We start from the raw sequence: 142026 nt of genomic DNA on the forward strand, positions 1-142026 counted from the left end.
TCACAAAGCTCAGATCATCTCAAACTGGTTTCTTGAACATGACAATGAGTTCACTCTACTCAAAATACCTCCACAGGCACCAGATCTCAATCTAATAGAGTATCTTTGGGATGTGGTGGAACAGGAGAATCACATCATGAATTATCGTCACCAAATGTCTTTAGCACCTTAACTGATTCAGAACCACTGTCTTTACTGGAAGAGAAAATATATATAAAATCACAATTATGAAAACAAAGGAAATTGACTACAAAACCAACTCAAAATTTAGTTTTTTGAGGAGTTTTTTGTGGTTCTAATTAGGAACTAGATGTAGGATAAAAGTCGACATCGAGCTTTTAAAAAGGCTGTTTCTAGGGAGTTCACGGTGTCCAGTGTAAGGCTGTGGAAAATAAATCTTTGTGCCGCTAACTGACAAAGACATAGACCATGGTATGCCATAGACCAAAGTAAGTAATAAATACAATATTCGATAATAATAAATCATGTGGGCAGTTTTTGTTTTGGGGGGTTTTTTGTTATCATCGTCCCCGTTTTTGTTTGTTTGTTTGTTTGTTTGTTTGTTTGTTTGTTTGTTTGTTTTTAAAGCTCCCAGTTTTTCACTATTTACAGTGAAATTTCTGTCTTTTACACACAATAAAAATTATTGCTGAAATTGCACTTTTCTTTCTTAGTCGTGTGACGGATTCTATTTAAGTTCTTTACACTTCAAGTAAGGAGAATAATTTGGAGTTGTTTTCTTCATGGGGTGTTGGGTTTACTCTTTACTTAAGCTTTCCTTTCCACTTAATGAATGAAGCTGGGCTGTATGTGAACTATAATGTAAAATAAGTTTGACTCCCGTGCTTCTTTGTAGTCATTTTACTACATGATCTGCTGCATTAGCTGGTTATGCTTGTGTTATCACTCCTCTTCTTTCTTTGTGATCAGTTAGTAGGTAACACTTTGAACATATATGAAGTCATAAAACACCTCTTGTCACTGCGCCAATTTCCCACTGCAAGACTGGCTGGCATTTTTCAATCTTGAATTGCTCCCACAGTTACCAGCAAGAGCAGAGCTGCTGGTGTGAAAACACCTGAAGGCTCAGGCAATCTGAATGACTGAATGCGGCTGTCATACAGGATCCACGTGTAACCAGGGTTATTACTGCTCTCATTCATTCCTTTGTGAAAATTAAGTCCTTGAAAACTTTGGAGACATGTTGTAGCTAGAGGACGTAAAAATAGAACCTAGCCTCCAAATTGAATGTAGTTAGTTTAGAGCCGGTCTCATTCCAGTCGAGTCTTCTTTTTCATGGCTCTGAAGCTCGTTCCTCCTTCCTCCACGTGAGGACAGTGATTTGCATTTTAAGGTTTGTTTCTTCACGATTCACGAGCCTGCAGACTGTCAGCGACTTTGCAAAGATGATGACTTTTAGCAATACAAGCTAATTGGGTGGAGAGGCAGTTGTTTTTGGAAGTATTCCTCAAGCTCCTACATTTTCTCCATATTTTGTTTTTTGTTTTGTTTTTTAACTTACATGATGTCTAAGATTGTTGCAACTGGTTGCCATACTAATTTGGCAGATGGCGATGTGTCAGCTGCTCATTGTTTTTCTTTTAGTAAGTGTGTATTGCAGTTCCAGAAGCAAGAAAAGTGTGATACTTACTTTTTCTGCTGCAACCATTTATTTTTTTTGTTTGTTTGTTTGTTTTTTGTGATATATTATGAAGAAAGAATTTGCATTGGAAAGGGATGAACGGTGGTAAACTTTTTCCTTGAACACTTGTGAAACAGAAAGCTGCCTGTTTTAAATTCATTTCTGTCCTCCCTCTATCTCTGCTTCCATTACTTGAATTGCCAGATAGGATATAGGAACACTTTTCCCAGAGATGTGTTGCTTGTAAGACAAGCCTCTGTGCAGGAGGGTAAATGTAAAAGTAAAGTGATTCACAGTGGGGGTTCGTGTATCCCAGGCACACTCCATTGCACAGTACAAGCCATCCTGTACATCATTTTTCATGGAAAGTAATCAGGAAAATGACGATATGGTTACAGCTCATGCATTTCTTGGTGTCTCAGTTACCGGGACATTTATGTTTAGTCTTTAACTTTTGACTGTACTTCTTTAGTAGCAACCAAAACCACATTTCCACTAGATAAACAAAATTATATTTTCTGTCCAATATGTGTGATACTGCATGGAGTTATCAGTCTTGGTGCATATTTGTGTGCTTTTTCTTCTCCACGGTATTTGCAGTAGAGATATTATTGTGAGCAAACTATAACTTACTAAAAGTAATAAGACACATGCTGCACTAAAGCCTTGGGCCACTCCTCATTTCTTTATATTTTCTGAGGAAAATGGGAAATAGGTGGAGCAATTTATCAAAAAATGTGGAACTATAAAATGAAAATGTATAAGGCAATAACATAGACTGTGCATTTATAACCAGCTTGAAAATCAATATTTGGTATGACCACATTTATTCTTCAAAAAACTCTGAACTTTCTTGTAACTTCCTTAAACAATCTTCAGGAATAGTTCTTCAGGCATCATAAAGGACATTCAGAGCTCTTCTCTGGATGTTGGATGCCTTTTTTCTGTCCTCTGTTAAAATGATCTCACACTGCTTTAGTCATGTTAAGGTCCAGGCTCTGGGGAGGCCAGTCAATGACTGATAGTGTTCCACTGCGCATTTTTCTATGGAAATGTGTTTGGGCTCATTCTGGAAAATTAAACTGCTGCATTCAAATGCTTTCCAGATGGTATTGCATGGTGGCTCAAAATCTGACTGCACATTCCAGAAATTTTGACAGGATCCCTTAAACCAGCAGTCCCCAACCCCAGGCCACGGACTGGTACTGGTCCGTGAGTCGTTTGGTACCGGCCCGCAAGAGTTGAGGCTCTGGTGGGGAATTTATGATTTTCACTGTTTTTATCGTTAACTCGGTTTCCCTGGGTCTTTTCCCGTGTTGTAGTTGTGTGTCTTATTTTGAAAGAAATATTTACACGTTACCATAGTGACCACAGAGCATTAAGGGGCAGAGAGGAGGATGTTACTCTCAGTGTTGTTGGCACATTTCAGGAGGACGCTGCTAATAAGGTTACACAGTAACACAGTGAATTTGCATTTATTATTATATTTACAAAATACCACAGTTTTTGTCTTGGTCGTATCATTTTATTTTGGTGTATTTATCCGTGACACCTTAAAGGCCGGTCAGTGGAAATATTGTTGGACATTAAACCGGTGTGTGGTGCAAAAGAGGTTGGGGACCGTTGCCTTAAACCACTTGTTGAATTGCAGCCCCAAACCATGACAGAGCCGCTGCCATGTTTTACAGATGGCTGTAAACACTCACTGTTGTCTCTTCTGGCCTCTTCTCTACATACATACTTTTTTTTCCTGTTTCTTAAAAATATGGCTTTCAGAGAGCTTTTTATGCCCATTACACCTTCAGACTTTCAGCCTACACAAACACAGCCGTGTATTTGCAAATTTAATTTGTCAGCAAATTGATTTTTGAACATTGACATGTTATAGCCTCCATTTGTGATTTGTATGTTACCCATGCACACAAGCAGCTTCTGTGAAATAGGCTCCTTTAGACACAGCACCTTACCAAGCTGATGTGATGTGTGTTTTTTTCTCAAGGTCACCCACATCTAAGTACTCTATTACTCTAGCTAATAAAAGTAGTAACCCTGGAAATTACCCTTCAAAGTAAATCTAGTTTCACTTAATTCACCTCGTTGCCTTAGTTTGATTAACATTTAATGCGGTCAAATTGTGCTGTTTTTTTGTTTGCTTTAGGCCTTGCTTTGACCTGCGGTGCTCTCTGAATCATGGCAAGCTTTGTCTTTTTCTAGGTCATCCTGTGTGTGTGTGTGTGTGTGTGTGTGTGTGTGTGTGTGTGTGTGTGTGTGTGTGTGTGTGTGTGTGTGTGTGTGTGTGTGTGTGTGTGTGTGTGTGTGTGTGTTTTAAATCAAAGCTTTCTTCTTGTTAACACCTGCTCTATTTTCTGTACTCGGACATCTTATTAGCATTGATGCAGATGACACTCAAAGTTTCGCTTGCATGTGTAATTACTCATTAAAAACTACACTGACAGTGATTTATAGTATTTTAGTACAAGTGGGTTCTTCTTTCCAAGTCACATAAGAAAGTAGAACAAGGGGGGAAAGGAAGATGCTGAAAGAAGGAGAAAAAGACTGACAGAAAAAGGAGACCAGTGTTAATGAGATTGTCTGGGACAGGAAAGCAATTTGAGATGTTTGCCTTGCAGACTGCGATCAGCTGTCATGATTAATGGTCTGAATTTGTTTTTTCTGCCACTTCATTGCGCTGATCACCTCTTCTTTCTTTCTACATTTCAAATAAATAAGAGTCATTGCTGTAGCACTGATACACATTCGATGCACACAACCAATACAGAGACTGCAGGAGAACCGTAACATAAAAGCAACCAGAGAAAATTCAGAAACACTGTACAACCCTCCTGTACTTGATTTTCAAAAAAACCTATTTTCATTGCTGTGTACTTTCATTTCACATTTGACATCAAAACTACTTAGTTGGGGCTAGGAACAGATTGTGATTTGGATTAAAATACACCCCTTCACACCGTTTACAGCGATGTGCAGACTTACGGGTCAGTTAAAATGTGACACCAACTTGAAACTGGGGCACCAAAAGACCCCTTGAGCGTATCTCAGAAACCAACTACATGAAGACAAGTTCATATTTCTCATTTTATACTATTTGTAAACCTTTTATAAACCACATCTTTTTCTTAAATTGCATGTTTTCATACTTAAACTTGCTATTTTGAGTAGAAAGTGCATCCACACTTACAAGCATGGCTACCTGAAGTGCTCTATGAGGACAGTGGTGGATTTTTTTTCCTTATCTTGGTGCATAGCAAAAAGTGTTTGAATGAATGTTTCATTCTAAAGAGCTCACTTTTAAAGTTTGAACTGGAACAGGATGCCACCGTTGCAACAAGTCAGTTTGGGAAATTTCTTCCCTCCTAGATATTCCAAAAACAACTGTAACCACAGCAGCTCTTCATCTATGTTAAACTCTCATCTATGGAAGCAGCTGTGTGGTAAGAGTCACACCAAGATACAGAAACTAGCATGAAATCTCAGTGAAACATTGCAAACACAATTTCAGGTAAGTTCATAACACACCATGTTCAATTTAAGGCAGCATTTCTGTGGTACAATTCACATACTACCAAAAGAAAGTGCATGGCGTGAGCAGAACTGTGTGTTACGGGAAAGTGTACTAAAGGCCTGCATGTCTTCTGTCTTCCATATGGTGGTTTATGTTAGAAACTATTATATGCACGTCCAGAACGTTAAACCAGCGGTCTCCAATCTTTTTTGCGCCACAGACCGGTTTATGCCCGACAATATTTTCACGGACCGGCCTTTAAGGTGTCGCGGATAAATACAACAAAATAAAACTAGTACCGGTACCGAAAAAAAAGAAGATTTATTCATAACACGTGTGAAAAGACCAAGGAAAACTGAGTTAACGATAAAAACGATAACAAAATAACGCTAAAAACCGATAAAAACCCTGAAAACCATACATTTCACACCTGAGCCTCTACTCTCGCGGCCCGGTTCCAAACGACTCACGGACCGGTACCGGTCCGAGGCCCGGGGGTTGGGGACCGCTGCGTTAAACTACTTTACTAGTTAAAAGTACTAAAGATGTATTATTCTCGTAAAAATAAACCCATCTATATACTACATCTATGTACTGCACTGCAGTGCAGCAAAGCCAGTCACAGTAACGCTGCATCAGTTTTCTCCGTCTCTTCCCTCACTACGGCTCCCAGTTGTCGTTTTTGTCAGACCGAAGAAAAGACCTTTGTTGTTTTTCTCATCATGAGGGATTTTTACTCTTTTAATCTGACAGTGGATTACAGCTGTAAATGGAGCTCGCCTACACAGACTGTCAAGAAAAAGCAGAGACACACAGAGAGCAGCTACAGTCAAGCGCCAAGCTGGATGCATGTTATATTTTAGGATTCGTTCAAAAGCAAATGATAAAAAGGTCAGCGGAAGTCCACATTAATATGTCTATTGAAGGTTGATCTTTCTATTGCAGTTTAAAAACAAATAAGTAAAAAGTAACTCCATCTTTTTTTCGATGCAGTATTTCACTTAGTGAGCAGGGTGTTGAGTCTAGACGACCCGCTGTACATGAACAGTCAGTGATTTTCAGAGGGCAGGCAGAAAGAGAGAGAAAGAAGCAGAGTGTGACAGAAAACAATAAAGGAAACGTGATTACCGGCACCTATCATTGGCTTGTTTGTCAAGACAAACAACATTCATGGCCCTTCCAACATTCTTCACCTCAACACTGATGATGAAAGCCAGAGCCCTGCTGTCTCCCTTTACCTCTTTTCTTGATACGCATATGCACACACACACAATATCATCTAAAATATATCTTCTTTTTCTCACTTCTTCTTCTGATACTACTTCTTTCACCAGTACATTTGATCTCTCAAGGGCCTTTGACACGCAACTGTGGAAGAAGCGAGAGAGGAAACTACCTGAAGTTCAGTTCCAGGTTACAGTAAAAGCAAAGAAGGTGAGTCATTCCTCGTGTCTTGCCTCCAGGTTTCACCCTGACTCTGCAAAGAGGGAAGTTTGAGGAAGAGATTTGTTCATACCATGGCTTCTGCTGATGGGTTATTCATGGGAATCTTATTCAAGTTGAGCTGTTGACTTGCAAGCAAGTCATATTGCTGAACTCCCAATTCTGTGTCAACCTCTCAGAGCAAATGATGGTGCAAGTCAGCAGTTTCTTTCCTGAGCAGAGCTCCCAATTGAGAAGAACGCAAATCAAAAAGTTAGTTTTTATACAGCGATAACTGGTAACTTCTTTACCACAAAGTCAGGAAGCTTTTCCGCCATTATCATTCAATTTCCTTCAGTGTCCAGTGTTGTGTGGTCAATTTACAGAAAGGAAACTAGAGACGATGAACAAAAAACACAGATTTTAATCCGCTCAGTAAAACAGATCTACACATGCTTTTTTTTTTTAATAATATTAAAATATATCATTAATGATTAAAAAATAATAATTTTTACAAATCACAGTTGAAATAAAAGGATTGAGCAATGTGTAACTTGGTTAACTGTCCATATCTATAAGGCAATAAAAAAATAATTTTAAAAAATAGGTGCTGTATGAGCAAAGCAGCTAGGTTAATTTAGTACATTCATCCGAAAGTGACTTCTCAGAAAACTTTCCTGTTTTATTAAACAGGAACGTTGAAGTTAGCAGAAATTGCTTCCTCTCCTTTGTCGAGACTTTAATACAAACATGCAAAAGGAGCAATAAGAAAACTTGTCTCTTAAGATGACAAATCACAGTGGATTCTTTTACTTGCTAATGTCAGCTCTGTTTCCACAAACACATAGATTTTTACTGATTTTCCGTCAGTCTCAATCAATCAATCTCCCATCAAAGACCAGAGTTTTATCTACAACATGCAACAGGACATGGACATTAAATAGAAAGTTGCACATTCCAAAGGATTCAGATGCAAGCAGAGTTATTCCTGGTTCCAGAGACAACAGGCAACCTTCGTTCCAAGATGGCAGTAATTTAAAGGACAGTGCAAACAGGCAATGAGAAGCATATAATACATAACTCATATGGGGAGAGCGATCACTTTTGCTTTGGTTTTTAATCAATGTCTATTTTTATATTTCTCTGGACAAACATTGCTTCCCTGCTGGCTCTGACAGAACACCACTGTGTAACCACCTCGCAGAGCGACACTCCTATAAATTAATGTGATGGCAGTTTAGTGTGTTGTCACATCTGTCGTCAAGCCGTCTACTGTAAAAGTCAAAATGGTGCTCTGAAATCAGTCTGCAGAAAAAGAAAAAAAAACACCAAAGATCCTCAATAGATAAGCCTCCTTCTCCATGCTGACCATCACTTCTATTGACCTCAACAGAAAAAAAAACCTCAATACCACCATGTTGGGGGACTGAAAAAGTAATTTTATTATTCTACTAAAAAGTTCAGTTCAGATTTCTAATTATATATTAAGATATTAATATTTGGGGGTCCCTCTATTGATTAATTATTGCCATGCAAAATCTTACAATGTGTGATGTTAAAAACAGTGTGGTGCAAGTTTACTCGTCAGAGGATCCAGGTCAAAGTTGAAATTCTTAGTTTACAGTTTAATATTTTAAACAAAGTTCACTGTCCTAAAGATGAACCAGCTTATGTTCATTTCTTCAGTTTGGTTGTATATTTGTTATGGCCTGATCTGAGCTGTTACTGACAGACTTACTGGTTGTTATTTTTGCAACATGGGTCATTGGTATCAGTCTGTGGCAGACAATAACTGGTGTTGAAGAGCATGTGGAAGTTTGTTTGCCTCATGAGTGTCCCATCTGAGATACTTTGTTCAGCTGACACTGTATTAACATTAGCTCGCTGTTGTTGTTGTTGTTTTTTCTTTTCTTTATTCTTTTTCTAGGCTGCAAACACCAACTTTTTCTTTGTTTATGACCTCAGGCGCCATTGCCCTACAGGGACCTTCATGCTGGCATACTGTTCCTGCCTTTGTGCTTGTTAGAGCTTATACCAAAGTCCCGGAGGAAATTCACGTAGAAGACTGGCAGCACAGAAGGAGAAGCCTACTCCTCTAATGACATAATGCATGAGAAAAGATGGACTGAAAAATGTACAACTGGTGTGTCTATCTACAACAGTGGGGAGGAAAATACAATGAAAGAAGGATGTGAGCAAATATTTATTCCCATTACTTGTAACAAATATGTCTAATTTTTGTGGTCATATCCTGTGTCACTTTTTTCAGAAAAAGACTTGCATTTTGTTCGATTCTCACAATGTCTGCTGACACAGTGGCTGAGATTTAAAACAAAGGAGGCACGGAGAAGAGAGTCAGCCTTGAATGGAAAGGAGACTGTGGGAATGTTGCCTATTAGACAGGTACCAAGTCACACATTGACATACATTTGATTACATGTTGCCACACTGAAGACCTGCACTCTCTCTCTTCATTCCTTCCCGTCACCCACAATCTGTGTTTAAATACACCATCCTCTCCATCCTCTTGTGGTAATTGGATCCAGTGCAGGGCAGAACAGATGAGGCGGTCACACAGATGGCTTCTCACAGGCTTAATCATGCATTTCAGATTCCTCCTAACTGGCAATTGGAAGTTATATACTATTGGACACCGCGCATCAAGGAAAGGGGGTTTAGCCAGAGTCAGCCAGATGGCCTCTGAACCCTGCTCCAACCCAGATGGAGTGAGGAAAACGTTTACTGTGACAAAGACCCCTAAATGTTTCAAACATTTGGCTTTTCAGATGCCAAAGATTTAACAGCATTGAGGCACAATGATCAAGGATTAGTGGTGGGTTGTAATGACGTAGATTTAGCCAAGTTTGAATCTGTGGTACAAGTGTGGTGTCTTAATGGAGCATTCCCACGACTGAGACAAAACTTCTTTTCGATCCAATTCTTGTAATTAACAGAGTGTGACCATCAAATATATCAAAGATGGATGGATCGATAGATGGATGGATGGATGGACTTGAAATGCTGGCTTGTATGGTGATCTTGCCTAGCAACTGAAGACTCTTGAGCTATTTGTCTTTTTCTTATATCTGAATGCTCTACATCTAGGTGATTATGTCCACTCAAAGAAGCGTTACCGGCATCTTTCTCCTAACGCACCACTGAGCAAACATATTGTACTTTGAGTTTACACCTCCCGGGACAGTGAATTGTGCCGTTTCTCTCCCCCCTCTGCTTTCCTCTGTTTTTGTCTCCACAAGTTCTTGTTGCTTTGAGTGAAAACTCCTGAGAAATGAAGGGAGATGGGGCCCAGAAGAGAACGGTTTCTTAGAAAGAAGTGATTTATTCCCTTGACTTTCCACCGGAACGTCATGAATAAATTCAGTTAGGTAAGCATCTATACATGGCTTTCCGATTGTTTGGTCTTTTCCTTGGGGAGAAAAGATGGGAGGGGTGCTACGGTTCACAATGTGTGGATATTTTACTCTTGCAGCATCTCAGAGAGACAACTCAGCTCATATTTTACAGAATCTCTGCCCTACAAGGCAAAGTCTATACAGTTTCCATAATGCCCGTGTCATAATTCCAAATCTATTCAACATTTATCAGATAAAAGGGTAAAAATTCACTCTCAAAAAAGGTCCAAGGATCTGAGTAGCATTGTATCGAGACTTAAAATCTTCCCAAAATTAATCTTCCCAAAGTTGAATTTCTAACCAGACAAGAAGATGTCAACTGTATATAACACTACCTACCAGTGTATGAATGTGAGAATGAATGAATAGTGGTATTGTAAAGCGCTTTGGGTGCCTTGAAAAGCGCTATATAAATCCAATCCATTATTATTAATCCATTATTACCTTCTTCCATGGTAAATGAAGAACTTGTGCTTTTCGTTGTACAGTGGAGGCTATATGTGGTTATAATAATAGAGGAAATTATCTACTTTACAACATTTGATGTAAAAGCAATTTTAAAACAGCCCACCAAGACCTCAGGTTGGCTCATGATGTCCAGCAACAATAAATTAAATTAAGCACTGCCACTCAAGTTCTTGCCAAAAGACTCCCTTCTCCCTTTTCACAGTACTGTGTTTTTGTCCGTTAGTATGTGTGCTGTTTTTACTCAATCCAGCTCTCTGCTCTGGGCATACAGTAAAAAAGAAAGTGCACATTTAACAGACAAATACATGAGGTAAAACGTCAATAAATAGGATGTTAATTAGCCTGACTAATTTATTTTATAGGGGTGGGTTTAATAGTTTTCAGTAATCTTATTTAGAAAAGCCTTTAGTCTCCAGAAGCATCTTTTTTCAGAGTAGCCTGTAGGAGGAGCGCTGTTCCTATCCCCGTTATTTAATATACTGCCTTGGGAGCAGAACAGTCGCTGTGTTGTTCTTAACTGAAGTTATACTCTCCCATTCCCAGAGGTGCAACACACACTCTTTTAACTGTAAGGTTTTTCATGTCAGGACGCAATACAAAAATCTCCTGATCCTTAACGTTATCTAAAATCATTTAAGTACAACCTCAGGTGAAGGAAAACAGATTACACGCCTCATTATTTATTTAGCAACAGCCAAAATTAAGAATCAGTCCTGTGAAAAACCAAGTACACCCCACGATTCAGTAGTTTGTATCACCACCTTTAACAGCAATATGAATTAATCATTTTGTCTCTCGTGTCATTGAGGAGGAATTTTGGACTACAAAGTGAAAATCTTGTAAAATCGGGAAAAAGGCAAATATTGTCGGGCAGTTTAAATAGGGACAGGAAACAAGTTAACCTTCTCACTCAGATAGTACTATTTACCTCCAAATAAGCATTTTACCACTCTTTGTTTTTCTGGATTTGCTGTCAGTCTTTCCTACAAATGTGTGCCTACAATTCTTCACTAGAAAAACAGCACTGAGGAGTTTTAATGATCCTTGAAGCCAGCAGAACAGCCCAGCGAGCCGCATGAAAGGATGAACAAGAAAGGAAAAGTATTATTGGAATTTAGAGAAGCCATGTTATGTCTGTATATGAGAGGTATAAAAGTTACCATAAAATTTCATCATGAACTTGCAGTGTTTAGATTTTGAATTAATGAAGCCCTCCACACTGGATTAGAGCGCTGTGGATGCCCCGCGGTGCAGCATCCCTGAAGGCGGTTCAGGGTTCAGTGTCTTGCTTCAGAGCATTTTATCTGTGATGGTGTTTTATTATAGATGCAATACCACCAACTGAGCAGAGATTTCAGAGAAGTAACTGAGCAGTTTTTATTAGCGTTGTCAAAAAATATTAATATATATATAAATGATCATTAAAAACTTCAGGCGAGGGCGTTCCTATTCTACTGTATAGCACATAGCAAAGACACCCACTGTTTTAACAGAAAGACAAGGACGAGCCCCTCTGCTGGTTCTATGAGACCTACAGGCAAAGAGATGCTTTGAACATGACATGCTGATGTTTAGCAAGTATTATCTTTATCATGTCCAGCATCTTTATTTTGGCATGTTAACATATCAACACAGTAATTATAATTCATCCTGCAGAAGACATGAAGGTGGGGACCAGATTTCGTGGCTGCCATGCTTAAAATTGTCACGCGAGAGCACAAATGTCAAACTCATGGTGACACTGAGACACATGAAAATCCATTTTACGACTTGAGTGTTGATTATAAGTTGCGACATGCTGCTTTTTTATAGTCAGTCACTCTTGATGTCTGGGCATGTAAAATCTTTTACACATGCTTTGTCTTCTTAGCTCCTTACTTTAGCAGAAAGGCTACAGGAATTCCAGTCATTCTTTTTAAGATTTTATTAACGTTTATTACTGTATATTTAAAGGTTGAATACTCAGTGAAACTCCTGTGTATATAACTTTTTCATTAGTAATATTTTAATAGCATTAATAAAGCCATTTTACAACCTATAAAAACTAATAAATGATGCCTTATTTGAAAATGCTCCTACTATTACTGTTCTGGATTATCTAACTCTGCTTACATTTTTAGAAAAACATGCACATAGTTGGACAAAGACTGTCTGGTGGATATTCAGAAACTGTGGGTATTAGCAAAAGTGTCTTTCTTTAAGGGACAGCCCACAGTGCTCTCTCTGTTAGCCTGCCGGCAGTATGGATACAAGGCCAGCATTTCATTTAATGTTGATTGATTAATGTCTCTGTAGTGAGAACATGGAAAAAGCTGAGGGTCCCATGTGACTCCATTGCAATATAGGAATAGAGACGGCGCTTGTTCCCTTGTACAACCATCTATGATTGTCAAGGAGTGGCTTAAATATGACTGGAGATGTCTCCATACACAGTGTTACAGGAGAAAAAATCAATACTAAATGTTTAACTCAGTGAGTTTCATTACTGCTTATCATGAGCAACTCCTGATTCTGGGAGCCTTTCTTCCCTCTTCCCTTGATGTTCTTATAGAAATCATTTTCCTTTTTGTTTGTAACGGAGGAAAAATATCCTGGAAAACCTGCTTTTAAACTATTTTCTCCAGCTCACAGGTGGATATGTGGGTGAGCGCAGCGCTTTGGTCTGAGTACACGGATACACTGCTGTTCTTTAACGTCCCAGTTTGAAGGCCTCATTAGAGATGTTCATCACTGTGTGGGGCTTCTGTATGCAAACATCTTTCTTCCTAACTCCCTGTGTGTGTCTTCTGAGATTCTCCACCAGTAAAACAGTGAGAAAACCCGGTTTGTCTGCAGGCTTGAAGTCAGCTAAACTTTTCTCATTAAACTGCAAAAGCGCTGCCAAACTCTTTCCGTTTTATTCAGTTTGTTAATGAAAAACTTTAAAGTTATGTCGAACAGGCAGTTAGGGCTTTTTCAGCTTCTCTAATGGTGCATGTATGAAGCAGAGAAAGAGAAAGCCAAGTGGCTCCTGTGACTCGATGCAATTCCTCAGCTCTCACCTGATCTAAGAGTAATATTTACATTTATTTTGTTGGCATGGAATGTGTAAGCTTTTGTTTCTTTATTGAGGTAAGGTTTGTTAGGTGCACCTGTTCGACTGCCCATTAAGATGAATATCTAACAAGCTACCGACATGGGGGCAACGTGATGCTTTTAGGCAGGTGGACATGATCAAGACAACCTGGTGACGTTCAAACTGAGCATGAGAATGGGGAAGAATGGTGTTATAGGAGACTTTGAAAGCGGCACGATTGTTGGTGCCATTCAGACTGCCTTCAATATCTCACCTGTCTCCAACCAAGGATGTGTAGTAGCTCAAATCAGGGGCCATTCCTGTCATCTCAGAGCAGGACACTGAGGCTACAGTTCACACAGGATCACCAAAATTGGACAACGGAAGACTGGAAAAACATTGTATGGTCTGGTGAGTCTCAATTTCAGCTGGATTAAATTTAACAAGACATAAATTGTCAATTAAAGTCAGAGCACATTAGCTTGGATAATATATTTTACACACTTGGGATGTTATGCAAATTACATGGGAAATATGGTGTCTTTTAACTCCAGCTTTTAAAGGTGACCTCGCTATTAAAAGTCCACATCTCACTGATTTGACACACAAACTGGCTGTGTAGATAACAGACGGCTGACAGGTATGACCACCATCATGTTTAAGCATTCTCTGTTTCATTTCCCTACCATACATTGTATTTGTATTCGTGCATGTCCAAATCCAAATCTGAAAAAGTTGGGATGATGTGATCATCATTTTGTGAGCTTAATATTTTATGTGTTGTCAGTGTCCTATTGTGAATAAAATATGGGTTTTATGGGATTTGCAAATCAATATATTCTGTTTTATTTGCATTTCTCAGTGCATCAATTACCTTCAGAATCAGTGAAAAATTTGCAATAGTTGATTAAAAAGCAAATTTGTGTTTGAAATTTCCCATAAATCTTTGCTGAAAGCACATGGAAAGTCACTTGAAATTAGTTTTTTCACTTTTATCACTTTCCTCTGTCTATATGAATGATGATCTGTACAGAGGTTGCTCTGTGTTGCTCTTTATTACAGGTCATTTTGTGCAAGCGAAATCAAAAATAATTTTGAATTTCACAGCTCACAGTGCAGGATTCCGATTGATTCCTTTGGAGAAGGAATTTGCCCTGGATGAGCTCCATCGGTGAAGGTGGTTCGTGTGTGCGTGTGCACCTTGAAGGTGCATGGGTATATCGTGAGCTTTACTGGCTTACATGCTGTGCTGCTGGGAGGTCTTGGTGAGCACCAGGATAAACACATACCTGCATACTCATTCAAATGCCAGTTTGAAATTCCTACTCCTGCTGACAAAGAATGGAAAGGCAAAAGTAAAGCTTTCCAGATGCCTCTGGCAAAAACATTAACTACATGTGAAATGCATTTGTTTCACATACTGTAGCTCCGGGGTGACTGCCTTCTCATCTGAGAATCACCTATTCATGGCGATGCTTTACGGCATACGCTTAGATATTTATTTGAGGAAATCCACTGAAAGAATACACTCTTTTAACTTTAATGGTAGCCATATTTCCTCTGTGTTTGCAATTATGTGAAAATCACAATCAATACACCGAAATTGCCTGTCAGCTCTGATAACCCTGCACAGTTACAGGTCTTTACCCCTATCTGCAAAGCCAAGTTACATAATCAGCGGAGCTGCAGAGCAACTCCTAAGCTCAACAAAATCAGTGATGCTAAACGATGAGGGAAGAATGCCAACCCCATTTAGGTTCTTTTATGTTTTTGGCTTGGCAAAGATATTCCTTGTACCTTTTCTCATTTTAACTACCCAGAGTTGGAGCTTTGCTGCTGACCATTTGTGCCTTTCTGTTCAGGGATCTGTCAGTATGTGGGAGTAAAATGGAGGTTGGCCTTTTTGCACTGTGGCCTGAGATCATGTTGGCTGAAACCTTGGGTCACTACAAAGTTCGTGTGAGCAGGCATTCTCTTCGTTCTTCCCTCTAAAGCTGCTATAATTTTAAGTTCAAAGAAATAAAAGTGAAACAAAAATACAGCACTTTCAGCTTCACAGTGTCACTAATACAGTAATATAGTTATATCAAACCAAGTGAAATTTAGATAGATAGATAGATAGATAGATAGATAGCGACCGTGGCTCAGGGGGTTGGGACGCGTATCTGTAACCGGAAGGTCGCCAGTTCGATCCCCGGGCTCTCTGTCCTGGTTGTTGTGTCCTTGGGCAAGACACTTTACCCTACTGGTGTTGGCCAGAGGGGCCGATGGCGCGATATGGCAGCCTCGCTTCTGTCAGTCTTCCCCAGGGCAACTGTGGCTACAACTGTAGCTGCCTCCACCAGTGTGTGAATGAATAGTGGCATTGTAAAGCGCTTTGGGTGCCTTGAAAAGCGCTATATAAATCCAATCCATTATTATTATAGATAGATAGACTTATTTCATAATTTTCACTTTTTTATGAGATTTCTGACATCATGCTTTTGATATTTGATATTAGGCTCCAATCTTAGGACTGATCAGTTTTGGGTTTTTTTTGTTTTTTCGTAGTTTTTTCTGTCATAACTTCTTTTGCTTTTAGTCCCGTAGACTAATATATGATTAAAACATTTGCTGATGCTGCCTGCAGCGTCCAAAGCCACCCAACCCCAGCGGTGGATACTTTTTACTCTAGTCCATCTACCATTTCCCTTGCAGCCAGAACAGCATAGTTAATTCACATGTGGCATTCGATTTAGCATGTTATTGATCAGTTTTTCCAACACAAATTCAATACTGTAGAATCTGGGTTTAGCAATAAAAGAGGAACTGATTTAGTTTGTTGCACCGCCTCACACACTATGTAATTAGGGATTTGTTTTCTTTCTGCTTTCCCATGAGACACTGGTGCATGTGCGTTTACAAAAAAGAACAAGTACTGGGTCGACCATCTGCAACCACTGAAGGGTTTTATTTTGCTTAAGAACACTGAGCAAAGTGTGCATACGTGTTTGCTGCCACAGTGGATGAAACAAGTCTTCCAAAATACAGCCTTATCACGTCGTGAAACAAGGTAAGCAAGTGCTTCCCATTTTTTAAACAGTCCACATCAGAAGACAGGTAGCACTTGACTTTTGTTCAGGATACTGAAGTCCAAACTTGGGATTATAGTTTAGGTGAAGTTACACACTAGATGTTAAAAAGGTTCACTCTCATTACCATGACAACTCTCTGTTGTCATGGTAATGCCATCAACCTTTAAAGCATAACTTTAGGCCCTAATGACCTATGGGGGAGGACAGTCTCATCAGTCAGGAGTGCTTCATACAGTGAAATAAAGGTTTCTGTGATTAGTCGTTTTCTCATCATGGATTTCAATTTCTGAATCCAACTTGTGACTGCAAACCCAGTAGCAATCTCTGATCACTGCCGTCTCTGAATTTTACAGCTGCTCTTGTCTGCCAATGGATATAATGACTAACTGAATGAACAGAGTTGCCCCTCTGTCACTATAAATCCATTCAATTACACTCAGAGGTCAGTGAATAAAAATAAGGCACTGACATGGCCTACTGCACCTCATGTTTATATCAACGTATTGCTGCTGCACACCTTGAGCATGCATCATCTTGCAAGGGATTTTTTTGAAAGGTGTTTATGACCTTTATGTGGGTTCAGAGCATGTGGTTATGTATATTGCAGTCATAAACACGCTCTATCATTATATGCACTTTTTCTGTAAAATGTATATGCATGCATATATACTGTATGCATACTGACTAAAAACACAGGCTAAAAGCAGAAGCTGTTGAGATAGGATAAAATAATAAAAACATTTTATGAAATGGGAAATACGTTTTTGTAACAATAATAAGAAGAAGAAGTAGTACCAGATAATCATTTTTTTCAGTGTATTGCTGCACAAATAGAAGGATCTCAGCTTCCTTATAGAAATATTTCTATATACAGTCTCTGTGCTGGTCTTCCAGTTCAGCCTGTTGTCAGTGTGGATGCCCAAGTACTTATACTCATCCACCACATCAACATCCTGTCCCAGGATAGGCCATGTAGCTGTCCTTTTCTCTCTGAAGTCTCTCTGTGATGTTATTCACATTCAGAAGCAGATCACTGTCGATCGAGGACGCTGAAGATATCTACCTATTCGGAACCATGATAACAGGGTTCTCGCTGATCTCTGATTTCATTGCAATGTTGACCCTGTGCTAACTTGCATATGACAAATAAAACTGAAAACTGAAACTGAAGCTGATCGGAGCTGGCTTGACCCTGGCTTATCGGAGAATTAAGAAAGCGGAACCGGCTGTTCAAACACCCCCAAGGCTGCCCGCTGGGATTCCCATTCCCATTCCATGCAAGGCCACCTGGGTTGGCTGGAAGACTGTTTACTTAGCCTGGCAGGGCGAAGGACACTGTCTCAGCTGAACTATGGACACGCACACACATACATATACTGATACTGATAAGCACTCACCGACGCACCTCCAACGCTTACCTCCCCTCTGATGTGGACATCGAGTCAGCTGGAGGCGCAGTCGAAGATTGCAGCGGTCCCAGATCAGATGTACACACTGGAACACTTTCCCATGCTGCTTGTCTGTGTTTATTGTGCTACGGTGTGTTGATATCTGTGCATTCCTGTATTATCCTTTTGTGTAACACATTTCAATGTTTTTTTCCTCGCTACCTAGCCTGACCTGTCTCCCCAATGTGATGTTTGTGTATTGTATGTACGGCCGGCAAGGTCTGTCATCTCGGTTTTGGCAAAAGACCTGCAACTGACAAATAAAGGCTATCTCATCTCATCTCAAACCACTCCACAAAATCATCCCCTAGTGCTCTGTACTCCTCCTGCCCATCACTAAGCTGTCCAGCCACTGCAAAATCATCAGAGTATTTCTGTAGGTGGTATGACCCGCAGTTGTACTGAAAGTCTGAGGTGTACAACATGAACAGGAAGAAAGACAGTACAGGCCCCTGTGGACCGCCTGCACTTCACCAAATCAGACAAAGCACCACCCAGTCTCACATACTGCATGCAGCCTGTCTGTCAGGTAATCAGTAATCCATGAGATGATGGACGTGTTTGCTGACATTTCTGGTAGCTTCTCTCTCAGTATCAGCAGCTGAAACATGTTAAATACAGTAAAAAATCTGAGAATCTGATCCTCACCATGCAGCTGTTACAGTTTAAATGGGTGTAAGCTATCTGCATAAGAGATAATTGTCCTCTCTTGAATATATTGGTAAATGGAAATTCTTTTATGATCAAATCCCAATTAGTAATTAATGAACATAAATAATTTTTAAAAACTCAGCCATCATCTCTCATTCCAGAAATCCAGTAAATTTCAAGTAAATGAGACAAAGCAGAGGGAGACATTAAATACAGAACCAACCCATCCTAACCACTGCAGGTTATTTTAATGGGGAAATTATTTTTTTATTATTATATCATCATTCATATAATCAGAAGTAAAGGTGTATATAATTTTTTTTTTAAAAGCCTGAAGGCACGAAAGGAAGGCTGATGATTTATCTGTATTATTTGTGAAGAGTTGTGTTTTAATGTGTTGCTAATCAAGAGTAAATTCAAAAATAATACATGTGAGTGTCGTATTTTCCCCACGGTGCAGTGAACTGTGGAGAAAATCCTTGGACTTTTTTTCTGTGGGGAACAGTAGAAGTAGTTATTGAATGCATTTATGCTGTAAATATGGTTTATAGATTTTGAAGAGAACAGTTCTAGTAAAATAGCATGTGTGAAATGTGTGAAAGCTTTTGATTTTTGAATGCTTGCACTCTCAGCGAGGCCCGTGTTTTTCACCATCTCACCAAACAACATCTCCATCTTTTCCTTTTGCTCTTTATCTTTTTCTTAAAGTAACTACTAAGAAGTTGTCCAAGGGTGACCTCAACAGAGACGGCAAAACCTTTCACCGGATGGTTCAAAGAGGACATCTTCCCTCTGGAGCACTTCTGTGTGGATCCACATACAAAAAAAATGGGAAGTTTTCATCAGGAATAAAGTAGATATGTTATTCAAACTGTGACCCAGACGTGCTCCTCTTAGCTAATCTGATTTAAAGCTATTTTGGTTGAAAAAGGATTCAGCAGTATAAGCTTGAGACTGACTCTGTAGAAATAAGACATTACTAAAACATCAAATAGAAGCTTAAACTAATCATCTCACGCTGGCATGTGGGAAAAGGTCTTTTATCGCTCTCATTACTCACACACTGTGTGAGTTTAATGCACACCGTAGGCAAACGTTACCAATATACGGTGACCGTGTTGTGATTTCTCAGGTGTGTTGCTCCAATAAGACCGGTCAAATAAGTTAGTGCTCACGTTCTTTATGAAGTCAAACTAAAGCTTAAATAAGGTTTTGTTTCAAAACCAGAAACATGTTATTCTGAAAACGTGAGGAGAGTTTAAATTTAAGCTGAACTTTGTATGTTTTCCTTATAGTAGCTTCACAGTTGAAGCACCTTCTTTTGGGATGAGGGTAGGGCATTGTCTATAAATGTTGGAACCCATAATAGGCTTGGCTTGCAGGAGCAGTTTCAGACAATCATGGTCTCTTCAATCTGTTTCAGATGGTGTGATTAGAGAGTGATCTGCTGCTGGCAGCATCACAAAATATCTCATTTTTGGAGCCGTCACAGTAATTTCTCCATCTGTTGGTGGAGACATAACGTCCCTCCTTAACGCAGGTAGAAAGGCAGCAGATTGGCCTCCTGCCTAATCCTCAGTGGGCGAGCTTTTATAGAAGGCATGTGTGCTTTTAGTATGTGGATATCTATAAGTAGACAGGATAGGCCAACATAGAAAGGATGGTGTTATCAGCTTTTCCTTCATGGACTATATACTTTAATCAGGGGGTTAAGCAGTATTTTCAGCACAGTCACAATCATGTAAAATCAGGAAATATTATAAGACTCGAATGCATTGCCAAAACATGCACAACTAATCATTTTAACATACTACGAAGTACTTGAATAAAAACCCAAGGCAGGTGCATGCAGAGGTTTTTTGCTAAAGGATATTCTTGGGAATCTAACCAGAGGAAGTAAGACGGGAGCTACATGGTACTGTCCTGCATTAGTATAACAGATTTGTCACCACACATGTTCCGTTGTGCTATAATAAGATTAAAGTGCAAAGAGCACAGACAGAAAAAGAGAAGAGGTGACCTGAGAATCTGGGTTATTAACTTAAAAAGAAGTCAAAGAAAACTCCCACAATGCACTGTGAGTTTAAAGCAGCTAGGGCGACGCAGAAAAACAGGCAACCATACACCATCAAAAAAGCAACTTAAGTTCACCAACATATACCAAGTCACCACAACAGAATGTCACAACACCATATTTTATTAAAAATAACAATATTATTGATATTTTTATGATATCGAGAGAAAACCAGAGAAAGAATCAAATTGGTGAAATTGCCATTGAACTTTTTATAACTTTTTTATGTGTTTTCTCTATTTTTAGACAAATGAATTGAATTCTAGATGTGTGTTATCATAGCTGTACAAAGCTGTACAAAGAATTGAGTCTTTGTACAATCTTTGAATTGAGTCAGATCACTTCACGGATAAACACAGCAACGTTAGAAAAGGGCTTACAAGATCTAACATCTACCATTACTGTAAGGGTGTAAAACCACTAGCTAATACAGCAATCTAATAGTTAAGCAGCAAAAGACCCACAGGGCATGATGCTACCACCATGCTTGACAGTTGGTACAGTGTTAGGTTTGAAAGTCTTACCTTTACACATCTAAAGATACCCTTTCTTAGTTGGCATCGTCTCAGTCTGTGGTAATGTAAAACTTGCTTCACTTTGGATACTGACACTGCTCTTCCAGCAGTTTCATTTATGGAGCCTTAAGCCTTGTTCCTGGGTTATTCCTGAACATCCTAACCAGTTTTCCCTCATGTGAATGTGACATATATCTATCTGTCTCGCTACATTACTGACTGACTGACTGACTGACAGGCAGGCAGGCAGGCAGAGAGAGAGAGAGAGAGAGAGAATTAGTACACAATATCATAAAAACTGGGCAAATTCAAACACAGAGCAGATGATAGCCACACTCAGACAGCAGTTGAACATAAAATTATCATTAATAAATGATGATTGAGCTCCTGTAATGAGCCCAATATAAATCTGATGACTGAGCTACCCTGGAAGATGATTAATTGCCTTTATTTCTTATGAAAGATTGGTTCTCTTTTGTGTCTTATTGGGTTTAAAACTCCTTCAGATGAAACCATGTAAGGAAAAAAAAATCTCTAAATTTTCTCTTATTTCAAGCCTCAATAGTGGGAAAATGGGGGTTAATTTATAAATGTGGGTGAACCTGCAGCCAAATCCTTTGCTGATTTAAGTTATCAACAGTCAGCACAGAATGCTTAAATAATCTGAACATATGATTGCAGAATCCCACCATGCAAAAGATGGGGTTATTAAGTAATTCACTTAATCAGATGACTGAGAAAACAGGTCGACATGTGTCTTTCAACCATCTCTGAACAGGTGCTTTCATTTCACTGGGTTGCTTTTATATATTAAATCTTTAGAGGACAAGGGATTTTTAATGCTTTAAAACACTCACCTGGTTATTTTTAACCTCAGAGCTGGTCCTGTCTTAAGTAGAGCAGACAGCAGAAGCCAGCTATTCAAGGAGATTCAGTTGTTTCAGTTCAAATCTTCAGTGTAATTTTAAGCTGCACACGATAACCTGTAGCCTACTTTAAAAAATAACAATAAGTAAAACCAGTCTCAGTATGATTATGTCCTAAATAAAAATGATCCAGCGGTTTCTAGAGAATAATACTTTAACAATATTACAGTTATATGAACACTACTTTAACTAAAACGCTAAATGTTTTAGTTAACTGTAACGCTTGGAAGTGTCGCAGTTCAACACTGCCCTCTGCTGGTAGTTAAGCTTGGTTCCAATGAGAAGTTCCCACATGCATAAATTGTATTTTTTCTGTTTTTTTAAATTTTATTTCTCTACAGCTGCACCAAATTGTTATACAATTCAAAAACTAGTGGGTCAGATGTCAAATTTCATTATGTTTTGATTTTACACATTATGCAAAATCATGTAAGAAAAATAAGCAACTCCAATGTGCTTTTCCTGGCTTAGATTACACGTAGCTCTGCACCATAAACTTGTTTTTGAAGAACATCTACATTCGTGATGCTTCTTGACAAATTTATTTTTTAAAACCCTTTCAAAAGTCTGAGTGATACTTTTCATATTCCAAGTAAATATAACCATGAATACACAAATGCTACCTTCTTGTGATAGCTACTAATACAACTGCCTACACACAATTTTTAAAGAGAAGCTGCACTCACAGCAGTGTCTTCGTCTTAAACATATTCATGTTGTAGTAAATGCAGTTTACTTCAATGAGAAATAAAATAGTCATGACACATTTTATAAACATGTATTCATCTTTATTGGCCAGATGAGTTTAGCTCAGACAATAACTCCATATTGTTTCAGAACATCTGTGTATTTTGCAATCTTGGACTCGACGTTCTTTTCTGCCTGCTTGGTCAGATTGATCAGTGTCTTTTTCTTGGTGTAGCGGAGCTTAGACTTCTCCTTTCTCTTCTCCTCCAGAGTGGCTGTGATAGCCTGGTACTTCCAGCCAACCTCATGTGCCAGACGCCCAAGGAGGGCGAACTGAGGGAGAAATGAAAAACCATATGAAATCAACAGTTCACAAACTGAAGAGAACAATGTTACACAAACTAAATGGTTGTGCCTGCCAAACTCAAAATTTACAGCCGAATAATCGTAAATGGAGTAACCTTATTGTCACCCTTTATTTTCTTTCCTTAACAAAAAACAACCTTGTAGGCTCACCTTGCGAGAGGGCTTCAGACGCACAACTTTAAGAGCAGCTGGGACAACCATGCGCTTCCTCTGTAAATCAAATAAAGCAAAATCAGATAACGAAGACAACAGCACATCTGAACTGCTATAGGCAGCGTGTCTCAGACATCATTTCTTTTCATGGTTACTATTCAGACAAGGCAGTTAAGATGTATGGCATCACAGACAGCACAGTCAAAGCCACTTGTGGGGGCCGTAAAGATTAAGGAAAGACATTACCAGCATACCTTGTCATAGGGTGGGGGGATACCATCAAACACCTTCAGCCTCTCCAGAGCAGCCTGACCTCTCTTGGTTTTGTGAGGCAGCATACCTGTTTAAAGAGAGATTGTGCTTTAAAAAAATAAAACAACCTCAGTTTCCATCAACATATGCTAAACTGAAAAAAAGTCAGATGTCTGAAGTCTGCTTCATCAATAGATCATTAGCTTTGCTATAAACAGCTTTACTGTGCTAAGCAAGTATCATAGATGAATGCAAATACACCCCTTCATGTGCCGGTAGTGTCACTTCCTCACCTCTAACGGTCCTCCAGAAGATCTTGCTGGGAGCCCTGAAGTGGTACGGACCACGAGAGGGGTTGGTGTTCATCCTCTTGCGCAGGAAAGCCAGGTACTTCACTGCAAACAGGCACATGATCCAGAAGAGATATACATTAGCCACATTACACATACATCAAGATACATGCAAGGGGCAACCATTGCTTTATTAAGTAATGCTGATGCCTCAGATGGTAGTGCATGTAAGGTTTTCTCATGGTCTGTGAAACTCAAACTAGTAAAACATCACCGACAACAAGCATTTTAAAGGACTGAAAATAGGACATAACCCTACTTACGCTTGTTACGGTAGAAGTTGCCAGAGATGTTGATGCCTTCACATCTCACCACCACCACTTTGTGGCCTAAAAGACAAAATGCCAAAAGTTAATCCCAACAGTTAAAGAGAGTAGCAAACAGGTGCAGATACTGTTTGTTTCCTGTCTCAGATGGTAGTGCATGTGAGTTTTCTCATTGTCGTTAAACTCAACCAAGGCAGTTAATACAGTCATCATCGACAGAATGACACAACAGCAGCCAACTATGAACACATTGTTCATCAGTCTTACATGCTGCAAAACACACTGTGCGACATGGATCTGACACAAGTCTGGAAGTTAAAGGTAAAGTTTCATCGTAGCATTGGTCGGTCTTTGTAGCCATCTGTGTGTCTGCATGTTTTGTGTGATTGCATCTGGACCATGTGTAGAAAGAGCATACAATGCTCTCTGCAGGACTTTTGCACAAACAGTCATTTTTCACATACAAAATGCAAGTGTTTTTTTAAAGACATTACCCACCTGAACTACACATGAGGACACAAATATCAAATTTTTTGGAATGGAAATCAAATACTCATCCTTCTAGTGCTCGAATAACCGTATAATTCCTAACTGATGCTATGTAACAAGAGCCAGTAACTAGAGAATTCCCAGAGCAAGTGGACATCATGAGTATTTTCAGAAACAATACTACTGACACTGTCCACAGTTTAGGTGTGTAAAACTATACTAGATTATGTGTTACAATCCAAACCACCTTATTTTGCACAGTTTACCTCCAACAGCACCCCACAATGGCTCAGCTATTTCAGGTTAGTTTGCACTGCATTCCTACTGAATGGTCAGCAGGTACAGCAGCAGTCTCATTATGAGATACTGCTACAAAATTTCTGACACTGTCAGGATATTGCTTCAAGGAGTCCATGCTGTGTGATACAACAGCTAAATTCGAACCTCTTGACTAGGACAGTCCAAAAATCGCACAGTGTATACTTAACTTAAATTGTTTATTATCAAACATTTATATTGTTTATTACCAAAATTCCTATTAATCTCTGAAAACTTACCCAGAAGAACCTGTTTAGCCACAATGGCAGCAAGTCGGCCGAGCAGATGGCCCCTGCCATCAAGCAGCAGAACCTAAAATAAAAGGTGGGGGAAAAGGATATCAATGCTTTATCCTCACCGTGAAAAAACATCCTAGTAATTCCCCTATAATCTTGTATAGTAATGTTAATCAACTTGCATTTACTATCTACTTGACAATCGTCACATTATCAGCCTTGCACTAACATACAAGTTAAACGGTAATAAAACGCATTTAACCCCATCACTGTTTAATAAAGGGGTTTACTGTGAACTGAACTGTATTTCTGGCTCCACGTCACTGTGATAAATGGCACATGGGACACTATTGACTTGCCGGTTGAGACATAACGTTTGCTTAGCATCTAAACGAAACCGCGCTGACGATTAACCTTGTATTTTTTGAGTTGAAATGTCATGAAAGGTTCCCTACACAGAAGCAACGAAATACCACCCATTAAATTTAGTTAAGTTTGCCGGTACGTTTCCCATACGACCATATATCCAGTACACAGGTTAAACCTAGCCTCGCAAGCTAACAGCGTTGACTCAGGGAAGCTGCCATGATGAAGGCACGCTCACTCGGCTATAGCGAGCTGCCTCAGACATTCCCTAAAAATAGGTCTCAGAAAAAACACTGAGCAAAACAACGACTACACAAAGCTGTCCCAAGTTATCGCCAGTCGCTTAACTGCAAAACACAAGGTTTTATTTTGCCTACAGAGCTGAAAAATGATATAATATCTCCAGAGCAGCTTCCCACCTTATTGAACCGGTCCGCCATGATGTGCGAAAAGAAAGACAAACGGGGTTGCTCGTGGTAAAAGGCAGGGGTGGGCGGAAGTGACGACAGCTTCCTTCGTTCTCGTGGCTCACAGGCTATGAAAAAATAGCGCCACTGTTGGGCGAATTAAGTTCAGTATGATAAATTATGTATACTATTATGTATTATATAATTATATATTAATTATATAGCAATCGCAGTTTTGCTTTGCTGCTCCAGGACCTGGACAACTTGTTGTAATTCTGCTCTCTACCAGAAAATGCTGAATGAGAATGTTCCATCATCAGTTTGTGCCCTGAAGCTCAAGCACACTTAGTTTAGGCAACAGGACAATGATCCAAAATGCACCAGTGTCCACTTCTAAAGGGGAAGGGAGAAAAAAATAAGTGGTAAAGTCCTTTCAAGCTTGAAAACTCAGTAGATGTACCTATGATATCAATTTGAATATCCTAGGTAGGCTAGGTAGGCAAAAAGCAAACAAAGAAAAAAGAAATCATAAAGGTGTTAAATACTTTTAAAGATCTTAATAGTATTAAATTTATATTACCCTACTTCAGATCAAGATGGCTTTAAGGAGCAGTTTGAAACACATATTGACCAGGTCACATATTTGTGGTGCCAGATAAGTTTAATTATCTTTTTTTTTTACCATTTTTATATCTCACATTAAAGGTGTGCTGGTTGCAGCTTAGTCAATTTTATCACTTGATTTGCTGCCTATTGTTGCTCATTGAAAACAATGTTTCTCACAAGTTCACAAACTGTTCACTGAAATAAAACAGTTGCATGAAGCACAGATTATATTTAGTCTTTTTCACTTTGGCATTGTACCTGTGACATACGGCACACCAATGAACAACATCACACAGGAAAATGTTCTTGGAGAGCATGCCATGGAACCCGTACTCATTTCTTTTAATCAATTTTAATACCTTTCAAGAATTTACATAAGTACCATCACTCAAACATTCATGACTGGCATAACACAGTGCACGCAGAAACTAGTGTGGTTACTAAATGAGTCTTGGACAGTGAGGAGAAAAAAAACAAAACTTTTGTTTTATTTTAAAGGCTTCACTCAGTCATCATGCTTCAGCTTTCTGATCTTTCCCTTGTGGCGGTCAATCTCGCGCTGGAGACGTTCAATCTCCTTTTTGTGGTGATCAATTTCGTCCTCATGGTGCTGCTTTAGTGCTGCCAGCTGCTCCTTCTCCTTGCGCCTTATATGAAGAAAGACAGATATCACGCAAGCTTATTTTCATGTAGAAGAGGTGGAAAAAGTGGACAAAAAACTGTCTCTATAAGTTGAATTTCATACTTGAAGTACATCTCCTCCTCTGCAGCCTGCTTCTTCCCCATGGATCCACCTGCCTCTCTGATAGAGCCTCCACCACCACCACCTTTCCCGGCACCTTTACCCAGCTCACCCAGCTGAGTGGGTGGGGAAGTATTTAAGAGAAAAACAAGTTTAGTGAATTAACTCAGCAACAAGCAAAAAAATAAACAAACCCCAAAACCCAATAATAAATGCATAAATAAAAAATAGAGCTCTGAGTATTTTCTATAAAGACATTTCTTTAACAGATGGCAGCTTAAAATTAAACATTTCTTAAAGTTACTTTCTTTCTCAACTTTAGTGATCAGGGCTTTCTGTGTGATATTAAGGTGAATCTGCTGGACACTGTGAAAACAAGCCCACGTTGAAGGTCAAGGTTTTATATTTTTTGAGTGGGTTAAAAGGCTTCTTTGTTTCCAAGGTGATAATGGAGATATCTCGAACAGACCAGAAACGCTTTTTGAGCAAAACCTAAACGTCTGAGAGGACAAAGCAGCTCACAAAACCAAATTCTTTTTCTGAATAGTCTGACAGGTGGCAGTGCATACAAAATTAACCCCCTTGGCATATATAACCTATAATTATTAGGTTATAATGTTCAATTAGAAAGCTAATACCACAGTGCTACAGCAGGTGAACCTGTCATTAAGGTTTTCAGCTAGCAAAAATGATGAGGCTAAACATGTCACACCGCTGTATAACGGTTACACGGTATTTGCAATGAAGTGAGGCGGTTGCAGGACGTTTATTACCTGGTCGGATGACATTCTCAGCTGTGAGGTGACAAAAGTCCTGATATTAGGCCTCAAAAACCTCGCCATGTTTATGAAAACACCACTGACAAGTAGTGTCGAGCTTGTCCTTGTCCACAAAAATACACCACAGGACGGCGCCATTATGTCCAAGGCGGGGGTGCCAACAGAAGATACGTTAGTTCAATTAAATGATACATTTAAAAAATCTATTCATACGATGATGTATTATTTCAATTTATCTGCTAAATATATTTCATATACATAACATGGAATAATAACATAGTGCAGAAAAAACACAGTGTTTAATTCCCGCAGTGGTATGGTCTTAAAAATGGACACCGCATTGCCTCTCTTTACGTAGCAGCTGACCTTATAATTTTTGTTATGCTACATACCAATAACGCAACACGATGTGTGATTTTTTTAATTCATTTTTTAATTAATTTAAATACTATATACATTCACAGCTAGTGAACAAAAAGGGGTTTAAAATGTTTTTTAAACAAAAAAACAAAATCAACAATAACAATGGTTATTTCTACTTTTTTACATAGCTTAATTAAATAACTTGTGAATTGGGTTTTTTTTAAATTGATATTTTAGTACACAGTAATTTTTTATCTAAAGAAATAAGTTTATAAAACATCAATTTATTTTTAAGCTGAGCATCAGGATGGGGAAGAAAGGGTATTTAATTAACTTTGACCATAGCATGGTTTTTATAAGTACTTCAAAATCTGCTGATCCATTGGGAATTTCCCACACAACCATCTCTAGAGTTTACAGAGATTGTAGGAAGGCAACAGTAATTCAAATACATGAATGTACATGCCAAACCATGAACCAGATGGGCTACAGCAGCAGAAAATCACATGAGGTGCCACTCCTGTTAGCTAAGGAAACTGAAGCTACAAATCTCAGAAGCTCACCAAAACTGGAAAAAAAAAAGAAAAAAAATTTCCCCTGATCTGATAAGACTTACCTTTTGCTGTCATATTCATGTTAGGGTCAGAATTTTTAAAACAGCATGAAAGCATGGATCTGTCTTGCCTTGCATTAATGGTTCTGGTGTTGGTGGTGCAGGGGATATTTTCTTGGCATCCTTCTAGCCAAAGATCAGAACATCTCTGTACTCACATGACCTCGAGTCTCCAGGTCTCAATCCAATAAAGCATATTTGGGATGTGGTGGAACAAGAGATTTGCTTCATGGATGCCCAGGAACTGTGTGATGCCATTATATAATTATCAAAATCTCAGGAATGTTTCCAGCATTTTGTTGAATCTATGCATTACAGATATGGTGTAAAATGCCTCAATTCATACAGAGAATATATCTATATGAATTAAGGCAGTTTTGAAGGTATAAAAGGGGTCCAACCAGGCTGTGCCTAATTAAGTGTCCAGTGAGCATTTTGTGTGTGTGTGTGTGTATATATACACACACACACACACACACACACACACACACACATATATATGTAAAATTAAAAATATATTCCAAAGTCATCACTGGATGTAAATCTTATCTTTTGTGTGATTTTTGCAAAATTTTTTTCTAAGTAAAACAAGCACCCCAAATAAGATAAATGCTTAGAAGATTTTATTCAACACTGCAAAGAAAGCATACACCCCCTCTCTGAGCAAACCAAACTCTGGCTCACGTGGTGAAATCTTGCCATCTCCCTCCCATAAGTCCCCTATAAATACTTTGCTTACCAGGTATCGCTGGCATGAAACAAAGAGAAAAACCAAACAAAAACTATGAAACTCTACACGAACTTAAAAATTCAAATCACATTCAACATTTTTTTTTCAACAATTCACTCCATATATCATTACTCTAATCACCAAAGTTACATATGTACAGGTATGGTTGGACCCTACATGACAAGCAGGTGCTTAAGAAAATTAAAACAGCAGCCCCTCATTGCATGTAAAAAACAAAACAAAAATAACACGTCTAATGTAATGTTCAAACGAAACATTTCGCACCGCTCTGTTCACTAGGTGATCATTATGGGTACAAAGAGGAGAATTGGAGGCACTCGTATTTTGTCACTGTGACAAAGAATCTACAGAGTTTCTCTTTAAATAAAAATTAAAAAAAGCACTGAATTGATTAGTAGACTCATGAATATTCACTTGAACTTGACAATAAATGTTGCACTTGCTGTACAAATCAATCTGGCCCGTGCATCTGTAAAAAGCATTGTAATGAGTAAATATACTGTATGACTAATCATCTTAAATTAATATAAATTTAAAAAAAACAACTTAACATTTAACAGCCAAATAACTTGTCAATTTCATTTGAGCTTCATACTTAGAAGGGAAAAAGAATGATGTACTGAATAAATTGTACAAAAATAAAAGGATTTCTAAAAACAAATCTATGAGTGCAATCTGAGAAATCTGATATGTGCTCTGACAATTGCTTTTTTCTTTACACGTTGTCCAGATCTATCACACACAGCAAGTGTGTAAATGGTTTTTCTGAATAAAAGAAAAAGAACAGTACAGGCTTAGATTTTTTTTATGGTTGCCTTGTGCTGATATGTTTTGGTTTTGTTTAAAACTAACTTTCAAAGAAAAAAAAAACAAAACAAAGTATGGCAAGTGAAGAAAAGGATAAAATAAGATAAAATTTGCTAATGGGGGGCAGAAGGGAAGGAAAAAGACCAGGGTGCATCACAGGGCCAGGAGCGGTCTGCGGAGGCCCTTCGGAGGAGGCAGCGGTCGCCGCTCCCCCTTCCTGCCCCGTCAGTCTTGCTTGGTGTTGCCCAGTGCTCTGAGGCGCTCAAGGAGAGGAGGGTGGGAATAGTGCCACATGGAAAACAACCAATCAGCAACAGGGAAGCCCAGGTTGTCTTTGTTCAGCTTGATGAGAGCCGAGTAAAGCTCTGAGGCTTTGCCCATGCCGCGAGCAAAAGCATCTGCCTGGAACTCAAACCTGCGACTCAGGACCGTCAGACAGAAAGACAGAACCTACAAAAGCGAGGAAGAAGAGAAATATTTAAACATCTCAAAACAACAGGGTTTAATTATTCAAACTTTCATGATCTCACACATACCTCGTTGTAAGGAGAAAAGATGAACTGGAAGATAATCATCAAGCCTATTAATGTGGGCTGGCTGTCATCGAAGCCAAAAGCTACAAACAGCTCCTTACGTCCAATCAGAACAGCAAATAAGGAGAAGCACAGGAAGGAATTCATCTGAAGAGATAAAAATAGATTCAGTTCAATCTCTGAATGTCTGTAGTATGATCTAATCAGGCTTTTATATGCTTTGGGATAAAACAAAAAGACATCCATCTGGGAGAAATCACCTGACTAATGACGATATTCTTGACGGTATGACCAAGCTTCCAATGGCCAAGCTCATGACCCAAAACAGCAAGGATCTCTGGGTTGTTGCATCCTTGTTTTTTGTTCTGTGACAGAAGATTCAAAATCAGTCACCTAAAATTTCCAACAACATCAAGCCTAAACATTAATACATTTAATACTTTGGGCTTTTCCCAATCCTTTATTAAAGGATTTTAAAAGCAAAACAGAGCTTAATGACAAAAAAGATATATATCTTTCAAGCTCTCAGACCAGTTGTTATCAAGCAAAAATCAACCAAAGTGTGTTTCAAGACAAGTAAGAATACTCTGTCTTTAAAAGTGTTTTTATGAATCAAGTGAAATTCTTCGCAACCTTGGGCTTGGCTTTAGACTCGCTGGATGTCTCATCACTCTCTGGCTGCTCAGGCTGTGACTCTCCAGCCTTGTTGAGCGGCGAGTAATCCTCCAGCAGTGTGTCAAACAGCACAATGCGTTTGTTCTTGAAGAACCCGTAGAAGTATGCATTGCTGTGTGAAGAACGTTTAGAACCTGGAAACAAGACAAAAATTCATGGATCTCCAACCAACCATCGCTCCACAATGTAAAAAAAAAAAAACAAAAAACAACATACTAATGATTGCAATGTAATAATAAGGGGCTTGATAATGTAAGGAAAAGACTCTAGAACAACAGAGAGAAATCCCCAACAAACGACCCACAATGAGCAAGCACTCTGTGACAGTGGGAATGATAACTAAAAAGACACATTCAAGACATACCTTCAACTACGTAAATTTTGGTGAGGGGGAAGCTTATGCTCTTGGCCATGGCTTCGATATCTGTCTTTAACTCTCCATCTGGCAATGGTGTGAATTTGTCAAACAGGGGAGCAATGTAATCAGCATAGATGGTTACAAGTACCTTAGAAGACAGAGATGACAGGATGTATTACAGGTGTAGTATCAACTATGTACTTCTTTTGAGTTTCTCACTAGTTATCTGACAAGAAACCCATTTTCTTATTACACAGTGATGCATTTTCAACGTTTTCACAGAGCAAGGCGAATGCGCCACTAACCAGAGAAACGACCAGGGTAAAGAGCCAAGCATAAATGAAGAAGTAGTCTCCGCCGATCTTTATGATGTACAGCAGCAGGGAGGTCACAGGAAGCAGGATGCACTGAGTGACAGCAAACTTCTTCACGGCATCTTTGAGGAAAAACCCCAACGTCTGAGAGGAAGAGCAGACATTAAAAGAGAACAGAGTAAACAGGAGATTAATACAGTGTGTTAGAGTTCTGATTTCTTTTTACTTCTTCACAGATTCTCCGGTCTTTGAATTCATTTTGGGTTTAAACAGACAAAATTTCACAGTCAAAAACTTCAGTCCATCAAAGTTCTTATTACATTTTAAATCGTTTGTGTTTTTGACATTAAACAACAAAGACACAGCTTCAATATGAGCTCTGGAGCCCATCAACTGTGGTAACTTCAATCCAATCAAACTCAAGTTAGTCTCAGCAACAAACAGTGAGTGCATTCCAGCCAGTGTACCTGCTGATTAAAGCCGTGCTTCTCCTCAATGACGAAAGTGTTGTACAAACTCCAGGGGAGTCCAGTTATAGCACTGAACAGGGTAGCAAGCGTCAGAAACACGAGGGACTGGGTGATCTCGTATTCTGGACCAAATCCAAAGCGAGCAGTCACAGAACCAGCGACAGCCCACAGAAATGGTATTCCACCCAGTAGCAGAATCAGCTGAAACCGTTTTGAGCACAATATTTTAAATGTGTGGCATACAGAATGAGTTACTAGGCTAAAACAACGGTGTCTTTTAGTTAAATGATCTTACCGTCCCCTCGGTCTCAGAATAGAGTCCAGACCAAAAGCTGAAGTTGCTTTTATCCAGCTGGTAAAGACGTGACTTCTCAAATGTTTCAGAATCCATGATCTTGCCCAGCTCCTGCGGTACATGGGTTGTTGTTCTATATATCCTCCTCTGCAGTGTAGGAAGACGTGCGCATAAAGTTACATTAACAGTGAAAATCATCAAGGTACTGATGTAGGGATCCAATGCGGTCAGTGTAACTGTCCAAGTTACGTATTTCAGATGTGCATTTTTCAAGTGTTAAACTCAAAACTTGACAAGTATCACATAATATAATCAATACTAATCCAATTTGATGTTTTCCTTTAAATATGTGTTTCAAAGAGCAACTTTTTAACTTGTTGAGTCAATACTATACAATCGTGTGAACGATATTGCAACAATTCGACCTTTGAGCTGGTAGGTGAGGCCAATAATTTGTGTGGGGGGTTTTTATACTAGGGATACCAAAATCTACTTTGAAGTCTTTTAGCTCTTAATCACTAAATTTGAACTAAAGAAATTTCACAGAACAAGTAAACATTGCCTACTGCCATGAATCTAATGATTTACAGGAAGGCCAATTGTGTTTGATAATCGTGTGAATCCTTGTCCATATTCTCATAAAACTTGCTCTCTGCACTCTTTCCATGTGTGTACTAGCATATCAAGACTACGTGATAATGTTCTCGGTTAAAGACGTTCTCTGTATTATTTGCTACATCAGTTCCTGTTCCTAGAGGAACTACACCCATCCCAACACTGTCGTGAGATACTTTTCAATGTGGCTTAACTGAAGTGAATAAAAAAATGTTTTAATAGGATTCAAATAGCTTCATATTTCACATCCACGTGTCTGGGCGTGAAATAGACCAGTAAACATTTACAGCAAGCTGATTATGGACTCATAGCTTAGTGGTTTCGTATTAAGAAATCTTACGCTGTTGTGTTTTGAAACTAAATACCTAGAATACTGAATAGCAATAAAAATCTAACCCTGCTAAACGGACCCCTTGGTCGCATCACATATTCAACTGTCAGAATATCCTATATTAAATGCAGACTTTATGAAAGACACAGCTCATAGTGAGTTCACGGGAGATTAAAATCAAACGTTTTAACCACTGTCAGCGGTTCGTTGATTTACGCTCTGCTTTTATTATAAAGCAAAGGGATTTAATCTGGTAAACAATTGACTCACCTGTCTGTAAGAAAGATATGCCTCCCAAAGGTATACTGTCCATGAAAACCCTAGGACAGCGTAAAATATCTGCTTTTCCACCGGCAGGTCAAACATAGTTTCAACCATCTTTGCTCTGTTACTCTAGCAGTTAGCTAAGCAGGCTAGCAGCTAATTAGCTTCCGCTCTACACACACACTCACAGACAGCTCTTTAACCGTGAATTATGGGAACTATGCCCCTCCGTCAAATAGACAGATACAGACTAAAGTTTAGATCTTTGCATCCAGTTTTCATTCCTAAGAAAAGTCTAGGCTTTTACAACTAACATCATTCCATTCATCTCAACTACCGAGCCCGTTGGTTATGCGTATCAACGAATTCGGCACCCAAAGGAACGTCTTCTATAACTTGGTTCCGCAGTGGATTTTCTTAATTTGACTGACTCACTAAAGAGTTCAAATTTTTGTATTTCGAGAAAACACCTTTATTTCAACCCCCATTAATAAATATTCTACACAAATATTCGTGTAAAATGCAACTACGAATGCAAATGTATATTCACACTATTTAAACTCCTAATAAAGCATAATTTATGGTTTTAGAGTATTACTTTTTTTTTTTAAAGCACTAGAACTACACGTTTATTGCTGGCCTTAGCGGCCCCATTTATCCCATGAGCATGATAGCTAAACAGACGTGGCAGCGCAGGAAATGTTGACTTTTGCTACTTAATTCCTCTTCTCGGTTCATTTTGATTATTTACATGCAATCACCACCGATAAAATAACGGTTTTTACTTCAACACAACAGGAAACGTGTCGGATCCTGTACCACACCCATTTTATTCAGTACAAAGTACGCACACATATAAAGTATATATTAATGTGGCTTTTCATATCTATATAAATATGGATTTAAAGAACTAATAATTTACCTTTAATTAAAAACACTTTAGACATGTAAAATTTTAAATACTAAAACCACACAGCTGCCCCCAACCCTTCCCGTGCACAGAATCTGTTTATTTGCAGTGTCGCATCTGCAAATTTTAACCACACATGTGCCAGGCAAACTGGATTCTGACAGACCTTCCGGCAGGGCCTCCTGAATACTTCTCATGAGCGAATACTGTAATTCACTGAAAATTAAGCCCAAAGAAGTGTTGCACAGCTAACGCTGGACTGTTTGGAGTTTAGGAGTTTGGGACTATAAACGATGTCCGTCTTTGCCTGATCCATAAAATAATGTAAAGCGCTAAGCTTACTTTTTCAGTTAACAGTTTTAATCTGAGGGAAGACAATAACATTTACCAAGAAATAAGAAAATTAGTAATTTACTTGGAAATTTAACAAATTAATAAACAATCCAGAGAGTCAAGACTGTAAATTCATTTCCACATTTATTTTATTAGAAAGTGTTACATACATGTTGGCCAACACCTGTCCACTGCAACCCAACACTGACTTATTATAAACTGAGGTGAAAAATAACCAAACGTATTCCTTCATGGACTTTGTAGTAAGGAAATATTTTCAGTCACATTTTCACAAAAGTGAAAAGGCCTTGCAATTCGCTACTGACCATTTCCAACAATCTGAAAAGCTGTACATTTATCTCAGAGAACTACAGTATATACACTTGTGACCAGGATTTAACATAATAGGTGTTATCTGAATGCTTCATTACAGATGTCTAAAAAACCCAAACAATCAGCTGGATCTAGTGTGCAGTGTTTAAGCTTGTTTTTTAATTTTATGCTAATTACTACAACTGTTCAGTTTGGCAACTTAAAAATAGCAAAAACATAACAGCATCATCATGGTTGGGAGAAATAAAAATACTGATACACAGCTGTGAAACTAAAAAGTCATTTACCATAGCCATGTTAAAAAGGTGCTCGGTTAAACTAACTTCCAAGAAGCAGTTTGCTGTTGTTGGTGTCTGTTGGGAAGAGGTCAGGGAGGGCGGTGGTGCACACGGGTCTGCCCAGGACCACCACGGGTCTGAGGTACTGAAGCTGTTTAATTGCCAGGTCCCCACACCCAGCCAGGGCTTTGTCCAGGATGGACTTCAAGTTTTGGACTGACGTGAAGTCCCCAGTCATAGAGTGGGGCTTCAGCAGTGGGGAATGAGTGCGTCTGCTGCGGGTGTGAGAGATTCCTAGCTGGTTGTTCTCTTTGACAGAACAACTACGTCTGAAAGTGTCCCGCCGTTTTGCTAATCCTGTATTTTTGTCTTTTGGAGCGGTTTCTTGTATGAACTTAAGAAATGAAGACTCAAACCCCATAGGCTTATAGCCAGCAATGTCAAAAGCCCGTGGAGAAGCACTACGAGACTGAGAGTCTTTTACGTTTGAAGGCTGTTCAGACAGCTCGTTCATCCTTTTCAGGGGCTGGCGAACGGGAGGACTGGACAACGTTACGGATCCATTTAATGTTTTACTACCATCTTTGTTGCCCGATCCATCTTGGAAGCCCTCTTCAGTAGTGAAACGAAGTGAACATGGTGGTGAGAGATCAACAGTGACCGGGCGGAGCAGAGGCTTGATTTTATCCAAGCTCAGTCTCTCCTCTGGTTTCTGAGTGCTTGGTGTTCCTGCAGCAGCGTCTTCAGCATGCCCGCCTGTGCTCGGCTCACCATATAGCACCTCGTCTGCACCAACGAGGACACCATTTCTCTCAACAGGTGGCAGCTCCTGCTCTTCTTCTCCAGGGAAGCTCAGTGCATCATGATTGTCCTCATCCTGCGTGTCCCCTTTGATGGAATGAAGACTCACGGGTGCAGGCTGTGCCCCTGCGCTTTCCGACTCTGCTTGGTACTCCATTTTAAGAACCCCATTAGGGACGCACGTGCCTGCAACAGTCGGTCTGGCGGACTTCCTTTGAATGAGTTCTTCGAGCTGCTCGGCAGTAAAAACAAGCTTATCTTCATTCTTAAAGACATCTTCTCGGCGCATGTGGTGGACCTTCAGGTAGTGACGGTTCAAGCTGTGCATGTACGTGACGACAGAATCGCAGTCCTGAACCATGCATGGGTAGGCCACTCGCAAGCAGCGATCCTGGCACATCTGTAGTGCTTCTTCGTGAGATCTAAACACGTAACTGCTGAAACAATTTCTTTTCGCTCGCTTTTTCTCTCCTGAGACCTTTTTCTCCGCAGCACCCTCATCACCCAGTTGTTCTGACGTAGCTGTCACTTCAGGCTTTGGACTCTCAGCCTGTGCGGTGGGTGAACCAGGTTCCTCTTTCTGAGGACTCTCTGGTGTGACTATAAGCTTCTTTTGACACCCGGTAATAGACTTCTTGTGAGTGCTCTGCAGACGTACCACCAGCGAGTCGTACAACTCGCAGTGACTATAAAGAGTGTGCTTTTTAAGCGCACCGTCATGGCTGAACACTCTTGTGCAGCCGTCATACTTGCACCTTAATAGCTCAGGTGGTTGCGAGTGGTAATCACGAGTGTGACGCACTAAGCTGCTTTTAAGGTGGTAGGAAGCATTGCAGTTTGCAAAGTGACATTTGAACTGGGGTTGAGGTTCATCTGAGTTTGGGAGAGGCCTTTTTTTGGCAGGCTCTTTTCTCACTTCTGGACTGTGGTGCACATCAATATCTTTTTCCAACAAAAGCTGAGAGCGATTGTAATGATGTACTAACTGGAGGTGGCGCACAAGACCTCCCTGGGTGGAAAAAGCTGCATCGCAATTTTTTGCCACACAATGAAAAGGTTTACTGAACTTATCAAGTATATAGCACAGATTACTTTTGGCTACCAAGCGTCTTGTCGTTCTGACTTGCTGTGTGGTCTTATCTTCACTTTCCTGTCTCTGCTCATCTTCCTCTCTACCCTTTGCCTCATCTTCCCCTTCCTCTTCAGATGGGGAGTGATTATCAAAGTCTTTTCCATTTTCACTTATCGCTGTTGAGTTTTTGGTCTCTTGTTGGTGTTGCAACTTGGGGAGCTCTTTCTTTTTTACCTTTAGGCCGTGGTTTGTCAAAGGCGCTGTTAGTTTTTTTTTAGATTTGGACACTTTGTTTCCCTCATGCTGTACAGATGTTACACTAATCTGATCTACGCAAGTCTCACTCATGTTATGGAACTGAATATAATGGGCCCTCAACACGTGTTTTTCCCTGTGGCTCTTGGAACAAAGGTGGCACACGTAAGGCTTAAAACAGGTGGTTTTCAAAGAAGTCAACCTTTTGGCCTGTTCAATGGTACGGCCATGTCTGGTGTTATAGTGGCGCAGTAAGCTGTAACTTTGAGCCGTTCTAAAGCCACAACTTTTCATCTCACAAACATAGGGCTTAGCACTGGCTAGTGATTCACTACCACCTTCCTCAGTGGTTGCTTGTTGAGTGAGGACTTTAACCTTTTCCTCTGAAAGATGTGGTCTCTTCTGAAGCAAGACAACAGGGGGCTTTGCCATAATTGCCTGATGAAGAGATATTTGAGACGTGTTTGAGTCCACGCTGGACTGAGTGGGTTCGTTTGGCAAACTGTCGGAATTCAGGTCCAGTCTACTGAGCCCGATGAGAATCTCTTTGAGAGCATCGTTTTTTGTTTGAAGGCTTAAAGAGTTTGTTTCACTGCTTTTGGGATGAGTGGAAGCTTTTTTTTCTTGGCAAGTGTCCACAGGTTGAAATGGAGTTGGGTCGTTTTGTCCCTTCTCTTCATTCTCCGGTTGATTTTCAGACTTTATCCATTTGGACTTGGATCCCTGCTCATTGTCATGTTTGTGTTCTTTGTTCTCCAGTTTGAGATGTTCTGGGTGAGCACATTTAAGATGTCTCTGGACATCTCTGGCTCTGGAAAACGTCATGCCACACTTCTCAAAGCCACAAGTGAATTTACTTCCATCAAAACACACAGCCACCAAAGTCATTGTTGCTTTGGGCTCTTTGACGTCAGATTCCTGCAAGGAGGAGGAGCAACTCACTGACGAAGCATTCAGGACGTCTCCATTTACAGTGTCAGATTCAACTGACTTAGTAAGGCGAATGGCTGCATCAGTAACAGTCTTAAAAAGTTTCCGCTTTGCCTTCCTTTGAGCCTCAAAGTCCTCTTCAGAGAAAGTGATGTTGTGTGTTGACAGATGCTTTATAAATTCCTTTTTGGACAAGTAATACTTTCTACAGTCAGTACTAGAGCAGGTAAATGCCGCATCTCTGAAATGCTGTGCTTCATGGTGATAGATCTGTCCCAAGTCAGAGTATGTGACATAACAGCCTTTGAGCTGACACTGGTAGTTGAGCTGATAGCCATGGGTTTGCTTGTGTGTGACAAGTTCATTGGAAGTATTAAACTGCGCACCACAGCCTATAACCACACACGCGTAAGGCTGATCACCATAGTGAACTCTTATATGTTTGCGATGATGGTAAGCTGAGACAAAATGACGTCTACAGAAGACGCACTTTTCCCGCTTGTCTCTCATCTGGTGAAAATATTTCACGTTTTCATCACCTTTGTGCTCCGACTTTAAGTGGACATACAAGTACTTGGAATGTTTAAAAGTTCGTGTACATCCAGTTCCTGGACAGGGATACTCATCCCTGTTCTGCAGTTTGAAATGTTGGTCGATGTAATCGAAAGTTACATGCTCGTCGCTGTCCACATGTTTCTCTGTCCCTGTTTTGGCTTGCTGCACAATATGCTGCAAGACATCTGGATCATGGGTGGATTTGTAATACAGCATTAGAGAAGGATCGATGGTGATCTCACCCGGTTCAACGTCGTCATCATCTTCTATCGTTTTCTGTACTTCCTCAGTCTTGGCATGATTTTTGACAAGATGTGTTTCACTCTCAATGTGTTTTTTAATGTGAGGAACGAGTTTCTTCCGACTCTCGAACTTTTCCAAGCAAATAGGGCAGGGGTGGTTGTTATCCTCTGCATGTCTTTTTGAGTGGTGAATTACTTGGGTGTCCGAGATAGACCTTTTACAAATGTGACAGCAGAAGTTCTGTTTTTTTGCCTCAGAATCACCTTTGATGTCTGTTTGGTTAATAGACTGTTTTTGATCTAGCTGTTCATGACTGTCAAGACCTCCATTTATCCCATTTTGGTGCACCGATTCTACTTTAACAGTGACTCCCTGCAGCTCATGCAGTTTATCCTTCTCAACGGCCTCTTCCTCTTCCCCTTCTGACTCTGGCCTCAGCCCCAGAAGGGAGATGCAGTGATATTTTAGAGTTTTCCAGTCCCAGAATTCGGGGTCAAAAGGCCAGTAAGCTTTCAGTGCTAGTAGCAACTCACAGCGTAGTGAGTTGGGAATAACCTCACTGTCCTGGTCATACTTTTGGTCTGGGCGCAAGTAGAGCTCCTCAAGACAGCTGAAGGCTTCCTGAGCAGGGCCAAGCAGGAACTCTGTGAGTTGGCAGGCACGCAGAACCTCAAGGTCGTCTGGAAGAAGGCAGGACACCGTCTTACAGACAGAGATCTTCGATTCCGAGTCATCCTGCTTTGGAAGTTGAAGGGCTTTCACGCAAAGCTCTACCGACGCAGGTATCCCTGGTTCCTCCGCCTAAAAAGTGATATGAAGAGTTATATTCCCATTATAGAGTGCCGGGAAATACAAAAAAATACCCTGTTACACTGGCTACATAAGCCTCTAAATACACTGCTAAAAAAATTAAAAAATTAAATTAAAATTAAATTAAAGGAACACTTTGAAAATACATCAACTTCAATGAAGGCAGCAGGGGGCTCATATCCATACTGATCTACACTGATAAGGACTGGTTACTGTGTCAGGAACAAAAGGATTCTACATCATTTGATGAAACTGAAAATGATAAACCTACAAAGTGCTGAATTCAAAGACACCCTGAAAGTCAAAGTGAAAAATAACAGGCACGCTAGTCCATTAGGCTAAAATTTGTCCTCCCAGATCTGGGCCAGGGCATCAATGAGCAGGGCATCCAATCTGTCTCATACATCTTTGTTTTCACTCTCCAGTCAAGTAAGAAGTAATGCAAATATAGTCTGCCTGCCCCCATAATGCCAAACAACTAGAGCTGGGCGATATGAGATTTTTTCATATCACGATATGTTTTTTTCATTTCAGGCGATAACGATATATATCACGATATAAGCCAAATAACTATATTTGTAAGATTTAAATGTGCCGTTGCTCACAAGTAAAATGTGAAATAATCAGCAGCTTGTTTTTATTTAAATATTTATTTCCCATAATAAGTTCAACAGGGTAGATGTACTTAAGGAACATGAGACTTTTTCAGATAAATAAAGGCAAATATTACAAACTACACAAAAGGCAGCCGCTAAAGCGTTTAAGTTTCAAAATAGAACAAACGAAACAGACTACTAAATTGTCAATTCCACTTAGAAACAAAATATTAATTCTAAAAATAAATCTTAGTTTGTTTTACAGAGGAACAGACAAAACTGACTAACTTTTGTCAATATCAAATAAACTGAGAACTAAAAGGAAATTCTCAATCTCTCCTTGTTGTATAGCTTAGCTTTTCAAACAGTTTTAACAGTTACTTTAGTCTGACAAAAGCCGAATGACGAATTAGCGCTTCCAGTCAGAGACTGAGGCTACGTCCACACGTACACGGGTATTTTTGAAAACGGAGATTTTCCGTTTTCGTTTTAAAAAATAATCCCGTCCACATATAAAGGCAGAAATGAAGGAAACCGCTGCTATGAACATGCCAAAGCAGCAGGTGGCGCTAGATTCCTAACCGTGCAGAAATGTTGGCCAATCAGAAGTCTAGAAGCCTCGGTGGGAAAAAGTAAACAAAGCTGGGGCATAGAAGCAGAACCGAGTCGTATGTGTGGAGGGACAGTAACTGTGTGTATATGTAAGCATTTAAACACTGCAGAGAGTACAATTAACAGTAACAGTATTGTAGAAATTCATTTCACCGAAACAATAACGTGGCGCACAGTGTGACGCATGCACCGGTTTATTGTATTTCCAGACTTGCTTTCGGCACAATTTACAGTGCACGCTACTCTATTTTTTGTCAGACTTGAAATAGCCGAAATACCTTCACACTACGGAACTTCTATGGCTCTTCCGTTCGACAATCTCTCCGGCGTTGGAACCATCATCTGTTTTCTCTTCGGTCACGCTCGGTTGATTTTTCTAGTCGGCACACTCATTTCCTCCATTACCCGCTGGCTGCTTCCCAAACAAACACACGTGCGGCTTGGCACTTGTGCTGTACGTAACAAGTCACGCGACGTGACGCTGCGGCTGTGATTGGTTCGGCTCTGCGCTACTTAATTTGGATTGGCTGACCTTTTTTTTTTTTTTTTTTTTTTTTTTAAGAGGACAAGAGCGGCGAAGTCTATCGCGATAGTTTAATTTCTCTATCGAGTAAAAGTTATATCGCGATACATATCGTTATCGTTCTATCGCCCAGCTCTACAAACAACCTGTTCCATTTTAGTATCACAAGTGTAAAGCACGGGTTTTCACACTCACCTCTGTCTGAATCACACGGACCAAGTAAAGCAAATGGTCGACTGTTTTGGCAATGGCACCTAGCTGAAGGCATCGTTCCAGAAGAGACACTGGTGAGGGGTCAAGCCTCCTCTGAAGCTTACTCCACAATAAAATCAACTCCCTTTAATTTAAAAAAAAAAAAAAAGAAAAAGTTTACACATATAGTTGTTTGTGAATGCAAAAATTACCAAAGAATCACTTTCTTTTAAATAAATTCCTACATCAAGTCTAAAAAAAAGAAAATTAAAAGAGAAAACTTGTCTTTAAAGAGAGCCCACTCACCAGGAGCAGTAAAGACTCTGCTGCTGTAGCTGCTGTGTCAAGAAAGTTGTGCACAGGATGAACGCTGTATTCTCCTCCCCCTCTGTCTCCAAATTACACGTGATCTCAAGTACGTCCTTGCAGTCCAGTCTCGATATCTACAGGAAACATAATGTTGGCTGCTCAGCAAACAACGAAAGAGGCAACACATCTCCAGTCACTCAACAAAAAGTTACAAATGCCAGAAAAATCAACATCCATGGATAAACGTGTATCTTTTTGTATATTTAGTTTTATGTCAGTCATATACTACCACCAGAATATGGTGATAAAATGTTCTCCCAGTATGATTTAATACAAAATTTGCTGTTTTCTAAGATGCAGACCTTTGAAGAAGTAGTGCTGTTGTAGCTGCAGTACAACATTTTAAAATGTTTAAATGTTTCTGGAGGAATTTCATGACCCCATGAGGACAGAAAATAGTCTTAAACTCTAATGGGGTGAGCATGCCCTTGGAGGCATATAGAAAAAGCGGGGTAACTGAGCCACAGAGGCAGGAGCGCAAAAAAAAAAAAAAAGAAAAAAAAAGAAGATAAAGCACATGCAACATCTGGATAATATTCTCATACTAGTCCATCGATCCATCCATCTTCATCCGCTTTGTCCGGGGCCGGGTCGCGGGGGTAGCAGCCTAAGCAAAGAGGCCCAGACCTCCCTCTCCCCAGCCACCTCCTCCAGCTTATCCGGGGGAATACCAAGGCGTTCCCAGGCCAGCCGAGAGATATAATCTCTCCAGCGTGTCCTGGGTCTGCCCCGGGGCCTCCTCCCGGTGGGACATGCCTGGAACACCTCACCCAGGAGGCGCCCAGGGGGCATCCTTGTCAGATGCCCGAACCACCTCAGCTGGCTCCTTTCGATGTGGAGCAGCAGCTGCTCTACTCTGAGCCCCTCCCGGATGGCCGAACTTCTCACCCTATCTCTAAGGGAGAGGCCAGCCACCCTTCGGAGGAAGCTCATTTCTGCCGCTTGTATCCGCGATCTCGTTCTTTCGGTCACTACCCACAGCTCGTGGCCATAGGTGAGGGTAGGGACGTAGATCGACCGGTAAATTGAGAGCTTCGCTTTTACACTCAGCTCCCTCTTCACCACGACGGACCGGTGCAGCGTCCGCATTACTGCAGCTGCAGCCCCAATCCGTCTGTCGATCTCCGGCTCCCTTCTCCCATCACTCGCGAACAAGACCCCGAGATACTTGAACTCCTCCACTTGGGGCAGGAACTCATCCCCGACCCGGAGTGGGCACTCCACCCTTTTCCGGCTGAGAACCATGGCCTCAGATTTGGAGGTGCTGATCCTCATTCCCGCTGCTTCACACTCGGCTGCGAACCGTTCCAGTGCGAGCTGGAGGCCCTCACCCGATGAAGCCAACAGAACCACATCATCTGCAAAAATCAGAGATGAGATTCTGAGGCCACCAAAGCGAAAGCCCTCCGCCACTTGGCTGCGCCTAGAAATCCTGTCCATAAAAATTATGAACAGAACCGGAGACAAAGGGCAGCCCTGGCGAAGCCCATCACCCACCGGGAACGAGTCCGACTTATTGCCGGCAATGCGAACCAAGCTCTTGCAACGGTTGTATAGGGATCGAATGGCCCGTAGCAATGGGCCAGACACCCCATATTCCCGCAACACCTCCCACAGGACACCCCGAGGGACACGGTCGAATGCCTTCTCCAAGTCCACAAAACACATGTAGACTGGTTGGGCAAACTCCCATGCACCCTCAAGTATCCTGGAGAGGATAAAGAGCTGGTCCAGTGTTCCGCGACCAGGACGAAAACCGCATTGTTCCTCCTGTATCCGAGGTTCGACTAACGGACGAACTCTCCTTTCCAGCACCCTGGCATAGACTTTCCCAGGGAGGCTGAGGAGTGTGATCCCCCTGTAGTTGGAACACACCCTCCGGTCCCCTTTCTTAAAGATGGGGACCACCACCCCGGTCTGCCAGTCCACAGGTACTGCCCTGATCTCCACGCAACATTGCAGAGGCGTGTCAACCAGGACAGCCCTACAACGTCCAGAGCCTTCAGGAACTCGGGGCGGACCTCATCAACACCAGGGGCTCTGCCACCAAGGAGTTGTTTAACTGCCTCAGTGACCTCGCCCCCGGAAATTGGCGGGTCATTCCCCTCATCCCCAGACTCTGCTTCCTCCTCGGAAGACGTCTCAGTGGGATTAAGGAGGTCCTTGAAGTATTCCTTCCACCGCCTGACAATTTTCTCAGTCGACGTCAGCAGCGCTCCGCCAGCACTATACACAGTGCAGGTAGAGCACCGCTTTCCCCTCCTGAGACGTCTGACGGTTTGCCAGAATCTCTTCGCGGCAGTCCGAAAGTCTTTTTCCATGGCCTCTCCGAACTCCTCCCACACCCGAGTTTTTGCTTCAGCCACTGCCCGAGCCGCATTCCGCTTGGCCTGTCGATACCTGTCGGCTGCCTCCGGAGTCCCACAGGCTAACCAAGCCCGATAGGACTCCTTCTTCAGCCTAGTGGCTCCCTTCACCTCTGGTGTCCACCAATTGGTTCAGGGATTACCACCACGGCAGGCACCAACCACCTTGCGGCCGCAGCTCAATGCAGCAGCTTCGGCAATGGAGACGCTGAACATGGTCCATTCGGACTCAATGTCCCCAGTCTCCCTCGGAATGCTGTTGAAGCTCTGCCGGAGGTGTGCGTTGAAGATCTCGCGGACTGGGGCCTCTGCTAGACGTTCCCAGCACACCCTCACTACGCGTTTAGGTGCACCAGGTCTGTCCAGCGTCTTCCCCCGCTACCTGATCCAACTCACCACCAGGTGGTGATCAGTTGACAGCTCAGCCCCTCTCTTTACCCGAGTGTCCAGAACATATGGTCGCAGATCTGCTGATACGATTACAAAATCGATCATCGACCTACGGCCTAGAGCGTCCTGGTGCCACGTGCACTTATGGACACTCTTATGTTCGAACAGGGTGTTCGTTATGGCCAAACTGTGATTAGCACAGAAGTCCAATAACAGAGCACCGCTCGGGTTCAGATCAGGGAGGCCGTTCCTCCCAATCACACCCCTCCAGGTCTCGCTGTCGTTACCCACGTGAGCATTGAAGTCTCCCAGCAGGACAACAGAGTCTCCAGGTGGAGCACCCTCCAGCACCCCGCACCCCCCCCCCAGGGACTCTAAGAAGGCTGGGTACTCTGAACTGCCACTCGGCGCATAAGCGCAGATGACAGTCAGGACCCGTTCCCCGACCCTAAGGCGCAGGGAACAAACCCTCTCGTCCACCGGGAAAAACCCCAACGTACCGGCAGCAAGCCGAGGGGATATTAGGATACCCACCCCAGCCCGCCGCCTCTCACCAGGGGCAACTCCGGACTGAGACAGAGTCCAGCCCCTCTCCAGGAGACTGGTTCCAGAGCCCAAGCCATGTGTAGAGGTGAGCCCGACTATATCTAGCCGGTACCTCTCAACCTCACGCACTAACTCAGGCTCCTTCCCCACCAGAGAGGTGACATTCCATGTCCCTATTGCCAGTCTTGGCAGCCGGGGGTCAGTCCGCCAGGGCCTCTGCTCCTGGCCGCCACCCGGCACACAATGCACCCGACCCCTATGGCGCCTCCTGCGGGTGGTGGGCCTGCGGGAGGATGGGCCCATGTCTCCTCTTCGGGCTGTGCCCGGCCGGGCCCCATGGACTAAGGCCCGGCCACCAGACGCTCGCCCTCGGGCACCCTCCCCGGGCCTGGCTCCAGGGCGAGGCCCCGGTGACCCTATCCCGGGCAGGGTAAACTGTTCCCTCGGTGTCCTTTTCATAAGGGTCTTATGAATCGCTCTTTGTCTGGTCCCTCACCCAGGGCCAATTTGCCATGGGAGACCCTACCAGGGGGCAAAAGCCCCCAGACAACATAGCCCCTGGGATCCCTGTGACACACAAACCCCTCCACCACGATAAGGTAGCGATTCAAGGAGGAGCTCATACTAGTCTGATTTATAAAATGTATAAGAGAGCAAACTAAAAACTTCCTCCTGACAAAACAACAACTTTTTTTTCCTTCACTGTATTATAATAATGAATGTTCTCTCTTCATGGCAGAGAAATTATGTTATATTTATTTAAAAGGCCATTTTTCCATTTCACTCTCTCACACACACAGAAAATGCAATAGGACACTCGATCTAAATATCACTGCACCGCTGACTCAAGTTTTCTTCACAGCTTTATATTTATAAAGTATAATAGCCTCTTTCTTCGCTCACTTAGACATTATGTGTGGAAATGTGAGCCGTTTGATTAAACAAAACTATTTTTGTATCATTTTTTTATCCCGAGTTCAAAGCTGTGTGGCTTTTGTATGAATATAAAAAATAAAAAAAATGCCCAACATACTGACAACTCTGTGTGTGTAATAAAATTACACTTCTTTCTTTTCTGATCATGCAAATCCTATACCTAGTCTGCACTTTTATCTGAAACACTGGCGAGACACTGTAATCAAAAGAATAAAAGGAGACAGCATGTAAAACAAATCCAAACACTGCTTAGTAGAGCAGGGCGATATGGCCAAAAATATTTATCACGATATATATTTGAAAATTTGCGATAACGATATAACCGACGATATAATTGATGCGAGACAAAATACAACTCCACAACATTACTAGCGCAAAAAGACAACCTTCCATTTATTTTCACTTAAACAAGAAGCTGGTTTTTATGTACATTAAAGCTTTATAAAAATGTAACAGTGCAAATGCAAATTCCTTGCTGAAAGTTTAACCAAAAGGCATTTCCAGTAGAAATGGGCTGACATATCCTGAGCATAACCATATATAATATCCACTGAAGTTAAAAATAGGTGCTTTGCAACATTAAACTGCAGTGTGCAGTACGCATTTTTCGGACCATAAGGTGCACGGGATTATAAGGCACATTAAGCGAAACAAAGCAGTCAGATAAATCAAACTTTATTAAACTCATTCTTCTTGCTTCCTCCACTTCTGTACCATTGATTCATTAATGTTGAATTCTCTGGCAGCTGTTCTATTCCCATGTTGTTGCAGTATATTAATGACTAACCTCGTATTGTGGATGGATTATCTCAGTTGTTCTCCTGACTGAAGTTTGGTCCGTTTACAGCATCCTGCCATGCGATTGCATTTGTCTCTAACCATGAAGAACCTTCACGTTAACTTTTATAAGTGGAAAAGTGTTAGTGTTCGTCCTCCAGCTTCACTGTTTATGTTATGCTAACATAGCTGTATCGCTAGCGATCACGTAGCACATCATTATATACCAGCTAGCCCAACTTCAGTAACCCTACAAACGTCACTGCTGTTTAGTTTCCTGTCTTCATTTATGTTGGAAGTGATAGCAGAGCTGTACATTTGATTTTTTTCAGAAATCTCTCAGTCAGAACATGCAATATCATGCTTAGGTAAGTAGCGAAACTAGCGAGCTAACTTCCGCTAGCTTCCTGCTAACTTCTAACTCCGTTAAATGTAATAACTTTTGTTTTCATGGATGCCTGGAAGTTAAACTTTATAGTTACACCTGGTAAAGCAGCAATGCTGATCGTTTTATTAAAAGATGAAAGAATTTAGACAGTTTTTAACTCTAAGTGATGCTGCAGTGTTGTTTGACCTGAAGCATACGGAGTTTAGGACCCAGATTACTCCCAGATTTAAGAGCATCTTAGTCCGACAAATATGACAATGACAACGGCCGCTTGCATGTTCTGCAAAAAAATGTGCTTTGTTGTGTATTTGACGGACAAACACCAAACCAGTTCCACATCACGGAAGTTGCACCATTTTTACAAACCAATTCTGGTTCATCTGTTTCACTCAACAATCGGCCATGTGCGTATGAAAACAAAGGCACTGCGCATGCGCGTTTTACTCCCATTCTATCGCGATATTTCATTTTCCTATCGTTGCCTAACATTATACCGGTATTACCGTGAACGGTATAATATGGCCCAGCCCTACTGCTTAGTACAGGAATTATCAATAGTAACTGACAAAGAATAATTATTATGCTAAGGTTCTTCTGTGTGCACATGGGTTAGATTTATGTACAAAGAAGCAGGCTAAAACACTTTTACAGCATACAATATAATGCCAAACTGAAACTAGGCCACAAAGCACCCAAATGTTCTATCGGCTGGAGGATTTTTTGAGTCCTCCAACTGAAAGCCAGAAAACTGAAAGCTCAATTTGCATGTGGGTTTGAAGCTCTATTTTTGGAGTCAGTGCAGAAAACCCTTATGAATAGGTAAATTTTTTACACTCATTCTAAAAAGATTTGACTTGCAAATATGCCCCATTTTTCTTTATCAGCTAATATCAGTTACAGATTGCTTGTGTATGTGTGACTGAATACTAAGAATGGATGCTTTTGTCTGTCCTCTGAAAGCTTTGGGAGGCCATCAGTCGTGATCACCTGGCACACATTCTGTGTCACACTGAACGCTTCTTATATTTTTGATACTCTTCACGTTGGTTTGGTGAAAATGATAAATGTAGAAACTCATTAATTAATTTACTGAAACACCCAAAAGTCACCAAAGCAACCAATCCCAGCTCACAAAAAGAAACTGCTGGAATACCTCCATTATGGCCTCTTCGTTGGGCAACAGGTGACAAAGCAGGGAGACATATGTCTGACGAAACGTGGCTTGATTAGAAAAGGTGCTGCATTCAGTGCAAGCTTTGGCCAAAACCACAGCTTTGGCAATCTCGCCCATCTTTTCCAGATGTTTCACCCGCATCTCCATGAAGCCCTCGCCCTCCAAGCTGATATATGCATTAACTAAAGACAGAATTCAAACAAAATCCAAGTCACAAATAAAGAAAAAGCCAACGTAGTTCTAAGTAACTATAGTTTTCAAATAAAAAGAACCTAGTTGATTAGATCCTAACCTTCTTCTGGGTTAGTCAGCTGCCCGGTGAGGAGAGATGTAAGGACAGGGTTGCTCCATGCCCCTCCCTCTCCTGTGATTTGGAGTAATGCTTGAAGGTCTGTGCTTCCATACTGTAGCAGGGTATCATGGGCAATCTGCACACAACACAAAAATGGTAACGCTAAATACAATAACATTGTTCGGTCAGCATCTTTATAAACATTCATTTTCATGAATACAAAAAATATAATTATTAAGGGCTATGTTCCCTTTATGGAGGCAGCAGTGCTGCTTTCTCTCTGTTGATGTGTGATAAAATGATAAATGAACAACTCAAAAGGCTGTCACAGTTTGTGATTCAGCACAAGCGATATTTCATTATCTGCTCTACACCAAGCGAAACGTTTGTCACTGTTCACATCTAAAAAGGAAAACAGGTGACAGCTCAGCACAGCCTGGTTTAGAATTACTTTTTCTTTGCTGACAAGTCTGTCTGTAGAAATTAAGACTTTTTTTCTCCTTTTTGAAATGTCATCAATCAATCAATGTCATTCAGCATGTGGGTGAACTAAACTTAATATAGTGACTTCGCAGCCCAAAATCTAGTATCAAAGAAAGTAAGAGTACTTAAAAACCTATATGAGACTTCAGCTACAGAGCTATTACATTCCCATAAATCTTCTCAGTATGTCACAGTTTTGCTCAGCTTGAACATATTGAATCAATTTAGCAACGTATTCTGCCAACTCTTCAGTGCACATTTGCCACAAGAAATCAAGTCCACAGCCATGCGACCCACCCCATGAGACGGAAGCGCTTCACTTCATCCTTTGGAAACAAAACTGCTGAATGTAAGAAAAATTGAAACACTATTCTTTTTAAGTCTTGTATCTTTAAATCCTTTGAGAAAATAACTAACTATTTCAAGCCTGATACTGAAGATATTCACACCTAGATTGGTTTCATATTGAAGTACAGATTTGACAACCTGTGAAGAGTGAGAGGTTATAAAGACAGATGTTTTAGGCTCACCACGGGGTAAATAAAAACAAAACAATGCTGTCCACACCAATTTGAAACAGCTCGTCTTTGGGTTTACTTTTAGGAGGGTTTTTACAGAAAACGCCCAAAGACTCAACTTGACCCCCCCCCTTCACAGACACACACAAATTTACTTTTCTCTATGCAGTCACCCATCAGCAAACAATGCTTTGAAGGTCCTGTACCTGAACAGAGTGGTGGAACTGAACCCAGGCTTCATATGGGATTTCATTCTCAGGCACTGACAGCAACAGTTCAAAACAGCTCCTGTAGTAAAAACAAGGAGATGTTTTATGACACTATAATAAAACAGTGCAAAACAGAACAGCCAACGACAGTATGAAGAGTGTGCAGAGTATGATCCAACCTTCAAGCCACCATGGCCGCCCCCCTACAAGGCAGTGTTCCTAATAATTCAATATTAATATTCACTAATATTCCTGTACACATGGATCTGTGTGCATGCCAATTAATATCCTTATAAGTAAGTAAGTAAGTAAAATTTATTTATATAGCGCTTTTCACAGATAAAAATCACAAAGTGCTTTACAACACAGGAAATGGGAATATAAAAACAATATAACAGTAAATAAAACAATGTAAAACAATAAAACTATAAAAACAGCATAAGAAATTAATCAAATGCTTTTCTAAATAAAAATGTCTTCAGCTGTTTCTTAAAAGAATCAATGGAGTCCGTGCAGCAAAGAGACAGTGGGAGAGAATTCCACAACCGTGGTACCACAGTCTGAAAGGCCCGATCACCACGAGTTTTAAAACGAGTGCGCGGTACCACCAGCAGTCTCTGATCTAATGACCTTAAAGCCCGAGAAGATGCATGTGGTTTCAGCAGGTCAGATAAATATTGAGGAGCCTGACCATGTAGGGCCCTAAAGGTTAGAACTAAAATTTTAAAATGAAACCTAAAATTTACAGGCAACCAGTGAAGGGAGGCCAAGACTGGAGTGATATGCGATCTTCTCTTGGTGCCTGTTAAGAGAGGTGCTGCAGCATTCTGCACAGTCTGAAGACAATTTAAGGCTGATTTGTTAAAACAAGTAAAAAGGCCGTTAGAGTAGTCTAAACGAGAGGAAATAAAAGCATGAATAATCATCTCAAGTTCAAGCTTTGAACTTAGGCTTCAGGGGATCCTTGTCCAACAAGGATCCCCTGAAGCCTATTACCGCTGACATTAGAGTGGGGTGCGCCTTCAACAGACAGCCGGTTGCTGGCAAAAAGAGAGAGGCAACCATTTATACCCACATCCACAGACAACTACAATTGTGGTGGGAAGCTGGAGCATCCAGAGAGAACCCACACGGACCTATGGAGAACATGCAAACACACTGAAACACTGCAGCTGACCAGATACAAAATCTTCTCGCTATGACGTCAGTGACAATAACTGCATAGTACACAAATATTGAAAAGTGAAGGTGCTTCAATTATTTTGTTTCGTTGCATCAAAACATTTTCAGCAGTGGCCAACTCGTTTGACCGTACGTCCACAGCTTTTTTTTTAATTCTTCAAGCACCATTCTGTAGGCTTGTGTAAAGATATTTGCACACAAATTGTCTAATTACCAAATAATGGTTATACAAATGTGTCCATTCACATACGAGTTTCTGTTCAGATAGCATATTGGTTTTAACCACCATAACTGCGCTTTACGTGTCAGTTAATAAGTGGGCTGATTTCACTTAAGGTCTTTGTATGTTATAACTTGGCTCTTCTCCATGGCTGGCTAACAGACCAACAACAACATAAGCAAGAGTAGCCCACTCCATCTGACAAAGCACACCCTCTACATGTAGACTGGCAGTCTGTGACTGCCCACAGATTCTTTTAGCTACCTCAAGAAAAAAAAAAAAAAAAAACTCCCAAAAAACAAAACAACAACAGCATTCCATGTTTACAAGTATGTGCATCCCTCCTAACCAGAAATGTATGCTTTTCTTCATCACTAACCTAGCATTGCAAATTGTTGTGTAGTTTGTGTACAAGCAAGCGGCCACATGTTGCAAACTGCAGCAAAAACAGGTAAACAAAATGTGCATTCAAACAGTGTTTTTAAACCTAAAAACAAATCAGCATGCTGAAGAAGTTTAACATACCGTTCACATGACTAATACAGTTTATTCAGGATAACAGTGGATTTTCAGTGCACATGTAATGAGACAACTCCCTACACCTCCCTCGCTTCCCCCCCTTCCTGACACCATGACACCCCCCTCCTCCAATCCCTCTCTCAGCAGCAAGACATCTCCCCCCCTCCCCTCCTCCCAAACATCTCCCAGTGTCACAGTGGATCAGGTCAGGAGGCAACTGAGGAAGCTTCGCCCCAGAAAGGCAGCAGGCCCAGACAAGGTGTGTCCTAGGATGCTTAAGGCGTGTGCTGCTGAACTTGGGGAGCCGCTACAACGAGTCTTCAACCTCAGTCTGCGACTGGGGAGAGTGCCCGCCCTATGGAAGACATCCTGCATCGTCCCGGTCCCCAAAAAGAACCGGCCCAATGAGCTGAATGACTTCCGACCGGTGGCACTGACGTCACATCTTATGAAGACTCTAGAGCGGCTCTTCCTCAACCTCCTCCGACCACAGGTACAACATGCCCAGGACCCACTACAGTTTGCATACAAGGTGGGTGTCGGAGTGGAGGATGCCATCCTGTACCTCCTACACAGAGCCCACTCACACCTGGATGGGGGAAAAGGCACGGTCAGGATCCTGTTTCTTGACTTTTCCAGTGCCTTTAATACCATCCGGCCCTGTATGCTTCAGGAAAAACTGAACAGGATGGAGGTGGACCCCTGCCTGGTGGCTTGGATCTACCTCACCGACAGACCACAGTACGTCAGGCTGAAGGACATCACGTCTGACACAGTGGTCAGCAGCACAGGAGCACCACAGGGAACTGTGCTGTCCCCTCTTCTCTTCACCCTGTACACCTCTGACTTCTGCTACAACTCTGAATTATGCCATATTCAGAAGTTTGCAGATGACACGGCCATCATGGGGTGTATCTGGGATGATCAGGAAGAGGAGTACAGAAGTCTGGTGAGGAACTTTGTCGCATGGAGTCACACAAACCACCTGCAACTCAACACCTCAAAGACTAAGGAACTGGTTGTGGACTTCGGGAGGTCCAGAGAAGGTCCACTGCCAGTTCAGATAGAGGGGGAGGAGGTGGAGGTGGTCAACAAGTACAAGTACCTCGGGCTGTGGGTGGACAATAAACTGGACTGGTCATGCAACACAGAGCACCTGTATAAAAAAAAGCCCAAAGCCGACTGTACTTCCTCAGGAGGCTGAGGTCTTTTAACATCTGCAGGAAGCTCCTGAGGATGTTTTACCAGTCAGTGGTTGCTGGAGTACTTTTCTATGCTGTGGTGTGCTGGGGGAGCAGCACAGCAAAGAGGGACTCATCCAGGCTGGAGAAACTGATCAGGAGGGCTAGCTCTGTGGTCGGCATGAAGCTGGACACTCTGGTGACAGTGGCAGAGAAAAGGACATTAAAGAAACTGATGGACATTATGGACAATGCTGGGCATCCTCTGCACACGGCCATAAACAATCAGAAGAGTCTGTTCAGTGACAGGTTGCTTCTCCCCAAGACAAGAACTAACAGACTTAAAAACTCCTTTGTCCCACACGCCATCAGACTGTTTAACTCCTCTCTGGAGGGGAGAGGGAGGGGAAACAGGAGGACAAAGGAGGGGGGAACAACTAAGCTGCAGTGCCTCTGCACCTCACTGTACAATACCTTGTGCAATACTTTTTGTAAATAGTCAACAGTGCAATAGACTCAATACTTGAAATGTGCAATTCACTTGTATTTTTATTTTTTATTCCTATTTATCCCCTTTGTATATTTTATTTATATTTGTCTCTGTATTTATGTGTGTGTGTGTGTGTGTGTGTGTGTGTGTGTGTGTGTGTGTGTGTGTGTGTGTGTGTGTGTGTGTGTGTGTATAACAGTTCTGTAACTGTAACTTCGGTCGTTGCTGTGCTTTTTTTGGAAGTCGAATTTCCCAGAGGAACCCACCCGAGGGATTAATAAAGTTCTATCTTATCTTATCTTATCGCATCATGCCTCTAAACCTTTCCTGGCTGAAGACGTATGACTGGTCCTAGCAATGAACACGTATGACTGGTCCTAGCAATGAACACAAAGGCACAAATCTCTGACCTAGTTCAGCTCATGTTGAGAAAGTCACAAAATATCTTAGATAACTCATTTGTAGTACGAGACCTTTAATGCCCCTTCAAGGACGTCTTGAAGCACATCTAATCCCAAACAACAGCCACTCAATCCCAGTCAGTGTGAGCTTTGATTTCTTTTTGTTTTGGTTTGCAAATGACAGTTACTTAAACTAATATTTTTAAATGACAAAACCAATAATGCTATAGCCTTTAAAAAAAAAAATAATAATAATAATAATCATCAGTTAGTACCAGGAAGCACAGCATGCATATAACTGTGCACAAAATGAAGAACAAAATTAGCTGAGGTTATTATTACAGTTACCACTGCTTACGTTTTACACTTAGTATCACTGCATACCTCAGATTTAAACCATAGCTGTGACATTTACATCAATTTACAAAACCACTTATTTCCTGTGTTGGCAATTTACCCTCTATATTTCAGCAATGTTTTCCCATTTTCAACGTATAAATGTACTTTTATGCCCTGGGCAGAGGCAGGCTGCAATTGCACCAAATCGGTTGGAGGATTTCCATAATATTTAGTTTCTTGTTTGTACTTGGACTGTTGTGAGAAAGCTAAAAGTCTTTCATATTAGGAAAGCCACCTATTGTACTATGTCTCTTTCTGGACTCCTGTATGCATATAAAAGCTTTGCTCACTCTACAGGACGAGTGCTTTATTGGTGTTTCGTTACCCATTCAAATATGGGGGGGGAAAAAAAAAAAAAAAAAAAACAAAAAAAAAAAAAACACGCACACAGTCATTGATATACATACTGCAAAAACATTTGTTTAATGTTCTTAGACCAATGACGTATCTGGAATATTTCATTTGTACATTCTCCCCAACTCCATGTTCTGCTTTGAATTTATTAAGCAAAGCAAAGAAAGAAAAAAAAGGAAGCGAAACTGAAACAAAAAATAAAACTGAACCCAACAGAAAAAGACATGTTAAGAAGGCTGAACGGAAAAAAGCGCCAGGATCATCAGTGCCTCGGAATAGCGGCAGGCATATGGAGAACACGAATAAAGCATTTAGTCAGATTGCAAAGTGTACTTGTGAGGATTGGCAGATGGAAAAGAGGGAGACTAGACTCACTCCCACTGGTTAATAGTTATTACCACTTAGGAAAGAAACAATCAGCGTTGGTGTCTTTAATTGTCAACGCTTGATCTCATTTTCAGACAGCACAAGCCTGCTGTATAGGTGTAATGACTTGAGTTTACAGAAAATGCTTGAATTTGAGCTACATTAGACAAAGTTGAGTGAGCAGGCTATTAAGGACTTTGTAAATAATTGAAGAAGCTGAGGGGAGTGCAGCTGTAGAGAAAACAATATAAAAAATTAAAAAAATAAAGGAAAATGTGTTTTTATAATCTGTGTAAAACAATCCTTTCTTGAATTTTATTAATATAAAATATGTTTTGACCAAATGATTTGCCTGCTGATTGAGGAATTGGTATTATTGCTTCTCTGATCAGGAGTGAGGATATTGTTCGTGTAAAACTGCTCTCTCGGTGGTGCTGCAGGTAAAGCCGTTTGCAAGTGGTAAAAGATGGAGCCCTGCAATAGAACTGTAGTAAACAGGCTTCCTGTCTAACCAGAGAAGATGAAGGCTGAAGACACAAACTCTCAGAAGAGCTATTCACTGGAAACTAGTAGACAGAGAGAGGACAGGCCCACCTGCCCCATCCCTCTCGCTGTGGGGAATGAGGCACAAGGGGGGGATGTTACTGTGAACAGGTCTCAGGTGGCCCACCCCCACAGAACGCATGCAAAATAACCCAATCTGATCCTGCAGGAGGTGTTTGTATCAGACTCAGTCACTTCTCTAGTCTACTGCATTTCTTTTCTGTTTGGTGCTTTCACTTCCTTTTGCAGTGCACACTCAGAGCCTGTATGACACACTACCAAGAATGTTGAGTCCAAGTTCCAAGTTCAACTTTATTGTCACTTCAACCATATACAGTTTAAAAATACACAGTGAGGCGAAACAACGTTCCTCCAGGAACCAAGGTGCTACAAGACAAGTTAGTGCAAAAAATAATAATAATATATAATATATCTAGTAATAATATTGTGCAAAAGAGCATTTACAGGTTGGTGTGTGCGATGGTTTGGTGGTGTAGGTCAGTGTGTTTGCGCTTTGTGTTGGTTAGTCAGTCCAGTCTCAATGTTTTGAGGTATTTGAGTTAAGCTGAGTGATAATGTTAGTGTATGTGTGTGTGTGTGTGTGTGCGTGTTTATCAGTCAGTCCCTTTTTGCTGAGGAGACGGATGGCTTGTGGAAAAAAGCTGTTGCACAGTCTGGATGTGCGTGCCCGAATGCATCGGTACCTTTTTCCAGATGGCAGGAGTGTAAAGAGTGTGTGAGAGGGGTGTGTCCGATCAGCCACAATGCTGGTGGCTTTGCGAATGCAGCGTGTGGTGTAGATGTCCTCAATAGAGGGTAGAGAGACCCCGATGATCTTCTCTGCTGTTCCCACTATCCGCTGTAGGGTCTTGCGGTCTGATATGGCACAGCTCCCAAACCAGACAGTGATGCAGCCGCTCAGGATGCTCTCAATAGTTCCTCTATAGAAGGTGGTCAGGATCGGTGGTGGAAGCCGGGCCTTTCTCAGTCTTCTCAGAAAGAAGAGACGCTGTTGGGCTTTCTTGTGCAGGGAGCTGGTGTTGAGGGACCAGCCGAGGTCCTTCTCCAGGTGTACACCCAGGAATTTGGTGCTGTCAACGATCTCCACAGAGGAGCCGTTGATGCTCAGCGGTGAGTGGTCGCCTCGTGTCCTCCTAAAGTCAACAACCATCTCTTTTGTCTTGTCAACATTCAGAGACAGGTTGTTGTCCTTACACCAGTCCGTTAGTCTCTGCACTTCCTCTCTGTACGCTGACTCGTCGTTCTTGCTAATGAGACCCACCACGGTCGTGTCATCAGCGAATTTAATGATGTGATTTGAACTGTGTGTTGCTACACAGTCATGAGTCAGCAGTGTGAACAGCAGAGGACTGAGCACACAGCCTTGTGGGGCCCCAGTGCTCAGTGTGGTGGTGCTGGAGGTGCAGTTCCCGATCCGTACTGACTGAGGCCTTCCGGTCAGAAAGTCCAGGATCCAGTTGCAGAGGGAGGTGTTCAGGCCTAACAGGCTCAGCTTTCCGATCAGTTGTTGGGGGATGATCGTGTTAAATGCTGAGCTGAAATCTATGTACAGCATTCGGACGTGTGAGTCCTTCTTGTCCAAGTGTGTCAGGGCAAGATGGAGTGCAGTGGAGATGGCGTCGTCCGTTGAGCGGTTATGGCGGTATGCAAATTGCATTGGGTCCAGTGAGGGGGGCAGCAGGGTCTTGATGTGTCTCATGACGAGCCGTTCGAAGCACTTCATGATGGTGGGTGTAAGTGCGATAGGGCGGTAGTCATTGAGACAGGACACAGAAGACTTCTTGGGCACGGGGACGATGGTGGTGGCCTTGAAGCACGTGGGGACAACGGCACTGCTCAGAGAGATGTTGAAGATGTCGGTGAGAACATTTGCCAGCTGATCAGCACATTCTCTGAGCACTCTGCCTGGGATGTTGTCTGGTCCAGCAGCTTTACGTGGATTGACTCTGCGTAGAGTTTTCCTCACCTCAGCTGTAGTGAGACACAGGACCTGGTCGTTCGGAGGAGGGGTGGTCTTCCTCGCCGCCACGTCATTCTGCCTGTCGAACCGAGCATAGAAGTTGTTAAGCACATCTGGGAGGGAGCCGTCACTGTCACAGGCAGGTGGTGTCGTCCTGTAGTTAGCGATGGCTTGTAAGCCCTGCCACATGCGTCGTGTGTCGCCGCTGTCCTTAAAGTGGTTGTGGATTCTCTGGGCGTGTGCGCGCTTCGCCTCTCTGATGGCCCGAGAAAGTTCAGCCCTCGCTCTTCTAAGCGCCACCTTATCTCCCTCTTTGAAGGCAGAGTCTCGGGTCCTTAGAAGTGCACGCACTTCCGCAGTAATCCACGGTTTCTGGTTGGGTCGTGAGATGATGATCTTGGAGACAGTGACGTCATCGGTGCACTTGTTGATATAGCTGGACACTGATGATGTGTACTCCTCCAAGTCAGTGAAGTCGCCGTAAGTTGCAGCCTCTCTAAACATGTTCCAGTCAGTGCTCTCAAAACAGTCCTGAAGAGCAGAGATGGCTCCTGCTGGCCAGGTTTTCACCTGCTTCAGAACCGGTTTTGATCGCCTGACGAGTGGTCTGTATGCTGGAATTAGCATAACAGAGATGTGGTCTGAGTAGCCGAGGTGGGGGCGGGGCTCTGCCCGATATGCGCCGGGGATGTTTGTGTAAACAAGATCCAGCGTGTTTTCTCCCCTCGTTGCAAAGTCCACATACTGATGGAATCTAGGAAGCACTGACTTGAGATTTGCATGGTTGAAGTCCCCAGCAACAATAAACAGTCCATCCGGGTGTGTATTTTGCAGTTCACTGATCTTTGTATACAATTCCCATAGCGCTTCCTTAGCATTAGCGCTAGGTGGAATGTACACTCCGATAATGAAAACAGTGGTGAATTCCCGTGGTAAGTAAAAAGGTCTGCATCTAACAGTCACAAACTCCACCAGCGATGAGCAATAACTAGAGACTAGCACAGAGTTCTTGCACCATTTCTCGTTGATGTAAACACACAAGCCGCCACCGCGAGTCTTACCGCACAGAGCTGCATTTCTGTCGGCGCGAAACGAGGCGATTTTTGTAATGTTAAAATTAAAAAAAAAAAAAAAAAAAGGCTGTGTATCCAAAAACATTAAGTTACACTAGTAAAAAAACATGTTGGTATTCCTTTTGTTTCAAAGCATAATAACTGAGTTTGATATACCTGACATGACATTTGTTGTGATATGACTATTACACATGCACACAATACGTATAGCCTTTGTCTATACAAGTTATATTGAAATGATTTCAAATTGCTCCCATGCATAAACCAGACATTCAAACTACTTTGACACCTATGACACCTCGCACACATTCTCATGAGATAATCAATTGCTTATCTCTCATAATTCAGTATATTTTACAGTACTCACAAAGCTAGCCGCTTCAAAACGAGGGCCACTCTGTCGGACTCTGCCGTGAGGTGGGATCGAGCTGAAGCAAAGCAGTTTATGGACAGACAGTAGACCTCCAGAAGAGGCAGCCCATGTTCCATGGAATTCCTGCTTCCAGCATAGTGCATCAGTGCCTGCAAAGACACACAAAGGCATCAGAAACTGAAAAAAATTGTTGATGAAGCAGATTTGAAAGTAGAGTAGAAATATGTAGTAGCAATGTTCAAAAACTACAACCAGAAGAGGAAGCATTTGCCATGGATGATCAAAGGTTTTCACCTTAGGGAGATGCCTGTCTATACCTGATTGATCCCAGCTGACACACTGTCTGGTGTGTGCCTGCTGTGCTCCAGATTGGGCCTGAGGGGACTTAACTGTTGCTTTAAAACAAAAAAAGGAAGGAAGACTTCATACAGTACATGATCATCACACATACATAATGATCTCATACTGTATATGACCATTAAATTTGAGTTCTTGGGATGATTCAACCTGGTATAATTTCACACAATTTAAAACAGAATCAAATTCAATTAATTAAATTAATATTACCTACAAGAAACAGGTGTTTTATATAACTCAACATTTACTGTTAACAGGGAGGAAGGTCTCGTTTCGCGCAAATACTCAGCGATCAGCTGTCCTTCAGGAACAGAGAAGTCAACATCTACACCCATCTGTCACCTGCTTGTAGTTGGTGGGTATACACATTAAATCATCATAGCGCTATCAGCATCCCAGGAGTCTCATTTGCCAGATAGAAGGAACTTTTCTAGGTGGTTCTCGTGCCCACAGAGGCACTAAATTAATTCCCCTCTGTCTAAATATACAGTACCCTCTCAAAGGAAGGTAGGAATAAAGTCTAGGCCCTAAAGACCTACATCAGTGTACTAATTACATCCCTGAGATTTCCGACTGGAATTGGGAGTCACACAGATCTTTTTGCCTTTGTTTTACGAAAACCTGGAAGATTGAAGTTAAAACTGTACTGAAATTGAGTTTTAGTGTTAAATCAAGTGTCATTTTACACAGTTACCAACACCAAACATGGGAACGCATACAATCTTTCAACTTACTTATAAGGGGGAAGTTAGAGCTGTTGAAATCATTGAGAAATATTCAAAAGCAGCCTAATTAAAGAAGACCTGTCAGGGTGAACTAGCTAATGAATTACTCCTGCTATACCATTCTCAAAGGCTGCTGAACAGGTTTCAAGGGAAGCTCTCTAATGGTTGAAAAACTTGCAGAGTCCCTTAAGCAGCAAAAATGAAAGTGATACCTAGTTTTTAGTTAAATCAGATCCTTTAGAAAGCGGAAGCCACAGTAATTTCCCTACCATGATGACTAGATTTGTGTTTTAACTGGACTCCAATCTAAGATTTCTTTAAGGGAGACTAAAAATCTCCATTGTCGTAACTGACAGATGCGCAGGTTTAGAAACTGTCACATTTCAAGAGCACAGGAAAAGCGTATTTTCTTGAAAGTGGTCAAAATGCAACACTCCTTAGTAGCTAAACGCCCCCCAACAACAAAAATATTATGATAAACATATCTCGACGCTGCCCCGCCCCACAGGCATGCAGTAATACATGATCTGCAAACTGTGTCAATAAATTCATACAAACATCTGTATTACATTTTCTTCGTTGCCACCATAATCACTTCCCAAATAAAGCAAAGCTAAAAGACCTTTGATCTTTGAATGTAAGGCGACTCGAACCTGCAAATTGAGCAACAAATCACTGAGCTGCAAATAAGTCCAACGGCCGTGAGTTGTTTGGGTGTAAAAATAATAATAATAATAATGACAAAAAACACAAAAGCATATGCAAAAATAAACGTACTGCAATTGGGTGTAATCCTAACCTAAACTTGGCCAGTTAGCTAACAGGCCAGCAATCGTTGCTGGTAATTCTGCTTGCGGGATGCGAGAGGGAAAAAAACAGTCCTCGGTGAGCTAACGATAGGCTAATTGTAGCTTCGATGCTGCATGTACACATTACCTGACAGAAGTTATCGCAGTACTCCGTGGAAGACGCTACGGAGATTTCTTGTTGCCTGAGAACGTCCTCGAAAGCTCTCAGTGTGGCCAGCAGGTTTTCCATTGCAACTAGGGTATCTTCGGCCGTGTCCAGGGCCCAGTCGCTCCATTCGTGCTCTGGTTCGACATTATTCTCCGCCATCTTCACTCTCCACCACAGCGCGTATGCAGTGCAGTCTGACGACCCCATTCAATGCTGTCGGAATATTTAAATACATCAGCTGAACTGACACCAAGATCACCTGAAAAGTAAGTAGAGGGGGTGGTAAGAGCAGAAATACAAAGTGGGCTTGTACTGTTATATTCAGGCCGTTGTTGCTATTCCTTTTTAACCGCAATATCGATATACTTTATTTTCTATCCAATATAAACTTTGCTCTCTAAATTTATGCGAACAGTAATTCAGTTATTCTGCTTGATTTTAGCTCTGTGTGCTTTTTCTTACATCCATCTCTTTCTATTCTATTTTTTTCAGTCTGAAAATAATAACCTTTATTACAGTTTTTCTCGGGTGGTACACTGACACTGATAGTTACGCAAAGCACCAAAAGGTAGCGTGACATAGAGCATAACACACCTGACAGTTTATCAGACCAGAAAAAAATCAACTGCACTGTACCCCCCCCCCCCCCCCCCCAAAAAAAAAAAAATCGTAATAATTGGTTGATCAAATATTATTCAACTTTATTCAACTTCGGTGGCAATTTTTCGCTAAAACTGCATGCCAAATAAGTGCTCGGCTAGCGCTATTAGTAAAAATCCGATATTCTAGGAAAATAAATGTTAATCTGAAGTGAATTACGATTAAATATAATTTTGTTAGCGTTTAAATTAAAATAGTTAAGGTGTTTTTATTATCGCCCCACTGTTAGAGACCGGGAGTTTCGCGCCCTCTGGAGGTGACTGCGTAGTATCGTTCTACTCCATTGACCCGGAAATAGATTTCACTTCTCTCGGTCACACGTGTGGAAGGTAAGCAAAGTCTGAAAATAACATCTGCGACGGCTTATTAGATGTAGATCGGCTGCAGTAACGATTGATTAGACGTTGAACGCATATTTTTGATCGGTATTTGTAAATAGATTCTAAGAATATTAACTGGGAAGTATCAGTGAAACAATCGAAAGATTTTAATGTTGACACAAGTCTGTGACGTGTCTGCGTTCATTTTGGGTGTTTAAAACCCTTTTGTTTCACACAGTACCAACTGGTTATCATGGGGAAGTCCAAACAAACCCGAAACCACAACAATGGCAAGAAGAAGAACATTGCAAAGACCTGGAAGACAAAGCGCAGGACCAAAGACCTGGATCAGATCCACTCAGACATGAAGCCTGACACAGCTGCTAAACTGCTGCATCAGGAGGTTGACTACGATGTAACCGGATGTGCACAACACTACTGCTTACACTGCGCGTAGGTATTTCTCTGTTTACTGTAACAGTCCATCTGTTAACTGACTTTGCTTGATATATATGCTGCTTACTAAACTCTTAGTCTTCATCAGTATTTCCTTTAGTAAGATATTTAATATTTCACCTTAAGTTCTGCCGAACTTTTCCCATTGGGGTTGGAAAAGAAGTAAATCTTCCCATATGAAAAGCTGGAATGGAGAAATATTCTGTATTGTCCAAGTCTGAGGCCACAGGTCTCAGCTGGAAAAGGGTGGCGTACCCAATGATGAATGATTCGAGCAAATTTCAGTCCTAATCCAGGGTTCCAGATCCTCATGGCTTCCTTAAAATGAAATGCCCTCTTCTTATACTCTCTTATGCTGTGAGCTGTTCATCTGTTAAATTTTTAAGAAATATAGATTTTATTTTAATGTGATGGCTCTTCTTGTTTTGCAGGAGATATTTTGTGGATATGAGATCCTTGAAAGAGCACTTCAAAACTAAAGTGCATAAAAAACGGTAAGCGGACCACTCTACAGTCACATATTTGGACTTACAGCTCGTAATCCTATCCATGTAAGTTTCATGGCTTACCTCCTTTTTTCCCCATCCAGACTGAAACAGCTCAGAGAAGAGCCCTACACCCAGGAAGAGGCAGAGAGAGCAGCAGGCATGGGCTCATACATCCCTCCAAAAGTTGTTGAAGTGAAGACCCAACCATTAGAGGAGGACATGGAATGAAAGCCTCTGACATTAATCCACAGACTGATTAACTCATAAAAGAGGCATTAGCAGTTAATGCTTGCAGTTATTGTTGTCACATACTTTAGTAGCAAATCTGAAAATGCCTTTTGTGACAGATAATGTTTGTTTTTCAGCCAGCTGTGAGAAACGTGGTTGTTAAACTTCCATCACCAAGTTCAGAAGACTTCTCCTTACAATCAGATGCATTGTCTGCCTATGTAAATACAAAGGATGGTGGAATGTTTTCTACAATAATAAATTTTGTGGAGTTGATTAAGTCACATTACACATGTGGAGTACAGCAGTGCAGTTAGAGCTGTACCTGAACTTACCAGACAAAGAAATAGAGGAAAACATGCATTTCTGTACACAAAGTAATATTTATTTTTCACTCTAGTTGTTCATTTAAAATACTGGACAGTTAACTAAGTTTGACTATTGATAGAAAATGTAATTCTGCTGTGTACTGTAGACCTTATTTTGTTACTGCTTCAAATGGAGGGAATTGGAGATGTGCATAGTGATTCAGATGTCTGCGACCAGGCTAACTTATACCTCGTTAAACTTCTAAATGTTCTTAATTAAACAATCTTGAGACAACACTGCACAGAGATCATATCATCATGTCTCATTTTACAGGTCACAAGGATTGGGAATGACACAGTTGGAGTGCTTGTGCTTTAGTTGGAGGCACTGGGTTTCACACGTAGTCCCCTATTTTCAGTGGCGTAGTAACTGAGCAAACTATCATAATTTTAAATATCAGGAGTATTTTTAATGCTTCAGTGGAAATTCTTGGCACTCGATGGCTGTGTGAAATCTACAGTCCATGAGCGTTACCAGTGCTGTAGCCACCTTCGGCTGTTTGTTTGTGAGTCTCTTCATTCAGTTTTGAATTTAATCACCGAAAAGCTAATCTGTTAGGTTGAAATCAGGTGACGGATTGAAAAATATCCCATATGTTTGTCTTGAGAAACGCTTGGGTTGCTTTTGAAGTATGCGTTGAGCAAGAATCCGTTTACTGTGAATCTGTGAAGCTTTGATCAGTTTTGCAGTATTTGGCTGAATCTGAGCGGATAGTATAGCCTTGTACACTTCACAATTCATTCTGCTACTTCTATCAGCAGACACTTCCACTGTCAGCCATACATGCCCATGCCGAAACATTGTCTCTACCATGTTTGAAAAATAATGTGGTTTAGTGTAGATCTTTCTCCATACTTTTATCTCACTGGTTTCATCTTTCCGACAATTTTTTTTCCTTTGCAGCCTAATCTGGTCTTCCTGTTCTTGAGTGTAACCAGTGGGTTTCACTTAATTGTAAATCCTGTATTCATGAAGTCATCTTTTGATTGTAGACTTTCATAATGATATTCCTTCCTCCTCAACAGTGCTCTTGACTTAAATAGCTGTCGTGAAGGGGATTCTGAAGCAAGGCAGTAACTGCGATCTTCCGCTGTATTTGTCTTGTGTGGTTTTTCAGGCATTTTGCGTTTCTGAGCTGGTCACTGCATTTTTTCCCCCCTGCAGAACTGTACCAGGTTGGTCAACCCTAAAGTTTTAGCTCCCACTCTGATAGGTTTGTTCTGGCTTTTCAGCTAATCATAGCCTCCCTGATAATTTCTCTGGGCCTCATATCGAGAAATCCAGTGACCAGCTACCAAATGCAAGTTGAAAAATTGGAATAAACTGCAGGTCTTTTATTCATTTTTAATAGAATAATCAGGTATATCAGGTGTCCAATTATTGTATAAAGTTGGCTATAATTCCTAAGCATTTACTGCAATACTTTTGTTCAATCCCTCACATGAAAGCTGGAAGTTTGCATTTTAATCACAGCTTAACTTGATGTAAAATCCATTGTGGCGGTGTACAGAGGAAAAACTACCATAACAACATATTGACCTGTCCAATACTTATTGACCTGACTGTATATGAAAACCCACATTCACCTGTTCACATTTATATTTGCACTTCAGTGGTTTTATCTTGTCACACACACCTGTGCGTGTATTGAGGGCAGTTTGTGGTTCAGTATTTTTCTCAGGGACACTGTGATACACAGACTGAAGACATTTAATCTGTACCTTTTAAAACAACAGAAAAACCACAAAATAAAGTTCCAGAGAAAGAATACTGGAATATACCGCTGTAAGGTTCTTGGCCATTCAGGAGTAATGGACACACAGAGAGAGACAAGTAGCTCTTTAGTCCTCCTTTGGGCTCCAGATGCGAAAGTCAGAGTTTATCATCAGAATAAGAATACATTAATAAACCCTAAGGAAACTATGTGGTTTACAGTTGCTCCAAGACAATAATAGTAACAGATTACACTAATTGTATAATACAATATATTACAAACTTTTAAAAGTATAAGAATTAGCTCATTTATACATATCAAAAATGTTACAGAGGTCAAATATATATAATTAACATTTTACTCTAACCTGTACAACTTTGTCTTTGTTATTTTACTGTAGAGGATGTGCAAAAGGGTGTAACTATAGCAGTGTGTACTGTGCATTAGATGGAGGAGTTGTACAAAGAGACAGGTACAGGCAGGAATGATTTCCTGTGTCATTCAGTGGTGCATTTGGGTAATCTCAGTCTCTCACTGAACGTGCTCCTGTGACTGGCCAGCAGGTCATGGAGTGCGTGCAAAGGTATTGTCCAGCATTGTCCTTATCTTGGACAACATCCGCTTCTCTTAACACCACCCTAAGGGAGTCCAGCTCCGTCTCCACAACACTGGCCTTGTGGATCAGTTTACTGAGCCTGTTGCCATCTGCAACCTTCAACCTGCTGCCCCAGCATGCAACAGCGTAGCGGAGGGCATTGGCCACAACAGACTTGTAAAACTCCTGAGCATTGCGCGACAGATATTGAAAGACCTCAGCTGCTTCAGAAAATGGAGACAACTCTGGACCTTACTGTAGAGTGCAGTGGTGTTTGGTGTTTTCTATGAGTACACCAAGGTATGGTGTACACATAGATGATGAGCTGGAGATGATTCTGCTCACACCAAGTGACAAAGGAGTCAACCACAGCCCGGTACTCCATCTCATCACCCTCATTGATGCATCCAACCACTGCAGAATCATCAGAAAACTTCTGAAGATGGCAGGTCTCTGTGCAGTGGCTGAAGTCTGTAATATAGATGGTGAAGAGGAAGGGGAGGTGCTCCTGTGTTGCTTATCACCTTGTTAGACACACAATGTTAAAGACGCACATATTGTGGTCTTCCTGTAAGGTAATCAACAATCAAGGACACAAGAGATGCATCCACCTGCATCACTGTCAGCTTATCACTCAGAAGGGTTGACCTGATGGTATTGAATGAACTGGAAAAGTTGAAAAACATGACCCTCACAGGTCTCACCGGCTGGCCCAGATGGGCGTAGACAAGAATGAGCAGTTAGATGATGGCGCCCTCAGCTCTGAGGTGGGGCTGGCAAGCAAACTCAAGGGGATTCTGATGTGGCCTGACTGGGTCGGGGCTGGGCAACGATAAGTCTTTCCAGGGTCTTCACAACGTCCCACAGGCCTGTAATCCTGTGGCACTGAATTGATATTGCACTAAAATGTTGAGGATTCTGTGTGAGATAAGGCTACTTTAGTGCCTTTTGCTTGGGGGAGTAACCTTTTAAATGGGCCTATTGTACATCAATGATAAATACATTTACATTTATAAACCCATGGATTTTCGTAACTCATATGCCACCTTTTGAGGTGAGGAGGTGTCCATAGATCAGCTATAGCTATAGGTTCAAACCCCAGCTCTGCTGAGCTTGGCTCTTGAACAGGACCCTTATCCCCGCAATGTATATATTACAAAGCAGCAGATAAATAAATACAAACCGTCAATGCATTTAAGATAACCCAATTAATTAAGTGATACATGAATTGATTTTTCTGTTTAAAAGTAAGAGCGGAGATTTTCACTTTAAGCAAAAAGCTTCTTACATCTTAGCACACGCTTATGACACAGCATCAAAGTAAAGGTTTGATAGTTTTAATGGAGTGTTTAATTCTATTGCAGACAAATCTAACCATTAAAGAGAAGATAAAAAGAAACAAATGTTAAACCTCTGCTTCTAGATTAACTTACATGAAATAAAGGTAAGTAAAATCTAAATTTTGGACAGAGCCATTTGGCAGATACATTTATAATTTAACTCATTATAAAACAGTTGCATTGTTGCGTGAACAATGCAACCCTACGTCTTTAAATACAGCTAGTGCCCCAGTGTACCCAGTAGAAAGATTGTAAAGTTATACTTCCGGTTATTACTTTCAAAATAAATCGTAGCGCTTAGCTTAGTTTAATTGAGTTTTTCTTTTTTTGCCAGTAACCAACAACAACTTTGGCATTTTGCTAAAAAAAAATATTTGAATTCAAAACAAGTTGATCATAATATCATCAAAGAATTGCTACATTACGACACTCTCGCGCTTTTATTTTGAACGCCAAAACACTATACATCCGCTTTACCGTGCCAATTACATGCTAGCTTGACACCTTAACTGCATCCATATGGCTCGAGATTGGATGTGGGAAATAAGAAATCTGTGCTGCTAGCTAACGTTGCACAGCTGTTGCCAGCGGGGGTAACGGCCAGAGAAGAAGCGAGATCCTCTCCTGCGGGACAGAAAAAGTCCCGCTAGACTCGTCGCACTTTTTAAAAGAGCAAGTTTACACTGAAAGACGAACATGCCTTCGACTAAATAGCTGTGGTGGAGGTCGAGGATGGCCGCAGACGTAGATAAAAGAATCCCGGAGGAAGAGAAAAAGATTGCGCCGCAGAATGGGAAGCAGAGCCCGGGCTCGAGATCCTGGATCTACAGGGGGATGTGGACTTGGGTGGTCGTCTGTGCTGTTCCTCTGTTCGCTTTTGGGATAAAGTACTACCAAGATGCCCAGCTCCTCAAACGTCATGTAAGACCCAAATCTGTAATTATGTTATATCACAGTTTAACAGTGATCTCGACTTGGTGGGTCTAGCTGTGTTAATAGAAACTTTGCAGTGACCTTCTCGTCCTTTTGAGGACCCATGATTACATTAAAACCAGCGCAGGGACATTCTGCTGTTATCTTGCAGTAGTTTTCTCTGTAACCGATGTGTTTCGATTATTTATTTAGCGGACACGCAGTCACCATAAAGCTCCACATCTGCAGTTTTTCCACCCCCGTAGTGTTTTATTATAGGGGGGTGGGTCTTTGTCACAGCTGCTAAAACTCACCCCCTTGTCCAAATCCAGACTTGTTTGGTTACTGAGGGTCTCCAAGTTGTTCTTGCACCTCCCTCCCCCTCTTCCCTCCATTGTAAGGTCACTGGTAGGCACGCGTCTGCTTCAGAAAGGGTGGTTTGACTGAAATGCATGCTAGGAATCTGCCTCCTCAGGGATGATCTTTATCCAGGCAGGATGCTCAGTCATTTGGGATAATGTAGCACATTACTTTAAATGTGTCACACATCTGAGCGAATGTTTTTGTAGTTGTAATAATTTAAAATATTTGCATTTCATGTGATGGGGTCTTAATGTCCTAATATTTTTTATGCTGCATTAAAAAAAAAGCATATGAATTGACCGTGAAGATCAGTCTAATGCATGTGTCCCTCCAATAGGAAGAGAGTGTTCGGACACTGGGTGCCGAGGGGCTTTTTCTCTTCTCCTCTTTAGACACGGACCACGACTTCTATCTCAGTCCGGAGGAGTTTAAACCTATTGCAGAGAAGCTCACAGGTGCATCATGTTACCTTTCTTTGTGCTTGTCACTTTTGTCCAATCATTTTCCTTCAGTCTCCTTTGTTACCTATCCTTGTGGTCACAAGCTTACATATACTCATGAGGCATGAATTTCAAAGTAGGGCTGCCAGAAACGATTATTTTGATAGTAGACTAGTCACCGATTATTTTTGCGATTAGTCGACTAATTAGATCATGCATCCATTGGACGTAAAACGTACAGTTCATTGCACCAGCATGCATCTGCTCTTATATAACTATCATTAGCTTACAGCTTTAAGTGTGTAAGGTATGTGCTAACTAAAAATAAAGACAAGATGATAGTTTATTACATTTTAATGAAATTTGCAGATTGTTTCGGTGAAGTTTAATAAACTCCTTGCTATCTAAAATATAACAGGACACCGGAGTATATTCTCGAGCATCTCACACTTCTGATAATCAGTTGTCTGCTTGACATTTATTCAGCTGTGTAAAAACTATAACTTTAATCTCAGCCAAACCGATTTACTCAGGAACAAATAAAATACTAAAAAAAAGCCAAACAATAACATTTGTAAGTTATCTAAGTGAATTATATATGTTTAACCTGAGTAGCGAAAGACAGCAGTGGGTTTGAAAACGATTTGCCGGGAGTCCGGTGCTCTCATGGGGTGAGCCTTGCCCCCGGCTAGCTATCGAGCTAGTGGGTAACAGACGTCTCCGAAAACGTCGGAGCGCTTTTGAAAATATGTGGTGTCCTGATAAACTGAGCAGATATTTGAGGTTTACACAGCTACATTCTCGCCTGAAAATATGTTAAACGTTTATTTTGTGACCCAGAAAGAATAATAAGAGTAATATTAAAACTAGCTGCCACCACTGTTGGAAACTGAGCTGGGCTGCGCTATGAATTCTGGGACACAGCTTCTTCTTCTTCGGGGTTTAACGGCAGCTGGCATCCTTGTACATGCAGTGCTGCCATCTTCTGTTTCAGTCCGTTATTACACTCTTAAATCCTACTACTTATTCCTGCGGCTTTTGTGATCTTACAAAGCATCAAACGACGCGTCGACTATTAAATCAGTCGTCGACGGTTTTGATAGTCGACGTAATCGTGACTATTCGACTAATCGTGGCAGCCCTATTTCAAAGTAATCAGATTTTACTGATTCGTTTGAATAGTTCTTTTTTTCAGGGTGGAATGATTGTGCAGCATACATCTTTAAGAGAAACTACCAGCTGTAGTCAATTATGATCACTAAGGAGAAGTTAATTGGACTTGGCCTTCAAGGTTAAAGACATTACAGAACCTTCGGCACCACTTAGCTATAAAGCATGTCTACTTGTTCCATCCTTGAAAAAGAACAGTTCAAAGAAAAAATTAAATGCCCCAAATCATCATGACATTCACGTACATAATAATAATAATAATGGATTGGATTTATATAGCGCTTTTCAAGGCACCCAAAGCGCTTTACAATACCACTATTCATTCACTCTCACATTCATACATGAGTGTATGTAAACTTGTGACCACAAATGTATAGCCTCACACTGACTCTGGTTTACTTACAGGGATTACAAACCCAGCGGATTTTGAGGAGGAAGCGATCCATGATCTCAACGGGGAGACTTTAACCTTGGAAGCCAAAATGCAGCCTCTCCTGCTTGACTCCATGACAAAAAGCAAAGATGGTTTCCTTGGAGTAAGACAATACCAAACTCTGCGTGCTTCCTTTATGCTGCTGGTTTATTGTTCTCTTTCTCATCGCTGCTCTACAGCGTCTGCAGAGGACTGCTTTAATCAAAATCACAGCACAGAAAATCCCAGAAGGGGCTAAATTATAGCATGTTGATGCAGTTATTGTTGATAAATGTGCTTGTACATTGTCTGACTGTCTTACTCAGCTCTTTGTGAATGCAGCTCATTCAAAAGGTGCAAGCAGCCTTGAATTGAATCCAGAATGAAACTGCTGAGAATTTGTAATGCTTGTGCTTTCCAAAATTACCTTCCTCCATCTCTTTCAGGTTTCTCACAGCTCTCTGAGCGGGCTGCGGTCTTGGAAGAGCCCAGCAGTGCCTTCTTCGTCCTTCTCTGCAAGCCAGTTTAGGGTGTTCTTGCCCCCGAAGAACAAGATAGAAGTCGGTGACACGTGGTGGGTGATCCCCAGCGAGCTCAACATTTTCACTGGATACCTGCCCAATAACCGTTATCACCCTCCCACACCGAGGGGCAGAGAGGTAGCCTAAAAATCCATCTCTGTTTGGCCTATGGTTAGATTGTAACATGCGATTATTGCACTGTATAGTGGCTGATGGTTCTTTGGCTCTTGGTGCAGGTACTCATCCACTCCTTGTTGAGCATGTTCCACCCTCGGCCCTTCATCAAAACCCGCTTTGCTCCGCAGGGTGCAGTCGCCTGCATCCGAGCCAGCAACGACTTCTATTATGACATTATCTTCAGGTGAGGAGGGAGTAAGGAGGATGGCGGTGTTTTTTAATACGTTTGAACTATTAAACTGCAAAATATGTGTATTATGCATTAGTGCTGATTGATGTCTAAAGCACACAGTGAATTTTAAATTTATTACAAGTCACTGTGTTCACTTTATTATTCTGTCAAAGGTTTTACAGGAATTCTGTGTGGATGAATTCCACTTTTAAATGGTAAATGGTAAATGGCCTGTATTTATATAGCGCTTTACTAGTCCCTAAGGACCCCAAAGCGCTTTACATATCCAGTCATCCACCCATTCACACACACATTCACACACTGGTGATGGCAAGCTACATTGTAGCCACAGCCACCCTGGGGCGCACTGACAGAGGCGAGGCTGCCGGACACTGGCGCCACCGGGCCCTCTGACCACCACCAGTAGGCAACGGGTGAAGTGTCTTGCCCAAGGACACAACGACCGAGACTGTCCAAGCCGGGGCTCGAACCGGCAACCTTCCGATTACAAGGCGAACTCCCAACTCTTGAGCCACAATCGTAGTTCGTAAGGAAGCAAAAGATGGAATTATTTGTTTTTATGCTCATTCATGACTTTTTAGTTTCCAGCTTTAGTTCCATATGACAGCCACAAACCATAGACAGAGTGAGCCCGGTTCTGCCCCCCCCCCCCCTGCTATCGCCAAGTTCTTGTCACAGGGAGTGGGCTGATTGTTGGGGTTTTCTCTTTATTATTGTAGGGTCTTTACCTTGCAATATAAAGCGCCTTGAGGTGACTTTTGTGGTGATTTGGTGCTATATAAATACAATTGAATTGAAAAAGCACTCTAATTGTAAATATTTAAAGCAGAAGTTTCAAACTCGCTCAAAGGCATGTTGGAAAATGAGAAAAGCACGTATGTTGATGTGCTTTAAATAAATATGTAGACTGCCCTACGATCAACTCACAAGAACCCGTTTCACAAGCCTGAATGTGACAACTAGTGGCAGCTTTTAGAAGACAAAATTCAATCAGATAAAACACAATAATGAAGATTTACTACTTGTGATCTTGCATGTATTTCTACAAATCTCACGGAGCCTGTTTCAGGGGCCTGAAAGCAACAACTCAGTACTCATGTGGGAGATTTCAATTAAAAGAAAAACAGTTAGTAGTTATAGTAGTTAAAATTCTTTGACAGTAGCCTTTATCTCATTGCAGATGGTTGTACAGACCATTCCTTACACTTGGTAAATAAAAAATCAGTCTCCCGCCTCTCGCAAAATTGTCTGCCTCCAGCATCAACTGGCCTTTTCTGTTACTCTGAGCTTAGTAGCTTGCAGGTGCAGTGGAAGGGCACCCTTTTGTTTAACTTGCTGTGTGCGTGAGATGCATGTTGCTATGGGGACCATTCCCAGAAATGGGCTGGCCAAAATGTCCTGAAAACCCAAAGTGATATGTGGGTAGGATTCAGTTAATTCTTGAGTTTGACACCTGTGGTTTGAAGTCTTTGTGATGCTGCTGTAGTAAAATAAAGCCTCTGACAGCTTTGTGAAGGTCGAAAATCAAAACACCGTGCAAATGTTATGACCCGACTCCCTGGTTAGTTCTTGTAGGGATTTCTGACAGAGACTTACGTGCTCTCAATTTTTACTCCTTCTGTTCACCCCCTGCAGGATTCATGCAGAATTCCAGCTCAATGATATTCCAGATTTTCCCTTCTGGTTCACACCAGGCCAGTTCACTGGCAATATTGTCCTTTCTAAAGACGCCTCTCACGTCCGCCTCTTCCACCTTTATGTCCCCAATAACAGGTAAATCCCTCTCATACACACACAAACTGTCACACGTGTTCATATACTCCCCTATCGATGGATCGTTGTGAAGTTTGGGTGCCACCTGTGCTGTGTTACAGGTCTCTGAATGTAGACATGGAGTGGCTCTACGGAGCCAGTGAGAGCAGCAATATGGAGGTGGACATTGGTTACCTGCCACAGGTATGGCTGTTTATCTCAACACTAACTGTTCTCATCACTGTGTAACTACATCAGTATTGTTTTTGGCTGACTGTCCTAACTTAGTCTTTAAGTTAAGTCACATCTATTTGATTTCCAGTCAATCAAACAGTATTAATGTCACGGTAACTGCCTGTTTTGACTTTAATTTAAAATACATATGGATTAAATACTTATGAACGTGTGGAATTTCACAGAATGTAAAAGATGATCCTCAGAAAAGACACACAAGAGTGTCTGATGTAAAGTGTGTGTACTATGTCTAACGAGAACTTGCGTTTGCAGTTAGAGCTCCAGTCGGCGGGCCCGTCCACTCCCTCCGTCATCACTGACGAGCAGGGTAATATCATTGATCGGCGTGACAGCAGCAATGAGCCCATCCAGTTTGTCTTTGAGGAAATCCACTGGACCTCTGAGATCAGTCAGGAGGAAGCTGCTCGCCGCGTGGAGGTCACCTTCTATCCCTTTAAGAAGGTAATTCTCTATGTTCGAATAAGTTGGTGATTGTGTTATTGCACACAGTGTCGGTGTAACACTGTGCTCCTTCCCAGGTGTCCTACCTGCCTTTTTCAGAGGCTTTCGATCGAGCCCAAGCAGAGAAAAAGCTGGTGCACTCTATTCTGCTGTGGGGAGCTTTAGATGACCAGTCATGCTGAGGTGAGATAATGTCATGCTTCAAAAGTGCATCACAGTCATTAAATTTAAGCTGCTAGCTTTCTAAAGGCATACCATTACCAATTAAATATTACTGTAAAGTGCACTTAAGCCCATTTTCTGAAATGGCAGGTAAATACAGGTGTTACTAATGATGTACTAATTATGTTAATTAAGGATCTGTGACAGTTACTCATGTCATTATTAATACCTGTGCTGGTTAATTATAATTCATTCAGTCTGCCAACTTTGACGACCATTACACCTATTTGGAGTTCTACCTTGTTCCTAATATGTTCACCGTATCTTTGTCTCCTCCCCACGCTTTTATAGGTTCGGGGCGAACTCTCCGGGAGACAGTCCTGGAAAGTTCGCCCGTCCTCGCCCTCCTCAACCAGAGCTTTATAAGCAGCTGGTCTCTGGTCAAAGAGCTGGAGAACCTGCAGGTAAGCAGCTACAGTGATGAAAAATCCAGAAAGTTGTGCAATTACTGAAAAATGTGCTTATCTTCTTACTTTAAGTACAGCTGTGTTTCCACTTAATAAATATCCTGCTTCCTGTTTTCCCAGGCTGATGAGCAAAACCCTGCGTTGAGTGAAAAGGCTCGCTTACACCTTGAAAAGTACAGTTTTCCTGTGGAGATGATGGTGGCTCTGCCCAATGGAACCATTGTAAATATTATTTTTCATAGAATTAAATCATAGGCAAAAGCACACTATTGGGAATATTAGGATAATAAATGTTGGCTATCTGCATTCTCCATGTTGCATTAGCAGTGAAACGACACAGTCAACTGTAAGGCTGATGGCAATGAAATAATAAAAATGAAATACGGTAACATTAGCTTAAGTGGATGCATCATATCCCTGTAAGTGCCCACACACTAGCCAAGCATAATAAAACTGGCAGAGATATGGAAGACTCTGCCAAAAATGTACTACATAGAAAGTTATTTACAGTTTTATTAGCAGCTATTGCAGAAAGTCTTACTTTGAAAATGCCATATTAACCCTGACTGACCAAGTATAGATGCGAAGAAGAAAGAAGCCTCTAAAGCCTTTTATCCTCTTTTATGTGGTTTCAGGTTCATCACATCAATGCCAACTTCTTCTTAGATCAAACTGCCATGAAACCCGAGGAGGAAGAAGCAACTTTCAGCTTCTCTGGCGGCTTCGAAGATCCCTCCACATCCACTTATATCAGCTTTCTGAAAGAGGGCTTGGAGAAAGCCAAGGAGTACCTGGCACAGTAATGTGTTTGAGCTTAACCAGACTGGGCAAATGATCCAAGATTAGGAAAACCTACTAAGCATCTGGTGGCGTTCCTCTTCTGTGTGTGTTGGCAGCTGGAAACATTTTTGCCTTCTGTACTCTTTGCTACTATTTATTTGGACGACTCTCTCGGTTAAAAAAAAAAAAAAAGTTTTATATAGTATTTGTATTGTGACAAGTAGAAATCCAAAGGCCTTCCACGCTGAGCAGGAACAAATACAGTATGTCACACATTTAGACTTGCTCTTTATCCTTGTAGCTGCTGAATAACTTAGCTATAAGATATAGATGGAGGCCTACCAAGTCCCAGTTTAGTGTCAGTACCATTCTTTAGTGCGTTACATCCAGTATTGTGTTCAGTATTTCTTCTTTTATGTGGTGGTGTTGCATGTGCAGTATTTATTGACTAACTGAGCTTCTCTGCTGAGTGTACCCAGAGACGGAGCTGCTGTTGTTGTTTCCTCCAGCTGTGTTTCTGCAGTTAGTGAAGGCTTTGCCTGAAAGCTCTCCCCGAGCTGGGTAACGCCTGATGTTCTTGTTGAGGCTGCTGGAGGGAAACACCCTTCTCTGACTCGGGACAAAGGCATGAAGAGGAACTTAGAAACTGGACTGGAGAACGTAAAATGAATGAATCAGACGTTTTCCCATATAGCTTGTGTTTAAAACCAAATGTTACAATCTATTCACAGAACGATATGACCACACCAAAGAACTTCTCTTTTACTGTGTAAGCAGATGAATTTGTTAGGCTGCTTTCCTATTATGGCTCATATCTGTGTAAATCAGGGTGAAAAACAGTTGGATTGTTTCTTTAGTGAGGAGCAAATAATTTCTCTGTCTCTCTTCCCATCGTATAAACAGAACAGTTGGCATCTTCAAGTCCTAATTTCAGAACAGAAGAGCCCAATGATCTCACACACACACCCCCATGTGAAATATCTTGCTGCTTGGAGCCTTTAGAGAGAAAACTCCCCCAATATTCTTCTGTAACTAGCAGTGCCGTTTGATTTTCACTTGTATAACAAAAACATTTTTTTTAAACAAAAAGAATTGTTTTCTTTATAACACACACACACGTTTAAATTCACATTGTGCTGATTTTTATTAACGCATCTACAGTACTGTAGAGTGTAGTTAGAGTAGATTGGTCTATCAGAGTAAGATACAGCCGAATGACATAATTACATGAATCTGAAGTATTGATTTTTGCACGTTCAGAAACCACAGTGGTGAATAGTGACAAATGAGGCTGTTAAAGTCAGAAGTACAGATGATCTTCTATTCAGAAGGCTTTCTAAAAGCGGAGCTCCAAGTGTTCGGCGTTCATTTTAGCCGTCTGCGTCACCGATGAACGAAAAGCCATTAAAGTGATGATTAGTGGTTAAGGAAGGGAAGTGTTTGCGAGAGTTTGGGCTGTACACATGCAGTTCAGAAAGCATTGAAGTGGGGGCATGCTTTAACTATGAAGGGAGACGTTTACACAATAAATAATGGGATATTGTGATGTTACCGATTCATATTAACAGCAAAGTGCAGTCTGAGATTTATAACTCACTCCATTTGTAACGTAGTCCATCCAAAAATTAGGATTCAAAGAATCCAGTTCAGCTCTACAGTTCACTGTAGCACAACTTAGTTTGTTTGCCAAACCCACAGGAATGAGTCGGCCACTAAGCAGTCCACCCTCAGAGCCCACTCTGACAGTAGGCTGTTACGGATCAGCTTTATTTCAGTTCACTTTGTTAAAATCCACAGCACTTAATCACATGGATTAATCCAGAAGTTTAAGGTTGATTGTTTTCGTTTATGGATGTTACCATGAAATGAAGGAGCTGCTGCATGTTTCCGCTCAGTGATAATTCTGTCTCAATTAAAGCCGATCAGCAGCGACGACGTGAAACAAGCTGAAACGTCGTCCAATCTCCTCAGCTGAATTTCCACACTTCTAGCTCCATGACTCGGAAGTCATCGGTTTCTGAAAGGCAGCAGTTATTAAAAGTGTAGCAGGGACTGCTACGGCCCAGGTATAGGTTCTCATCCACCCACAGACCGAAGTGACCACTGTGGAAAAAGAGGGAGACGGTGGTTAGCGAAAGGAAACCGACCCTTCTTGGCTTGGTTTGAAAATTAGAGCAATATTATTTTTTGTAAGCCACAGAAGTATAAATTATGGAAGAGTGGAAGTCGAGAAAGCTACTTAATTACCTGCCTCCACCAATAGCAAAGCAATCCAAGTCTCCCTTAATAAAAAAGGAATTCTCTCCAGTCCACTTGAAACACTGCAGAGAGACATCAGATAATCATCTCACATTTATAACACACGGAGTGTCTCTGTTTTACCTCCATCAATTCATTTTCCCAGGAAGCATCATTCATCACAACTCAGATCCATTCCTTCAGTCATACCATCCTGTTATTTTGCATTTTAAACGGTTTAGAATATATTTTCTACACTAAAGAAAAAAAAATCTGGATTGGTTACCTTGAAGCGAGGATGCAACATGAAGAGAAACGTTTCTCCTGTACCATAAAACATCTCACTAGACCTCAAAGGGTGAGAGAGGAAGGCCCCAAATATCTGATTAGAAAAAGTCATAAGAGAAAATTAAAAAACTAAAGACTAAAGATATATATTGTTTATTTGAGATAGAATAGTTCATTTTTACCAATCGATATGTTGGTAAGTCGCTAGTATCGGCCAATATTTGCAGATATATTGGTATTTTCAATTCAATTTTATTTAAACAGTGCCAAATCACAACAACACGGAAGACCGTACAATAATACATACATATATATTCATTTATAGCAGCTGATGAATGATAAATTAAAAGACGAGTAAAGACGAGAAGGGAGAAACACCGTTCAACCATATTATACGCGTTAATGTTTCAGAGTTGGCCATCCTGCAACCTCCGTACTGTAAATGTGTGTTTGGAACACCACAAACACGACAACCAGAATAACCAGCTGATCTGAGAGTTCGGCAGAGCGTGAAAAAGTAATTCAATTCAACAGTCACCTCAAGGCCTTTTATATTGTAAGGTAAAGACAGTACAATAATACAGAGCCAAGCCTGACAATCAAATACCCCCCATTAGCAAGCACTTGGTGACAGCAGGAAGGAAAAACTCCCTTTTAACAGGAAGAAACCTTCGGCAGAACTAGGCTCAGGGAGGGGCAGGGCCATCTGCCATGACTGGTTGGGGGTGAAAGAAGGAAGACAGGACTGTGGAAGAGAGCGAGCGATTAATAATAACTAAAGATTAAATACAGAGAGGTGTATAAACACATAGTGAGTGAAAAGGTGAGTGAAGAAGAAACAGTGCTTCATGGGAAGCTCTCAGCAGTAATCTATGACTTGTGGCAATAAAGCAAGCACAATCATATTATCTTAACAAGTACTTATAAATACTACACATAACAAACATTAGGGAAATCTGCTGATAGTCTACTGATTTATCAGATTTTAAAATCACCAAATATCGGTCATGGAAATCCTAGACTGGTCTGGCTCTAGAGCTGACAGTACATTTTTACCTCATCGAGCGCATCCTTGATGACAATAATAACAGGCGAGTCCGTGCCGCTGAGTTTTCTGTAAAGAGACTTGAGGCTGGCGCCGTGACGCGACGTGCTGTAAGCCAGCTGCCATGTGTAGCCAACAGTCCTGGGAGGAAGCTCCTTACACAGCTGGAAACAGATGAAAGGCGGGAAGTAAAATAAATGAAATGAACATTAGAAAGGGTGACATAGCAATTAAATACTGGAGATACCATCTGTGTGTGTTTTCTAGAAAATGTTAGGAAACTGGCATTTATTCATTTCTGAATAATGAACTACCTGTAATAATAATAACAACAATAACAGGCATTGAAAAAGTAATGGTATCTCTTCCGTGTCAACCCCACAAGTTTTATTCTGCTCATGTGATTGTAGCGTTTTCAGTGTGAGAATCATCCCAGTCACTCCTTCAGCATCTGCTGACTACAGGTCATTATGCACATGAACAGAAACGTCTTTCTGGGAATTCCTTAACTGCATGATTGAGCTTGCATCAAGACATTTCTTGTCAACCTTTAATTAAGCAGAAACACCACAGAATGAGTGCCACTACTCTAGGACATCTATATAAGAGCAGTGTGTGAGCCAACTCAGCTTTCTTTAAATAGTCTCCTGAAGATACTTGGCCATAAAACACTAAGCAGTAAATCTAACTGTATTATACTGTCGCTTATGAGGTCAAACAGTTCTTTTCTTACATCATTTTAAATAAGATTAGCTATTCCTCTTTCAAAGTAAGAAAACAAAAACCCACTTTACATTTATCTTATAATCTGATGAAACCCTTTAAAACTTGGGAGGCTAAAATGATTTTCAAATGCATATTTAGTTTCATCAATACTTACTTATATTTACTTAAAAAGTCTCAAAAAGGCAAAAAGGACAGTAATTTCTGTTGCATAAAGACAAGCTGTTGTTTATCATAAGCCCGGTTTTAATTTCTTTATGTCTTTACTTAAAGAACCTTTAACTTCTTGTGTCCCCTTGAATTCTGAAGCTAAACCTAGATGCTCTTACATCATCAGATGATTAAAACTCACATATAAACGCTTGTTTGGTCTCACCAACCTCTCTGACGTGTGAAGCCTCCAAAATCTGGCTGTTCTCAACAATATTACTGAGTCCTTCGGGGTCTCTATCAACGACCAAGAGCGGCTTGTCTCTACTCTCCTCCATCAACACCATCTGCAAAAAGACACTTGTACATTTGAAAAAAGCTGTTTTTCTTCTAGAATATTCTAATAAAAACAAGTTTTTCTTCATCAGGAAACAAATGTTTTAACCTGCAGTGCAGGTCACAAACTTACAAACGTTATTCTCCATTATCGGCATAAAAGTCCGACTGACCTCATCTCTCATCGTCTGCTATCCTGTGAGACCCAAACAATAATAATCCACTCACTTCCCAATCGTCCCCTGAGTGTCTCTGAAGCAGCTTGTCCTCATCCTCCTCTTCCTCCTCCTCCTCGTCTTCAATGAGTACGAATTCCTCATCATCACGGTCTCCCTCCCCGTCCTCCTTTCCTCCCTCAAGCATACACAAGTCTGGTCGGCAGTGTTTTAAGTAGGCGTACAGCTCGTCGGAGCTACAGCAGGGAGGAGAAGGCACTCGCTCAGAAATGTTGAATCGACAAACAACACGACAGCTGCACCAACACAGTGAGAGCGTGGCACCCGGGTGTGGTTTTCTGCTCAGCTGCAGGCGGAGAGGTGGGGAACGCTGGTTCAGCTCGTTTATGTGGCTTTCAATTATCCTTTTACTGCCGCAGATTTTCTGGTTGCATTGTTTTCCTGAGATTCAGCTTTCTCAGAACGGAGTCAGTGCTTCGGTGAGGATCGCTCAGTTAAAGAGTCACTGTTTGGACTGCATGGATGTTACATTTGAATAGCCGTGTGAGAAGTATTCACAATCATTTACTTGAAAGTAGTGATGCCAGAGCATGTAAGAAAATCAGAAAGAAAAACAGCAGTAGGGTCGAATTTAGTGTTGTTACATTGTTTCTATTATTACTGCATCACTATTACTGATGCTGGCTTACGCACAGCTAATTGGAACTACTTCATACTATAGATGAGAAGGATAAATGTAGCTGTGAAACAAAAACACTAGAATTTATGAAATGTTATAGAGTAGAAATCTAGAGTTGACTAAAACCATTATACAGATTCAGGTACTGGCACCGAGTCTGACCAACATCGTTTTATTATTGGATGCCACAGTGGCCCTTATTATGCACACACAAGCTGACAGACTGACTCTATTTTTCTGAAGACAAAGTAATGTTTATGTGTCCATTGTTCGCTGAGTGGCAAAAGATAAGCGTGCCAAGTAAGCATTTAACGAAGTGACCCTTGTTAGCACGAGTACAGTGCTGGAAAAAAGCACTTTTGTCACACTTACATGTTTCATTTCATCAAACAAATTTAAATATTAGGGGTTCTTCTGACCTCCTAAATAAGCCTCAAATGCACTCTCTGAGTAAATTTGGTATGCTGGCCCCTCCTGGGAAAGTTCACCACTGTTCCAAGATTTCTCAGTCTGTCCATAATGATTCTTGCTGGAGTCCCAATGCCTTGAAAAAGACCCTTTGCAGAGTAATAAATCTCAATGACTTGGCATTTTTAGATTGCCCCATAATATGATGCTTTTGAGGTCTATTAGCCCACTTCAACTTTGCCACACAGGTTCTATTTAAGTGATTTCTTTATTCAACAGGTCTAGTAGCAATGAACAAGTGGAGGGCTTTACTTTTCACACAGGGTGTTCACAACACTGTAGATGGATGACAACATAGCCAGTTAAAATAGTTGGCATGTCCTCTCTAGCTCAGAAGATTTTATATTATGTTAATAAAAGTTGATCAGTGCTTTATCGGTATCTGGAAATATGACGTTGATACCTGAAATTGATGGACAAGACTGTGGGAGCCGGAGAATTTGCTAAAGCAGAAAGACGAGGACTTGTGTAACAGAATGCCGACAGGGTGGAATATTTAAATACTTTAGTTCTCTGGCTGAATGTGCTCCTCTGAGTAACCTGGATTATAGAGCACAGCGGCGTGGGCTCGAGATTTAACCAAGAGCTTTCATTATAAAGTGCAGTTGTAAAGGTTAGGAGTCTTTAAAAAGCTCTCCTGATTTGCATGACAAGAAATGCAGTGATTATTTTAAGTCTGATGGAGTTTTTCTTTAAATCTTTGATACTTTTCTTAGAAGTGCTTTGGTTACCTTTCCTGTGACAGTGCAAGCCAGGTATCCCTTTTAGGTAATGCTTTGGCTGGTCCGAGGTGAAGACCTCCGACACCCTTTTTCTTTCCTGCCGATGGCTGAACCCGCAGCCTCACAAACATCAGACCCCCAGGACTGCTCGCTGATGACCTCTTAGGTGCTGTGAAGGAAACAAAGAGCAAAGATGGCCTCACGTCAAAGGAATAACACATCTAACACATCAGCCAGACAGACATACACTCAACAAAAATATAAACGCAACACCTTTGTTACTGCTCCCATTCCCCATGGGATGGACGTAGAGACCTAAAATTCATTCCAGATACACAATATAACCATCCCTCCCAAACAGTGGTCACAAATCAGTCCAAATGTGTGGTAGTGGGCACATCTGCTATATTGAGATAATCCATCCCACCTCACAGGTGTGCCACATCAGGATGCTGATCTGACATCATGAGTAGTGCACAGGTGTACCTCAGACTGCCCACAACAAAAGGCCACCCTGGAATGTGCAGTTTTTTGCGCTATTGGGGGTCTGGGGACCCAGAACCGGTCAGTATCTGGTGTGACCACCATTTGCCTCATGCAGTGCAACACATCGTCGCATGGAGTCTATCAGATTGTCAATTGTGGCCTGTGGAATGTTGGTCCACTCCACTTCAATGGCTGTGCGAGGTTGTTGGATATTCGTGGGAACTGGTACACGCTGTCGTATACGCCGGTCAAACACATCCCGAACATGCTCAATGGGTGACATGTCCGGTGAGTATGCTGGCCATGCAAGAACTGGGACATTCTCAGCTGCCATCTGCCCTGAACAATGTGAACCATGATTCATCCGTGAAGCGCACACCTCTCCAACGTGCCAGACGCCATCGAATGTGAGCATTTGCCCACACAAGTCTGTTACGGCGACGAGCTGGAGTCAGGTCAAGACCCCGATGAGGACGACGGGCATGCAGTTGAGCTTCCCTGAGACGGTTTCTGACAGTTTGTGCAGAAATTGTTTGGTTGTGCAAACCAATTGTTCCAGCAGCTGTCTGGGTGGCTGGTCTCAGACGATCTTGGAGGTGAACCTGCTGGATGTGGAGGTCCTGGGCTGGTGTGGTTACACGAGGTCTGCGGTTGTGAGGCCGGTTGGATGTGCTGCCATATTCTCTGAAACGCCTGTGGAGACGGCTTATGGTTGAGAAATGAACATTCAATGCACGGGCGACAGATCTGGTTGACATTCCTGCTGTCAGCATGCCAAATGCACGCTTCCTCATTGCTTGTGGCATCTGTGGCATTTTGCTGTGAGACAAAACTGCACATTCCAGGGTGGCCTTTTGTTGTGGGCAGTCTGAGGTACACCTGTGCACTACTCATGATGTCAGATCAGCATCCTGATGTGGCACACCTGTGAGGTGGGATGGATTATCTCAATATAGCAGATGTGCCCACTACCACACATTTGGACTGATTTGTGACCACTGTTTGGGAGGGATGGTTATATTGTGTATCTGGAATGAATTTTAGGTCTCTACGTCCATCCCATGGGGAATGGGAGCAGTAACAAAGGTGTTGCGTTTATATTTTTGTTGAGTGTAATTCACATTCAGACCTGCAGTTTGATTTTTTACAGAGGTCTTCTCCATTTCTTCAGATTGCAGTTGGTCCATGTTCACTTTGCTCGCCACCTCTTGACTTCCACAGCAGAAGGTGGCAGCACTGCTCAGGACAGCCAGGCTGCCGACCGATGCTTCAGTCAGCACCTCCAGAGGGCTGCTATCCAGCTCCTGTTCAACTTCAGCCATGTCCTTGCTCTCTGCCTCCTCATCTTCAGAAACCTCCTTGGTCGGGCTCAGAGCCAGTCTGGATAATTCAGCTGGAGCAGCAGACACCAGAGGTGGGCACGACTCCCCCTTGTGATTCAACTGACCTTGTTTTTTGGCCATTTTCAGCTTCTGGAAAAGTTTTTTCCCTTTTCTCCTGAAAAAAGTGAAAAAAAGTGGTTATACTGGCATTTCATGTAATCCGATATCCACGTGCTTAACTATGCATCCCTGCTGACCTCTGCTGAGAGGTGTTGAAGTGAACATGTGAGATATCAGAGAAGAAGGAGACAGATGCCAGATTGTCAACAGAGTATGACAGAAGGTACTCCTCGCAGCCATGCTCCTTCACCAGAGGATGTGTCTTACACGGATCAAAGAAGATTTTATTAGAAGTCACCAGCAGGATGCCTGAAACACAACCCTGACAAAGAGAGACAGAAAATGCTAACGTTAACTTACAAACGTCCAAAAAAAACCCCAACCTTCTTAACCTGTTCTTCAGACTCACCTTACGATCAGTGATGTAGCGGCAGATCAGTTTGAGATATGGCATGGGCTCTGGTCCCTCCCCCTCACAGCACTCTGGTGGCAGAGCCAATAAGCAGAGCTGCCCATCAGGCATCGGTACTGCCTCCACATCCTGTCGGGATCGCAGGTAACAACAAAATACAGCGTTTAATAGAGAGTAAAAGGACTTTTAGTCAACAAGCTTTTTGGCTTTAGTCAATGTAAATGTTTGACCTGTTTCTGTTTTTAAGGTCTTAAACTGAAGATAACATCAAAAGCATTTTATATCTGTATCAGTGCATCATTTGTCAGATGTTGCTGTTTGTTCACTGCCCACATCACTTTTCCAGCCTGTTCTCAGAGCTGTGATGTTTTTGCTGCTCGTTTCCACAGTAACAGTCATTTGATTCATTTTACAGCCTTCTGGCCTCATGTTTTTCTCACCACGGCTAATAACCGTTATTAGCCCCATAATGAAAGCTTCTTGTTTTTTTCACTACAATCATAATCTTCTTCAGCTTCTTTATTATTAATCCATCGTTTTTCAGGTTGACTTGGCTGTGGATCACCTTGTCATATTCAGCTTTAGTCAGGTCTTAAGCAAAAGCACCAATATCTGAGTTTATAAATACTTTTATTAATAACAGATCTGCAATAAAAATCTGACTCTCAAAAAAAAGCTCAAAAGGTTAGCACGAAAATGCACCCTGGGTATCAAAATGTCACTTGGAAATGTCAAAATATTAAATATGAGTGAATATTTTCATGCATATAAATATAAAAAGGATGGGCATCACATTAATTAATTAATGCCATGAACAAACATATCTAACACATACTTTGGGTGCTGAGGATATTTACAATCTACAATCTAATTTATGAGAGACTCAGTATTTAAAATGTTGACCCTTCTTCTTATTAACTTCTGTAATTCTCTGTGGCACGCAGAATATCAGCTTCTGGGTGAAAACCTGATTGATGGGGATCTATTTAAGCATTATCAGCTCCAACATGCTAGAAAATGAACAGATTTAAACAGCATTGTCCCTGAATTGTTGGAAGAGAATGTTTTTTTTTCCAGTATGGTGCCACGGGGAAAAAAAACCAAACATTTGGGTGTTTTGTTAAAATAAAACTCCGCAGGGAACGTTTCGACTTGGAGTTCAAGGGGTAATGTGATGTTATGACCAGACAATGATTAACCCTGAGATGATCCTGAGGACATTTTGTGCCATTCCATTTCGTTATTTTCATGCTATTTTGGCTGTTCTGAATGAATATAGCTCATATCTGTCATTACTTTACGATATTATTTTCTGTAAATTTAAGAATTGTTGTCTCAGTTTCTTAAAATGGCTGAGCTATGCAAAAAAAACGCCACATTTTATCCAAAGGACAACTATATTTTTAAAAGACTGAGTCATTTAAAGTGGAAAACAATATTACTATATAATATTTTTACAGCAGTTTTGGGGAAGATGGCGTTTTCTGTCCTTAGAGTAGAGAGAGTCAGGATTTTTAAGGATCCTCTAAGGGTTAAATACAAATTACATCAAGAGAAGCTGTTATGGTTCAAAACAGCCACTTATTTTTTTGTAAGCATTTACTGCATTTCCCTCTGCAGCTACCCTGGCCAAATGTTTACACAATACAACATGTTCTGCTGCACTTATCGGCTGTTTATGAGGAGAAACCGAACCTAATAATTGCAATAAATGCACAATGTAAGAGTAAAAGGCTGATTAAAAACTGTGATCTGGAGCCTTACAGATAAGTAAGGATGCATATCACATGGCCTAAAATGCCTTCAGCAGCTGGCTCCTGGGTTTGACTCCCAGCCAACTGGACCTTTGCTACAAATCATTCCCCGATGCTTTTCCCACTCTTCCCGTCTGTCTCCACTACGCTCTCTGAAAAAGGCAAAATGTCTCAGACTACCACATTTAAGTTCTTACGCTTTCTTAATATGGCACCAATTCCTTACATTAGTCATTTCACGGTCCTTTCTTTACACTGTCACGTAAATACTTTTTATGATAAAAAGAAATCCAACAGTTCCCTTTGAGCAAACACACCTTAATGACTGTTTTCTCTCATTAAACTGCAGGGGACAGTTAAATGCCTCACAAACCAACCAAATTATACGTCATACAGAGTCCCATATTATGGTGCCATGATACTATCCCTGATTCAAACACTGATGCATCAGTTTTAAATAGAAATGTTTATGAAACCACTCTTTTATTATGGCTTTGTAACCTGATAACAGGCAGAACTGGAAACTGAAGTGGATTCAAAAGTCTAGACCCAGACACATGTTACTGAACGATGCTACAAAGTCTTTATTATAATCTTATATACAAAGTAACTATGATCCTCAGCTATGAAAATATCAAATAGCAAAGTATATCTGTATAAACCATAAAGAAGCATAAAAGTGGGCTTTTTTTTACCACTTACTTTCACTTCAGTCACATTTTTTAAAAACAACAAAACTGCAAAATCAGTACTCTCGGGATTGCACCACATGCTATTATTATCAGTTGTATTTCTGCTTACCAGTAGTTTGTCGTATTCTGCTTCTGGTGACGGGGACTGAGGCTGAGCAGCGAGTGGATTCAAAGGGTCTTGATCTACTTCCGCTTCTGGTCTCTCCTTAGTATCGGAATCCAGTTCTGGATGCGACGATCCTTCTCCAGGAGAAGTGTTTTTTCCTTTTGGGACGACCAGCTGCTTAAGAGAAAATGCCATTGTAAGAATAGCTGTGACACTCACGTGGGCACACCGTGTAACACTGGAAGAGAACAGAGCAGTTCCTCATTCTACAGCCCCGCATTTTCCTACTTCTTTGTTTGTAGTGACATCTAGGCTCCATATAGGGCTCTGGATGCGAGGTTGAGCACTTTGTTTTACAGCCACAATATACCAATTTAAAGCATTAATGTGACAACACTTAAAGAAATTATGACTTTGAGCCTGTTCTTTCTCATAAACATAAGTTCTGGTTGGGTAGTGATGCATACATTGGTTTAAGGTGGAGCAAAAAAAACAAAACAAAACACTTTCACAGGCAGGCAAGAGGGAGGCACTGCTTTGCATTTCAAATCAGCTGCAGCAGATGTGTCATTCTGATGTGTGTACACGCTTAACAGGCGCACTAAATATGTGAGTCAAATGTCAGCAACTATCGTGTGCTTACAGTTGACACTTACCTCTCTGGCGATGAGGGTAGCAGACGACGAGGACGGTTTAGTTCCTGTAAGGGTGGACTGGTGACCCATGTCGCTCTCCTCCGTTGAGGATGCATTACTGTTAAACTTAGATGAGACGCTGAACACACCATCCCGAGGGAGACCCTGAGTGGGGAGAAACACAAACACAAGAAAGTCTCCGTCAGTAAATTGAAATGTGATTACACAACACAAGGAGAGGTCATATTTTAATAATGAAAGATCTAAATGGGCCTGTTTTGGATTTGCCTAGTACACTACCGGGACCAAATAAAATATATAATCGTTCTGCATTTTTTTTATTTGACTGTTTGTGTGCAGCAAAAGCCATTCGGTTCCTTATCAGAGAGTTGGTTTAATATAAATACAGCCTCCTTAAATGTACATGGGGACATCATTTGTTATGGAGCCCTCTGTGCGCTTCCAGTTTAAACAAGTTCAAACATCAGAGAATCGGATTGAATTTCCAATAAACCTGTGGACTCTCTCTCTCTCTCTCTCTCTCTCTCTCTCACACACACACACACACACACACACACACACACACACACACACACACACACACACACACACACACACACACACACACATAGACACAAACACGTAAGATCATCAATTTGAAACAGTGGGAGTAAAGCATAACAACTGTCATCGGCTGACAGATGGATCCATCGACCTAAATTTTATTAGTGGCGCCTGACATATTATATAACCGTGGAAAATCACAGTGCTCTCGTGTGGGCGTGGGCTTTTAGCCGCGTCTTAGGACATGGACATGTACGCATTAGTGCCGGCTAACGCACAATAATTTGGCGAGTTGCAGCAAACATCTCATTAATACACAATACCTTAGTTTGACAACTAAGTGTACACATAAGTGCTGTGAGTGCAGTGCATATTAGATGCAGTGGAGAAAACAGCGAACGCACCCAGATTTCAATGTATATCAATCGGTCTTTATTCTGGAAACTTGGCCCGTGGAGACGAAAAAACTCATAAAAAGACAAGAAACAAAATTAAAAACAAACAAAATACACCCCAAATCGCCCTCCCACAAACAGCCAACTACATCTGTGTCTCATCAACAAAGACGGATAACGTATGTGGTTTCAAACCTCATATCCATTGAGCCCACATTCTCATTCTCAGAGGTGTTGAGCCTCTAAATAAACTTACACATGAGACTTCTAAATAAAGCTTCAATTGTACTGACTCCAGCCGTTACAAACATCTCACTTGCACCGAGCCACCTCGGTTTCTTCAATAATAACCTCAGAGTGTCATTATGAGCTACCTGAAGTTGAAGCGTGCTTTCCTGTAGTTCTCCATGTGCCGTTTACAGAGGTGAACAATATGCTGTAATTAGAGAGATCTTCGCAGTATCTTTACACACATTTCATGCATGTGTAATCTGGCATTGCCTATAAACATAATCATCACCTGCCATTTAATCTGTAATAACATGTCCCAGATCTTTTTCCTTATTATCTGCAATGCTAAACGCCTGTCCTCAACTTCTTTGACATACATCAACATAAAGATTTAAAAGAGCTGGAGACTAAATCTCTCCTTGTCCAACTCCATTGTTCGCCGCTAATAAAGCTGAAACGCTGTCTCCTGACTTTACTCGAAGCCGCTGGTTGGCATGAGAATAAGCCACAACCGTCACGATGTATTTGGGTAACCTTTTTGAAAACAGAGAAGTCAGCCTAACACTGGCATATTTATGACGCTTGACAAAAATGATCATAACCTTCATGCTTTATTACCTGGTAGGTCAGGTATAGTATGTGCCCTAATGACCATGAAGTCAGTGCTTCCAGTATTATCCACCTTCTACAGCTCACTAGGAAAACAATTAAATAAGGTGCTATAATGCTTCTGTCATTATGCAACAATGTTATTTGTTCCAGAAATCCCTTCGACTGTATTTTGGAGCGATATCCTGCAGTTACTACAAACTCTCACCTCTTTCCAGAAACCTGTCATATTGTTACATAGTAGCTTCTCCTCCAGCAGATCAGCTTTTTTTTTTTTTTACAAATATGGACTGCATATTTATACTTAGCATTAGTGAGCTTCTTATCCTCAAACACGGACACCTGTCTGGGTACATCAGCTAAAACCCATTTATGAGCTTCAGCATGATACTCTGCTACATATTTATTCCAATCAGATGTGTAGAATGAAGTACCCATAAATGCAGCTATTTAATAAACTAAGCCTGCTTTTTAGAAAAGCCCAGATTTGGATAAAAGTTTCAAGGCTCCCTGTTAAAGGAATGTCTAATCACATGGACGCTAAGACACCGATCAAACTGTCAAAGGTTTTATTGTGCGAGTGTAAAATATGTGTTAATATGGGATTATAGGTACAGGTAGGTGTGGTGTATGCTGCACTAAATCAGGTGACGAGTACACTACAGCACTTTTTAATCTGTGTTAAAGATACACTTCTATGAAAAGGCCACTCCTAGAGTGACACCTATATGTGGAGAGCTTGTGTGTCCATTGTGAGTTTATGTAAGTTGTTAATAAGTGTTCAGAGGACTGGTCAGATGTTAGAGCTAGCAGGTCTGAATTAGCTCCTTCACTTGGTTTATCACCCCTGATAATACATGTTTAGTCTTTTAGCCGTCTACACATTAAATAGAATACAGTTCAACTCTCTCCCAGTGTGATTTCAATTACCAAAAAAAGAAAACTGCACTATATCAAAGCATAACAGCATTTAAAATAAATACAGAGCAAATTTAATTTCAATGAAAAAGGAAAGGATTAAAAGTGGGAGAAGGCAGAGGGAGGACAGACAAACAAATCTCATCTTTTACCTCATTGCTACATGCTTTGTCATTCAATTTTAAAATCCAAGCTGACAAACCTTAGAATGAACGTCTGAGAATGCAATCCTCCTGTATTTGTTGCAGAAGCTCTTAAACAGACTCTCTTTGCCCATGGTGTCTGACAACAGCTGAGCGATTTCTGATTCTCAATCAAAGAATCTGACTCTCAACTCATCGCTGAACCTTGGACAATCTTTATCAAATTCTCTGAAGACCATAAATTATGAAACCAATTACTACCCTCAAGCTGCTAACTCTGGGACACCCAATGATATAAAGTTACATAAATCAGCCAATAAATCCATAAATTCCAAATTTTCTCTTCCATATTCCCACAGCTGCGTGCCTCACCACCCACAAAAGGTCAAATAAAGTTTAAAAGAAAACCATGTGACTCACCCTGCTGCTTGGGCCGTCACCTGACGATCCACCCACTTGCTCGTTTGTCACTACAGTATTGTTCAGATCCCATGAAGTCCCTGTGTGGAAAAAAAACACACATTTCTGCTATGCCATTCTGGTATGATAAAGCACTCTGAGCAGCAGCAGAAGTATGAGGAAGCAGCTTAATATCACAGTTACTACAAGTCTGCTTGAATACTAGTTTAAGTAATGAACATGAACCAGCCAGCAGGCTCTACATGTCTGTTATAAAATGCTAATTCAAGCTGCAGTTCTTCCAGCAGCGCTTTGCTTCTACATGATGCAAACAGCCTGCCTGAGGATATCGAACACTGCAGGAGTACCTGCGAGGTAGTACTGCCGCAGCTTAGGGTTTCTGATGTGCGGGATGTGGTTGAGGGGTCGACACACAATTGTCTGGTGCTGGAGCTGGCTGCTGGTTGTAGCCTCCTGCAACACTCGGCCTGATGGTTGTGTCTCCCAGGGCCGTTTTGCAAACTGTGGAGGCTGAGAGACACCAGCAGGCAGCTTGGATCCCAACCTGAGGCACAGAGAATCAAAAACAGATTTAATGCCTTTATATTAAAGCTCTGCAATGTTTAACAAGGCTCTGTACTAACACGCCAATAATCCAACTAATATTTGGTTAAATGTAACTTGACCAAACATTTTAGTAGCTGCCAAGAAAGTTTTTGCATAACTCTGGGGGGATCTTTGACCACTCTTCTTGGATGAATCAGTAGGATTAACTTAAATTTGTTGGTTTCCTGGCACAGATTCGCTTTTAAGTATACTGCACAAATTTTCAGTAGGACTGCGGTCTGAGCATTGGGAAAGAAATTACGGAAGGTTAATGTTAGCCTACTTTAGCTATTCCAAAACCAGTTTTGATGTTTGGGATCACTGACCTGCCGGTACACCCAGTTGTGTCCAAGTTTTAACTGTCTAACTGTTGATTTGAGGAGAAGGTGAAGAATTTGGAAGTAGTCCTCTTCCTTCATTATTTCATCCACTTTGTACAGTGTACTCGTACCACTGGCATCAAAACACCCCCAGAGCATGATGCTACCACCACCATGCTTACAACTGGTACAGTGTTCTTAGTTTTGAAAGCCTCACCTTTACTCCTCCAAACATGGCTCTTGCCATTGTGGCCACAAAGCTTAATCTTTGTCTTGTCTGACCATAAAACTTTCCTCCACTGTGGACAATGACACTGATATTCCAGCAGTTTCTAGTTCATCGCAGGCTTAATCCTTATTGGTTCCTGTGCAGTTCCTGAACATCCTAACCAAAGTCAATTTAGGCAACAATTTAGTCTTCTTCCAGACTTTGGAAAAAGTGGTGACATATCTGAATAACATCTACTTATGCACAATTGTTTGAAATGATGATCGTGAAATCTGCAGTTGTTTAGAACTCTGCTTTCTAGATCTTCACTGAGTTCCTTGGACTTCCCACTGGTCTGAGCCTGTCAAACAGATCTTTTTTTTATTGCTAACAAAGAGAAACTACCAGGTTTAGTCAATCATGATCACCAAGGAGAAGTTAATAGGTCTTGGCCTTCAAGTTTAATAACACTTTAGAACTTTCAGCACCACTTATTGAAAAGTGGATGTGTATAGTTGAATCTTTATGTTTACTTTTGACCCTGTCTGGATTAGAGAATCCAAGATAACTTCAACCTTGTGACCCAATTCTGGCATTTTAAAGTAATTTAAGAAGTGTTATGTCCAATTATTCCATCCTGGAAAAAAGAACCGTTCTAGATATAGTTAAAAGTCAAAAATTACCATGACATTAATGCCCATAATGGGTGGATGTAAACTTCTAACCACAAATGTATGTAACCATTGGCCGAGAATGAATATTAACACTCAAATATAAATTATATTTTAAGGTGGACTTTCCCTTTAACAGCAGGGATTCAAAGATTGTGTTGTTTAGAGTATCTGAAGTGTGAATAACAGACTACAGCAGCGTTCACAGCCAGAGCCCAGTTATTTATAGGGGAGTAGGAGTTGTCTTTGCAATGGCTAGAGAAGAGACTGAAAGAGTTCTTGGCAAGATGCTATGGCTCTCACCCACATGATGTGACTGAGCGTGGAGTTGTTGGAAATTTGCATTTTGGGATTCTGTTTAGTAGTCAGGCATCACACACAAGGACTAAATTGTAGCTTACTCAAGCTAATATCAGTCAAACATATCACAGACATGCTTTCTTCTTTGCTTTCTTTCCAGTAATCCAAGTATTAGAGGCCTGACCTGGTCTTCACATTGCCGAAGTAGCTAGTCCTCGCCTTGTCTCTTTGGGGCTCACGGTCCATGGCTCCTAAAGTCCCAGCCCTCCTCACAGACTGAGCCATTTTCTGTTTTTCTTTAGTCTGTTGCTGGCAGCAGTGGCAGATGCAGAGGGACGAGTGGCTCAGCTGGCATCCTTCCTCCTCCTTTTATTCCCCATGCCTACCTCCTGCCCCAGTTATGGCACCTACACAAGACAGCAATAAAGTCAGAAAATGTGGAGGGATTTTACAAGCATCCACCTAATTATGAAAGAGAGATGAGTGAATCAAAAGCCTACACTTTACCCTAGAAAGAAGTGAGATACACATTAACAGGGTTAATCCAAGCAGGAGAGATGTTTTGCACACTCTTAAATAGGTTGCAGCCTGACCAAAATGATAAGACCTGGGAAGAAAAGAGCCATTTAAATCTTCAAATCAAACAAGCAGAGCACAAACTTATATGATGCCTCATCAACGGCCAGTCACATGCTACTATAGCCCTGTTATAGGTCAACTATCACAATAGAAAGAACGCAACAAGATAAGCATTGAATCTAAAAAAGGTTTACTTTTTACGCAGTCGGAACAGTGGGATATTGCAGGAAAACAATATTACAACATATTGCAACACTGAACTGTATTAATGTTTTCCTTCACCACCGTCTTTTTGCTCAGAGAGATCTATAAAGTAAGGTTACACACACTATCTGACTTATTAACCCTCTATCCTCTCCCAGTGGCATACTATGAGATAATAAAGGGTGAGAATACTCAAGGGAATTAAGACAGATTTCCAGTTCAATAAAAATATCCATCAAAATACGTGCTTACAGTCAATGGGAACTATAGTGATCAAAGATTGCTGACCAGCTTACCGTTTTGTTTTGCATTTCTGTAACTATGTAAAACAGGATATTGTTATGCAGGAATGTCCTTATAGATGGATCAGATAATGTATGTGCTGGCTTTTTAGCTGGGGAAGGCGCTACTTAGGCACTACTTAAAACTATGTTCACGTCGTAATATATGCACCATTGTAGCTACAGCCTAATTCCTGCATTTCATGTGGCATCCCAAAGCTCACATCCCTGAGCGATTAGTTATTTGTTATATCTGAATTAGCGGCAACAGCAGTGTTAGCTAGCTTAGCTTTGTACTGCATACTTTAGGAACATTACACGATCATAGGTTAAAAAAAACGATAATAACATGCTTCATGTAAATGTATAAGGTGTCATTATCAGCGTGGAGGAAGTAAGCATTTGAGACGACATCACAGAATCATCAAGACAACAGCTATGGCAAAAATATATATATTTATATACATTAGCGGCAGATTTGGGGGAGATGGGGGATTTATAGGAGCAGCAGGTTAACCGAGTGTTGTCTTCACTGACCTGTGTCTAGCCCAGGGATGGAGACGGGTGGCGGTCATATGAGCGCGTCTTCATATTGCAGTGTTATGATATCACTGCAGACAACAGTAACAAGTTCCGCCCTGTTCCCGGCGTCGCGCCGATTCACAGCTACCTGTCAAGATTGTTCCTCCACCATCGGCAGGCAACGGCGAAGGCGGAAGTATGTAGCAGGGAAACATCTTGTCTTTTCACCGCATCTTTTCTCATTGCTTCTGAGACAGGATGCAGCCGACGTTTTGGGACACAGCTACAGAGGACTAGTTTGTCCAAAGAACCCTTACTATAAACGTCAGAGAATACAATACTACGCACGTATTTAGATATAAATACAGGCATATGCATTTCTTAAAGAATATTATAATCAAAGAGTACTCTTTTCTAAAAAAAACAAATATTATAAAAGATTACTGTTTCCCTGAAATAAAGTAGGGAAATACAGTATGCGACAACAAAACAACAATAAAAGACAAAATATTTCCTACTTACCTGCACATGGTTAAGCTTCACAGCAAAAACAGAACAAACAAAACAAAAATTAATGTAATCAATTTATGAAAAATATAATGCAGGTAACCACTCACTTTATTAGGTATACCTGCTTGTCAAGAACTGTCTTAAATCCTTCATGGTACAGATTCAACAAGGTACTAAAAACATTCCTCAGATTGACATGACAGCATCTTACAGTAGCTACAGATTTGTTAGCTGCACATCCATGATGCAAATTTCCTGTTCAACCACATTCCAAATGCACTGTATTGAACTGAGTCTGTCTGTGTGTTAGTACAGTGAACTCAATGTCATGTTCAAGGAACCACTCTGAGATTATTTGTGTTTTGTGACATAATGTGTTGTCCTGCCAAAAGCAGACATTAGAAAATGGAAACGCTCCCGTCATGGTCATCAACAATTACTTAAGTAGGGTTTTGTTGTGTTTAAATGAGGCTTGCTCAGCTGGCATGAAGTTACCCAAAGTGTGCTATCCCTCACACCATTACATCACCATTAGCAGCAACCTAAACTATTGATACAAGGAACAATAGATCTATGATTTCATGTTCTTTATGTTGAATTCTAAAACCGGAATGTTGTATCAAAAACAGAGAGTCATCAGATGTTGTATCCCAGTCTTCTATTGTCAAGTTGTGGTGAGTCAATATCAAATGTACCCTCATTTTTTTGTTCTTAGCTCTTGGGAGTGGCCAGCTGTGGTCTTCTACGGCTTCAGCACATTTGCTTCAAGGTTTGGTGCTTTTGGAGATGTTCATCTGCATACTTTGGTTGTAACCAGTGGTTGTTTGAGTTACTGTTGTATATATATATATGGTTGTGAAGGAACCCCCACCCCCACTGCCCAGATCAGCAGTCCAAACCTTTGGCACAAACATCCATCCTATGTTCATGTCACTTAAAACACATTTTTTTCTTCCCCATTCTGATGTTTGGCTTGAACATCAGCAGGTTATTTTAATCATGTCTAAATTAATTGCACTGGGTTTTAAACATAAATCCATACGGGATATTGAAATGCACTACCTTATACTGAGAAGTACTTTTTGGCCACTTATATCATTGCATTGTGCAATTCATAATCAACAACAAATAATCCGACTTTTGTAGTAAATAGCATTAAACACCTGCAAGACTTTATAAACCCTCAAATTATAATTGTACTATTCTTAAAAGTAGGTCATGTGGTGTTGAGGGTTGGGCTCAACACAGCAATATACTGAACATAGTTTGACAACAATAACAGCTCGTGGTTTTTGGTAAAAGATATTCGTGGATTTATTTGTAAGCACTGTTCACTTCCACCTGTAGGAGGTGCTCTAGAACCAAGGAAAGGAAGCCCGTGAAGCTGCAGCCAATCAGATCGCAGGACAGAGAGGTACAGGTTTCCGGCCTGCTGAACGACAACAATCTGAAAGACGAAGAGGAGAAGCTGCTGCTTCCACTTCATCGTCGGGATTGTAGTCATTTATAATCAGCGGTAAGTTACAGTTTTCAAGCTTGTGCTGAATTCTGTTAAGTTGTACGAAACATGCTGAGATATGTTGATGAATTTTACATTTGAGGGGTCAAGCAGGGGGCCGTTTTTGGCGCTGCTAAAGCTAGGTGACGGTGCCTGTGTTTGGGACCATTTTTTAGGTTAGCTACCCGGCTAATGACAAACTCAGCAAAGCTGTTCGCAAATCACAGGACTAAATGTTATCTTTCTACCGCTTTGCACCTGCTTTCATCCAGTTTAACGTCAGACAAAGTAGCATGCGTCGTTTTCATTAATAAAATTACCGGTTTTAGCTACCTAGCAATTTTAGCATTCACGATTATTACTCCGTTATTTGATGTTTACCAGATAGACGATGGAGTGTGATTAAGCTGTACCAGCTCTGACTAGCTCCCGAGGCGTGACAGTTTATAACACCTGTTTACGACTCGTTTTTTAAAAAGAAATTTCTCAAAAAAGCCACAATCAAATGAGTGCTGATAACTTAACTGTGTATTTGAGCCTTTTATGGCGATTTCTGATGTGTTTGGAAAGTTTGGTAAGTAACACGAATCGCCCTGCATTAGTACTAAGTAACAAGTCATCGATATTCACAACTGCTTTATATCATATTTTACTAAAACAAGCAAAATCAAATTTATGGGAGAGTACTAGTTCTTGTGAAGTAACCATGTGTTCAGATTTTTCCTGTTACTCTTAAACAGTTTTGGGCAAGTTACTTTGAAAAAGTAATTAATTATAGTTACTAGTTAGTTCTTCAAAAAAAAGTAACTGAGTTAGTAACTGAGTTACAATATTCTAAAAGTAATTTATTGAAAAGTAACTATTGCGTTACTTTAAAAAACGTTTAACCCTCTGGGGTCCAGGGTATAATTGGCAATTTTTAACTACTTTTGATTTTCCCTCCCTTCTTATTTGCATCCATTTACCTTCTACCTTGATTTTTTAAAATAACCATTTTAAACTATTTACAGAACAATCAGCTGTTCTGCATTCAATAAGATGCCACACAAATTATTTGTGCCACTCTGAAAAAATAATTTCTGTCCACTATAAGGGAGAACATCAAAGCCTGATACCTGCAGGTCTGACAGCAGCAGGTGTATCACACTCCAAACACGCTAAACGTCACACATCTCTCACATCTCAAAACTCGCTCTCTCTCTTTTTCTGCTGTCTCTCTCTCTCTCTCTCTCTCTCTCGCTGTCACTCCTAAAACTTCCCCTGGTTTTTGGTTTTTGCTCATAAGCAGAGAGTGCTTGCTAGCGCTGTGCTTAGACCAGGGGTGGGCAATTCCAGGCCTCGCCGGTGTCCTGCAGGTTTTAGATCTCACCTTGGGTCAACACACCTGAATCACATGATTAGTTTGTTACCACACCTCTGGAGAACTTCAGGACATGTTGAGGAGCTAATTTAGCCATTTAAATCAGCTGTGTCAGTTCAAGGACACATCTAAAACCTGCAGGGACACCGGCCCTTGAGGCCTGGAGTTGCCCACCCCTGGCTTAGACAGTAAACGTGGCGAAACTATTGAGGAAAAAACACCGCGTATATATTGTTTATCATGACTCTGGTTTTACGTGGCCTATCAACACAATTTAAAAACTGGTTTATATCACCTTGTTGCTTTGTCTTTAAGTGGTCATGTGATTGGCTTACCACGACTACTTTATTCTTCCTCAGTCAAACAGCAGCACTCATGCGATTGTTTTGCACCCTTAGCTCCAGGTGTTGTGCTAGACAGTGATCGTGATTACCGTCTGCGGGAGTGCGTGCAGCTGCTTAAAGCTGTAGCGTCCAGATTACTTACAGCTACTTCCGTGCAACTGATATAAGATGCAGTAAGCTGAACACAGCTTCAACCATCTGTTTGTTGAAAAATAGTAACGGATCATATTTTCTTGTTAGTAACTGTAACGGCGTTGTAACGATAGGAATAGTAATTAGTTAGATTACTCGTTACTGAAAAAAGTAACGCCGTTAGTAATGCCGTTACATGTAACGCCGCTATTCCCATCATTGCTCTTAAATAATAAGCAATTTTCGGTCCCGAGAACTGGCAGTCTCTCTCACATGACATCTGTTTACTGAAATTCTCTGTCTTCAGACACTCCCAGCAATAAACTTTGGTGTGCAACTTCCTGATGAGACGAATGAGACTGATCCACAATTAACATGGAAGCAGAAACGGTAAGTTTTAAAGAGTGTTTTACACACACGGATTGTTCAGAGAAACAAATCCAGCAAGAAAAAAAAACTTATGTGTTTTTATTGTTTGCAGGAAGTTATACCCATCTGGCAAAATAAGCCTCACGGATCCACGCGCAGTGTTGTGAGAAGAATAGGTTCCACTCTTCCACTTAAACCTCCTCAAAGGGCATGCTTCCAGGTATATGAAAAATACTGTATTCTCCTAATTATTCTGTCCTTTTTATATAAAAAAACGCTGCTGTATACATTAATGTCTTTGTGCATTAGGAGCTACCAGGTCTGCCTTCTCTTCGTCCAATGGACGGGCCTATGGTTCCTACCTTGGCAGACATAGCCTGGATTGTTGCAGATGAAGAGGAGACATATGCCAGAGTGAGGTGAGTCTAGACTGAACCGAATAGAAAGGTAAACATGAAGGTTATGGAGTAGTGCTGGGTTAATTCTTCTCAACAGCATTAAACCAGACACTTATTTTCCAACTTAGGAAACTGATATATTGTCCTATTTTCCTGTACTAGACAGGTGTTGCTTCATCTTGGTGGGGTTTTTTTGTCCTTTTATTCATGAAATTTGAAAAAGGTCGGCTTAATTACAGTGCCAATGTTTCACAATAGACACCTCTATCTGATGAGCTGTTGACAAAGATCTCTTCTGGGGAGTTGTTAAAAGGAGACATTTGTACCCTGGGGAGATAAACAGACTCAACACCTCAAATCTGTTTTTTGTGACAGTAAACACTTGCTCTTCTGTTTTTAGAAGTGACACACGTCCTCTGAAACACGAATGGCGACCCACACCGCTCCTGGTGCTTCACAGGAATTCATCTGTGCCCAATTTCCGCCGTGAGGGCAAAAGGATGGAGGGGCTGAAGAAGCCTGGCGTGACTGCCCTGAACCGTACTACAGCACTGCAGGATGAGCTCAGCAGACTTCGAGCGCAGATCGCTAAAATTGTGGCAAGTGATTCAGGTAACACAACCAGAGATTTGCTACCACACTGGTAAGGTGTTGTCAGCTGTTGCTATATCAACCATAGCACTGTGGTGGGTGGAAACTGGCAGTCTGGTTAAATGAGGTCCGCAGAGGATTGGAGCTTTAAGATTGCTTTATTGAGCCTGTGACAGAGTTACTTTTCCCATGACTGTGTTTCCTTTGTTGCCAAGTCAGCAGCCCTGATTTTGCATGGCTCTTTGGTACTAAGATATCTTGGCATCAGTTTGTAGGTCAGTGAGTAAAGATAATCTCTGAGAGTTACCCATTTAATATGAGCTCTATTCATTTGCATTGTGTTCTTTGTGTTGTATTATAATTCAAATAAATGGATTCTGACTTTAATTCTGATTTATGATTTAAAAAAAATGGAAGTCTTCATCTATCAGGCAAACAATTCCACTAGAGTAGGGATGGGCAACTCCAGGCATCGAGGTCAAGTGTCCTGCAGGTTTTAGATATCAGCCTGGGTCAACACACCTGAATCACATCATTAATTCGTTACCAGGCCTCTGGAAAACTTCGGGACATATTGAGGAGGTCATTTAGCCATTTAAATCAGCTGTGTTGGTTCAAGGACACATCTAAAACCTGCAGGGCACCGACCCTCATGGGCTGGAGTTGCCCACCCCCTGCACTAGAGTATGATCACACCTCCACCTTAATGTCATTAATGGGGAAATGGGCTATAGAAACCAAAACGAAGAAGCTGTAGACATGTTTACCTTTGTTATTTAATAGGCCACTTGAACAAGTGATCTGTGGATCCAGCTTGAAGTGGCTCTTTGGAACTGATGTTTAAGTACTTAGGTACTGATTTAAAATTTCCAACTGCCTGATGAATTGATTTTGTGCACAGCTGTGATGTGTGAGCACTGGAGGGAGCTCACACATAGGGGATTACGTGAACTATGAATAATTAGGACAATAAGACGTAGAAGCAGTGCTTAAAACGCTTTATGCTTGTTTATGTTTATACTTTGACTTTATATTAGATTCAAAGGAAATAATCAGACATGGCTCAGTTTGAAAGGTGCAGTTGTTTATGTGGGACATTACTGAGAGGCACAAACTAAACAACTGCTGCACAGACCATTTCTCTGCTTTCTTTCAGGCTCTAACCCCCTCACCCCAGATCTGCTCTCGCCTGATGACACAAGCATGAGCTTTTCCATGGCGCCTTTCGAGGCGGCGTCCTACCAGCCGGCCCCCACGGCGGCTGCTTCCTTTGTCATCAGCGACGTCACAGAGGAAGAAGAACCGGAGGAAGAGGAAGATGAGAAAGATGCCGTCTCTGTGGTTTCAGAGCTGGTCCCTGACCCTCTGCCCCCTGTTTCTATGACAGCATCAGCTACCTTTGATTTGGACAGGCCTAGCATGGACTTCCGGGAGGCAGAGGAGGATACAGTGTCGCTATCAAAGTCCACCAGTTTTGCTGATGTTATGGACATCCTGAAGGACATGAACCGCATGAAGATGAGCAAAGACAGGTAGGAGATGTTGATGTGCAGAAAGCCTCAGAGTTCTCAGGTTTGTAGTCATGAATTTAATGGTTTTGGTGTTGTGATGCAGGTACAACAGAGGCTGCACTTCCCTCAGGGAGGAGGACTCGGCCTCGCTGATTTCAGAAGCTCTGAGGAAAAAGTTTGTCCTGAAGGATGAAGATGCTGCCTCTGTGAAAAGAAAGTAGTGCGATCATGTTAATAAGAAATACCCAATCCTGCTGCTCCATGTAAGTCTGGGGAGAGACTCAGTTTTTGTAGTTCCTGTTTTAAAAGAAAAAAAGAAATTAAACCTTTGACCACAAGTGTTAGGTAACTGTTTTTTCTTAGTTGCTTTTTTCTCTTTTCCTCGTGATTTTTAGGCCTTTGCCTGTGGATAATGTACCCGTGGATCCACAACCTCGCTCCTCAGACCCAAGGCAATAGCTGTCTGCCAGAGAGAGAACAAAAACACTTTGTCCCAGACACTTAAAACCAGTGCGGGTGCATTGTGAAGGGGAACAGCCAACTCTTGGTAACAGTCAGTTTAAGCACTGCGTCACACAACACTTTCAGTGTGTTTCTCTCTAAAATTTCTTAGTTTTATTTTCAAACAGACTTGATCCCAATGATGACCAATCACTCGGTCATGTAAATCTGATTTGCTTTTGTTTTTATAATACTACACCGGGGAGGCTGACATTAAACCAGTATCATTTAGTTTTTGGACCCAAATTGTGGAATGCCCCTCGCTTTGAAGAGGGTACTGCCCGTCTTTCTTAGTTTTGTTTTCAGTTCTTTCACTAAGGAGATGCAAACCTGTTTTAGCTATGTCAAGAAGTCCTCTCGCATACTTGAAAATGTGTATGTACAGATGAAACAGCTGTAGTGCATATGCAGGGAAGTACTGCAGGTTTATCATAAAAATCATTTAGGATGTTTGCTGTTGATGTGTGTATTTCAGTACTGAGTCTGTGGAAATGCACAGCATCATGTACTGTTGTATTGCTCGATCCACTACACTTCTGCCCTTTAGTTTCAGAGTAACATCCAGATCCATAGTCAGTGATTTTACAACTGAAAGGGGAGAGATTACATTGATAATAAAGAGGACAAAGGAGGGAAATATGCCCCCATCCTGAGTTGTATTTCCAGTAAAGCCAACAACAGATGCAAGCTTGTACAACTAAGACTCTTAACAATTTTGCCTGTGTGCAGCATGACTAGTTGGTAGGGAAAACCATCTGTATAATGTTTATAATGTAATATTAAACAGGTGATTTTACTTTAGGCAGAGACTAAGCTTATGTGTAAGAGAGCTTTTACATCGTGCAGAGTTTTTACAGAAAGTCTATTTAGATCGGTCCACGCCTTACCTGTTCAGATGCCTAATTTTATCCCCTTGTTTATTCAAAGTGCCATGGGTTTGTTTCATCCATCCTGCCCTCCGTTTGTCCTAAATGTGCCCTTTGTTCTCAGCTTTTATATTAAGACTCCCAAGCATACAGTTAGCCTGTTAACCAGCTGTGTGTATGTGTGACATTCACAAGTGTTAGGTTTTTTTTATTTAAAAAAGAAGAAGAAAGTTGTCGCAAGAAAAATACTTCCACACGTGTCCCTCCTCCTCTGTTGTTGCTGTCATGTCCTGGCTGACAGGAGTGGGGATTTTCTTTGGTGTGGTTTTGCTGTGTGAAAATATACTGCTAGGATATTTGTGTTTGAACTGAACAAGAATGTGCACATTCCTGTCTTCATGTAGTGGAGTTCAAGTTTTTCTTTGACTTGCTGGAACTGGCTCCAAGCTGAGTCTCGGTAGATCATGTCACATGCTTGACTTGAACACTGAGGAAAATGCCATATGCAAGTTTAAATAGATTTACTAAGTCTCTAGACTTGAAATGATGACCCATACACCGCATTCACTACCAGCTGCGTCACCGGTCGTCAGACTTGCTCCATTTGCTTTGAAATTCTAGTTTGAGCATTTGTCGCCATTGTATCTCCATGTAGTCTTGAGCCTGTCAACACCATTTTTTTTGTCATGTAAGGACTTGTAAATAAAGAATGTGCTGATGTTTTGAAACAGCGTCATTTTTTTTAAAAATTACCATGCAGCGATGGATGCTACCACAAGAGGGCAGTGCAGGTAAACCAAGGAGTTGATGCTCTATTCAAAGGCATGATGGTTCTTTGTTCAGAAACAGTTTGGCAGGTCTAAGTTCAGTAAGGAGGCAGCCTACTATTAGTTTTAGCACTGGTGCAAAGTAACTTACAAAATAAAATACATTTCCTCATGTACTGTGCCAAAGTGTGATTTGAAGTTTCTTGTTCTTTGGTTTAGAAGCTAATTTATACTTCAAAGGAAAATCATGGACTTAAAAAAAACTCTGTATACAAAACCTACATTTAGATGAAACTAAGCACACATTAACTATATAAAGTAAATGATCTAAATCCATATTTCAACAATAAATTCATATCAGGTAGACAGTGGAATTCTCATAGATTTATGAATGGTATCCACTTATTTTGCATTGTATGTTCTAAATTATTCCACTGCAAGTCACAACTAAGTTTTGTGGATTCAGCTGTTATTGTTGCCCAATACAGAATATTTTATTGATATATTATTAGTGATGCCTTCACATGCAAGTAGTATCATGGTGTCAAAATAGAGCTAATTTTATCTTGTGCAAAAATGGGTCATTTGGCCCTAACAATGAGAACCATTTTATAAAGAGGTCAAATGTCAAAATGCTCACATTCAACCAAAACAATGCTAACAGTTGTCAAATAAATACAGGAGTTACAAAGGTTCTCTGAAATGTAGTTGGATGGAAAAAGTAGCATAATATCAAAATCCTCAGATTTAAGTGTCTTTAAAATTACTTCTGTAAATGATGTGAACAGCTGTATTTAGTTGCTTTCCTTTCCCGATGCAACCTAACTCTAGCCCTCATGTAGATAATGTTAGATAAAGTTTAAGTGCATGTAATATCACATCATACCTACTAAATCTCTTCACTTGATTACTCCAGTGGAGTGTCTGTACTCATGTGACTTTCCACAATTATTGTTAACCCACATTCTTTCCCATTTCCTGTTTTTTCTCGGGATGATCCGGCCCCTCAGTGAATCGCAGTCTATTTTCTGTGAGAGTCCTTGGCCTACTTTGTCCCTCTTCACCTCCACGATGGACTTCCTACCTATTTTAGATACAGGGAGATGTCTGTGGAGAGCTCAATTAATAGGTCTCAGTGTCAAAATGAGGCTCTTCTAAACCTATAAATAAAGGCCTTTAGTTCAAAGTGACATTGACACATTTTCATCACTACGACACTCGTTAGAAGAATTTCAAAGCGGGCTAATGCACTTTTGAATGAGCAGCTGCAAAAAGTTCCTTAGAAATGTCAAAAGTGATTAAACTTGACAGAACAAACCCAAACTTGGAGTTTCACGCCAGAGATGTGAGTTTTTACTTAGAGGTTGCTGTTCTTATAAATCCTGTCATATATGAATTCTATATTTCTGACTTCAGACGTCACATCAGACAGCACAATCAGCACCCTATCGGACTATAGACCACACCTCAAATGTGTTATTCCTGACTCAACTGAGTAATGACTTATTTCCAGTTGCAGAAGTGAGCGCAGCAGCATATACTATGTAAAATATTGTTACTGGCAATTGTTTTGGTGATTTATTGCTTAATTGCTTTACCTAATTGCTTTACCCCCCTCCCCCTGTTAGTACACAGTACATTTACAGATGTAAGCACCACATTCTGGCACCTGCCTCTCAAAGCAGCAACACCTCTAAAAATAGGTCACTATAAAGCCCCCTTCTCACAACAACAACACTTTGGCTTGCGCTGTGCACGAGTGATTTGCTGCGAGCAAATTGCAGCACAATGCAAGCGGTGCTTCCGGGAAGTACTTCCATGTGACTTTGACCACTATCACCTTAGCACAAACATATATAAAGAAACTGACTTTAGAGATTAAAAGCACTTTTTATACCTACAAAATGTTTTTATTGCAACTTTAAAGTTAGTTGTTTTAACAGACTGACTCATCCTTCAGCCTCAAGTGGTCATTTGAGGAACTGCAGCTTTTGGGACCTGTGTGGCTTTGGAGTTTGGGCCATCGCCCCAAACTGGGAAGCAGCTCCAGCCAAGTTTCTGCTCTGGAAGAAGAATCGAAGCAGCAAGCATGCAAACAGTTAGAGCATCTGTCATTCTGACTGGTCAGCATGTCTTGTCCATGTCCCTAACCACTAAAGCTTTTTGTCACTGTCTCTTTACATGACGGGAAGCTCTACAGAAGTCTGTCTTTGGAAGAAGAAACATCCCTCACGTGTCCCAGATGTTTTTTCATGCTGCCCAGAGGCATCTGTTACTTTCAAGAACAATATGATCTGTGGGACTGCTTTTAGGTTGCTTTGTGGCTGTAGAATTGGATGGGAGTTTTACTTTGAGCAGAAGGGTTGTCAGGGCTTCTCGTTTTGATTAATCCGTCTGACAAATGTGCAAACAGCTATTGCAGAAAGGAGGGTGTGCCTGAGTTACAGCTGATGGAGTGATGGGAAACCAGCCTGCAGCCATCAGTCTCACAGCTCAGGTGTAACGGAGAACATGTCACAGGCGCAAGAATTTATAATAGCACATTCATTGCATCTTTCCCAGGGAATGGCTTCATTCGTAGCTCACACCTCAAAATACACCATTAGCATTTGAGATCAAAATACACGCACTGAGGCTCCAGAGAAATGTGACATTAATATATCCGTGCAAAGACTCTGACACTGAATATTAAAGAATGATACAGTAATTAATGTAATAACATATAAATGACACATTTTCTATATCTATCCAAAACAGACTTTCAGTTTTTTAAATTGTTACATATATTTTGAATATGTTAGTTGAAATTTGCGCTTTGAGACAACATTGAGATTTGTATATTCTCCCTTTGCTCGAGCTGGTTCTCTCCAGGTACTCCAGCTTCATCCTACAGTCCAAAGACATGCTTGTTAGTTTAACTGATGACTCTAAATTTGCCATAGCCAAAGTGAGCATTGACAACCTATCCAGGGTCCAGTTTCAGCCCTAGCATAGCTGGGATAAAGCATTCTTTGTCAAAATATTGCAAAACTACTTGGTTTTCAGGTAGAAACCATGAAGCTGCTTTCACTTCTGCATAGAAATGTCACTTTTGCAGCTCAGCTGTGGAAATACCACAGGAAATACCAAAGGTAAAGTGCACTGGGCTTCATGATGATCAAAACAGCTCCCAAACTCTGTGCTCCTCATTATCCACCCAAGAGAAAGAGCAACCTGTGGAAACATGAGTGTTCCAGCGTTTCATTAATAGGTCAAGTGTTTGCTTTTTTTGTATGTGTGTGTGTGTGTGTGTGTGTGTGTGATTTATATTGACCACGGCAGCATTATGTAAAGTGCTAACGGCAAAGCAATCCCAGTATGGCTTCACACCACTCTGATGTGCGCAAGACTTTTCAATTGTGTCTACCATACAAAGAAGAAAAAACACAGAATGTGTAAAAACGTAACAGCTTTTTTGTGTTTGCGTGTTCACTTCAAGTGTCATCTTCCACGTAGTATCGTAGCAACAACCGACTGAATGAAGCAGCAACTGAGTGGATGACAAGGGTCTGGGGTAACACAAGCACAGCATCTGCTACTTCTACCCGCCCACCCTCCCCAAGAGTCACCCACTCATCCGCCCGCGTCATCAAGACACAGAACCAACACTTATGACTCACAACAGCAAAAGCTCCACAAGAGCTGTTGCAGCTCAATTGAATTCACTCTGTTGCTTCTATTTTGGGGCCTTTGTAGTGCTTCTATCTTATTAGTGGGTTAGCCCTCTACATGATTGCTTTGTGATGCAAAGTAAATTGCGTCTGTAAGTGGTGCTGTTGATAGCACTCGAGTGCGGCGTTACCCTGCCTCTCACTTTAACAGCGCGGCGAACCTGTTGCAGCTCTTTCCAGAACATCAGAGTAGAATACCTGTAAATTTACACAGTGTTAATTTAACTCTCACTTTATCTGCCTTTTATTTGATGCTACATTTGCTGAATTTCTTTTCTAACTTCAATTCGCAACAATTACTTGCTTTCTTAAAAAGTCAGGACTTAATTATTTCTGTCACTTTTTTATGTCAAAAACAACATAGACCTTTAAATATGGCTCTAAAAAGTGCAAGTGAATTGATAAATGACAAGAAAAGATGACATGAAAGGTGAGCGATGTAATGAAAATGAATTGCAGACAGGTCTAATGGGTTCTGTACGGGCAAAGCAGAGCACCTGATACCTGTCATTTGCTCAAATGCGTCATTTGACATCACAAATTGGAGAAAGTAATCTTCATGGCCTTAATTCAGCCTGCAAAATGATCATGCATGACATTTGTTTCATTAGATGGCTTTGTAAGTAAATATCTAGAAAGCAGTTTAACGATCGGCTCATCTCAAAATGTAGACTCCCAAATTTGGTAAATCTGGTAAACAAATAGGGCTATGATTGTTTTCAGAAATGATAAGGAGATGGATGCATGAATTAACCCCGAAGCTCTGAGTCATGTTTTGATTAGAAATTGATAAGAGCCAGTTTGTGAGTCCCAGATGGTACCCAGTATTGTGGCCTACATGGCAGCCATTAATAAGTGATGCAATTTCTGTAGCTAATAATATGATATGCAGAAATATGTGTTGACTCAAAGGAAAGACTGGATGTAAATAACAGTTTTCTTAAAGTGGCCTGTTACTGACATGAATGAAAAAAAACTGATGAGCTTACTTTGTACAATTTATTCAGACGGATTTACTGGTCCCGTTTAGACCACTTTACATAAACATTACTAGCAAACTGCGGGTATTAACGGGCAACTTTTTTTTTTTTTTGGTATACTTTATTAATAATCCCTTGTAGAGAAATTTTAACCCATTGCGCAGCCACCAATCTAGCGCCCAGGGAGCAGAGTGTAGGGACTGTAACTTGCTCAGACGTACCTCAGGGGAGCTGTTCGGTGGATTTGAACCCCCGCATTTCATCCCGATCATTGGGCGAACCTAGTGAGCTTTCTCCTCCCGAAAATGAGACCGACGAGGATGGGATTCGAACCCACGCGTGCAGAGCACAATGGATTAGCAGTCCATCGCCTTAACCACTCGGCCACCTCGTCATGTGCTGCTCGAACGCTCAGGGTATTTGAGAGACCCATATTATTATTATTAAGGAATTTTGAAAGCTCAAGTTCGTGTTGTTTGTGAACTACCACTAGAGTTAATGCATCCTCATTCATCAAGCATCTCCTGTTTTAAAACTATGCCTTTAAAAATTAATTAAAATTAAATTAAATTAAAAATGAAATAAGAGTACATATATTCACAATATACAAGCAGTGGCAGCACTTAAGCACATCCTCACGCTTGCGTTATCTTTGCTGAAGATATATATATATATATATATATATACTGTATATGAATTAAAGGCAGGGATTAACAGCGCAGTTGGAGTCCTTCTCTCACTTTAAATAAAACATCCCATTTCATGCCAAGTGTGCACTTCTAATTACATGGCTGATAAAGTATGTAACCAGTGATCAAATATGAATTTTATGGCCCAGTCCTGTTTATCTGTACTTGTTCAGATGTTCCACTCTGTCACTGTTATGAAGTCATAAAGTATCACCAGTATTTGAGTCACAGACACATTTATTAACCAGTAAATATGGGCCAACGTCTCAAAGCATGAATTTTCTGTATGTGATTCTCTGTCTTTCAAAATGTCTGTGGAATTTATAATTAAAATATCTATAATTAAAGTTCTTGTTTATAATTCAAAACAATGAATATCGTTTAACTCCTGGCTTATTACTCTCTCTACTTCTACTTCTATATATTGTAGGTATTTTAGGGAATATTATGTTTTCTTAGCCATTTAAAAAACTGTGCATCCTGTGGGGAAAAATGGACTTGAGATCTCAATACTAAGAGACAGACTAAAGCAGTGTTGATGGTAAAATTTTAAAATGATGACCATTTTTGTCCTTGTCCTGGTCCTCTGAGTTAATGTTATTTCAAATGAGGAGTGGTGGTGTTTTCAGTTCTCATTATGTGTGAAATATGTTCTTGATGTATAATTCCTTTTGAAAACTGTGGTGTATCAAAAGTACAACCTTAGTTTCAAAGTTTTCATATCAGGTCATCAGTCCATCCATTTACAACCATTTTCTTCCACTTATCCAATTCAGGTTAGTGGTTTGGTTGGAGCCCATCCCAGCTATTAGGACATAATAAAAATACCCTCAGAAGAGCAACAACACATGACATATTACATCATGTCATTATTTATTTAACAAAAGCTAAGATAGTTTAATTCACTTCTAAAGATGGATTGGTCTGACCAATGAATCAAGGGCTTGGAAAGTGGAGGGAATAGAGGAAGCTATTAGCTTAATTGTATATTTTTGAAAACAAGAGTAGTTTGAGAAATCACTGGTATTGTGGTCAGCGTGTTGCTTCGTGGGATTTTGTTGTTGGTAACGAAAATATATGAGGAAAAAAACATAGTAATAATCTTTATAATATAAATTCCACAAAAACATCAAAAGCTAGAGAAGCCCTTACAGAAAACTTCAGCTCTGACATGATGATTGTCCATTATTTGCCGGTCAGTAAATGTGTCTGTGACTCGAACACTAGTGATTTCCCTCAAACACATTTTCCTGCTTCATAACAGAGACAGAATGGAACATCTGGGCAACTACAGATAAAGAGTACTGGACCATAAACCATCCTTTTTGACAAAAATGTGATCACTGGTTGCATACTTCATCAAATATGCAGTTCTTGTAGAAGTGCACACTTGGCATAAAGTGGGATGCTTTATCTATATTCTGGGATCAGTCCAGCCATGCAACCTGATTCATTAAAGAAGGATTCCAACTGTGCTGTTAATCCCTCTATAACACGGCTAGCCAAGATTTACTGGTTGCTTTAATAAGGGAACTGGTTAGCTTTCTCTCTTTTCTGCCTTTAATTATATACAAGTATAAGGTTGCTGAAGATAGCACAAGTGTGATGCTCACTTGTGAGTGCTTCAACATAGATGCAATTACCATATCCAGTAATGCAAAACCTTTAAAATCACGACTGTCACTTTAACTAAGTTACTGAAAATATTAAAGTCAGTTAGTTAAACTTGACGTTATCTAGATAATTCAGTCTTGATAAGTTATCATTCTTGGAAGACAGACCTGAGGAAGAGATTATTATTTGTTAAATACACTGTAACGATGAACAGTTGTTCATCCTCTCACAGAGATGTGATCCTCTTAATGAAACAGGGGATCAGCTGTTCTGTGTTGCTTTTGGCCTCTGTTGTCTCATTAGTCCTGACTGGCACACAGTAGGCTAAAAAGTGACCAGCTGGAGACCAGCTACACTGTCAGGAAGTGCGTCACTGGATCAAATACAGTGATGCAAGAACGGTGTATCAGTTTGAAAAGCTCCTACTTAAATCAGCATTCAGTAAAATGAACAAAATGTTCAATATCTCAATCAGCCGAGTTTTACACCTCTCGAGTGTGAGATCCTGTGAGGTGTTGAAGACTCATGAATCAGCAGAGACACATGAGGCAAAGTTGTTGTTTTAGAAACCTGCCATTAATATCAAACTGTGGTGTTCACAAAACATAAATGTGTGCACGCTTGAAGGGACATATGGACACGCCACAGGTGTATTATGTCTTAATTTCTCCAGAGGGTTTGGTGGAAGAATTGATGTCACTTTTCTAAGGGGGACTCCAACATATGATTCTCCATAAAGCCATAGCTGTTTTATTTTATTTTGTTTTTTTTTATCTCTAAAAAGAGATCATTAGTGAACCTCAGAAGTGTTCAATTTCAACATAGGGCAACTTTTCTGCATTTTTACTATTTGTACTAAGCTAACATTTTATTTGTGCTACTCTTTCTTATGCTGTGCACAGATACAAACTAGCAGGAGTAAGGAATATGTCTTAATATGTCTTAAAGGTAGAGTGAGGACTTCATGAAAACAAGGGCGTGGGGTAATGGTGTTCACCAGCTTGTTTCTTATTCCCTAGTTATTGATCATCAAAACAGTGTTACCCTGGTTGCAAGTCAAGCAGGGTAACACTGTTTTAATGATGCCAACCGTGATTTAAAGCAACCTGATAACAGCGACTAAGGAATGAGAAACAATCTAATGATTAACCATGTATGCTAAAAAACAAACATATGATTATTTTCAACTTAATAAGATGAAAATTATTTTCATAACTTTTTAAGAGGTCAGAAACAAAGAGGATTTTTAGTAGCATAATTTAAACAGAAAGTGTTTGTAAAAGCCATAATAACAAACTGTTTTACTGATTTCAGTCCTGCTAATCCTCCTGCTAATGCATGAAATGAACTACGAGATATTTTTGTATATGTTGTGTAGATGACAGTGTAGCTCACGACAGAAATACTATTAGAAAGTGGAGTTTACCATGTGACAAAGGTCCCTGAATCAAAGTAGGTACTGTGTGTAGAGATAAAGTTGGCTACACGTGGTCAATTGTGAAAAAGTGAAAGCTCTCTCCCTCACACACACACACACACACACACCTACTCCTAGCTCTCATTACTTTATTGTACCCTGCAGAGACCAGTCTTGGGGTGGCTCTTAATAAGATAGGCTAATTAGACTGGGTTCTTGGGGAATCCACTTGCCCATTACTGTAACACATGCTGGGACATTTGTGTGTGTCTGCATAAATATGTGTAGGTGTGTGTCTGTTGTATATGCTGGTTCATTTGTACTTGATCACATCACTTTTTGAAGACTTACATTTCCATCCATCCATCCATTCGCTTCCACTTATCCTTTTCGGGGTCACGGGGGGCGCTGGAGCCTATCCCAGCTGTCATAGGGCGAGAGGCGGGGTACACCTTGGACAGGTCGCCAGTCTGTCGCAGGGCCAACACACAGGGACAGACAACCATTCACACTCACATTCACACCTAGTGGCAATTTGGATTTTCCAATTAACCTATCCCCACAAACTACATGTCTTTGGACGGTGGGAGGAAGCCGGAGTACCCGGAGAGAACCCACGCAAACACGGGGAGAACATGCAAACTCCACACAGAAAGATCCCGGCCTGATGGTGGAATTGAACTCAGGACCTTCTTGCTGTGCGGCAACAGTGCTAACTACTGTGCCACCGTGTAGCCCTTACATTTCCAATTTCATCAAATATGTTGCTTCTTTATTTCTCTACTGTTCGTGTCCAGTGAATCCAGATAGAATTACAATATCTGAAGGCTTCAAATTTGCTTGTTTGATCTGAAAATATTCAATTCAACAGAAATGCTTTGTAGTGGCTTATAATCTCTCTTTATTTTTTACTGTACAGAAGCTTAAATGCGATGATAGTAATCTTTTATCCAGGAAGTAATTTTCTTATCAATTTTCCACTGTGTTGTCAGAAAGTCACAGTTGGAATGAATCTTAAAATGAGTAATAATTACACAACAGATCTATCATTAGTTATGATAGCTAATGATCCAAACATTCACTCAGTCTATCAGCCCTTCAATTCATCCCTGAATGTGACAACACTGATCATGTCTTCTTGGCACAGAAACTGATGTGAACGCCATGTGTGTGTGAGCAGGAGACTACACTCCAAGAATAGCATGGTGACATGTTGAGTCTCCCAGAGGAGCTGCGAACCCAACAGAAAGAGGCAAAATGTGGAGTTTGGCACATGCAAGTGTGACAAAGTCTGAGAGGTGATTATATTTGGTGATTTTTTTTTATAAGGACACATCATGAATGAAGAACAAGTCAGAAGTGTTACTCATTCATGTCGCGATAGCAAGACATTCATGAAGATCTTTATGACTTAACATGAATCACACTGCCTTCTTACAATTACTACTAGCATAAATACTTTTGCGCCCTTTTTTGTGCCACAAATTTGTGCCACAAATGTCATGTTTTCAGTAACTTTGGTGGATATAAGGTGTTTACAGCCTGTTCCTATTACTGAACTTTTGGTTCTGATGGAAATCTGGTAAAGAAATATTTCTCCAGTTAAATAATTATTAATATATTGCAATCATTGTAGACAAACAGATGTTAAATAAAGATATGCGAACAACCAGAGGATTATTGATGAAAGCTCTTTTGCGTGTAAATCACTGTTAAAACAGCCAACTAAGTATGCTGATAAAATGTAATTAAACCATTGTTGTGCTACCACGATCAACAGGTTGTGGACGTTTTGTGCATTAATAGAATGTTAATGTTAGCATTTTGAGCATGTTAGCATCAGAGACTTTATATAGATGGATGTGCCCACCATGACATGAGCCTCATGGTAAAGCCTCTAGGTGAGCATTTTGGCTGTTACAATTTTATGAAACAAAATGTGTTTGGAAACCAGACGTTGTGAGGGAAGGAGAAACACTGCACACTCATATCTCAATTGTGAGGTCAACCTGCTCTAAAGCATATCCTGTTTTATCGTCTTTTTTGACTCCAACACGGTCCATGAAATAGAAAAACCTCATTCTGTATCCAGAAATGCTTGAAACTACCTTGTTCCAAGTGTTATTTTCAAATTGTCCCATGTTGTCTTATCTGGTAGTGGCCGATGGCTGGTTCTGGATGCTTCTTCCTGTTAAAAGGGAGTTTTTCCTTCCCATTGTCACCAATTGCTTGCTGATGAGGTCATGTGATTGTTGGGATTTTCTCTCTATTATTATTGGGTCTTTACCTTAACATATAAAGTGCCTTGCGGTGACTATTATTGTGAATTCGTTCCTGTAAAGACTAAGCCTACGCTTGAAGCCACTGAGGTGTTCGATGGCGGAGGTGACATGATGCCACTGTCATGAATGACACTTGAGAGTGCAGCTGTACTTATCTTGTCCGTTTAACACATTTATTGCTTTCCATCAGTTGCATTTGTAGTTCAACAGTTCTCTTAGTATACAACTTCATTTAACATAAATCACAACAGCACAGAGATCACAAATTGTTTGCTCCTTCCGACCAATAACACTTGACACTAATTACACGTGCCTACCTTAAACACTGTACCATAAAACATATTATACCATAAAAACACAAAAAGTGACCCCTAGTGGCACACATAAGGTAACAACACAAAAAGGCTCCTACAGTTCCTATATAAATAAAATTAAACTGAATTGAATTGAATTAAATGGAATTAACTAACTGACTATAAAACCAGATTTCCCGAGGAGCTGCCCACTTCTGGCCAACTTAGAAACACTTAAGCTACATACACAGTCGAAGTTATTTGTAGCATTGTGGTGACTAGAGACCGTAGAAACTGAATTGTAAACATTTCTCATCTTCCAGGAATCTTTCTGCCATTGAGAAAGAAACATACACAGTAAATTTCCCAGTGTTAAATCAGCAGTGTTAAAGTGTATTTACTCTAATAGAGTCATTATAACGACAGCTGGAGCAAAACGCCTCCCAGTGTGGGTGATAATTCGCGGAGTTAAAAGAGGCAGTGTCAATGTTACTCTAGAAAGCTCCTCCCACCACAGACTCCTTTTCAAACCAAGAGGATTTTTCACGACGCCATTTTCTTTACATCAGTTACACGGTAAGTTGTTCATATTCACTTATTAAAACCAACAATTTGACATTTTAAACACAAGTAGCATGTTAAAATAAGGTTACATTCCTTTTGTCCATGTTTATTATATATTTCATTTTGTACCTGAAGCAAATGTGACATTGTCTGTATGCTAACGTAAGGTTGTTAATTAGTGTTGGCTAAGACTGTAAGGCTTGTTAATTTATTTCAGTGTGTAGTGGTGATTGTGTTGTGTTCTAGCATGTTTGAAATTCCATTAAATTAAACCCTCCATGTGTTGGGAGCTACATATTAACTAGGGGTGCAACGATACACAAAATTCACGGTTCGGTTCGGTACTTTGGTGTCACGGTTCGATATTTTTTCGATACAAAAAAAATGTTCATGCCTTTTTAATTTGTCATTTATTAAAATTATAAATATATATTTTAACTCAAAAGTACAGTTTTTAAATTTAACCCTAACCCTTGTGCGTGTTTTTTATTTTGACAGGGAATGCGCACCTGCGGACCACTTATGTGCAGCCCTGGTTATTTAGCTTGTCATATTGAAGCCACAGAAATTATTTTGTCCATGAAACCATAAAGCTGCACTTTCTTTTTGCCTTATAGTCTGATTTGTCATAACTTCTCCGTTTTGTGGTAAGCTTTTCTTTGGCTGTCACTTCTTCACCCTGACCTGTCTTATTTGGCTCAGCAGAACTAAAATATATATCTGTCTGTGAAGGTTCTCAGTCATCCAGGTCATCGTAGTCAAATATAAATCCTGCTGCTTTTACACACGGACTCACATAAGCTCAGTGATTCTCTGCGCGATCAACCTCTCACATGTTTAAGCTGCGGGAAATTTCACTTGTCATGTTTGCATAGTAAGCTAACGATTAATAAGACGATGTCAGAGGAATTGGTGCACAAATTATCATCACTCACAGATCAGTGCTGTCGCTCTCTATACACAGTTCGCACGATTGCAAAGTGAAAGCAAAAAAACAAGCGCAAATTCAAACGCGATTTCAATATGTCACATATTGACAGTGGCTCACCGATGCCAATGACATAATTACCCAGCTACATTTCCGAAAGAATGCAAAAGCATTGACATATATTTTTCCTTCTTACAATAGCCCGACGGGCAGGGAAGAGATAGATTTTGGTAACCCGACTGAAAAAATCGCTAGCCCCAGGACGTTAGGCTAGCGATATTGCAAGCCCTGTATCTGATTGAGGAATCATGCATCTTTGGAAAAGAGAGTTTATTACAGAGAAATGTCTCTTTCCAAAATAAAAGCTATACTATCCGCTTCTTCTGGGTTATATTCTCAGCAGCATAAGGAGAATCATGTGCTAACAGCTGTCTAAATGACTCGGCTAAAGTTAGTAGCATGCTTGTTGTTTTTGTCTTTGCACTAGGATGATGTCGGCGTAAATGTGCAGTCATATTCGTTGTGTTCCCACTAGTGCTTTCAGGTTAATCTCGTTGAAATGACCTTAACACCACAACATGGCAAATCTCCGTTAACGAGCTACCGCCGATCGCCCCGTGCATGGGGCTAGACGGCCAACACGTTAACGAGCTAACTGCGCTAACACACTAGTTCCCACCCATGTAATTGAGCATTGCATGGCACATCCAACATACTGTTTTACTTTAGTCCATGACTCGCTTACCTTCAGGGTAGAGCTGGGCGATAGAACGATAACGATATGTATCGCGATATAACTTTTACTCGATAGAGAAATTAAGCTATCGCGATAGACCTCGCCGCTCTTGTCCTCTTAAAAAAAAAAAAAAAGAAAAAAAAAGGTCAGCCGATCCAAATTCAGTAGCGCAGAGCTGAACCAATCACAGCCGCAGTCACGTCGCGTGACTTGCTAAGTACAGAACAAGTGCCAAGCCGCACGTGTGTTTGTTTGGGAAGCAGCCAGCGGGTAATGGAGCCAGCGGGTAATGGAGGAAATGAGTGTGCCGACTAGAAAAATCAACCGAGCGTGACCGAAGAGAAAACCGATGATGGTTCCAATGCCGGAGAGATTGTCGAACGGAAGAGCCATAGAAGTTCCGTAGTGTGAAGGTATTTCGGCTATTTCAAGTCTGACAAAAAACAGAGTAGCGTGCACTGTAAATTGTGCCGAAAGCAAGTCTGGAAATACAATAAACTGGTGCATGCGTCACACTGCGCCACGTTATTGTTTCGGTGAAATGAATTTCTACAATACTGTTACTGTTAATTCTACTCTCTGCAGTGTTTAAATGCTTACATATACACACAGTTACTGTCCCTCCACACATACGACTCGGTTCTGCTTCTATGCCGCAGCTTTGTTTACTTTTTCCCACCGAGGCTTCTAGACTTCTGATTGGCCAACATTTCTGCACGGTTAGGAATCTAGCGCCACCTGCTGCTTTGGCATGTTCATAGCAGCGTTTTCCTTCATTTCTGCCTTTACGTGTGGACGGGATTATTTTTTAAAACGAAAACGGAAAATCTCCGTTTTCAAAAATACCCGTGGACGTGTGGACGTAGCCTCAGTCTCTGACTGGAAGCGCTAATTCGTCATTCGGCTTTTGTCAGGCTAAAGTAACTGTTAAAACTGTTTGAAAAGCTAAGCTATACAACAAGGAGAGATTGAGAATTTCCTTTTAGTTCTCAGTTTATTTGATATTGACAAAAGTTAGTCAGTTTTGTCTGTTCTTCTGTAAAACAAACTAAGATTTATTTTTAGAATTAATATTTTGTTTCTAAGTGGAATTGACAATTTAGTCTGTTTCATTTGTTCTATTTTGAAACTTAAACGCTTTAGCGGCTGCCTTTTGTGTAGTTTGCAATATTTGCCTTTATTTATCTGAAAAAGTCTCATGTTCCTTAAGTACATCTACCCTGTTGAACTTATTATGGGAAATAAATATTTAAAAACAAGCTGCTGATTATTTCACATTTTACTTGTGAGCAACGGCACATTTAAATCTTACAAATATAGTTATTTGGCTTATATCGTGATAGATATCGTTATCGCCTGAAATGAAAAAAACATATCGTGATATGAAAAAATCTCATATCGCCCAGCTCTACTTCAGGGTCATACGTCACATGAAAACCAAAATAATTCCAAACGCCAGATCTGAATGAGGGTGGGGGAGGTGCCCTGTGCTCTTCCTTCTGACTATGCTGTCTGTGTGGAGCGCTCAGTGGATCTGCGCTCGACAGTGCAGCCTAGGCGGAGTAGTCGAACGCAGATTCACTGAGCGCTCCACACAGACAGCATCGTCAGAAGGAAAGTTGATAAAATAAATTACAAATGTTGTATTGTTCGATACATACGCGTACCGAACCGAAAGCACTGTATCGAACGGTTCAATATCGATACGAATATCGTTGCACCCCTAATATTAACATTAGCTAGCTAACTAGCATTTTGGCTAACCTTGATGCACGGGCAATTCACTTGTTATTGTTACATTTTAAATTATGTAAGGCAAGCATTAACTAATTAAAATTTTACACTAATGTTACATATTTCACTTCTTTTTGGATACCTAGCTATAGAGGTTGTTTTCAGTATGGTTATTGTCTTATTTCAATTCCGCTGCCTTTAGCGATTTTACAGTTACAGTGATTACAACCAGCAGGCAGTATAAACTTGATAAAGTATCCAAAATATCCAGGATTCAGTTTGTAATGTTTTCTTTTAGTAGTTTGAACTTAAGATGGCAGTGTTTGTATTTGTAGTGAGTTAACTTGATGTTAACTAATGATGGTATTGACACAAGTTACCTTTTTCCATTTTGGTTAGCAGACTGTTCAGTATGTTAAACTAAAGATGAACAAAATACTGACTCCCTAGTGCTAAGTTAGATCAGACAAACGGTAAAAGTACTAGTAATTATTTTAGTTTTGTATTGAGAAATATATTTCATGTAGGTGAAATACTCATTTAGTAAAGGCTTAAAAACTACAGCCAAGGGGCTGAAACACCTTGTTACACTGAAAAAAAGTAACATACAGTGTAAGAAATAACAATGCAAGGCTGTTTTACTGGTATTTATGGGACTGGTTTAATATTAACATTTTCTGTTTTCAGTAGTTCAATGAAGAGCACTGACTATAAGAAATTACTGTCTACAGGAAGCATGCTGCTTAAAGCAAAACTGGGAGGTGTGCAGAAATTTGCTAGAGTATCTGAGCCAAGCCTTAAGGAATTTTGATTGCCGGTAAGAAACCAACATTGTATAAAAAAAAGGTGTTCAATGTGCTTTAAGTTCTTTTTGTTATTTAGTCTCTTCAAACTGCATTTTATGATTAATTGAAAATGATCTACGTTTTGGAATCATCTTAGCTACGAATGTATATTTAGTGGAAAAACTGTATAATGTGAGTGTCACTCCTAATCTACCACTTATCAAGCGTGTTAGTGGCGCTTAGTAATTTAGTTTTTTTTTTTATTTGAGTCACTTTTGAAAAAGTATCTTGAAATGATCTTCATTTTAGGCTACAAAACATTAGATGTCATGTAATCTTTTTGTTTATTCAAACTTGTGTGCTTGTTTCCAGCATTTGCAAAGTTTGGTGTGCCAGCCGTAACAAAAGGAGTGAAAGTTTTTGATAGTTCAGGGACTGAATTGGATGATGATATATTTGAGGATATAGTAACAGATCCCTCAACTGGGGTACTAACCATCAAATATGAAAAAGGTTTGTTTGAGTGATGTGTGTTTCACTGGATGTCATTTTTTAGTATCATTATTACATTGCTTATTAAAAAGAGTTTATAAAATGTGTCTATGGAGGGACCATGTAAACTCATTTGTTTTGCTCCTGTTTTTGAGGTCTGGAAACAGCTGCTGCAGAAGTGTCTCCTGAGCTGTCCCAGTTATCATTGCCACATTCATCAGATTCACAGGGTACGGTCATCCTTTCAGACAGCCCTTTTAGGAAACGTCAGAAGCTGGATGCAGAAGCTAAGCAAGTAAGAGTTAGCAGATTTCCACATTCTTCTAACAGTGTCATTTTTGTTTGTAGTTTAAGTGTTCTGAACTGCAGTGGTTATATCAACATGTAGAATGTTTTTTTTATTGTGTTTTCCAGTTGGTGGAATCGATTCTCACCAACAAACCTGGTGGAGAATGTATAATAAATGAATACAATCGGACCAAGTCTCTGGTGTCTGAAACCAGAAGAAAAACATACTGGTCAACATACTGGTAGCTGACTTGACAGAAAAAAATGGGTAATTTATTTCTGGCCCTGTGATTTTACTATTATTTTAAATCTCTATGAATTCCAGGGAAGCTGACTAGTTCTTTTCCTTTTGATCTTGCAGTACATCACCACCACGGCAGGTAAAAGAAATGTATGCCAGAGGAATTGTAACCTTTTTCTCTTACCTCAGTGGCCCGTACTCCAAAAATGGCTATGTAAGTAGCTCATAGTAATAACTGATACAACCAAAATCACGTTTAAACATTTTAAATCCTGCTAAAATGTATGTCCTTATCAACTCTTCATTGTTACATAACTTATTTTGTTTATTCATTTATCAGTGTCTGTACATGTCACTCTCCAAGGAACATTATTATGATGGCGAGGGTGGCACTGGGTACTTGGCCTGGAGGATTAAAGCCATACAGAGATGCACTGCTAAAGGGAGGCGATTATCATCTAGAGGTAACATTTATAATTCAGTGGAAATGCATAATACTGTTCCACATTGTGGTTCTTTATTAATAATGGTTATTAAATGTTGTTATTAGTTTTGATAAAGCTGTATTTCATATTGTCTAGCACCAGGAGATGGATCATCGAGTGAAGACCAGTGTGGTGGACCAACTGTCAGACGAGAGTTGCAGTTTGTTACAGAGAAGTTACTGAGTGAGGATGAGTGCAAGGAAGCAATCTCTCTGATGAACAATTCAGCTGATGAAGACACAGTCACAACATGGTCCTTGACCTCCTGCTGTCAAGCAACATACTGTCTGTTTTTCCACGTTTCAAAGATATCAAAGGCTTGGTGAATATTTGTCATTACTTTGACAATGTAAACACACTTTAATATTTTATAGAAAGCAGATATAATTCTCTATTCTCTATCCCTGTTACAGATCGAACAGGATTTTGTACTGATGTTTGGTGAGGATGTATCAGGCAGGTTGCTGGAGAGGTGGCCAACAACATTCAAAAGAAGGATTATCCAACAAGGCAGAAACCTTCCTTCTACCAGTGACCTGGAAGAACTCTTGCTGGCAGCTGACTCTCCTGAGGATGCCACTGAGGTTAATGCTGACATTGGTGAGCTGTTGTTTCTTTGATTAGCACATTCAAAGCATATATAATGTTTGTCACAGAACAGTTATCCTTTTTGTCTTTTGGGTCTACTCAAACATTTTATCAATGCATTGAAATATATTGTTGATGATGATTCAACTTTATTAAAAACAAATAATTTTTGCAGGCTGGGACAGTGACCTCTCAGCAATTCTATTGCTATTACATCTGATTCCACCATCTGGTCAGGGTCGGAAGAGACCAGGAAAGGTGTCAGCTTCTCAAGCAGAAAGGCGTCTTGTGGTCTTCAAGAAGGTTTGTGTTTCTTTTCTATTTTTATGTTATGAATTACCAATTTAAGAAACATTTGATTCTTATTGCCTGTCTGTATTTGTCTTTTCAGACTGGAACAAATATCCAAAAGCACCTTGATGCCATCACTACCAGCACTCAACCCTACCTCCTGGCTGTTGGGGTGAAAAAGAATGACATCCACCGGTTCTTCATTATTCTTGACAAGAATGCCATACCATGCAAGTCTACCTCTTCACTTGGTGCTTTTGATGAACTGTTTAAAGCACATTTTGTGTTTGGCACATCTTACAACACTATGCTTCACAACATGTACACGTTCATCCAAACCACAGGTTTTAGAAAATATTTAAATACCAAACACCTTAACTATTTTGACCAACAGGCTGACACTGATGTTAATCTACAGCATGATGTGGCAGTTAAAGAAATTAGCACTATAGGGGACGTGATGTCAACTAATGTAGAAGAAACACCCACAACATCTGAAAAGGTCAAATAAGAGCACTTTGGATATGTGTGCCTCTGCTGTTGCACAGCTACTGTGAGCCAATCTACTTTGAATAGTTTTGTCTCCTCAATGGAGGAAGTGTTTTTTGAGATTCATACTCAGGCTAAAGATGCAGCCTTACAGAGTGTACCTTTACAGTACACCACAAGTAAAAATAAATATAATAGTAATAAAATAAAGCATTGGGAGTCCTTTAGCCTGGAAAGATTAGCTTTAGGACCAGGAAAGATGGTGACACTTGGAGAGCTGGAAGAAGGTCCAGAAATTGCTTGGAGCTGTGTTGTCTACCAGTTTGTTTTCAGCTAAGTGGATAACAACACGGTATAGAGTACCGCCCTGACTTTATCATCTGTACAGATGTAGTGTCTGAGATTCCGGTTTTTTGTAAGATCAAAAGTACTGTTGTGAAAGATGGCATTGTATTGCTCTGTGGAAAACTGATGGAAACCCTGTGTTTTGATGACCATTATCATGCATTTAGGGTCAGACTGCATCCCAATATGGTGCTGAAGATGTTGAACATAAATGAGCTGTGTTGCTTCTTCAAATCAAGTATGGCATTTCAGATTCCTCCCTGTATGTCGTTCCATATTGCCGTTTTATGCTGAACTAATTCATTGTTTTAAAGTGTTTTATACACTACATGAGATGTTTTTATATTTTGAGCCTGACATAAAAATAAAGCTGTTAAATGTATTATCTAGTTGTGGTTTTTGCTCACTTGTTTTATATGTAAAAGCATTATTAAAAACCAGGTTTTCATGCTGCAAAACAGTGAATTGTGTGTAAAGGTAACACTACAGGAAGAGTTTTAGTAACATTATTTGGTGTAAAATTAATTACAAATTTTACTCTATGGGAGCTAATTTTTCACTAGAGATTAGTGTATGAATAACACAGTATAGAGTAACATCAACTCCCATCAGAGTTCTTTGAACCCCCAGTGTTAATTTCAAATAACACAATTCAGTGTTAAAAATCAGTGGGATTTTACTCAAATAGAGTTAATTTATCACTAGAATAGAGTAAATAATATGACACTACTAGTAGTGTTAAGTTGATTTAACACTATGCGGTGTTACTCTGTTAAATTTTTACTCTGTTTAGAGTTAAATTTACTCTAAAATTTTAACACTATAGAAAGAGTTGATTTAACACCAATTCTGAATGGAACCAAATAGACTCGGAAACAGTGTTAAATTTAACTCTAAGTGTTAGTTTGACACTGCAAATTTTACTGTGTACCCCTGATTAATGTATGACCTGGTAGTAAATATGTTCGAAGGTCACCTAGGCAACTGGAGGCTGGAAAGTCTGCAAATGACAAGCCATCAGCTTCAAAACAATGTGCAGTGAACAAATCAGTTTTATGTATTAGCTTCACTTTTCAGACCTGGAAACTATGTCCAACCTTTATATACAGTCTGTTTCTAGCATGCACATTAACATGTGTTATTTCAAAGCACCCCAAACCCAAGTACAGCTTCACTGGTGATGCTTTTATAACACTATGGAACCAAAGTTGATTTGAAATGTATATGTGCAGGGAGGTCTACTTAAGAAATATAAGACATCCCAAAATGCATTTTCTCGTTAACATCCTATAACTCTTCGTCATGCATGAGAGGCCAGGTGTGATCAGGTAATGGTTCAGCCTACTTGTAAAAAAACCAAAAAGAATTCTGCATTTCTATGGTGTATGTGGTGCATGTGTGTGATATGTTTTTTATTCCTACCCTCAACATCAGCTGTTGCATTAGTATGAAAAAAGAACACATGTTTAAAATTTAGGAATACATGAAAATTTAGTGTGCGCTCTTTTATCTTTGTGAAGAAATAAAATCGTATTACTCTGGATTTAGTTACGGTCACAAATAAGTATCAAACCAAGTCTTTCAAATACATTTTTCCTGAGAAAGTAAATAGAAATTTGAGAAATTAATAAAAATGTGCTCTGTGGTTATAACAGTTGAAAGAGGTGGCTCATTGATGGGCATACCTCTTCTATTGTTCTTTTGGCTGATGCCTTATCCACAAGATGTCAACACATGGATCTGTATATTTGATTTGGCATACGGTATTCTTACACCAGAAGCTCTTCCTGATAGAACCCTCCCAAGGGATCCTTCACATATTAGGCGAATGTGATGCAAGAATGTGGCAAGAATGTGGTTGATGGTTCCCATATGCAGGACTAATGCATTAATAACAAGAAAGACAAATACTTAAAAACCAAAAAGCAACTGTGGACCTGAAACTGCACAACTCAGATCTTTGCATCTCCTTAATGAAACATTTCATTGGGAATAATTAACCCCTATTCCTCCAGCCTATCGTCCTCCATCGCTCAGTATTTCTCTCATTTTTTCACGCCTTCTTCGCACTCTTGACGGACCAGCAGCTGAGAGAGGAAATTACAATGTTCTTTCCCTGTCTCGCTTTCACGCTTGGCTCTCTACGCTTGCTTCCTGGCACAATCGGTCAAGCACTTGGTTCTTTCTGTTGACATGAGTCACAATAACCACACACATACACCACATGGACTGAATGTATCATTGACTCGTGCTCGGACTGACTAACCCGGGGGATTGTCTTGTGTTCTCTCCAGGTGGTGGGTTATCGTGTGAAAGCGCAAGACATCAGCTCATTTGCGGTGTCAAATGAGCTGATGTCATTTTTACACCACCCTTACTACTGTGAGAAAATACAGAAGTATACCCTTTGACAAATTAACAAGTCCAGGATGAGTCTAAGTGTTAAAACAAAGTCACACTCTTTATTAAGACTGATTGCTCTTTCTGAAAATAGGTTAAATCTGCTGACCTTCTGCGGGCTAATATAGAAAAACTCTAGACAAATAAAACCATCTTCACACCATCTAAACTACAGAAACACAACCTCTCAGTCATTCACCTCAGCTGTATAGGTACTGTGTCATGACATATGTCAGTCAATCTTTGCACTTTCCTTTTTCTGTGTTTTCTCTGATGTATCACTCTTTAGCGCTGAATGCATGCCCAATCACTGAACTTCATTTTGGATGATCCCGCAAAATGTAGAAAGAATCTGTTTCACCGTGGCTTGTTAAAATAATACATCCACAGTTTGGTGATAAAGATTTGACAAACAAAACGCGATATTAATCTTGATGTTAGGAGGTAAACCAACCTTTCAGGAATGTGACTGACTTTTCTGGGATTGAATCCATTCTGCTCTGGATTACAAAAATCAATATGTAGTCTCACTCCTTGGGACTGTGTTGGTGTTTGCATTCCTGTCAGAGTGAGGAGGCTGCAGTCTGGCACCTGCCTCCTTCGTCCTGCAACATAACTTCAAGGACATCACATCACAAGGGAGCCCGGAGGGAGGCATCATGATGTATCACTACAGTGAGTATCACATCTATCCCATCTGAGGTGAAGTAAACGCTTTATGTTTCACTGCGAAACCTAAAGAGTAATAACACTGCCAGTTTCCTCATCAGTAGCTTACCAGTGTGTGAATATACTGGATTGTGTGAGTGTCGGCTTGGGGCTATTCTTTCTGAAAGTAATCCGCGACAGATGGACCTTGAAGGATATTTACTTGCTTAATACTGGTTTGACATTTTGGGAAATGGGGTATCCTTATTCATGTTATTGCTTAGTGTTAGATGAAGGTACAGATGCCTAGTACTTCTGAAGCTCACAAACTAGTATTATTTCCTTTGTTCACACAATAACTGAATGTGACAAAGTGCGCTATTTCTTACCTGAAACAATGAATTTCTTCATTTTTTCTTTGGTTTTGTAAGTGGTTTGGTTTTTTTCATGTCTTTAATCTAATCTAACTGGTCCATGATGTAGTTTAAAAGCTGATAGTCAAACATAAAAGGGTTATCAATCGTTTCATCTAAAGTCAGCAAGGGCTGTTACATCATCACCTTAATAATTTAGTATTTTGCTGGTAAAAACAAAGCTTCTATCTATTTTCAGTACACACATGCTTATATTTGGCTGTCTATCTTTGTGAGGATATTTGGTGACGTAATTTAATACTAGCCCATTATCCCAACAATACAACTACAAGAGTTAGCATAAACCTAATTCTAACCTGGACCCGAGAAAAACCTGTAACCCTGAAACAGGCCTTTGAATAGAGTGTGAAAAAGTGAGGACCAACTCACTCAAAATGGTCTAGAACCTCAACCTGGTCCTCACTATAATAGCTAAACAAGTAAACACAAATGTGTTTGACCTTGACTAAAGTTCATGAGGTGAAAGACGTTTTTCTGACCTAAAAGAAAGTCTGATAACTCTAAAAAGGAACTGCATGTATATCTGTAATCATGCATTTTTCTCCTTTGCAGCAGAAAAAATATCTCAGGTAGTATTTTAATTCGAAGCAGCTTATTTTTGTGCCATCATCACACAGTCAAAAAAAAAATCTATTGTGAGAATTCTTTAGTTAGCGTTAGGTTGGTGTTCAAGCCTTACTCGAGTGAAGTTTTGCTGTCTAAAGCATTTCTGGAAAATTCTCTCAGTCTTTGTCAACTGAATTAATAAATAAAGCAGGTGGACCAATCTGAAGAACAATTTATTGACATTAATCTGAACAAGTGTGCTATACATAACATTTGGTTTGGAAAGAAGCGCATGCACTCGTGCAAAGAGCGTAGGTCCTTGACTTTTCTTTTAAGAAGAGCAATGATCCATTTGAGAATGAGCTTTTTCCCTTTGAGTGCATCTGGACAGACTCGTTGTGTCTCCTCCTTCTCCATCCTTCTCAGCCCTACCCTCCCTTGATCGCTTACAGCTCTCCGCCCTCAAAGTATTGACAACGCGAGGCGCACGGCGCACAGCGTGGACTTGGAGATGTCTTGGCAGTTACGCACGACGCCACGATAAACACGAAAGCCTCCTTCAGACGGACAGGGCACTTTGAAGCCGATCTGGAATTACTTGCAACTTTTGATTCCCAAACCACTTTTTTCCACCCTTGTGTCTTTTCAGTACGTTTTACTCCTCGTTTCTTCCCTCTTCACAATATATCAGCAACGGATCTAAACGACTTATCTTTTTTATTATTTCCATTAGAAGAACAGAAACGATGTAAACCGCTTGGGGGGGAAACGAACTCAGTTGAGCAGTATCTTTTTACAGAGTACAGACAGAGAGGATGATTCCGCCGGCCAGCACAATTCAGGACGAAAGTGGGGGCAAAGAGGACGAACGGGACCAGAATGAGACACCCAAATCCCCGACGGCGAACGCCAGCCAGCAAGAAAGCAAGGTAGGACTATCCCGTTGTTGTTGTTGTTGTTTTCTTCTTTACCACGAAAATGTTTTTCACTGCACGCCAGTGCAACTCTGAAAAGGAAATTAAGCAGGCTAAAAAAACTTCTTTTAATACGAGATTTAAATGGGCTCAATTGGGATGAGCTCCCAGAAAGAAGACCGCACATTTCCTCCTCCTTTAAATGACCGATAACACACTGATAAAACATCCTAAAACAACCTGATGTGATTAGATTTAAGGAAGCCATAACAAATAATACGAGCTGTAGCTTACAACTGGGAGACAAACCACGAAGATAACGAGGTTAAACAGAAGATAACGCTGAGATCAGTTTAAACTCACAGCAGCAGCTCACATGCTCTCTGTGGTTTTATATGAGAAGTGTACTGTGGTGTTTTTCTTTGGAGGAGATAATAGAGAATAACCTGCTTAGTCCAGCTCTTGTGGGTACTGGTTTACATCAAGCATGGAAAGGTTATTTAAATTAAAACTGAATTAAAAACGGGAAACAATATGGTCTTAAAAATATGTGCATTTTCATAAATAAATAAAAGGCACATGGCTTGGACTTTCTACTTGGAAATGAGGCTGTGTGATAGAGCTGGCAGCTGCCTCTGGCGTTTTACCATCTATGTGGGTCACATGTTGACCCCCAGACTACTACATTTAGCAGTACAATATTGGACTACTGATCATGGCAGTGGATAGCTGTGACAGCTCTTCCCACCACGACTCCCTTGCTGGGCAGATGAATCTCATGCTCCGTCTCCTTCTGACAGCGAGGTTGTGGTTTTTGTATGATCAAGTTGTTGTTCAGTTTTCTTAGTTTCAGCTGAAACATTTCAGCATGGGAACTCGTACTTTGGCACGTTTCGCTGGATATTTCAGCAGACTCCTGGCTGACTTTATGCAATTTCCAAGCTTCTGCCAAACAACCAGACTCACTTCCAGCATCATAGGTGATTTGTCATAGAGCAAAAAAGGCATTTAAAGAAAGTGTTTTAATTTTCTTACAGTCATGATAAGTAGAATAAATTCCTCAGAAGGCTGAACAAGTTTACAACCATTAAGTAAAGTTGTGTTTGTGTTTTTATCCCTCCTTTAAGAATACTGTGAGGCCTGAACATCAAAAGCGCAAGGTGAGCCTCCACTCTTGTGCAAACTGGCGCATACTGCTGATATCAGTCCGTCAGAAGAGTCATGATTGCATGTGAATAAAAGTTGTTCACTCCACAACTTTTATTCCTCTTAACGAAGTCAGTGCCAACCAGGTTAAGTCCATCTTCACCCATATTTTTAGAGGGCACTCTTTGTTTAAGCTGCATCGTATTTGAAGTCATTTGAGTTATAATCCCATGTGATAAATGGCTTTGGCGGATTGTGTTGCAGTGCTCCACCCAGCCCCCATTAACCCTCCCTGCTAACAGAGAGCTGAGAACTCATAGAGATTTGGCGCCATCGAAATACAGCATGAGCTCCTCCATGCATGCACACATGCCTTCACTGTGCTTTATTTTATATACATTAAAGCCACAGTAGAGCAAAAAAGAGGGCCTTTATCATCACACATCATCACACATTTACCGGTAGAAATAGGTTTTCCATCTACTTTTACTACTGTTTTTCTTTTCATGGATCAGCAGGAAAACAGCTGTAACAGGTTGCAGGAGGATGTATTTGTTCTGTAGGTTCATGCTTCTGTGTGTATGCGTTCATGCGTGGGTGATGATGACAGAGAAAGGGTCTAAAATTGATTGTTTCCAGATTGACTTGCAGGACTGATTGATCTTCACCATAACAAAGCCGCAATGATAAGCACTCTAAGCAATTTGTGCAGGCATGTTCACAAAAATGACAAGCGCAGAAACAATGCACCACGTATGACTGCGTCTGCGTGCTTTGCAACAAACACCAAAGAGGACGAATAAATGCTCAGAGGTGTTTACAAAAGGCGGATGTAAAGACGAGTCGGTGCTGTGAGAGAGAATCATTAGGAGTCTTTCCCGACCTATCAGAAAACATAATCTATTTTTCAATCGGGGATTTATAGCCACACCAGCCTGGAAGCTGAACCATAAAATCACATTAGAGTGGCTTAGCAATTCTTTATTATGTGTCTGAGCCCAGATTTGAGTGGGTTTCAGGGGTACACACACTGGTTAAATTAAATGATTTGTCAGCGTGGAGCATTATGAATAGCGTTACTGTAAAGGAGAAGCATAATGAGATTGATAGGGGCTGCTGCCAGAAATGACAGCACAGTGTGTGAGGAATGGTGTTAATGTGATACACTGGCCTAACCAGAAAATCACATTACCCTCCCAGGTAGGGAACCTGGAAGGTTTTCTACTGAAAGGTGATAAGTTGAGACCACGGTAATAGTCATGTTATCGGGCATCAGTGAATGAGATTTGCCTGACGGTTACTGCAGTAATGGACTTGGTCACTCAAAGATTTTCTGTCTCCTCATTTTCTCTCAAGCAGTCTGTCTTTTTCTCTTCTTTGCTCCACTTTTCTTGAACTCATCCTCTCCTGTTTCAGCTGCAAAGACTCAAACGCTCCCTGTCCTTCAAGACCAAGAGCGTCCGCAGCAAGAGCGCTGACAACTTCTTCCGGAACAGCAGCGAAAACAAGACGGAGCTCCTCTCAGACGTGAGCAGCAGCACGGGCCATCTTTGCAACATTGGGATGGCCCCGCCGCACAACACCAACCTCCCCATTCCTCCAGTTCCTCCGGCTATTCCCTGCGCTCCTCCTCCCACGTCGCGCTCACAACCACGCAACCCGATGCAGTTAGACTCAGCAGGACACTGCTTCATGGAGCACATCTTTAAGAAGCCCACGTTCTGCGACGTCTGCAACCACATGATTGTAGGTAGGGGTAAAAGCACTGCTCTCCTTCATCATAACATCAAACACAGCTGAGAAGGCAAATGCCTGATCATCCAATGAGCCCTGCAATCATATCGTGAGGAAAAACCTTTTAATAATGAGCTCTCCACTAGGTGTTCTTCCACCAGAGAAACATGCATTAAAGTGTGCGAAGGGTTGAACGCAACGTGACATGTGGATTTATGCTCCATTATCCAGTATGAATAGTTGGCAAAGCTCTAAAACACACACCATGAGTATCTAAACAACAAAAAAAAGACAATTGCACACCTGACACTGAGCATCTGACTTAATCTGTTGACACGTGACCAAAGTATCTCCATCCTTCTGATTCACACACTGAGCCCAGTCCCTCCATCTGTCTGCTGGGGTGTCAGATAGCCAGCAACGTCTGCGCCAGCACAGCTACCTGTTTTCCCCTTGCCAGATGTTCTGGTTCCTTTGGCTTAACCATCACTGCTAAGGCTCTGCATCTCAGGGAGTCTGCAGTTTGATAATTACAATTTGCTCAACTAGCCCCATGGCATCATGTTTGGTAGCAGATAAGAGAGATCAGACTTCGTACCGGGAAGGTAGACATGTAAACGAGCACCTACGTTTATAATTGTAGTTATGCCATCAGTTTAATATCTTGCAAGAGTTTCTGCTTCTATTTGCGCAATTAGAAGTTGCAGTTCAAGCGCAAAAAGTACTTCATGGTTATGAGGCAGGTGGATAAATGGTGACACTGCTGCTGTGTCAAACAGTGGTCCATTCAGGGTTTTCTTACAAACCAGGCGATATTTATCATATCACTGCAGTGAAAAAGAAACACGTGCACGTCTTTGATTGGTTATAAAATAGTTGTGATCAGATCAGGTACACAACCGTCACTCCATATATACAGACCATTATTCCCAGACACCCAGGTTTTTAAATATAACAAAACACATTTATGCCATTTATAAATGTCTTCATGTAAATTATGTCTCACAAGTTTTGGATGAAGGCTTCTGGACTGTCACAGTGCATAACAATTATCTGTTTGGCTGAACAGTGTAAGCATACTGCTTTTACTGTGGTTGGGATAAGATGTTGTGGTGTGGCTGATTTATAAAATGAATACCTTGTAAACGGGCAGCCTCTTGCTAGAAAGTCCAGAGAGGATATCCACTTTGGTGTTATTTTGCAATAAAGTTAAAGTCAGTACTTGATAATGAGTTTTATGAAGTTCTTACCACAGTTAAATGAATTTATATTGGAAAGTAGTTGAGTTCTACAGATTAATTTTATGATTTTAACCCGGTTTTCGCTCACATTAAAGGAAATTTAGAGGCTTTTCTTGGAGTAACACAGAATGTATCATCACCCAAAGATAGAATCCGAACAAGAGGGAAACTTTTTCTAATGTGAGGCCACAGAAAAAAACTTTTCGCAGCTTTAGCTCACATACTGCTACACATTTATGAACGTTGTAACATACGCTGGTCTGTTTTATCTGGTGTGATCGGTGAGGCGCATCCAGTGGCTTTGAATGAGACTCAGCTGGTCTGTTGGTGGTGAGGATGTGATGCTGCGCTGCCCTCTGGTCCACACATGAAAAAAAGATGCTGCCCTCGTCTTCAGTTGTCCCACCTTAATGAGAACACTATCGCTCTCTGTCTGTCCCTCCCTGTGTGTGTCTGTGTGTTTGTGTGTAATGATATGCGATGGTGTTATCAAATTCTGACTCAACATCCCAGAGTCAAAGAGCAGCACACAGGAGACAGAAGGAGAGACACTAGAGGAGGAGAAAGGTGGACTCAAACTGATTGGATTGATTATTAAATCCTAATGGTCACCCACGAGGAATGTCTCCAGGTTTATGGAGTTAGATAATCATGCAACAAGTTTTTATAACATTTTTCAAAGTTCACATTTTTATGCACTGATATCCTGTCTTGCACCTCTAAAGGTACACAAATAGTGTTGCAAGCAGATATTTGACTTTCTAACAAAATAAATGAATAAGCTGTTATAAAAAATATCACATACACTCAAAATGTAAAAATATAGCAAGGATGTGCTGTTTTTCTTTTAGACACTAGGATCAATCTAATATGAATTGTTCCTATTTCAGAAAAAAATGCCATATAAATCTATGTGTTTAGTGTATTTATGATGCACCTTCACTATTAAATAATCAGTCTAATACATGTATGCTATTATTGCGTAAGGCAGACATAAAAGAAATAAACACCCACCTTCTTCCTACTGGAGTCTTTTATTACCTCAATGCGTCAATTTCGGTGTGTCATTTAGAATAAAAATAGGTTTAATTATAGTATAGTGCTCGCTGACTCATTCATTAGGTCTACTAGATGAAGGTAAGGTAGTAGAACAAAGAGATTAATTCCTATTTGAGCAATAAAGATATTAGTTTTTAATTCATTTTTCAAAATGACCTGTATGTAAGATAGACGCCCGTTTACTTTCACGTACTGAAATTTGGATTTGCATAACATTAGATGTACTCACAGAATAACCAAGTTTCATTCTTCATGCTGGGATTTTCTGCATCAGCAAGGATCAATAAAAACAAAAGAGCTGTATTCAGTTTTCAAACCACACTTTCCTGCCACTTTAAACTTCTTCTCATTCTGTTCCATGCTTGTGTTTTCTGTCATTTATTACATAGTCTCTATTAGAGATGGCACGATACCACTTTTTTTATGTCCGATACCGATACCGATATCATAAATTTGGATATCTGCCGATACCGATATGAATCCGATATAGTGTTTTTTAATCAACAAAACTGTTTTTTAAAATATCTTGCTGCATTTTGCAAGTCTGCAAGTTCATACTCAAGTTTAAAACAACAACTACACTAAAGCTATTCTGTTATACCTGTATACAAAAAAAATATTTCATAGTTCAGCAATACTGATCAATCTAATAAACTTAGACCTACACCATCCTCCCTATTCTGGTATTTTAAAGAGTACTTAGCGTAAATATTAAGCAACCTAACTAATAGGGTTCCAACTCCCAGCAACAACAAAAATAAATAAATAAAAAATAGGGAACCACCCCTCACGCTCCACCTCATGATGCTTAATCGACGTAATCAACCTTAATTTGATGCAGTGTGGAAAAAAAATGCACAGAAATCAATTCTTTTTCAAGAAATATTAAATAGATTCAACATCTTTCTTCAACAAAATTGCAGACTGCACAGATGGTACCTTCCCAAAGTAAAAAGTACTATAGCTTACTAGGGTATATATATTAGACTTAATAGTCACTATATACAGTAATTGACTTCTATTCATTTTACATCAAATTAAAACTTTGGGTGTCAGATAATTATTTATTAAAAGCTCGACATTTTAAATGAGAATAAGAAAGAAAAGTATGTCTTTGTGCCCCCTTTTCCCAGTTAATGCCCTATCGGCCCCCCTGGCTAAACTTTGCTAGATCCGCCCCTGCACAGTTACCAGCCGTCAGCTACGTAGAAAAAGATCCTGGTGTAGAAAGTAATATTAAATACATTCTAACAACAGCTGATCAAGCTTAAACATGCTGCTGTTGTTCAGCCGCTGGTTTCCTCTTTCTGGTGCAAAGTGGACCAAAAACAAACAAGAGAGACAGACTCGCGACAGAAAAGCCGATCAGCTGATCATTTAAGCAGTTTCACGATTGAAGTAGCAGCCGGAGAGCGAGAGGCAGTCGCTCGTTAAGCTTAACGTGGGAATGCTTTACAAACATTCAGAGATGGACTTACACACTTGCTTTACTTCTCTCGGGGATAACTTTGTCGGAGATGAAATGCCAGGTTGCTAGCGAAGCTCCAAATGCTATCCAGACCACCGACAGGTCCCGCATGCCACAGCCGCTCTATCACGTGATGCATACTGCTCCGACTGCTAACGTTCTGAGGTGAGTTATGGCGTGTTGCAAGTTTTGTGAGGTGCTTTCGTGATATTTAATGGATCGGATTACATTTTTTATTTTTCTCCGATATCCGATCCAGTCATTTAGGTCAGTATCGGACCGATACCGATACGTAATATCGGATCGGTCCATCTCTAGTCTCTATGGTATGTATGGCATTTGCACATAAAGCATCCATCTTCACAGTTCGCTCGTTTCCCTGGTAATTTTCGCCTTTTTCTGGCAAGAAAGAAAAAGCTTAAAAATGTATGACTATTCTTGCTCCTGATTTTCTGCGATAACAGAATATGCAGGATATGTGCAGAATATGTCATGAAATCTCTGTCAGCTTATACGAGTTAAACAGTTATTTACTTTCAAAATCCCCTAAAAGACCCAAAGGATCCATGCTCACTCCTGGGATTAACAAAACTCGATATTCTGGCAAAATTAACACGCACTAATCGGTGCAATTAAACTCCTTAAATGTACATGACAGGTTTAGTTGACCACGGAAAGAAATTAATCTTGTGCTAGGAGGTCAAGGTTTTCCCAGTAGAGATGCTTGGCTGTGGTGTTGAATGACACTTTATTACATCTCCCTCTAATACACATACAGTACTCGTGCACTTACTATGTGAGAGTTTTGTTCGTGCTGGTGTCTGTGGCGTTTTCCGGTATTTTGTTACATTTCAGTGACACACTGCACGTCACGCACACATCTCACACGCACCATATAGCTCTTTCTGTCACCCAGGATGCAAACGGTACGTGCTGTGACATCTCTGATTCTTAATTTATCTATTTTAGTGTTAAATCCAGCAGCTGACGTTGTCCGCCCTGCCTTGAAAGTGTCTCACGCACCAGCACGCCACTAACAAAAAACCATTACCAAATGTTAAACTGCATGGGAGCCATTGGGGAAAATGTCATTGGAGAAAGTCGGATCATGAAAAGTTTAAAGACAGTTAAATGTGAACAAAAACTGATGTATTGAAGTTTGAGCATTGGCTCAAAGCGGTAATTTCAGCATCTGTCAGTTGACGGGAAGGTCATTTATTTCCTGGACTGTAGACTGTATACAAAAGATGGACATAAAGTGTGACAATTTGTCTTGTCCATGAGAGGGTAAGAGGGTGGAGCTGCGTCATTACCAGCTATTAATTAAAGCTCTTCCATAATTAATTGTGATGCTATTTTTATGCTTTTATTAAGGGATGCTGGTGAAAACCCTAAAGCAGCTATGCCTGTAACGTCACATCACTTCATGACTTAATACAATAAAATCAGATTAGCTGTGCATAAAATTCTTTGAATGAAAACTTGCTATAGATGCCAGTTGAGTAAAGGTTTTTCTGCATCTCTGTACTGGCTTAATTTTTCAGTCCCAGAGGTTTCCACGTGCTCCAGACTCTTATATCTCAGCAGTTACTGTGGCTGTTGAGATATAACAGCAACAATGTTATCTGACATTAATCAGATATGTGAATAAATAAATAAACAATGCTAACAGATACACTGAAAGGCTGCTTGATGACCGATGCTGTGGAAGAAACTAACTGCAAGTCTGCAAGTAATTGTAAAGAAAGCTTCTTGTGGTCAGAGTTTAAGAAGAAGACGAGGTGGAGGGGTTATTGTCTCAGTTAGGGTTATTTGCACGGGAAATCAGGAGGCGTGAAGTAAGGACGACGGCTTAATGGATCAATGTATGGCTGAGAGAAGGGCTGTCGGGAGGAGAGAGGAGGAAATGGAAGGAGAGAGGTTATGAGGTGAGATGAAGACGGTACAGAAAAGCTGGCAGGAGTCTTGTCCTTTACTGTACTGTAAATGAATAATAAGCTTTAATGGCAGAGTATCCACAAAAAAAAAAAGAGCAAATGCCAGAGAGATCAGCACTGTCACTCAGATTCCCCGCAGCTATAATGCCTTCAAGCCCTCAATGAAAAAGCACCTATACACACACGTACACACATCCAGACTAACATCATTATCCTTCCATTACCTCAGGAGGATGGCAGTGTCACCTTCCTATATGTGCCTGCTGAAACACAGCGGTTTGTTCCCTTATTAGTTAACATGGAGGCGTCTCATTATTCCCCCATGTTGGAATGAGTCAGCTCAAACAAGCCGATCAACAACAGCTTGACAAGCGCTTAATTTGCTCCCTGTCCCAGTGCACGGACGAGAGCTTGAATCCGGATGTCTCAGAGATATCTCTCAGGGAGATCGTTTGTTGACCTGAAGGGAAATGAAACTCGAGGTGCTCGTTAAGCAACACAATCAGTTGACCTGATTTAGAGCGACCTAGAAATCGGCGCAGGTTGCTTCTCATTGCCTCCGCGTCTGTCATTGTTGTTCTGTTGTTCTGTGGCGAGGGTTCAGGGCCGGGATCGCGTTTCTCTCAGTTTCTGTCTCAGCATCACTAACTCCACCTCAGCCAAGCGACACAACAGCTTTAAATGGGAAATACAGATACTGTTTTCCACCCATTACTGAGTTTCAAGTTCCTGTCACTGCTGTCCAGATCCAAATAGCTGTGACGCCAGTTTACATTACAGCACATGAAGAGCAGGCAGAGATTTTTCCCCCTTGTTGGCTAAGTAAACTACACACAAAGAGCTTAGTTTCTTAAGCACACAGTATCTCATGTTAACAGTCCTTTTGTGGGGGGTCAAGTTTCCTCTGATTACCTCTGCTCGATGACCCCCCTCGACCCACTCGTGAAACTGAACGTGCATTTCTGAGGATGATCTGGATTGAAATCACGACATTGTTTCCTTGCCACTGTGGCGGGTCCACAGTAAACAGAAACGACACATACTGACAACACTTCTGTGAGGAAACTTGGAGCAGACAGATCATCTTATGTTGTGTCTGTTCCCTTTGATGCTCACAGAAGCAGATCGATGTTTCCTTTCTCATGTCCACATTTTCACACGCACATATGAAGAGCGTGGGCCTAAGCAGGGAACGTGCTTATTGATTAATCAATGAAGAGCCAGAGCTGCATAGCTGCCAGATTCCAACTAATAGCAGCTCTGGGACTTGGAAACATTGTACTCTTTTGTTAATATGAACGAGCTCTCATAGGATATACAGTGGCTGGTTGTAAGTGATGTTTGTTTTTTTAGCGTGGTACGTGCTGTATGTCTCATACCAGTTTATTGATTTTATCTTGCCATGTTAGATTTATTACTCCACAGACTCCCCACTTATTTCATAAGAAGATAAATTAGTCTTTTTTTCATATCTTGCCTCATGTCGCTTGATGCACAGCAGTCATAATAGCTGTCCATTAGCTTAAGCACTAAAGTTATTAGCTTACCAGCGTTGATTTGGACTGATTTATCACTTTTATTGGAAAATAGGTCAAGGCTTTGGCCAGCTTACTCGTCTCTCATTTGTATCTGACTGGAATAGAGGATAGGGGATGATAACTCTGAGTCTACAGGTAAATATGTCATATAGCTAACTTCTTTTGCCCTTGGGCAAGAATATGGTCTGTGATTGACAGTGATATCACGTTACATTTTTTAGGTTAGGAAGTTGACACGCTGAACTTCTTACCATTAGGCATAAAGCAAGGTCTTCTTCCTTCAAATGTGAAAGAAAAACATTGTTTTTTTATAATGAACCAACGAAATAAGCCGGAAGTTGGGCTACGTTTGCGAAAAGCTTCACTGAAGATTAGCTGCTGCAAACTTCTGAGGATGGCAAACAGAGAAAAAAGGGCAGGAAGGGTCGGGCAAAGAACTCAAGGTGTGTGGGGCATGTAGGGATTTATAGACATACGTGCTCCTCAACTCCTAAAAATACCAATATTCCCTATTTAATGCATATCTACTGCTGGTATCTTTCTTTGTGAGGTTCATTCTGTTATACCTTTAAGACTCCGCCCTGTCCTTCTTATTTTCGTTTCTCTATCCTTCGCTCCATTTCCCTTTATTTTTCTTTTATTAATCTACACACCTGCGTGCACAAATACACACACACTCTTGCTAAATGATTGCACCTGCATCGTTGCATAACTTTTGGATCTCAAATTAATCTTCAATTATCTCATCAGCTGTGAGTCAGGCATTAATAAGTGACAGCGAACCTGCACACAGGTAGCAGTTTGACGAGCGATATTAACACGGTGGAGACACGCCTGGCTCAGTCACAGTCGGACTGATTTTTGTAGAAGTGCACGCTGTGAGTTGCATTTTGTAAATTTTTGTCCCTGTTAAAATGTTCCACATGTCATTTCACAGGTTTTTCTCAGTGCATGCTGGGAAGGGCTCCAGAAACTAGGAATAAGAGTGTAAAAACAATGAATAAATAAATGAGACGCCGTTCTGGACAATATTTTCATCTCCTCTGCTTTTTTTCTCTGTAACTTGCTGTTTGGTTGTAAGAACACAATTTGATTCCAGCTCCCAACATTGCCTCTTTGTCTGTATGTATCAGGCACAACAGCCAAGCATGTGGTGTTCCTGGCGGGAAATACGGCGAAACACGGCCTCCGCTGCAAAGCCTGCAAGATGAGCCTCCACCACAAGTGTGAGAACGGTGTTGGGCAGCAGCGTTGCATGGGAAAACTGGTAAGATGCATGATAAGACTCTTTCGGGAGACTGCGTCTCAGGAATATAATTATTGATGTCAGTACTGTGATAGCAGATCAGAACTGGCTGTCTGACCGCTTCCCAGCAGAATGTGCTTATTCAGAAATCACACTCTATGTGTGAGTGTGCAAGTACATCTGTGACCACCATCCATCCTCGTCATCCTCCTCATCATTGTTATATCATCGCTGTCTCTGTGTTAGATAATGCAACTCATCGTTTACAAAAACACTGACCTCCTCCCCTCCTCTCTCAAGTTCTGCCACGCTTCTGGACAAACGTGGTCACCGAGAGGCAGCTTCTTAAACCCACTATTGATGAAGTCACATGGGCAGGCTTTATGATGTGTTTGACATTTCAGAGTAGCGGCCTTACTTTAACACTCGGGGAACTGTGGAATTACAGGGTGGAGTGGTTATTAAGGACCTTATCTGATATTTTATGTGCTCATCTAAAGTCTGTAAAATGCAAATGGACTGCATCTATGCAGCACTTTTCTAGTCTTATCAACAACTGAAGGGCTTCACACTACAAGCCACATTTGCATGCCTGTATAGCATGTTTTTTATGGTACGCAGCATTGACATGTGGTGAGTTTTTGGGGTCCAATGTGATACCGAACATCTTTCCTCATACAGACACGAGGATCTGGGGATCAGATTAAGTGAATGAATAAACCTCATGATCCACAACCGCCTTTCTTAGGGGCTTTCAGCAAAAAATCTACAGTGTGCTTTAAATCCAGAACCTGTATTGTTTAATTTAGGAAGTTTCCCTATTAACAAGCTGATGCTCAGGAACCACAACATTCAGTGAGAGAGGTTTCAAATGTATTCATGTGATGAAAAACTTGGAGAAAATAATTATTATTGTGTCGTTTCACCCCAAAATGTGGTTTCTCCCCAAGAAACACATCACAGCCTCATTATAGAGTGATAACAACCTAAATTAGTGTTCTGTAATATGATTCACAATCTTGAATGGCTCGCATCATCTGTGAATGAAATTAAAATGAAACCTGGTTGTGGAATGGGTCCACCGGGGTGGTCCGGGTGTTTTTAACTGGGGAGTTTTCGGCCTGACTTGTAAAAGCAACTGCCAAGAAGCATTTTCACTTCCATAGCAGTCCAAAAGCTGGAAGACTGGATCGAACTGGGACCTTTTAATCATTTGTGCTCATCCTGCACTGAAGAAAGAGACTTTAGAGCCACATGTTTGGATGTATACTTCGTGTCCACACCTCAACTTAGCAAATTTGTCTGAAATTACTAAAGGAAATGGAATAAGTTGAGTCGGATAAAGTGAATCAATGCGTGTAAATAATTTGGCAGTACAGGCAGTGTTTCTCCTTTTTCTTTGTGTCGTCTTTCCACCAGATGCCTTAGAGATGAGGCCTGTAGATATGATCGGCTCTCAGGAGTGGAAAATGAGGTCGAGAGGTCGAGCATAAAAAGGGAAGTTTCCCCAGTGGAGTACAGCTCTAAATTCAACTAACTCTAAACTTGGACTCTTCTGCTGCCATGCTTGTTTCTCTTGGCCTGAGAGCCACTCAGAAAGAAACTAAGTTAGCTCATCCTTTGAATCTTTGCTAACATGAAACCAGTGTGTTTCTGTACCCACTCATACATTTGTAGAGACTCTGTATCGAGTGCTGCTGATAATTACTGCTATTCAGCATGTAGTTCAGCTTTGCTGGTTACATAACATTACTTCAGTTAAATGTTTTAC

The 142026-nt window shown here is 40.7% G+C and overlaps 10 protein-coding genes, 1 long non-coding RNA gene and 3 other non-coding genes across 19 annotated transcripts in view; 6 read left to right on the forward strand and 8 right to left on the reverse strand.

Moving 5' to 3' along the window:
- Positions 1-22977: 22977 nt before the first annotated feature.
- Positions 22978-26194, reverse strand: rpl13a (ribosomal protein L13a). The gene is made up of 7 exons (XM_085441250.1): positions 26114-26194; positions 25332-25404; positions 24283-24348; positions 23963-24064; positions 23672-23757; positions 23415-23474; positions 22978-23231 (listed from the first exon to the last, which is right to left on the reverse strand). The coding sequence occupies exons 1-7, from the start codon at positions 26132-26134 to the stop codon at positions 23022-23024; spliced, it is 618 nt and encodes a 205-aa protein (XP_085297376.1). The 5' UTR covers positions 26135-26194; the 3' UTR covers positions 22978-23021.
- Positions 24165-24240, reverse strand: LOC146686446 (small nucleolar RNA Z195/SNORD33/SNORD32 family). Its single transcript, XR_014916986.1, has one exon. It is a non-coding gene; the product is annotated as a small nucleolar RNA Z195/SNORD33/SNORD32 family (small nucleolar RNA).
- On the reverse strand, positions 24423-24505 carry LOC146686447 (small nucleolar RNA Z195/SNORD33/SNORD32 family). The gene has a single exon (XR_014916985.1). It is a non-coding gene; the product is annotated as a small nucleolar RNA Z195/SNORD33/SNORD32 family (small nucleolar RNA).
- An 814-nt stretch (positions 26195-27008) lies between the features above and the next one.
- On the reverse strand, positions 27009-28396 carry atp5if1b (ATP synthase inhibitory factor subunit 1b). Its single transcript, XM_085441249.1, has 3 exons — positions 28223-28396; positions 27453-27565; positions 27009-27354 (listed from the first exon to the last, which is right to left on the reverse strand). Exons 1-3 carry the CDS (start codon positions 28364-28366, stop codon positions 27213-27215), a joined length of 399 nt encoding a protein of 132 aa, XP_085297375.1. The 5' UTR covers positions 28367-28396; the 3' UTR covers positions 27009-27212.
- A 1409-nt stretch (positions 28397-29805) lies between these two features.
- On the reverse strand, positions 29806-35012 carry zmpste24 (zinc metallopeptidase, STE24 homolog). Its single transcript, XM_085441887.1, has 9 exons — positions 34624-35012; positions 33408-33554; positions 33110-33313; positions 32634-32786; positions 32335-32476; positions 31929-32104; positions 31556-31660; positions 31299-31442; positions 29806-31212 (listed from the first exon to the last, which is right to left on the reverse strand). The coding sequence occupies exons 1-9, from the start codon at positions 34729-34731 to the stop codon at positions 30988-30990; spliced, it is 1404 nt and encodes a 467-aa protein (XP_085298013.1). The 5' UTR covers positions 34732-35012; the 3' UTR covers positions 29806-30987.
- Positions 35013-35982: 970 nt separating this feature from the next.
- Positions 35983-62854, reverse strand: rlf (RLF zinc finger). Its single transcript, XM_085440806.1, has 8 exons — positions 62609-62854; positions 60585-60739; positions 51506-51587; positions 50299-50434; positions 49986-50188; positions 43367-43503; positions 43064-43205; positions 35983-41128 (listed from the first exon to the last, which is right to left on the reverse strand). Exons 1-8 carry the CDS (start codon positions 62834-62836, stop codon positions 36512-36514), a joined length of 5700 nt encoding a protein of 1899 aa, XP_085296932.1. The 5' UTR covers positions 62837-62854; the 3' UTR covers positions 35983-36511.
- znf593 (zinc finger protein 593) lies at positions 62783-65389 on the forward strand. Its single transcript, XM_085440807.1, has 5 exons — positions 62783-62895; positions 63519-63618; positions 63848-64062; positions 64497-64559; positions 64655-65389. The coding sequence occupies exons 3-5, from the start codon at positions 63863-63865 to the stop codon at positions 64779-64781; spliced, it is 390 nt and encodes a 129-aa protein (XP_085296933.1). The 5' UTR covers positions 62783-62895; positions 63519-63618; positions 63848-63862; the 3' UTR covers positions 64782-65389.
- A 3901-nt stretch (positions 65390-69290) lies between these two features.
- Positions 69291-78944, forward strand: selenon (selenoprotein N). Its single transcript, XM_085440678.1, has 12 exons — positions 69291-69720; positions 70412-70529; positions 72090-72220; positions 72543-72755; positions 72854-72978; positions 74623-74760; positions 74862-74943; positions 75247-75435; positions 75513-75618; positions 75949-76061; positions 76185-76286; positions 76700-78944. The coding sequence occupies exons 1-12, from the start codon at positions 69532-69534 to the stop codon at positions 76865-76867; spliced, it is 1674 nt and encodes a 557-aa protein (XP_085296804.1). The 5' UTR covers positions 69291-69531; the 3' UTR covers positions 76868-78944.
- Positions 77960-96423, reverse strand: LOC146686453 (oxidation resistance protein 1A). Of its 3 annotated transcripts, XM_085440676.1 has the most exons (17): positions 96162-96423; positions 95068-95167; positions 94745-94967; positions 92824-93020; positions 92477-92556; positions 89218-89361; positions 88565-88738; positions 86007-86138; positions 85735-85919; positions 85285-85652; positions 83679-83838; positions 81853-82036; positions 81519-81635; positions 80427-80579; positions 79369-79464; positions 79092-79165; positions 77960-78947 (listed from the first exon to the last, which is right to left on the reverse strand). In XM_085440676.1, exons 3-17 carry the CDS (start codon positions 94843-94845, stop codon positions 78812-78814), a joined length of 2301 nt encoding a protein of 766 aa, XP_085296802.1. In that variant the 5' UTR covers positions 94846-94967; positions 95068-95167; positions 96162-96423; the 3' UTR covers positions 77960-78811. The 3 variants fall into 3 exon arrangements, with proteins under 3 accessions (XP_085296802.1, XP_085296801.1, XP_085296803.1); XM_085440675.1 differs by lacking the exon at positions 95068-95167; XM_085440677.1 differs by lacking the exon at positions 95068-95167 and having other exon boundaries at positions 88565-88735; positions 96162-96422.
- Positions 96424-98050: 1627 nt separating this feature from the next.
- mtfr1l (mitochondrial fission regulator 1-like) lies at positions 98051-104954 on the forward strand. Its single transcript, XM_085441854.1, has 8 exons — positions 98051-98172; positions 100298-100380; positions 100472-100579; positions 100669-100778; positions 101158-101369; positions 102505-102880; positions 102963-103122; positions 103255-104954. The coding sequence occupies exons 2-7, from the start codon at positions 100366-100368 to the stop codon at positions 103078-103080; spliced, it is 939 nt and encodes a 312-aa protein (XP_085297980.1). The 5' UTR covers positions 98051-98172; positions 100298-100365; the 3' UTR covers positions 103081-103122; positions 103255-104954.
- A 5041-nt stretch (positions 104955-109995) lies between these two features.
- Positions 109996-110077, reverse strand: trnas-gcu (transfer RNA serine (anticodon GCU)). The gene has a single exon. It is a non-coding gene; the product is annotated as a tRNA-Ser (tRNA).
- Positions 110078-116494: 6417 nt separating this feature from the next.
- LOC146686456 (uncharacterized) lies at positions 116495-121160 on the forward strand. 2 transcript variants are annotated; one of them, XR_014916821.1, is made up of 3 exons: positions 116495-116554; positions 120672-120757; positions 121098-121160. It is a non-coding gene; the product is annotated as an uncharacterized LOC146686456 (long non-coding RNA). The 2 variants fall into 2 exon arrangements; XR_014916822.1 differs by having other exon boundaries at positions 116507-116554; positions 120628-120757.
- A 487-nt stretch (positions 121161-121647) lies between these two features.
- On the forward strand, positions 121648-124326 carry LOC146686457 (uncharacterized). 2 transcript variants are annotated; one of them, XM_085442066.1, is made up of 7 exons: positions 121648-121773; positions 121867-121960; positions 122087-122210; positions 122328-122553; positions 122645-122831; positions 122995-123122; positions 123211-124326. In XM_085442066.1, exons 4-7 carry the CDS (start codon positions 122482-122484, stop codon positions 123619-123621), a joined length of 798 nt encoding a protein of 265 aa, XP_085298192.1. In that variant the 5' UTR covers positions 121648-121773; positions 121867-121960; positions 122087-122210; positions 122328-122481; the 3' UTR covers positions 123622-124326. The 2 variants fall into 2 exon arrangements, with proteins under 2 accessions (XP_085298192.1, XP_085298193.1); XM_085442067.1 differs by having other exon boundaries at positions 122111-122210.
- Positions 124327-128437: 4111 nt separating this feature from the next.
- The window catches only part of stac (SH3 and cysteine rich domain), a 30570-nt gene continuing 16981 nt past the window's right edge, over positions 128438-142026 (forward strand). The window contains exons 1-4 of one of the 2 annotated variants that reach the window (XM_085442625.1): positions 128438-128901; positions 130014-130046; positions 131449-131782; positions 140143-140276. In XM_085442625.1, coding sequence (XP_085298751.1) covers positions 128788-128901; positions 130014-130046; positions 131449-131782; positions 140143-140276 — 615 coding nt within the window. In that variant the 5' untranslated portion in view covers positions 128438-128787. The remainder of the gene's footprint in view (positions 128902-130013; positions 130047-131448; positions 131783-140142; positions 140277-142026) is intronic. The other variant, XM_085442626.1, reaches the window with a different exon arrangement.

Source organism: Copadichromis virginalis, linkage group LG19 (assembly GCF_057382275.1).
Source record: "Copadichromis virginalis isolate Kocher_CV1m ecotype Utaka linkage group LG19, C_Virginalis_male_GT1.1, whole genome shotgun sequence".
NCBI lineage: Eukaryota > Metazoa > Chordata > Actinopteri > Cichliformes > Cichlidae > Copadichromis > Copadichromis virginalis.

Bases quoted from the DNA above. Each gene is read 5' to 3' on its own strand.
- rpl13a (XM_085441250.1), bottom strand. From the start codon at position 26,134: ATGGCGGACCGGTTCAATAAG. The intron at 24,065-24,282 runs GTAAGTAGGGTT...GCCTGTTTGCAG, and splicing joins CAACTTCTACCGTAACAAGC to TGAAGTACCTGGCTTTCCTG. The intron at 23,475-23,671 runs GTATGCTGGTAA...TTTGATTTACAG, and splicing joins TCCCCCCACCCTATGACAAG to AGGAAGCGCATGGTTGTCCC.
- LOC146686457 (XM_085442066.1), top strand. From the start codon at position 122,482: ATGGTCCTTGACCTCCTGCTGTCAAGCAACATACTGTCTGTTTTTCCA. The intron at 122,832-122,994 runs GTGAGCTGTTGT...TAATTTTTGCAG, and splicing joins TGAGGTTAATGCTGACATTG to GCTGGGACAGTGACCTCTCA. The intron at 123,123-123,210 runs GTTTGTGTTTCT...TTGTCTTTTCAG, and splicing joins GTCTTGTGGTCTTCAAGAAG to ACTGGAACAAATATCCAAAA.
- zmpste24 (XM_085441887.1), bottom strand. From the start codon at position 34,731: ATGGTTGAAACTATGTTTGACCTGCCGGTGGAAAAGCAGATATTTTAC. The intron at 32,477-32,633 runs GTTAGTGGCGCA...CTGTCTTCTAAG, and splicing joins TTACCCTGGTCGTTTCTCTG to GTACTTGTAACCATCTATGC. The intron at 31,661-31,928 runs GTTGCGAAGAAT...CTTCTGTCACAG, and splicing joins AGTCTAAAGCCAAGCCCAAG to AACAAAAAACAAGGATGCAA.
- znf593 (XM_085440807.1), top strand. From the start codon at position 63,863: ATGGGGAAGTCCAAACAAACCCGAAACCACAACAATGGCAAGAAGAAG. The intron at 64,063-64,496 runs GTAGGTATTTCT...CTTGTTTTGCAG, and splicing joins CACTACTGCTTACACTGCGC to GAGATATTTTGTGGATATGA. The intron at 64,560-64,654 runs GTAAGCGGACCA...TTCCCCATCCAG, and splicing joins ACTAAAGTGCATAAAAAACG to ACTGAAACAGCTCAGAGAAG.
- mtfr1l (XM_085441854.1), top strand. The intron at 100,779-101,157 runs GTGAGTCTAGAC...TTCTGTTTTTAG, and splicing joins GAGACATATGCCAGAGTGAG to AAGTGACACACGTCCTCTGA. The intron at 102,881-102,962 runs GTAGGAGATGTT...GTTGTGATGCAG, and splicing joins ATGAAGATGAGCAAAGACAG to GTACAACAGAGGCTGCACTT.
- LOC146686453 (XM_085440675.1), bottom strand. From the start codon at position 94,845: ATGGCTCAGTCTGTGAGGAGGGCTGGGACTTTAGGAGCCATGGACCGT. The intron at 89,362-92,476 runs GTGAGTCACATG...CTCCCCACTCAG, and splicing joins GTGACGGCCCAAGCAGCAGG to GGTCTCCCTCGGGATGGTGT. The intron at 82,037-83,678 runs GTAACCAAAGCA...TCCCTGCTGTAG, and splicing joins CTTGCACTGTCACAGGAAAG to CTCCGACGAGCTGTACGCCT.
- rlf (XM_085440806.1), bottom strand. From the start codon at position 62,836: ATGGGGTCGTCAGACTGCACTGCATACGCGCTGTGGTGGAGAGTGAAG. The intron at 60,740-62,608 runs GTAATGTGTACA...GTGTCTTTGCAG, and splicing joins ACTGCGATAACTTCTGTCAG to GCACTGATGCACTATGCTGG. The intron at 50,189-50,298 runs GTTAGGATCTAA...TTCTGTCTTTAG, and splicing joins GCTGACTAACCCAGAAGAAG to TTAATGCATATATCAGCTTG.
- atp5if1b (XM_085441249.1), bottom strand. From the start codon at position 28,366: ATGGCGCCGTCCTGTGGTGTATTTTTGTGGACAAGGACAAGCTCGACA. The intron at 27,566-28,222 runs GTAATAAACGTC...CCACCCACTCAG, and splicing joins TGAGAATGTCATCCGACCAG to CTGGGTGAGCTGGGTAAAGG. The intron at 27,355-27,452 runs GTATGAAATTCA...TCTTCATATAAG, and splicing joins GAGGAGGAGATGTACTTCAA to GCGCAAGGAGAAGGAGCAGC.